The 142,361-nt window shown below is 47.2% G+C and overlaps 4 protein-coding genes, 2 long non-coding RNA genes and 1 pseudogene across 10 annotated transcripts; 5 read left to right on the top strand and 2 right to left on the bottom strand.

Moving 5' to 3' along the window:
* The first annotated feature begins 14,252 nt into the window (after positions 1 to 14,252).
* LOC117071234 (COMM domain-containing protein 4-like) lies at positions 14,253 to 18,643 on the top strand. The gene is given in 9 exon segments (XM_033190992.1): positions 14,253 to 14,360; positions 16,421 to 16,492; positions 16,711 to 16,744; positions 16,747 to 16,775; positions 17,000 to 17,039; positions 17,341 to 17,460; positions 17,621 to 17,701; positions 18,072 to 18,248; positions 18,335 to 18,643. Coding segments are annotated over 9 exon segments (597 nt in total). The 5' UTR covers positions 14,253 to 14,357; the 3' UTR covers positions 18,376 to 18,643.
* A 7,681-nt stretch (positions 18,644 to 26,324) lies between these two features.
* On the top strand, positions 26,325 to 33,978 carry NEIL1 (nei like DNA glycosylase 1). Its single transcript, XM_033190973.1, is given in 12 exon segments — positions 26,325 to 26,412; positions 26,415 to 26,574; positions 27,405 to 27,415; positions 27,418 to 27,859; positions 30,886 to 31,005; positions 31,099 to 31,162; positions 31,377 to 31,476; positions 32,494 to 32,621; positions 32,977 to 33,004; positions 33,158 to 33,219; positions 33,383 to 33,548; positions 33,695 to 33,978. Coding segments are annotated over 12 exon segments (1,425 nt in total). The 5' UTR covers positions 26,325 to 26,339; the 3' UTR covers positions 33,766 to 33,978.
* Positions 33,979 to 34,526: 548 nt separating this feature from the next.
* MAN2C1 (mannosidase alpha class 2C member 1) lies at positions 34,527 to 47,758 on the bottom strand. 2 transcript variants are annotated; one of them, XM_033190967.1, is made up of 26 exons: positions 47,515 to 47,758; positions 47,108 to 47,233; positions 46,563 to 46,686; positions 45,563 to 45,633; positions 42,865 to 43,042; positions 42,374 to 42,563; positions 41,021 to 41,127; positions 40,723 to 40,833; positions 40,236 to 40,328; positions 39,985 to 40,101; positions 39,690 to 39,785; positions 39,450 to 39,595; positions 38,979 to 39,102; positions 38,508 to 38,629; positions 38,321 to 38,406; positions 38,038 to 38,193; positions 37,746 to 37,856; positions 37,485 to 37,617; positions 37,130 to 37,234; positions 36,888 to 37,044; positions 36,624 to 36,767; positions 35,529 to 35,638; positions 35,342 to 35,421; positions 35,037 to 35,185; positions 34,845 to 34,954; positions 34,527 to 34,767 (listed from the first exon to the last, which is right to left on the bottom strand). In XM_033190967.1, the coding sequence occupies exons 1-26, from the start codon at positions 47,613 to 47,615 to the stop codon at positions 34,641 to 34,643; spliced, it is 3,174 nt and encodes a 1,057-aa protein (XP_033046858.1). In that variant the 5' UTR covers positions 47,616 to 47,758; the 3' UTR covers positions 34,527 to 34,640. The 2 variants fall into 2 exon arrangements, with proteins under 2 accessions (XP_033046858.1, XP_033046857.1); XM_033190966.1 differs by having other exon boundaries at positions 37,485 to 37,579; positions 37,746 to 37,843.
* Positions 47,759 to 48,807: 1,049 nt separating this feature from the next.
* On the top strand, positions 48,808 to 50,836 carry LOC117071246. Its single transcript, XR_004432204.1, has 2 exons — positions 48,808 to 49,501; positions 49,820 to 50,836. It is a non-coding gene; the product is annotated as an uncharacterized LOC117071246 (long non-coding RNA).
* On the bottom strand, positions 50,278 to 141,996 carry SIN3A (SIN3 transcription regulator family member A). Of its 4 annotated transcripts, none has more exons than XM_033190964.1 (21): positions 141,947 to 141,996; positions 113,172 to 113,393; positions 105,024 to 105,200; positions 95,301 to 95,407; positions 93,860 to 94,142; positions 92,588 to 92,839; positions 91,571 to 91,723; positions 91,272 to 91,427; positions 88,834 to 88,923; positions 83,614 to 83,732; positions 82,190 to 82,400; positions 81,525 to 81,641; positions 77,484 to 77,722; positions 76,075 to 76,258; positions 73,625 to 74,198; positions 70,383 to 70,552; positions 64,622 to 64,795; positions 62,319 to 62,411; positions 61,339 to 61,433; positions 55,748 to 55,955; positions 50,278 to 51,561 (listed from the first exon to the last, which is right to left on the bottom strand). In XM_033190964.1, the coding sequence occupies exons 2-21, from the start codon at positions 113,358 to 113,360 to the stop codon at positions 51,331 to 51,333; spliced, it is 3,822 nt and encodes a 1,273-aa protein (XP_033046855.1). In that variant the 5' UTR covers positions 113,361 to 113,393; positions 141,947 to 141,996; the 3' UTR covers positions 50,278 to 51,330. The 4 variants fall into 4 exon arrangements, with proteins under 4 accessions (XP_033046855.1, XP_033046854.1, XP_033046852.1 ...); XM_033190963.1 differs by lacking the exon at positions 141,947 to 141,996 and adding an exon at positions 141,794 to 141,937; XM_033190961.1 differs by lacking the exon at positions 141,947 to 141,996 and adding an exon at positions 137,565 to 137,841.
* On the top strand, positions 68,968 to 69,522 carry LOC117071236 (annotated as a pseudogene).
* LOC117071249 lies at positions 137,888 to 138,576 on the top strand. Its single transcript, XR_004432208.1, has 2 exons — positions 137,888 to 138,250; positions 138,463 to 138,576. It is a non-coding gene; the product is annotated as an uncharacterized LOC117071249 (long non-coding RNA).
* Positions 141,997 to 142,361: the final 365 nt, after the last annotated feature.

The raw sequence follows: 142,361 nt of genomic DNA, 5'->3' as shown, positions 1-142,361 counted from the left end.
CCTGCCAAGCAGGCCCTAGAGTTACACTGGAGGGTGGCAGGCCTCACCTGGAAATTTCTTGCTGAAAATTGTCAGTTTCCCACACAAGTACAGCCTGGCAGTTTAATTCAAGTTATTCAAAATTCAAAAATTCAAAACCAGAAGGAGACTGCTGCTTCAGTCTCGACTGCTTGAAAATTAGTCTGTGTAGAGCTTTTGTTTGCTGGAAATTGTGAGCCAGACATTGTGCAGATTGACCCAGTAGCTACAGCAAGTACACACATAGGGCACGAAGCAAGGACAAGTGTGGACACGTGCACACACACACACACACGCAGCAGAAAATTGAGAAATAAACTAATTTAATTTCAGCTGTCATGGAAGTTTTGTGTCATTTCCCCAAGCAATCCCCCCACCTCAGCCTCTCAAAGTGCTGGGATTACAGGTGTGAGCCACTGCCCCCGGCCTAAAATTGTATCTTTCTTATTATCAGTAAAGCTAAACATTTTCTCATGTGTGTCAGTGGCATTTGTGTTTCTTTTTCCTTGAACTTTCATATATTTTTTCCATTTTTCTTAGAATTATTGGTCTTTGTCTTCTCTACTTTTAGATTAGAATGAATATGATATTAATTATACTTTGAATTGTGGCCACGATGGAGTACCTGTATGATGATAGTCTCCCAGCATAAACAACTACAAATCTGGACAAAATCATGAAGAAATTGTCTTCAGGCTTAGGGCAATAGGCAGTTCCAGGTACAATCTGAGAGAAGGGAATTACATGAAGGGACTGCTATGTTTTTTCAGTGGGGAAAGTTTCCGAACTTTCAATGACAGCACGAGGAAGCAGAGTCCAAGCTGAGAGGATCAGTCTTGTTCGGTGGAGGAAACAGAGAGTGCTGCTCAGGGCTGCTAAAATGTGTGTGGCAGAGTATCAGAAAGGATGGAGTTGCAGAGAAGGAGCCCCAGAAATCTTACAGAGGTTGCTGCAGGTCCTTTGCCAAATCCCAAATGATGAATGTGTGGGTTGAGACTGCAAGGCCCAACACAGAACAGCCAATGGGGAGCTGAAAGCTAAACAGTGATTTCAGTGGTCATAGACTACTGGAGACACATCTGAATTCTGGCTCAGACAGAGTCTCCACTCTTGGAATCTAAGGTCTTGATGAATATCCCAGACACTCCCAGGAGGGCCTAGAAGGCCATGCCTTGGGATTAAGGAAGATTCTGTAGGAATAAGGGCAAAACTGAAAAACAGCTCACCCTAACAAAACCTAAAATGTAGCCTGACACACATGATCAAGTTAACCCATCAGTAATTCCCTGCCAAAACAAAACTCAACACTAGAGCAGGATAACATAATCCACATCTCTACAATGAAGGTTCACAACATCCAACAGCGCAAGAAATACTGACTAGATGTGTGAAAAAGAGAGAAAATGTATCCTAAAATTAAGAGAAAACCACTCAATACGAACAGACCCACTGTGCATGGTGGCTCACGCCTGTAATCCCAGCACTTAGGGAGGCCAAGGCAGGTAGATCACTTGAGCTCAAGACTTCGAGACCAGCCTGTGCAACATGGCAAAACCCCATTCTACTAAAAATTCAAAAATGAGTCAGGTATGGGGGTGTGCAGGGGTCCGTAACCCCCAGGCTGTGGACTGTACCAGTCAGTGATGTGTTAGGAACCAGGCTGCACAGCAGGAGGTGAGTGGTGGGCAGTAAGCGTTACTGCCTAAGCTCCGCCCCTCATCAGATCAGCAGGCGTTAGATTCTCACAGGAGTGTGACCCCTAATGTGAACTGCACATGCGAGGGATCTAGGTTTCACACTCTTTATGATAATCTAATGCCTGATGATCTGAAGTAGAACAGTTTCATACCATAACCACCACCCCTGACCCCCTCTGTGGAAAAATTGTATTCCACAAAACCAGGCAGGACTGCTGGTGGCATGTGCCTGTGGTCCTAGCTACTTGGAAGGCTGAGGTGGAAGGATGGCTTGAGCCTGGGAGGTGGAGGTTGCAGTGAGTTGAGATCATGCCACTGCATTCCAGCCTGGACAACAGAGTGAGGTCTTATCTCAAAGAAACAACAACAAAAGGGCCAGGCATGGTGGCTCACACCTGTAATCCCAGCACTTTGGGAGGCTGAGTCAGGCAGATCACCTGAGGTCAGGAATTCAAGGCCAGCCAGGTGAGGTGGAGGTTGGAGTGAGCCAAAATGGTGCCATTGCACTCCAGCCTGGGCTACAAGAGCAAAACTCCATCTCAAAAAAAAAAAGAGCAGACCCATAAATGGCTCACACATTGGAATTAGCAGGCAAGAGCTTTAAAGTAACTATGTATGTAAAGAATTTAGAGAAATATCAACACCTGTGAAGATGGTGAAAGAAGAACTTAGGGAATTAATTTTTAGTATAAGCATGTCCTAAATATGCATGGTACATACTTACTAAAAATAGTTTATTTGTTATCAGAAATCTAAATTTAACTGGATGTCCTATATTTTATCTGGTATCTCTATCCTAAAACCAAGCAGGAGAGAATCCAGAGTCCTATCTTCCAGCAAGCAACCTAGCCTAGGACAGGGCCTGGCCAGGGGCAATTGGGCATTGGATGGATTAGAGATGCCAGTCATTCAGTGTGTCAAAGGTTTGCCAGACCTGCATATAATCAACATTATTTTTACATAATATTTTTGTCTAAAGTACGTTTAAAAATTTTAACCTTTAATTTGGAAATATAGATTCAGAGGCAACTTCAAAGATGGTACAGAGACGTTTCATGGACTCCTCACTCAGTTTCCTCCAAAGGTTCTATTTTGTATAAATGTAGGACAGTATCTAACAATGTCACGTGCCTAGGGCTATGCCATTTTATCACATATGTAGACTCCTTTAATCACTGCTACAATCAAGACACAGAACTGTTCCACCACGACAAAAATCCCTCTCCTGCTATTCCTCTGCACTCATTCCTGGCTCTTCCCCTCCACTATTGCTACTCCTGGGAACCACTAATCTGGTTTCTGTCTTTATAATCTCATCACTTCAAGAACATTATAAAATGCAAAAATTAGCCAGGCACGGTGGCACCAGCTTGTAGTTCCAGCTATGTGGGAGGCTGAGGCAGGAGAATCGCTTGAACCTAGGAGCTGGAGGCTACAGTGATCCTGCCATTGCAGTCCAGCCTGAGAAACAGGGCGAGACTCTGTCAATGAATGAATGAATGAAGGCCTGGCATGGTGGCTCACACCTATAATCCCAGTGCTTTGGGAGGCCAAGGCAGGTGGAACCGTTGAGGCCTGGAGTTTGAGACCAACCTGGCCAACATGGCAAAACCCTCTCTCCACCAAAAATACAAAAATTAGCCAGGCATGATGGTGTATGCCTGTACTCCCAGCTACTTGGGAGGCTGAGTCATGAGAATCATTTGAACCCAGGAGGCAGAGGCTGCAGTGAGCTGAGATCATGCCACTGAACTCCAGTCTGGGCCACAGAGTGAGACATTGTCTCAAAAACACAATAAAACAAAACCAAACAAAGAAAAAAAGAATATTATATAAATGGAACCACACAATATGTGGCCTTTTGAGACTGACTTTTTTTTTTTTTCTACTCAGCAAATGCCCTTTGAGATTCATCCAAGTTGTGCGTGTTCCTTTTTGTTTTTTCTGTTTGAGATGGAGTCTCACTCTGTCACCCAGGTTGGAATGCAGTGGCTTGATCTCAGCTCACTGCAACCTCTGCCTCCCGGGATCAAGCAATTCTCCTGCTTCAGCCTCCTGAGTAGCTGGGATTACAGGCACCCACCACCATGCCTGAACTTTTTTTTTTTTTTTTTTTTTTTTTTTTTTTTTGAGATGAAGGTTTGCTCTTGTTACCCGGTACAATGGTGTGATCTTGGCTCACTGCAACCTCTGCCTCCCAAGTTCAAGCAATTCTCCTGCCCCAGCCTCCTGAGCAGCTGGGATTACAGATGCCTGCCACCACATCCAGCTAATTTTTTTGTATTTTTAGTAGAGATGGGGTTACACCATGTTGGCCAGGTTGGTCTCAAACTCCTGACCTCAGGCGATCTGCCTGCCTCAGCCTCCCAAAGTGCTGGAATACAGGCATAAGCCACCGTGCCAGGCCCCGTTTTTATTGTTGAATAGTATTTCATAGAATGGATGTATCAGTTTGCTTAACCATTCACCTATTGGGGGATATTTGGTTGTTTCCAGTTTGGGGCTATCACAAATAAATCTGCCATGAACAATCATGTGTGAGTTTTTGTGCAGACATCAGTTTTATTTTCTGGTGCAAATGCCAGAAGCAATTGCTGGGTCATATATTGAGGTGGATGTTTAACTAAAGAAGCTGCCAAACTATTTTCTAGAGTGTGTGTACCATTTTGTATTCCCACCAGTGATGTATGAGAGACTGAGTTTTGTCTGCATCCTCGCCGATATTTGATATTATCACTATGTTTGATTTGAGCTGTTCTAATAGACATGTAGTGATATCTTATTGTGGTTTTAATTTGCATTTCCCCAGTGGTTGGTGTTGAAGATCTATTCATGTGCTTTAAGTCAATTCATTTTTAAAACCTGAATAAATGTATTTAAAAAGGAAACTTTTGCTTTGGGAGGCCAAGGTGGGTGAATTGCTTGAGCCTAGGAGTTTGAGACCAGCCTGAGCAACATGGTGAAACTCCATCTTTACAAAAAAGAAAAAAGAAAATCTAGCATGGTGGGGTATGCCTATGGTTTCAGCTACTTGCTAAATGAGGCATGAGGATTGCTTGAGCCTGGGAGGTCAAGGCTGCAGTGAGCCGTGATTGCACCATTATACTCCAGCCTGGGTGACAGAGCAAAATTCTGCCTTAAATAAATAAATGAATGAAAGGAAATTTGTGATTAGTGGTTCTCAAAGTGTGGTCCCTGAGCCAGCAGCATCAGCATCACCATCACCTGAGAACTTGTTAGAAATGCAGATTCTCAGGTGCCACCCCAGGCCTCCTGAATCAGAACCTCTGAGGAGGGGGTTCAGTGATCTGTGGGTTAACAAGCCCTCCCGGTGAGAATCGGTCTCATTTACTACAAATAGAAGGTAATGGTAAAAATAAATGCATCTGCGTATCGCCTGAAATCCTCTTGTGGGCCCCAGGTTCGCATACCACACTTTCGGGCAGGAGCCCCACTCACAGAGGCTGTGACAAGAATGTTTCTGCCCCTGGGGCTGTGCAGTGACAGCTCACACAGCTCCACGTGGCGGTTCTGAGTGTGGGAAGTGTGATGCAGTCCTACCACAGCCCTTCCTGCCCTTCACTGGACTGAGAAAATCCAGGCTCTGAGGAGGGCGAGACTTGCCCAAGGTCACCCAGCAACATGGTCAGTCTCCTTTCCCAGGGCCCTCACAATGCCTGGCCTGTTTCAAGCCTGCCTCTATTCACTGCTGAGTGAAAACTCCAGCTCCAAAACAGAATATGGGGAAGGATACTATCTTGGGCAGCTTATGTTTATAGCTGCAGATACATGAGAAAAAAAGTCTGAAAATACTGTTGAAGCAGTATTTGGGGAGAGAAGGGGTTTGCTGGTGTTTTGTGTTTTTAACTTTTTTAACGTAATTAGCCCAAACATTCCACCCGGCCTCGAAAACCAGTAGCACTTTAACATTAATATACTAACCCTCAGGTCTTTACAGAAATGTACAGCCACACCCACTCTGGGCCAGCCTGCTGGGCCCACCTGCACCCTGGTCAGGGCCCATGACTGAGGGGACTCTCTGGGGACAATCAGGGCAGTCTCATGCTGCCCTCTTACAGGTGGGTCAGTCTCTGGGATCTGGCGTTGGGCTGGGGTGGGCTGAGGCTGTTATCTGCCAGGGTGCCTGGTGGACAGCAGGTAGAGTAACTTCTCCTTGGCTTTCCTGGACCCCAGGACACAGCTGAACACTGCATGTTACCCTGGATGCCTTCGGATTCTCAGGGGACCCTGGGAAGGAAGAGGCCAGGGCCCTGGGCCATGCTTGCTCCCCCAAGTCCCTCCAGCAGTCACCTCCTCTCCAGATCAACATCACCTGATTCCTGAAGGCCTGGGCTACTGACCAGAGCCCCAACACCCTCACCAAGGCCTGTTCTTACATCAGACTATCTAGCATATGAGTTTGGAGCTGAAGGGGGTGGAGAGAGAACGCAGGGCTCTGTACAAGTCCTCAGCTTCCTGCTGCGGTGGGCCCCGTAGAAGGCCCCCCAGAAATCTGCAACTGCTGTTAAGTCACTGGGAGGAAGCTGCAGCAGACATGTGTTTCCCAGCCTGGTACACGCAGAGGGGTGTCTGGGCCCCCAAGTGGGAGGCCCAAATGTGACCTTGGATGTGGCAGTGCAGGAATTCTAGCCAGCTCTGGGGCCTTGGGCAAGTCATTTAACCTCTCGGAACCCCACTCCTGGTCACCATAGGGCTCTTATGTGGATGTAATGAATACCCCAGGCCATGTATGTTCCATCAGTGGAAGCCTAGCATGGGTGGAGACCCGGGAGACTGAACTCAGTGGTGGGATCCAGCCTGCCCAGCTCTCCTACATAGAGCCCAGAGCCAACAGGGTGGGCTTCCTGGAGACGCAGGCACTCCTGCGGGCTGGGGAGCATGAGCAGAGGTCCCTTTGGGGAGGTGGAAGAGGCTGCGGTCAGTGGAGGCCATCATGAGGCAGAACGGGCATGATCGGGGGATCTGAGACCCAACAGAGACTGGACTGAGGACACTGTGGCCACCTACAGGACATTGTGCCACTCAGGTAGTGGAAACTTAGCTACGGCTGGGCCGCCAGTCCTGAGTGAGGCCTCGCCAGTCTTGGAAACTGTGCCCAAGGTGGCTTCATGTAAGGGCACATCTGAGCACTTTTTTTTTTGACGGGGTTTTGCTCTGTCATCCAGGCTGGAATGCAGTGGCACGATCATAGCTTACTGCAGCTTCAAGTTCCTGGGCTCAAGTGATCCTCCCACCTCAGCCTCACAAAGTGCTGGAATTATAGGCCTGAGCTACGGAGCCTGGTCTTAAATCTTAATAAATATCTGCTCCTGGTCTGCTTCCCTGGCTGACACACAGGCTGGCATCTTGCGCCTAGACAGACATGTTTCTGGACTTGGTTCCATTTGTTCTGACGGGCTCCTCTCTCTCAATGACCACGTTACAGTATGTGGCTATTCTTACACATTTCTGTAAAGACCTGAGGGTTAGTATATTAATGTTAAAGTGCTACTGGTTTTCGAGGCCGGGTGGAATGTTTGGGCTAATTACGTTGTGGGCGTCTTGACAATACAGGCCTTCCCTCCAGGAACGGTGATTCTGGGATGCAGGTTTTGCACATTCTGGTTTATTGCTAGGCTCGCTGCCACAGAGGGATGGCACTGCTCCACACGCCATGCCCAAGAGATGTCCCACCTTATCTTTCTAAATCAAGCTGAATGTTCTCAGCTGACAGCATATCATCAGTGCTGCGGGGACTCACTCCCCTCAACCCGAGATGAAGTGAGGCGGAGACTGTGGAGCAGATCCATGCTGTGTGCATTCGCCCTTCCTGACCCACACTGATGCTGGCCAGTGAGCTGTGTCTGAGCTGTCAGAGGGCACTGATTTGGGGACAGGGTAGGGGGCAGTGCTGAAGAAATGCCCCCTCACCTCCCTTAGCTCTTCCTGTCCAGTCAACACTTGGCCACCAAGGCCCCTGACTTCCAGGCCGCAGTTACCACTAACAGGGTGCTGCATGGGAACAAAGTGTAGGCCCAGAACCTGGAGTTCAGGTCACTCCTCCTTCCAGTCGAAGCCTCTGCCCCTCCCAGGTGATTCCAGCCTCATTCCTACATGGGCCAAATATCCTAAACAAAGGCCTGGTCTTTACCCAAGTGCCCAAAAACACAAGCAAAAAGGCTCTGCATGCCCCCGTGGCCTGCCAGAGGTAAAAGCCTGCCCGTCAAAATGCACAATCCTGGTTCTTGCAGGGAGGTGAGGAGCGGAGGAAGAAAAGGTCCGTCTCATTCTTTCAGCAGGAACCTAAACTTGAGAAAGCCAGATGCAGTACATTTCTTAATCCTGATACTTTTATAACTGGTTACAGCGGGGTCACATGCACAACTGTTTTCCAACATCTTTCACTGGTCCACATAACATCCTGTACCTTCTTTATTTTTATTTTGTAAAGCCAGGGTCAGTGGCTTATGCCTGCAATCTCAACACTTTCGGGGGCTGAGGCAGGAAGACTACTTGAGGCTGGGAGTTTGGGACCAGCCCAGGCAACATAGCAAGACCCGGTATACAACAGAGAAAGTCCCTGTCTCAAAAAATATATTTTCCAAGTGCAGTGCCATGATCACAGCTCACCGTAGCCTCCAACTCCCATGCTCAAGTGATACTCCCACCTCAGCAGCTGGGACTCTCAGAGCACACCACCACATCTGGCTGATGTTTTAATTTTTGGTAGAGATTCAGTCTCACTATGCTTCCCAGGCTGGTCTTGAACTCCTGGCCTCAAGAGATCCTCCCAGTGTGACCTCACAATGCACTGAGGTTACAGGGCATGAGCCACCATGCAGCCCCTGTAAAACCTAACTGTTCTTCAGGTGCTTCTTTTGGACCTCCTAGCTAGACTGTCATTGGCAAATACTAGTTTATTATTTTCCCACATTTATATTAATGGATTTCCCATGTTTTATTTGTCTAGACTAGGGTTTCTCAGCAGCAGCACTATTGGTGTTTTGGGCCGGATAATTCTTTGATATGGAACTGCTTGTGCCTCACATTATATTTAGCAGCATCCCCAGCCTCCGCCTGCCACATGCCAGTAGCACTCCTCAGTGTGACAGTCAAAATGATTTCAGATAGTGTCAAATATCCCCAGGGAGGCAAAATCACCTCCAGTTGAGAACTGTTGACCTAAAAAGCTCTGGAACAATGTTAGATCATGGTAATGATAGCACATACTGCTCCTGATTTTTTTTTTTTTTTTTTTTTTGAGACAGAGTCTCACTCTGCCGCCCAGGCTGGAGTGCAGTGGCACGATCTCGGCTCACTGCAAGGTCTGCCTCCCAGGTTCACACCATTCTCCTGCCTCAGCCTCCGAGTAGCTGGGACTACAGGTGCTCACCACCACGCCCAGCTAATTTTTTGTATTTTTTAGTAGAGACGGTTTCACTGTGTTAGCCAGGAGGGTCTCAATCTTCTGACCTCGTGATCCGCCCGCCTCAGCCTCCCAAAGTGCTGGGATTACAGGCATAAGCCACCACACCTGGCCTGCTCCTGACCTTAATGGGAATACCTCTAGCATCAAAGTATAGTAGTACTTGTATACTACTGTCTGGGCTGTGATTAGTACACTGTATTAGTCTGTTGCAGGAAGTCAGGGACCCCGAACAGAGGGACTAGCTGAAGCCGCAGCAGAAGAACATAAATTGTGAAGATTTCATGGACATTTATTAGTTCCCCAAATTAATACTTTTATAATTTCTTACACCTGTCTTTACTGCAATCTCTGAACATAAATTGTGAAGATTTCATGGACACTTATCACTTTCCCAGTCAATACCCTTGTGATTTCCTCTGCCTGTCTTTAATATCTTAATCCCATCATCTTCTTTGTAAACTGAGGATGTATGTCACCTCAGGACCCTGTGATGATTGCATTAACTGCACAAATTGTTTGTAGAGCATGTGTGTTTGAACAATATGAAGTCTGGGCACTTTGAAAAAAGAATAGGATAACAGCAATCTTCAGGGAACAAGAGAGATAAGACTTCTGGTCACCAGTGAGCGAGGTGAAACAGAGCCATATTTCTCTTCTTTCAAAAGCAAATAGGAGAAATATTGCTGAATTCTTTTTCTCAGCAAGGAACATCCCTGAGAAAGAGAATGAGCCCTGAGGGTAGGTCTATAGACGGCCCCCTTAAGGCAACCGCCTTTTAGGGTCAAAGCGAAGGGATGAAATAAGCCCTGTCTCCTGTAATGCTCCCCGGCTTATTAGGACTGAGGAAATTCCCACCTAATAAATTTTGGTTAGACAGGTTGTCTGCTCTCAAACCCTGTTTTCTGATAAGATGTTATCAATGACAATGTGTGCCTGAAACTTCATTAGCAATTTTAATTTCACCCCATCCTGTGGTCCTGTGATCTCACCCTGCCTCCACTTGCTTTGTGATATTTTATTACCTTGTGAAGTATGTGATCTCTGTGACCCACACCCTAATCATGCACTCCCTCCCCTTTTGAAAATCGCTAATAAAAACTTGCTGGTTTTACGGCTCGGGGAACATCACAGAACCTGCCGACATGTGATGTCTCCCCTGGACACCCGGCTTTAAATTTCTCTCTCTTGTGGTCTTTCCCTTTATTTCTCAAACCAGCTGAGATGCCTAGGAAATAGAAAAGAACTCATGTTAACCATCGGGAGCGGGTTCTCCTGACATTAATCCATTCTCATGCTGCTATGAAGAAATACCCAAGACTGGGTAATTTATAAAGAAAAGAGGTTTAAGTTGACTCACAGTTCTGCATGGCTGGGGGGGGGGCCTCAGGAAACTTGCAATTATGGCAGAAGACACCTCTTCACAGGGCAACAGGAGAGAGAAGGAGAGCCAAGCAAAGGGGAAAGCCCGTAATTAAAACCATTAAATCTCACGAGAATTCACTCACTATCACGAGAACAGCCCCCATGATTAAATTATCTCCACCTGGTCCCACTCTTGACACGTGGGGATTATTGCAATTCAAGGTGAGATTTGGATGGGGACGCAAAGCCAAGCCATATTATATCCTTTATATTAGCATACTGTATCAAAGTATAATTTTCTTTCTTTCTTTTTTTTTTCTTTGAGACAGAGTCTTGCTCTGGCTCTGGCTGGAGTGCAGTGGCATGATCTCAGCTAACTGCAACCTCCGTCTCCTGGGTTGAAGTAATTCTTGTGCCTCAGCCTCCCAAGTAGCTGGAACTACAGGTGTGTGCCACCCCCAAGCTAATTTTGATTTTTTTTTTAGTAGAGATGGGGTTTCGCCATGCTGGCCAGGCTGGTGTCAAACTTCTGGCCTCAAGTGATCTGGCCACTTTGGCCTCCTGAAGTGATGAGATTACAGGCGTGAGCCACTGCACCCACCCTGAAGTGTAATTTTCACAATGTGAAAAGCATGACTTTCATACAAATAATGAAGGAATATGTATAAGATATTTTCTTTAATTCACAAGGGCGTCAGCAACATGGTGAAGCTAGTTCAAGGAACTTTTTGAGAGTGTCTGTAGTGCTCCAGGAAGGGCATTCTGAAACGTATTCTGATATAGAGACAAAACTTGTTAACATCCTACAGTGAGGCTGGGCTTGGTGGCTCACGCCTGTAATCCCACCACTTTGGGAGGTCAAGGCAGGTGGATCACCTGAGGTCAGGAGTTGAAGACCAGCCTGGCCAGCATGTTGAAACCCTGTCTCTACTAAAAATACAAAAATTGGCCAGGTGCAGTGGCGGGCGCCTGTAGTCTCCAGCTACTTGGGAGGCTGAGGCAAGAGAATCACCTGAACCCCGGAGGCGGAGGTTGCAGTAAGCTGAGATCGCGCCACTGCACTCCAGCCTGGGCGACAGAGCAAGACTCCATTTCAAAAAAAAAAAAAAAATCATATTGGGAAATCTTTGGGCGTTATCTTCTCTACTGGACAGAAACCTGTAAATTAACATATATACATATTCTCAAGAATATTCATAACATATTCTCTAGTATATTTCCCTACATTAGTGGTTTTCAAAGCACGGTCTCAAGTGGGAAGCCTGAGCGTCACCTGGGAACACAGACATGCAATGCTCAGGCCCCAACTCAGTCCTATTGAGTTAGAAACTGGTGTGGAGCCCAGCAGCCGGTTTCACAAACCCTGCAGGTGATTATGATGCACTCTAATGTGTGAGAACCACTGCTCTAAACAGTCAAATCATCTTTTTTTTTTTTTTGAAACGGAGTCTCACCCTGTTGCCCAAGCTAACTGAAATGCAGTGGCGCAATCTCAGCTCACTGCAACCTCTACCTCCTGGATTCAAGTGATTCTTGTGCCTCAGCCTCCCGACTGGCTGGAATTACAGGCACCCACCACCACACCCTGCTATTTTTTTTTTTTTTCAGTAGAGACGAGGTTTTGCCATGTTGGTCAGGCCACTGTCTCGAGCTCCTGACCTCAGGTGATCTGCCTGCCTTGGCCTCCCAACGTGCTAGGATTACAGGCGTGAGCCACTGCGCCCAGCCTTTTTTTTTTTTTCTGAAATGCTCTCATTCTGTCGCTCAGGCTGGATGGAGAACAGTGGCACCATCATGGTTCACTGCAGCCTCCACCTCCCAGGCTCAAGAGATCCTCTCAAGTCAGTCTCTTAGGTAGCTGGGATGACACATGTGCACCAACACAAGTGGGTAATTTTTTGTAGAGAGTGGGGTCTCCCTATGTTATGCAAGCTGGTCTAGAACTCCTGGGTTCAAGTGATCCACTGGCCTTGGCCTGCCAAAGTGCTATGATTACAGGTCTTATGTTCTTAAAAAAATTTTTGACATGGTATAGTCTAGTTACTTAACGTACTGTTGTTTTCAACAGGCTAGTGGTTATGATTTGTAAAAGAACTCTTCGGGGCCGGGTGCGGTGGCTTAAGCCTGTAATCCCAGCACTTTGGGAGGCCGAGACGGGCGGATCACGAGGTCAGGAGATCGAGACCATCCTGGCCAACCCGGTGAAACCCCGTCTCTACTAAAAAAAATACAAAAAACTAGCGGGGCGAGGCGGCGGGCACCTGTAGTCCCAGCTACCCAGGAGGCAGAGTTTGCAGTGAGCTGAGATCCGGCCACTGCACTCCAGCCTGGGCGACACAGTGAGACTCCCGCTCAAAAAAAAAAAACCTCTTTGGAAATGAGATCAATTTTACCATGAATTGGGACACTTTCCATGTCTTTCTATTCTGTAGAGCAGTTTACTTGTCATGAGCTCTGTCTTTTGAAAACTTGAAAGCCTGCAACAATAAAACCAGCTGCACCTGGTGCATGGGATAGGCATGGAATTGAGGAGAGAGCTCAAACTACGGTCAGTCCTCTGTATCCTCGGGTTCTGGGTCGTTGGATTTAACCAACTGTGCATCAAAAATATTTGGAAAAAAGTAAAACAATAAAAAAAAAACACAGGCTGGGTGCAGTGGCGGGTGCCTGTAGTCCCAGCTACTCCGGAGGCTGAGGCAAGAGAATGGCGTGAACCAGGAAGGCAGAGCTGGCAGTGAGCGGAGATCACTGCCACTGCACTCCAGCCTGGGCAACAGAGCAAGACTCCGTCTCAAAAATAAAAATTTTTTAAACTTTATAAGAGCTATTTACAAAGCATTTACGTTGTATTAGGTATTATAGTAATCTAGAGACGATTTAAAGTATACGGAAGGATGTGCATGGGTTATATGCAAATACTATGCCATATTATATCAAGGACTTGAGCATCTGTGAATTTTGGTATCTCTGGGATCCTGGAACCAACATCCTGAGGTTACCAAGGGACGACTGTTTTCAATTTCTTCTTTGGTTATTGGTCTATTCTCTAATGTATTTTTGTTGTTTTATCTTTCTGTTTTTGCCTCTTCAAGTCAATGTCGGAAACTTAGTTGTTCTAGGTTACGCATTTGCTGTTACCAGTAAGCAGACTACCAATGCAATCTAAGCAACCTATTTTTCTTCCCCATCAGATTGGCAAAAATTAAGATAAGCATCTATTGATGTTGAAGCTGTAGGGCGTTTTCCTGAGTATGTTAATTATGACAGCCCTTTTTGCTAGGCACCTAGAAGATTCATCAAATGAAATAAAATATCCATGCACTTGGAGAAGTTATCTGGTTATTTCCTTATCTGGGTGCTGGTTATGTGAGCTCTACAGTTAATGAAAACTTATTAAGCTTTATATTTATAATAGGTACAATTTTCTGTATACGTAGTATATTTCAGTAGTTTTAAAAATATGTCTTTTTCCACAGCCCGCAGCTGTGTATAATGCTATTTGCTTAATAGCGGAAAACATGGCAATGACCTGAAACACCCTGGCTCCCAGGATCCTACCCTCTTAAGTTAAACAAATGAAATAACTTCCACTGTCTTTCCTAATGTCTTAATTCAGTCCTCAGTTAAACTGGCGGTTGGCGCCAGTTTTTTCCAGGGAAGGATTCTGGAGACAGAACAGGAGACGCCAGCAGGTCGCCCTGGGAACCTCCAGTGGGCTGCGGTCCCCTCCCAGTCTCACTCGAGCAGGCCCCGCCCTCCCAGAGGCCGTTAGTCCCAGTCACGTGATCATCGACTCAGCTGACCCTGCGGGACCGGAAAAAGGAATTCCCGGGCCCTGGCTTCCTGGCGCAATGGTGAGGCACCAGGGACAAAGCGAGGCTTAGGTTGCTGGAGCGGGAATGAGGGGGCGCCAAGTGGCTCCGGAATCGGGGGCGAGATTGTCTGTACTGGCCTCTCCGCAAACATAGTGTATGCGGGCGTGAAGGCTGCGGGTCCGCCAGAGAAAAGTCCACCGCCCTCCCGCTCCGGAGCCGGAGGCGGGGGTAGGGGGCGGGTAAGACAGAGCAGGCCGGCCGGCTTAGAGTCCCTGTGCTTCCCTGGCGGAAGGAAGGGCCCCTGTCTCCCGGGGCAGGAACTAGGGCTTGTCTGGAGCTGGGAGTCCTTTCAGGTCTTCCCCAGCTCCAAGAGGACCTCCCAAGGACACCCCCTTCCCCAGCCCTGCTGTGGGACTTAGACAAGAACGTTCTTAGACTCAGACTCACTCTTGCACACTGTTAGGAAGCCCCTCCGCTCTTTCCAGAGCCAGGCAGTAGTAGTTTTGGGGTTGAGACTTATCCATCCATCCATCCATCCATCCATCCATACTTTCTAAGCGCCTAGTCTATACCATGAATTGTGCGAGGCACTGGGAGGACTTGAGCTGCCTGGGGAAGGGGAAATTGGAGGCTTGAATTGGCAGTCATAGTTAAGGCTCCGGGGGCGGAGACCTAACCGCGCCTTGTGTGTAGTGCTAAGGGGGCTCCCTGAGGATGCCATCAACCTTAAAGGCAGATGGTAGGAGCTGGCTGGCTGAAGTACAGTTTGTGTACCAGGAGTTGGGAGGCAAGGGTGGGAGGCGTGTGTCTTCAGACAGGGAACAGCGTGTGCACAGACTTCAGGTGAGAGAGAGCATGGCTCCCCAGGAATGAATGCATTTCCCATAGCTGGGAGAGTATCACCTGGAAGGTTAGGGAAAGATGAGGCTGCACAAGTAAAGATCAAATCTTCCTGGCTCTTGGATCACCACAATCAAGATAATGAACACATCCACCTGCCCCCAAAATTTCCTTGTGTGAAGGGCTATTTTAAGAAGTATAATAGGCCGGGCGCGGTGGCTCAAGCCTGTAATCCCAGCACTTTGGGAGGCCGAGACGGGCGGATCACAAGATCAGGAGATCGAGACCATCCTGGCTAATACGGTGAAACCCTGTCTCTACTTAAAAATACAAAAAACTAGCCGGGCGACGAGGCGGGCGCCTGTAGTCCCAGCTACTCGGGAGGCTGAGGCAGGAGAATGGCGTAAACCCGGGAGGCGGAGCTTGCAGTGAGCTGAGATCCGGCCACTGCACTCCAGCCTGGGTGGCAGAGCAAGACTCCGTCTCAAAAAAAAAAAAAAAAGAAGTATAATAAAGAAGGGCTGTTCTGGCCCAGGGCGGTGGCTCACGCCTGTAATCCTGGCACTTTGGGAGGGTAAAGAGGGTGGATCACCTGAGGTCAGGAGTTCAAGACCAGCCTGGCCAACATGGTGAAACCCTGTCTCTACTAAAAATCCAAAATTAGCTGGGTGTGGTGGCACATGCCTGTAATCCCAGCTACTTGGGAGGCTGAGGCAGGAGAATCACTTGAACCTGGGAAGCGGAGGTTGCACCATTGCATTCCAGCCTGGGCAACAAGAGTAAAACTGTCTCAAAAAAAACCAAAAAGGGATACCAAGCCACACAGAGTGCAGCAGGCATAGAAGCGGGAGCGAGACTGGTGTCCCCAAGCAGCAGCAGGGAAGCCGGAGTGGCTGGAGTTGTGCGGGTATGGGGAAGAGGGGAGAGAGGTCACTCATCTGTGTGAGGCAGAGGACTTTGTTTTGTCCCGTGCTGTACCCCTAGCACTTAGAGTGGGAGCTAGCACAGAGAAGGCGCTCAATTGATGTTTGCTGAGCAGACAAATGCCTGGAGTAGACCTCAGAGCAGGGTTTGGTGGCAGGGTGGGTCAGGAGAGAGTTCACTCAACAGCCTGGTGATAGCAGAGAACAAGTGACCAGAGGGTATCCATCCATGACGGGGACCGGGGTCCCTGCCGGGCAGCAGTGTGGGAGACACACGGATCCTGGCCACACCTCAGCCCTCCCTCCAGCCTGAGTACCTGCCTCCCTCCCTTGCAGAGGTTCCGGTTCTGTGGTGATCTGGACTGTCCCGACTGGGTCCTGGCAGAGATCAGCACGCTGGCCAAGATGGTTAAGTGCACAGGGTCTAGTCTGGGTGGAGGAGGGGCATTGGGCTGGGGATTGTGTGTAGAGGATGGTGAGGTTTCTCTGGGGTTAGGGCCTCAGTGCTCTCAGCCTGTGCTACCATGCATTGTGACCTCGATCAGCGGCTGGCCTGCTCTGAGCCAGTCCCCAGGAAGGAGGGGTGAGGTTTGCCAGCCTGGCTGATGTAAGGACTTCCCTTCCAGTCCTCTGTGAAGTTGCGGCTGCTCTGCAGCCAGGTACTAAAGAGCTGCTGGGACAGGGGATTGATGTGAGTACAAGACCCAGCACCCCATTGTCCCATGACCTTATGACCCCCAGTGCCCTGAAGCTCTGCACTAGGCCCAGGGAGACGGGTGACCCAGCCTGTCAACCTCTCTGGGCACCTCCCATACTTCTTTCCAGCCTGTCTGTTCCTTATCGCAGGATCCAGGCTGGGGTTGGGGGCTGGTGAATAGGGTACTGGCACCCTCTGAAGGTCTCCTTTCCCTATAGTATGAGAAGATCCTGAAGCTCACGGCTGACACCAAGTTTGGTGAGTACCTCACTGAGTCCACAGGCCCCAGGCAACCCTGGGACCTCGGCCTGGTGCCTGGTACAGAGGGGCCCCCCACCCCTCCCTGCAGCATCCTTAACTTACCTTCCCTAGTGGAGGAGCATGAGGGAAAGAAAGACATTGACAGTCCCACCTTCCTGTCCTCTGCCAGCTCCTGGTGGAGCAGGAGCAGTGCCTGTGGCTTCAGGAGGCCTGGGGGCTTTGAGCTGAAGTTAATAGGGCAACAGGGAGGTGGCTGGGGCCACAGTGACACCCCCTGTCCCACTCATGGGTCCATCAGAGTCAGGCGATGTGAAGGCCACAGTGGCAGTGCTGAGTTTCATCCTCTCCAGTGCGGCCAAGCACAGTGTCGATGGCGAATCCTTGTCCAGTGAACTGCAGCAGCTGGGGCTGCCCAAAGGTACGGGTTGTGGGTGGGCAGCTGGGCAGCCTGTGGGCCAAGGGCTGCTAGAGAGGGGGCGAGGCCCTGTGACCCTATGGTGTACCCTGCCCTGTCTGGGCCAGGAACCCAAGCCCAGCTTCCACCGGCTACCTCCAGAGCTACTCCATTCTACCCCCAGAGCACGCGGCCAGCCTGTGCCGCTGTTATGAGGAGAAGCAAAGCCCCTTGCAGAAGCACTTGCGGGTCTGCAGCCTACGCAGTAAGTATGAGGCCAGCCAGGGTCCGGGCTCATTCTAGAAGGTGCACGCAGCATGCAAAGTGCATGGATAGTCCAGGGAGATGACTTAACCATGGTCACATGGTTAGTAGCAGCCATAGAGCTGGGACCTGGCCCTGGGTCTCCTGCCTCCAGCCCAGAGTCCAGCCAAGACCTCTTGCCACTGAGGTCTGCTGTAGGTGATCTGAACTGATTATCGGGCACCTGCCCTGTTATGAGCCTGGGTCAGCGGGATGGGAGCTTCTTAGAGGCCACATAGCCTTGAAGGGTTGAGAGCTGAGACAGAGTGTCAGCTGAGGGCCATTTGGCTTGCCTGCCTTTGATCCTGAGAGCCACCCACCCTATCTCACAGTGAATAGGTTGGCAGGTGTGGGCTGGCGGGTGGACTACACCCTGAGCTCCAGCCTGCTGCGGTCCGTGGAAGAGCCTATGGTGCACCTGCGGCTGGAGGTGGCAGCTGCCCCAGGGACCCCAGCCCAGCCTGTTGCCATGTCCCTCTCAGCAGACAAGTTCCAGGTCCTCCTGACAGGTGAGGCTCAGCTTTCCTCGACGGGTGAGAGGCTCTCCCAGATCCTGCCTGACTGCCTCCCGGCTGCTCACCTCTTCCCTCTACAGAACTGAAGCAGGCCCAGACCCTAATGAGCTCCCTGGGCTGAGGAGAAGGGTGTTCCAGGCCTGTGTGAAGCCGCCCTGCCTGTATAGAATCACGACCTCTGAACTGCTCTTTGGGAGGTGGCCCTGGTTCTAGGATGCTGAGGTCCTGGCCTGGACTCTGGCCTCCCAGACCCCCAGCTGCCTCACTTCTCTCTTGAGAACTCGGCTCAGGGCTCCTGAGGACCTTTCCCAGCATTACCTTCCCTTCCCTTGAAAGGCAATTGTTGGCTGTTTTCATGAGCAAGAAAAATAAACAGAAGTATAAAGGAATGTGTGCAGGGGTTCTGTTTGGGTTCAGATCAAGAGTTTTTGTGAGAGAAACCAAAGTGACATATGGGTCTCCTTGGTCCATCGCTCATTTTCTTTTCTCAGTTGCTGATTGAAGGAGGTCACAGGTGAGGCCAACTGAGGACCAAAATGCATCTGCTTGTCTAATGAGAGGAAAATCAGGTTCTGTCTCCCAGATCTGGGATGCTCTTGGCTCTGCTGTCTTTGCCCTCTGGCCATGTCCTCAGGCTAGCAGCAAGTTGGTCACCCCAAAGCCAAATGCCCCTTGTACAGAAAGGAGATTGCCCTTGTTTCACTGCCATCTTTTATTTATTTATTTAGAGATGGAGTTTTGCTCTTCTTGCCCAGGTTTCACTGCCATCTTACTTATTTATTTATTTATTTATTTAGAGACGGAGTTTCACTCTTCTTGCCTAGGCTGGAGTACAGTGGTGTGATCTCGGCTCACCACAACCTCTGCCTCCTGGGTTCAAGCGATTCTTCTGCCTCAGCCTCCCGAGTAGCTGGGATTACAGGCATGTGCCACTATTCCCAGCTAATTTTGGTTTTTTTTTTTTTTTTTTTTTTTTTTTTTTTAGTAGAGACGAGGTTTCTCCATGTTGGTTGGGCCGGTCTCAACCTCAGGTGATCCACTTGCCTTGACCTCCCAAAGTGCTGGGATTGTAGGTGTAAGCCTGAGTTCAAGTGATTCTACTGTGCCTAGCCACTGCCATCTTCTTTAGGAAGAGAGAAGTGACCATGCCTGAACCACTCATTGGCAAGAGGAACGTTGCCAATGTTATGGACTGAATGTTCATGTTCCTCCAGAATTCATATGCTGAAGGCTTTGTCCACATGCACGTACCACCAGATAAGGACCAGGTGAGCATACAACGAGAAGGTGACTGTCTACAAGGCCAGGAGGAGGGCTGTCAGCAGGAACTGAGTCTGCTGGCACCTTGATCTTGAACTTCCCAGCCTCCAGAACTGTGAGAAATAAATCCTGACTTCTGGAAAAATGAAGTAGGTGTTTTCCCTATTCCTCCCACTAAGTACAGTTAACAACCCTGGATGTTACATATAAAACAAACTAAAAGACTGAGCGATGGAGAGAAGGCAGCCTATCCTGGCTGGGATCCTCAGGACCTGAGGCTCCACACAGCAGAGAAATTCCTGGAATCTGGACCCCACGGCCCAGTCAGGTTGACACATAAAACTGATCATGACCGATCTGTAGGACTACACAAAAGTGCTGACATTCATGATGAGCGTCTCAGAAGGTTAAGGAGGAAGAGCGTGGAATGGAAAAAGTATTCAGAGAACTAACTAAAGGCCAGGCGCAGCGGCTCATGCCTGTAATCCCAGCACTTTGAGAGGCTCAGGTGGGAGGATTGCTTTAGACCTTGTGCCTGGCCTGAGCAACATAGGGAGACTCAGTCTCTACAAAAAAATAAAAAATTAGGCCTGTGCCGCTGTTATGAGGAGAAGCAAAGCCCCTTGCAGAAGCACTTGCGGGTGGTGCATGCCTATAGTCTCAGCTACTCAGAAGGCTGAGGCAGGAGGATCAATCGCTTGAGCCCAGAAGTTTGAGACTGCAGTGAGCTGTATCATACCTCTGCACTCCAGCCTGGGTAACAGAGCTGAGACCCTGTCTCAAAAAAAAAAAAAAGGTATATATAGACGTTGGAATACTATTCAGCCCTTAGAAAGCAGAAGGTTCTGTCATTTGTGACATGGATAAACCTAGACAACATGATGCTAAGTGAAATAAGCCAGGCACAGAGAGACATACCACATCACTTCACTTATGCCTGGAACCGAAAAGAAGGCTTGGGGCAGTGGCTCGTGCCTGTAATCCCAGCACTTTGGGAAGCCAAGGTGGGAGGATTGCTTAAGCCCAGGAGTTTGAGACCAGGCTGGGCAACATGGCAAACCTGTCTCTATAAAAAATAAACAAAATTAGCTGGGTGTGATGGTACATGCCTGTAGTCCCAGCTACTTGGGAGGCTGAGGTGGGAGGATTGCTTAAGCCAGGGAGGTCAAGGCTGCAGTGAACCATGATAGTGCTCCTGCACTCCAGCTTGGGCAACAGAGTGAGACCCTGTCTCAAAAGGAAAAGCTAAATTCATAGAAGTCGACGGTAGAATGGTGGTTAGCAGAGGCTGGAGGAGAGAGGGGGTGGGTTGCGGGGGAAAGGGGAGATACTGGTCAAAAGGTACAACGTTCCAGTTAGGAGGAGGAAGTTCTGGTGGTTTATTGCACAGCGTAGTGACTAGTTAATAACGATGTATATTTCAAAATAGCTAAAAGAGGGTTTTAAATGTTCTCATCACAAATAAATGATATTGGAGGTAATAGATATCTAATTAGCCTGATTTGATCTTTTTTTGTTGTTTTTTCTTTTTTCTTGAGATGGAGTCGCACTCTGTTGCCCAGGCTGGAGTGCAGTGGAGTGATCTCGGCTCACTGCTACCTCCACCTCCTGAGTTCAAGTGATTCTGCTGCCTCAGCCTCTGTAATAGCTGGGACTACAGGCATGCACCATCACCCCTGGCTAATTTTTTGTATATTTTGTAGAGACAGGGTTTCACTATGTTGGCCAGGCTGTTTTTAAACTTCTGACCTCAGGTGATCCACCTGCCTCGGCCGCCCACAGTGCTGGGATTACAGGCATGAGCCACCATGCCCAGCCGATTTGATCATTCCATAATATATACATGTAACAAAACATTACACCGTACCCCATAAATGTATACAGTTATTATTTGTCAATTAAAAATAGAATTATAGGTAAGTCAAACTGGTATTCTGAAAAATGTTCAATTAGCCACAGTTGGGCAAGAAGAAACAAAAATGAAAACCGGGAATAAACAAAGTGATAAAAAAAAAAATCACAAGGAGACTAGCCTGAGCAACATGGCAAAACCCCATCTCTACAAAAAAAACCCCAAACATTAGTCAGGTGTGGTGGTATGCACCATTGTCCCAGCTACTCGGGAGGCTGAGGTTGGAGGATCACCTGAGCCCAGGAGTTCGAGGTTGCAGTGAACAATGATCACACCATTGCACTCCAGCCTTGAGTGACAGAGTGAGACCCTGTCTCAAAAAAGTAAAAAATAAAAAAGAGCTTATCCTGTCTTTTTAGTCAGGATAACCAAATAGCCTTGATCAATGAGGTAAAGCTATACTTGACAGATGTATTCTATCAAATATATTAAGAATGACAATTAGAAAATCACTTTCAGGCTGGACACAGTGGCTCATGCCTGTAGTCCCAACACTCTGGGAGGCCAAGGCGGGTGGATCGCTTGAGGTCAAGAGTTCGAGACCAGTCTTGGCAAAGTGGTAAAACCCTGTCTCTACTAAAATATACAAAAAATTAGGCATGGTGGCCCCCGCCTGTAATCCTAGCTACTGGGAGGTCGACGCTATAGTGAGCCAAAATTGCGTCATTATACTCCAGCCTGGGCAACAGAGTGAGACCTGTCTCAGTAACAACAACAAAAACCTAAAACTTTATTTTATTTTCTTTTGAGACAGGATCTCAAAGCGAATTTTTGTATTTTTAGTAAAGACGGGGTTTCACCATGTTGGCCAGGCTGGTTTTGAACTTCTGGTCTCAAGTGATTCACCCCCCTCAGCCTCCCATAGTGTTGGGATTACAGGCGTCAGCCACTGCACCTGGCCAAAAACCCAAAACTTTATATTCATTGAATATCTACTACCCATTTCCTCCTTCCCGGCAGCTCCTGGCAACCACCATTCTACTTGCCATTTCTATGTGTTTATTTAGATACCTCATATAAGTGGAACCATGGGGTATTTGTCTTTCTGGGTTTTTTTGCTTGTTTGATGAGATGGAGTCTCGCTCTGTCGCTAGGCTGGAGTGCAGTGGCGTGATCTCGGCTCACTGCAACCTCCGCCTCCCAGGTTCAAGCCATTCTCCTGCCTCAGCCTCCTGAGTGTCTGGGACTACAGGCGCCCGCCACCACACCCAGATAATTTTTGTATTTTGATTCGAGACGGGGTTTCACCATGTTGGCCAGGATGATCTTGATCTCCTGACCTCGTGATCCACCTGCCTCAGCCTCCCAAAGTGTTGGGATTCCAGGTGTGAGCTACTGTGTCCAGCTTAAGTATTTGTCCTTCTGTGAACAACTTATTTAGTGCAATGTCTTCGAGGTTACCTGTGTTGTTGCAGTATTTCCTTTTTTTAAAGGCTGAATAATACTCCATTGTATACCACATTTTTTGTTTTTTACAGGGGGCAGGGATGGGGATAAGGTCTCACTCTGTCATCCAGGCTAGAGTGCAGTGGCATGATCACAGCTCACTGTAGCCTCTGACTCCCAGGCTCAAGCAACCCTCCAGCCACAGCCTCTGGAGTAGCTGGGACTACAGACGCATGCCGCTATGCTGATTCTTTTTTTATATAGAGATGGAATCTCCCTATGTTGCCCAGGCTGGTCTTGAACTCGTGGGCTCAAGCGATCCTCCCGTCTTGGCCTCCCAAAGTGCTGAGATTACATGCATGAGCCACCATGCCCAGCCTATTATATATCACATTTTTAAAAATCCATTTACCAGTTGTTTCCACATCTTGGGAATAATGCTTCAAAGTGTGTTATCTCTTGATTGGGGTGGCAGTTACATGACTATGTGTTTGTCAAATATTGCAGTCTGAAAGGGGTAAATTTTATTATATGTAAATTATACCTTTAAACAAGAGAACAACAAAGAAATTCATAGATTATTTGGTGATCACAAGGTATGAAGCGTGTGTTTTCTAATGCAGAGGTCTGGCTGCCACAGCCCTCGTCTTGATCAATTTCAGCTCCCACTAAAGTGGGACAATGAGATATTGGGTGCCGCCTGATATGATGCAATTCAAAGTACAGAGCAGTGGCCAGGCGCAGTGGCTCATCCCTGTAATCCCAGCACTTTGGGAGGCCGAGGCAGGCAGATCACCTGAGGTCAGGAGTTTGAGACCAGCCTGGCCAACATGGTGAAACCCCATCTCTACTAAAAATACAAAAATTAGCTGGGAGTGGTGGCGCACGCCTGTAATCTCAGCTACTCAGGAGGCTGAGATAGGAGAATCACTTGAACCCGCGAGGCAGAGGTTGCAGTGAGCCAAGATCGTGCCATTGCACTCCAGTCTGGGTGACAGAGCAAGACTCCATCTCAAAAAAACAAAAACAAAAACCAAGTACGGAGTAGCACCTAGGAAGTATCCCTGAATATTTATAGAATCAAGCCTTTAGATCTAATTCCCAGCATGCAGGATTAACCACAGATAGAGGAACAATCGCTGTGACAGTATCAGTGACATCCTCAGGATACATTCAGACAAACAGAATGTGATGCAGCATCTATCTCAAAGGATAACTGGCTGAGACTCTTCAGAAAGGTGTCATGAAGACAAAAAAGAAGGGGATGAAGTGGGGGGAGAGGGGAAGGTGGTTTCATCTAGATTTAAAATTATTAAAAAGACATTAGCCGGGCACGGTGGCTCACACCTGTAATCCCAGCACTTTGGGAGGCCGAGGCGGGCGGATCATGAAGTCAGGAGATCGAGACCATCCTGGCTAACACGGTGAAACCCCGTCTCTACTAAAAAAAATACAAAAAAAAACCTAGCCGGGAGACGTGGCGGGCGCCTGTAGTCCCAGCTACTCGGGGGGCTGAGGCAGGAGAATGGCGTAAACCCAGGAGGCGGAGCTTGCAGTGAGCTGAGATCCGGCCACTGCACCCCAGCCTGGGCAACAGAGGGAGACTCCGTCTCAAAAAAAAAAAAAAAGACATAATCCTTGATTGGAATCTGCTTGAACAAACCAGATACATAGACATTTTGAGGGCCGAGCACCATGGCTCACACCTGTAATCCCAACACTTTGGGACCCTGAGGTGGGGGGATCACTTGAGACCAGGAGTTTGAGGCCAGCCTAGGCAACATAGTGAGAGCACGTCTTTACAAAACATGAATTAGCCAGGTGTGGTGGTGTGTGCCTATAGTCCCAGCTACTCAGGAGGCTGAGGCTGAGGATCACTTGAGCCCTGGAAGTCAGAGGCTGCATGATTGTAGCCTGGGGGACAGAGTGAAATCCTGTCTAAATATATATATGTATATATTTGGGACAATTGGGGAAATCTGGATGTGGACTAGCTATTAGATGATATTAAGTCACTGTTGGCTGGGCATGGTGGCTCACTTCTGTAATCCCAGCACTTTGGGAGGCCGAGGCGGGCAGATCACTTGAGGTCAGGAGTTCAAGACCAGCCTGGCCAACAAGGAGAAACCCCGTCTCTACTAAAAATATGAAAATTAGCCAGGCGTGGTGGCACATGCCTGTAATCCCAGTTACTTGGGAGGCTAAGGCAGGAGAATCACTTGAACCTGGGAAGTGGAGGTTGCAGTGAGCAGAGATTTCGCCACCGCACTCCAGCCTGGGTGACACAGTGAGACCCTGTCTCAGAAAAAGTTACTGTTAACTAATATCTAATAACTTAGATATTATTAGATATTGTCAACTAATATCAAGTTGTTAATTCTATTCATTTATTTGGCAGAAGTATTTTAAAGTAAATTAGACAAATCATGACATTTCATACCCAATACTTTAAACATGCATCTCTAAAAACTAATTTCTTACAAAGCCACATAATTTTATTACGCCTCATAAGGAGACGTAGCAACGTAGTGTGGAGGGGAAATCGTGGAGATGGGCTAGGCATACACTTAGAATGAAGTGCAAATTCCATACGGAGCCCCTCCGGAGGCCCAACTGGACCTGACCTGGGTCCTGTTTGCTTCTCTGTCTTCACCTCCCATCACTACCCGCAGCTACACTCCAGCCACACAGGACTTCTTTGAGTTCTTTCAGTGACCAATCTCTTTCTCGCCGCAGGGCCTTTTCACTGGCGGTTCCTTCCGCCCAACATGTTGGGTTTCTTCCTTTTTGCGGGCTGGCGCCTTCTGATTTCAGAGAGACTCTCTCCAACACAACCATCTGAAATGGGTCTGCCTCCCCGCCTTTTCTGTTGTTGTTGCTTGGCTGCACGTCTGACCGGGCCGGCCGTGATGATGTTTGTTTATGAGTTAGGTCTGCCTGTTCGTTGGTGCTTAGGGTCCCCACCGAGTCCCTAGGGCATGCGCGTACCGCGCATCTGTGCACGCCCTGCGCGCACCTGCAGGCGACTCCGCTCTGGCTCGTCGCTGCTGTTTCCTCCTGGGGGTGTCGACCCTGTCCCAGGCTAGCTGGGTGACTTCCCCCAACCGCAGAGACAGCGGCGACCCGGAGCCTGTGACCTGCGCCCGCATCCCGCCAGCGCCAGGTAGTGGGAAGTCAGGTTCCTCCGCCATCTCCCAGCCAGGTAACTGCCCGGAAGCCTGCCCCACAGCCCGGAAGCCCCCCGCCCCCCAGCTCGGGGACCCCCACCCCGAGGAGTCGCTACCGCCTCCCTCAAGGACTACACCTCCCAGCAGCTCCCAGCGCGCTCCTGGGCGCCGCCCGTCCTGGCGTTAACCCTTTAGTGGCTGCAGTGGCGAGGAGCGGAACGGAGTGCGGGTTCCCGGGGAGGGGGCTTGTAGGATCGGGGTGCGGGGGGTGCGCTGTAGGGCTAAGGAGAGGATGGGCTTTGGGGTGCCCTGAGGAGGAGGGGAGTCAGGACTAACCGAGGACAGGGTTGCAGCGGGGGCATGGGGAGGGCGGGCCCTAGAGCGCCGCTCCTCCCCAAAACTAGGATTTGGAGCCTCACTTTCTCCCAGAAAACGAACCTGTGGTTGCCAGGCCAGGGGCGGCGCCCAGGTGCGGAGGGGACAAGGTACGGGCGTCTGCCGTCGCTAAGTGCCCGCTTCCACTTGAGGCACACCTTCGCCTCCGATCCCGAACCGCCCGGGGACAGAGGCAAGTGGCAAAGCAGGGAGGGCGAAAGTGAGGAGTGGGTACCCCCACCCCAGGGACCAGGCGCTGCCGCGGGCCCTTTGCCTCCCCCGGGCCCGGGGCCGGAGCTCGGGGAGCCCTTCCTGGTGCCCCTAGTCCTCCTGCGGAGCCATGGGGTCGGCTCCAGCGCACGGCAGCAGACCCCTCGCCTCATCCTGGCCCCTGCCCTGACCCGGGGGCGGCCGCGGGGGTGTCCGGCCCGTGGGGCAGGCCCGGGGCTCGCTGCGCCATAGCGGCCGATCCCGCTGCTCCCTCGGGCCAGGCTGAGCTTCACTTTTTCCCTCGGTGGTGCGCGTCCTAAGTGGGTGGGGTGGGGGGCGCAGGGAGGGGCGGCCACGCGACTCTCAGACCCTTTCACATGGTGGGAAGGCCCGGAGAAAGAGACAGCGTGTGCGGAGGGGGTGCCCCCTCAGATCGGGGGTCGGGAAGTCTCCCTCAAGTGTCCAGGACAGAGGGACAGCAGGGGCCAAGGCGGAGATGAGATCAGTGAGTGAGGGGAGCCCGGGAGAAGTGAGACTGCAGCCGCGGCCCCGCAAGGGTTCGGACTTTCCTCTAAACGGGGCGGAAGCCCATGGAAGGAAGCGGTTAGCAGCAAGGCAGAGTCCTACCCCCTCTGCAGCCCCAGCTCCCAGCGCCCTGGGTTTTCCAGGCACTTGTCCGGGTAGGGGATTCAGGGCAGTGGCCAGGCCCGCACTTTCCTGCCAGCCTCAGCTGGCCACATGCCCCTCTGACCCTCCGAGTTCTCCTCTAAAAATGGGGCCGACAGCCCCTACCTCACAAAGTCCACACCGGGCTCCACCTGCTACCTTCCTCCCCAATAGGACTCCGCCGCCCCGCTAAGGATGCCTGAGGGCCCGGAGCTGCACTTGGCCAGCCAGTTTGTGAACGAGGCCTGCGGGGCGCTGGTGTTCGGAGGCTGCGTGGAGAAGTCCTCTGTCAGCCGCAACCCCGAGGTGCCCTTTGAGAGCAGTGCTTACCGCATCTCAGCTTCAGCCCGCGGCAAGGAGCTGCGCCTGATACTGAGCCCTCTGCCTGGGGCCCAGCCACCCCAGGAGCCCCTGGCCCTGGTCTTTCGCTTTGGCATGTCCGGCTCTTTTCAGCTGGTGCCCTGCGAGGAGCTGCCACGCCATGCCCACCTGCGCTTTTACACGGCCCCGCCTGGCCCCCGGCTCGCCCTGTGTTTCGTGGACGTCCGCCGGTTTGGCCACTGGGACCTTGGGGGCAAGTGGCAGCCAGGCCGCGGGCCCTGTGTCTTGCAGGAGTACGAGCAGTTCAGGTAGGGCCAGCACCAGGTGTGATGAACATAGTCATGCTCTGGTTAGTGCCTTCTTGGCCAACAAAGGGCAAGCCCCTGCCCCTTCTGGGCCTCAGTCCCCTCTCTGCAGATCAAGACAGTGCCCCTGTCCTGGGTCAGCTCCCTGAGCCAATGGACATGGAAACTCAAAACTAATTGGGGGCCGGGCGCGGTGGCTCAAGCCTGTAATCCCAGCACTTTGGGAGGCCGAGACGGGCGGATCACGAGGTCAGGAGATGGAGACCATCCTGGCTAACACGGTGAAACCCCGTCTCTACTAAAAATACAAAAAACTAGCCGGGCGACGAGGCGGGCGCCTGTAGTCCCAGCTACTCGGGAGGCTGAGGCAGGAGAATGGCGTAAACCCGGGAGGCGGAGCTTGCAGTGAGCTGAGATCTGGCCACTGCACTCCAGCCTGGGTGGCAGAGCAAGACTCCGTCTCAAAAAAAAAAAAAAAAAAAAAAAAAACTAATTGGGGGCCGGGTATGGTAGCTCACGTCTGTAATCCCAGCACTTTGGGAGGCCGAGGCAGGCAGATCACTTAAGGTCAGGTCAAGACCAGCCTGGCCAGCATGGTGAACCCTGTCTCTACTGAAAATACAAAAATTAGCCGGGCATGGTGGCACATGCCTGTAACCCCAGCTACAGGCTGAGGCAATAAAATCACTTGAGCTGGGGAGGCAGGGGTTGCAGTGAGCCGAGATAGCACCACTCCACTGCAACCTGGGCAACAGAGCATGACTCTGTCTCAAAAAATAATGATAATAATAACTGATGGGGGAGGAGAGAGGAGAGTCAAGAGGAGGATGGGTAGGCACTGCCCTGAGGACATGTGGCCAGTTAGTGTCAGGGAGGCTGGGGCTCCCACCCACAATCCCACACCACCTCTCAGGACTCCCAGGAGGCTGAGAAAGTAGAGGGGCTTTAACATGGTAAGTGAGGCTGAGCAGAATTGTTTCAAGGGGATGGGGAGGGGACTACCTCATGACATGGCTTCCGTCTTGGGCTTTGTGGTCTCCCACATCCGGCCTGCCCACTACTCTGTGTCCTGTGGTCTCCTCTGTGCCACTTCCCTGCCTGCAGGAGGGTGTAACAGCCCCACCTGGGATGCGATGCAGGTCACCTCAGATGGTACAGTGTTGGCCACTTCCTTTCCTCTGAAGAGGAAACGTGTATGAGTCTGCTTCGTGCCAGGCCTTGTTCTAGGGGCTTGGGGTACAGCAGTGAACAACATGAATGTGGCCCCTGCTCCCACAGAACTGATGTTCACATAGGGGAGGGGAATGAGAAATGGACTCATGCCTGAGGAAAACCCAACAGGTGAAGGAGGTAGAGGATGACTTGGCCGAGGGTAGGGGTGCATTAGCAATGGCCACTCTAGGGAGGTTTGAGCTGAGGCCTGACTGATGAGAAGGAGCCAGCCAGAGGAAGGCATTGGAACTGACAAGAGTCACAAATGCAGAGGCCTGGAGTGGGCTTGGCAAGTTCTCCCTTTCTGGGGGACGCTGGGTGTCCGTTGGCCCTTAGGAGACTTGGATGCCTGTGGGATGGGTCGGGGATGTCTCTGGTGCCTTAGAAGGCCATTGACTCCTGGCCTTCCCATGTGTGAACCCCAAGCACATCCCCAGGGAAACATCTGTCTTTGGTTCTGAATTCCTCCAACCTCAGCCTTCCTGGGGAGTCACGCCACAAGTTAACTCTGCCAGCTGGCTCTGAAGTTTCTCTCAAACCGCGAGCATTTGGGCTGTTTTCTTAGTCCTCCAGCTGGGGCGTGTGGCGATTGGCTTCCCTCAGGGATCAGGGCACCTCCCAGGCTACCCTTGTCCCTTCACCCCAGAGCTCTGTCTTCTGGTCCACTCATCACACCCACTAGTCAGTCTTGCCATGACCCTTTTCCGCAAAGAAACAAGATGTGCATCCTCTTTACTGTGGGGAGGAGAGACCCATGACCCTTGGAGGTGGGGTGGGGGCTGCTAGGGCCCTCACTGGTACCCCACATATCTGCTGCACAGAACCAGACAATATCTAGGATCTTGAGAAGAATGGACCCTAACAATGGCAAACCCACATATAGTCTAACCCACCACACATGCTATACAGGGAGCTCCAGACTGCAAACGCACTTGAGGTCCTGTGGCCACACTATTCTCATGAGGTGATAAACTCACAACCTCATATACAACCTCATGTTGCTTTTTTTTTTTTGAGACAAGTGTCTCACTTTGTTGCCCAGGGTGGATTGCAGTGGTGCCATCACAGCTCACTGCAGCCTCAACCTCCAGGGCTCAGGTGATTCTCCTACCTCAACCGCCTGAGTAGCTGGAACCACACGAGCACACCACTAAGTCCCTGGCTACTTTTAAAATTTTGGGTAGAGATGGAGTCTTCCTTGTTGCCCAGGCTGGTCTCCTGGGCTGAAGCAATCCTCCTGCTTCAGCTTCCCAGACTGCTGGGATTATAGGTGTGAGCCACCACACCAGCCTCACGTTACTTTAGATCAGTATTTTTCACCTTTCACAATGAATTTATTTTTAATTTTGTTTTTATTTTTTGAGATGGAGTCTCGCTCTGTGGCCCAGGCTGGAGTGCAATGGCGTGATCTCAGCTCACTGCAACCTCCACCTCCCTGGTTCCAGAGATTCTCCTGCTTCAGCCCCCCAAGTAACTGGGATTACAGGCCTAGCTAACTTTGTATTTTTAGTAGAGACAGGGTTTCACCATGTTGGCCAGGCTGGTCTCAACCTCCTGACCTCAAGTGATCTGCCTGCCACGGCCTCCCAAAGTGCTGAGATTACAGGCGTGATCCACCGTGCCCGGCCGTCCTTTCACAATGAATTTAAATCCCATGATGTTCCCATTTAACAGATAGGAAAACTGGGGCAGGGAGAAGAGAAACTGGAACTCCCAGTTTCCTTCCCCTTGCACCCAGAAACAGGTTCTCTGAGCCCCTCTCCCCATCCCATGGAGAGTGGGGATGGGTCTTATGCACCCAGACTGTGTCCCTCCAGGGAGAATGTACTACGAAACCTAGCAGACAAGGCCTTTGACCGGCCCATCTGCGAGGCCCTCCTGGACCAGAGGTTCTTCAATGGCATTGGCAACTATCTGCGGGCAGAGATCCTGTACCGGTCAGCAAGCAGGCATGGGCATGGGGACTGGGGTGGGCCAGGTGTGCCCACATTCCCCACTGCCTAGCATGGCTTCCCCTCCCCCCACTACAGGCTGAAGATCCCGCCCTTTGAGAAGGCCCGCTCGGTCCTGGAGGCCCTGCAGCAGCGCAGGCCGGTGAGCCCAGAGAGGGATGGAGCACATATGCCGGCACGCTGGTGTCCACGTGGGCTGGCAAGGAGATGGGTGGGGTCAGGTGTCCCCAGCTTAGCTCAACAACGGGGGTGGGGAGGGGATGAACCACCCAAGGTCTGGCCAAGCTCACAGGGAAGGTCAGTTGCCTTTACATTGCCCCGCTGACAGACAGGTCCTGCCCCTGCCCCTTCCTCAGAGCCCAAAGCTGACCCTGAGCCAGAAGATCAAGGCCAAGCTGCAGAATCCGGACCTGCTGGAGCTATGCCACTCAGTGCCCAAGGAAGTGGTCCAGTTGGGTGAGGCCAAAGATGGCAGTGACCTCTGCTTCAGCAGATGATTGTGTAACCCTGGGGCACTTGTCCCTCTCTGGGCCTGATTCACTGATTTGGAAGTTTGTAGCCCTAGTTACTCAATGGACTAGGCCTCCTCACTTGTCAATAGTGTTTCCAGGCCGGACGCAGTGGCTGCCTGTAATCCCAGCACTTTGGGAGGCCGAGTGGGGTGGGTCACCTGAGGTCAGGAGTTCGACACCATCCTGGCCAACATGGTGAAATCCCATCTCTACTAAAAATGCAAACGATTAGCCAGGTATGGTGGTGGGCACCTGTAATCTCAGTTACTTGGGAGGATGAGGCAGGAAAATCACTTAAACCGAGGAGGTGGAGGTTGCAGTGAGCCGAGATCACGCCATTGCACTCTAGCCTGGGCAAGAAGAGCAAAACTCCATCTCAAACAAAACAAAACAAAACAAAACATAGTGTTTCCTCCAAGCTGCCCATGAGACAGGCAGGACAGGGATTCTTTCATATATTCACACACACACACGTGTATATATATTACTTTTGGTAGAGATAGGATCTTGCCATGTTGCCTGGACTGGCCTCAAACTGGGCTCAAGTGATCCTCCCACCTCTGCCTCTAAGTAGCTAGGACTACAGGCTCATACCACCACACCAGGCTAATTGTTAAAATTTTTTTTTGTAGAGACAGGATCTCCCTATGTTGCCCAGGCTGGTATTGAACTCCTGGCCCCTAGGGCTCCTCCCACCTAAGCTTCCCAAAGTGTTGGGATTACAGGTGTGGGCCACTGCACAGGGCCAGGACAAGGATTCTTAATCCCACTCCAGGATGGGAAACCCATGGCCGAGTGGGAAGAAACCAGCTGAGGTCACATCACCAGAGGAGGGAGAGTGTGGCCCCTGACTCAGTCCATCAGCTTGTGTAGCTGAGGTCTGGGCCAGGTCTAACCAGGCTCCCCACTCCTCCCAACCTGAGCCTGCCCTCTGATCTCTGCCTGTTCCTCTGTCCCACAGGGGGCAAAGGCTACGGGTCAGAGAGCGGGGAGGAGGACTTTGCCGCCTTTCGAGCCTGGCTGCGCTGCTATGGCATGCCAGGCATGAGCTCCCTGCAGGACCGGCATGGCCGTACCATCTGGTTCCAGGTTGGGCCCTACTGTTCACACAGGCAGAGACCCCAGGAAGCTGATGGGTGGAAACGTGGGCTCACAAGAATTCGGGTGGAGATACTCAGGGCCTGTCTAGACCCTCCAAGGATCACACTGTTCCTGAGGGTCACATCCCTCCCCTCCCTTGCGTCCCAGGGTCGCAGCTAGTGGAAGTAGCCCAAGGGCAGGGCAGCTTTGCTGATGTGGACTCTGACATGGGGGAGGTCTTCGAGGCTTCCTAGGGGAGAAGCTACATTGATCTGGATGGGTGTGTGTGAGTCCCGCCTCTCTAAGGAATACTGCCCCTGTGCCAACCCAGGCTGATTCCTGAATTATCCCCATCCCATTTTAGGGGGATCCTGGACCCTTGGCACCCAAAGGTAAGCTACTCCTAATGTAATAGGCTAAGAGAGCAGAAAGGACTTCACACCTGCAAGGGCTACAGCACCCTTCTCCACCCTATCCCCCTGCAACCCTGGGAGTCACCCCTGGGCAGGATAGGACCCTCCAACTCCAACACCAGTGTCCTGCAGGGCGCAAATCCCACAAAAAGAAATCCAAGGCCACACAGCTGAGTCCTGAGGACAGAGTGGAGGTATCGCTGCCTGCTCCCGCCTCCTCTTCCCCTGCACTCTCCAGCCCTGGCTGCCCCTCCTAGGCAGCTGCCTTACCCTAAGAGGGTGGGGGGAATAGTGGGCCCTAACCAACCTCTGAACTGCTCTCTGAGCATCTTAGGGACCCATGTCTCCTCCATCCAGGACCCTTCGCGTCCAAGCAAGGCCCTTTCCAGGACACAAAGGGCAAAGAGAGACCTTCCTGAGAGGACGGCAACTCAGCAGCCTGAGGGGTCCAGCCTCCAGCAGGACCCAGAAGTTCCCACAGTGCCCCAGAAGGGGAGGAGAAAGGGGAGACAGGCAGCTTCTGGTGGGCTTTCCTCATCACTCCCAGCAACTGGCTCTACAGGAGAGGATGGGATGGTGGCCTAGGAGCGCGTGAACAAAGGTGGGAGAGAGGCTGCCACAACAGCCCCTGGGAGTCTGAGCTGACCATCTTGCCTGTTCTTCCCCCAGGCCACCGCAGACCCCGGCAGGTCAAGGCTGACACCCCACCCTTGGAACCCGAGGGGACCTCAGCCTCTTAGCAGGAGGGTCTCCTTGCTGCACTCACCCTTTCTTGTCTTGCCCTGAATCTGGGGGTCTGAATTCTTGGGAGCAGGCAATATCTGAAGGTGCAAACAGGCCCTACAGCTGTTCCCTGCACAACTCTCATGTTTTTAATTGTACCCCACCTTCCACATCTTTAAAGCTCATGTGAAAAATGCTGCATTTTTAATAAACTGATACATTTGAACTTCTTGGCACCTCTTGGTCTGAGATGGCCAGATAGGAAGGGCCTGCTGCCCAGTCCTGGGGACAGGAGGCCCAGCTCCTCACAAGGCAAAACGGAGCCCCCATGCCAGTCCTCAAGTCTCTGGCTCTATCAGAGGACAGTTTGCCTCTGCAGGGACAGCCCCTCAAAGGTGGTACAAAGACCCTGGCCCCAGGCCGCCCAGGAGCCATAGCTCCTTCAGTTCAGATTCTCCAGGGTCCAGGGTTGTTCCTCTATCCTGGCAGGAGCCAGGCAAAACCCACCCTTCGGCCCCTCCCCAGCCCCAGGTCCAGGCCCTTTGCCTGCTGGCACAGGGGGGAGCTTCTCAACTCATAGTCTCTTCATTGGCTTTTGGTCACTCGAGGTCACCAATCTCTTGTGGGGGCTGCAACCCAGACCCTGCACACACAGGTACTTTAGGATCTTGCCCCTACCCACCAAATACCTGGGAAACCATCCCACCCCAGACCTCCCACCCCAATCCCAAGCCTGAGGATGGGCCCTAAGGGGAGCGAACAGCAGCTACCAGCAGGGTTCCTGATCCAAGGATTTATTCCACAAGAAGAGGCTGATGCCTGCTTTAGGCTGGGGAAACAGAAATTAGGAGTCCCCAGAGCCTTCCACAAACAAAACCCCAGCCCCAGGGACTCAGTGTGGTGGAGACTGAAGCACGAGCAACAGGGACAGCACTTGGAAGGGAGAAAAGGTGAGCTTCAGGCGGCTGTCCCGAAGGGGCAAGTGGCCAGCAGGGTCTGGTCGCTCCAAGAGGTCGCAGCTAGAGAACAGGAGGGGCCATGAGGGCTCTGCGAGGGTGAGACTCTACCCCCGCTCCCATCCCGCACCGCCACTCACAGGATGGCCTCCTGAACTGGCAGCGACAAGTGCAGCCAGCAGTCCACGTGGCTGCCGTGGGCTTCATACAGCCTCAGGACCAGCGAGCGACGCTGGGAGCTGCTCTCCGCCTGCAGAGGGGACACGGCTGGTGGGCGGGGCCGAGGGCGGGCCCAGTCCAGGACCCCGCCCCCAGCACGTCCCACCCCTTGCCTGCTTGACGGTCTCCAATACGACTGCGGGTGAAGACAGGGAAAAGGCACTCCAGGAGGTGGCGGGCGCTGGGCTGGGGGCTGGCAGAGCCAACAGGGGGAAGTTTAGGCTGTAGGCAGCTTGGATAACGCCAGCATCCTGGAAAGAGCCTGGGGTATGACCAGGAAACAATGCTGGTGGAGAGTGTGGGCTACCCTCCCATGTCCCTAGAAGGAACAGGGAGCCAGGCTGCTGAGGTTTGGGCTCATAGAAGGGCAGAGAGGTGTCTAGGGCTGCAGGAAGGCCCCACCGTCCCCAGCACTCACCCTTGTGCGGCATCAGCGCGTAGGTGAACTCGTGGCGCCCCATATCAGCAGTAAAGTCTGGGGCTTTAGGCGCCCGCAAGCTGGGGTAAGGAGAGCGGGTAGGGGCCAGGCTGAAGCTGGTGGAGTTATGGCCAGGAAGACCCATGTCCCCATGCCAGCTCCCAGGCCTGGTGGGTACCCCACTTACAGCGAGAGGCTGAGGATGCTGCCTCGCACTGATGCGCCATACTTGCAGTCGTTGAGCAGGGCCAGTCCGAAGCCATGTTCTGACAGATCCATCCAGCGGTGGGCCCACACCTGGAGAGCAGATCCAAGACCCACTTGGTGGCCCTGTGCTCCTCTCTGTGCTTTCAGACTCCAGAGCTCCTGTCACTAGGCTGAGTACAAGCTCTAGAACCACACAACTGAACTCCAGCTCCCACTGCACGGGGCTCTGGGCATGCCACCCAACCTGCCTAAGCCTCAGTTTCCTTATCTGTGAAATGGGAATAAATAATAGTACTCACCCCACCGAATGATCATGAGTATCAAATTAAATGCAAAACTTTTTTTTTTTTTTTCACACAGGATCTCAGTCTGTCACCCAGGCTGGAGTGGAGTGGCATGATCTGGGCTCACTGCAACCTCCACCTCCTGGGTTCAAGTGATTCTCCTGCCTCAGCCTCCCAAGTAGCTGGGATAACAGGGCACGTACCACCACACCCGGTTAATTTTTTTTTTTTTTTTGAGACGGAGTCTCGCTCTGTTGCCAGGCTGCAGTGCAGTGACACAATCTCAGCTCACTGCAACCTCCACCTAAAGGGTTCAAGCGATTCTCCTGCCTCAGCCTCCCAAGTAGCTGGGACTACAGGCGTGCGCCACCACACCCAGCTAATTTTTTTTTTAATTTTTAGTAGAGACAGGGCTTCACCATGTTGTCCAGGATGGTCTCGATCTCGACCTCGTGATCCGCCCGCCGTGGCCTTCCAAAGTGCTAAGATTACAGGCCTGAGCCACTGCGCCCAGCCAATTTTTTAAGTAGAGACGGGGTTTCACCATGTTGGCCAGGCTGGTCTTGAACTCCTGAAATCAGGCGATCCACCTGCCTCAGCCTCCCAAAGTGCTGGGATTACAGGCATGAGCCACCATGCCCGGCCAATGTAAAGCATTTAGTGCAATGCCTGGCACGCACCTTAGGAAGCAGCAAATGTTGATTATCCTCTTCCTCCCCAGCCCGTACCACACAAGCAGTCTCCCCAGCCAGGGAGGAGTCCAAGGCCACCCCCACCCTGCCATGGCAGACCTCAAATCGAGCCCAGTCCCAAGAAGTATTGTAGTGGGTAGGTCGCTGCAGGTGCCCAAACTGGATCTCATAGGTAGCCTGGGAACTCCGCACGCGAGCAGGGAACTCCACCTTCAGGAACTTGTGGGCCTCATGCCAGTGTACCTGGGAGCAGGATGGAGGGTGGGAGTCAGGGAAGGAAGAGACACACCCAGGCCTGGGGCTGGCCCCTCCTTACCAAGCACACTTGGGGAACACAGCTACCCCGTCCCCCTCCCCCACTACCTCGGTGTGGAAGCGGACATAGGGGCAGCCAACATCCAGCACGACCTCCTGGCTAAGCCGACTGTTGGGGCTGATCTGCAGCAAGAACCAGGCGCTGCCCCGCAGGCCACCCTCAGTGCCCACTGCCAGGGTCCCTGCCTGGCCCAGCACAGGCTTCCTATGGGACAGGGGTGGACATACTGAGCCAGAGCAGCCTGTGTTCCTGCCACCTCCACCATCTCCACATGCTGCCCAGCCCATACCGTGTCTCCAGGTGGTAGTCCATGACGTCCCATGCATCCCAGTACAAGGGGACATCATCAAACAGCACAAACTGGTTCCCCACAGCACCCTCAGCAATGGCCTCCCTGGAAGGACATGGGATTGATGCTGTACAACCATCTGACCTTGCTCCCTCCAGCTGCTCTTGGTGGGGTAGGGTGGAGTGAGTAGATCCAGGGGACAGGGGACTACTGCCCAGCCTGCCCTGCTCCATGTGTGGGTTCCAGCGCACAGCCACTGGTGGGCTGCTGTGGGCAGTGTTGCAGCCAGGGGAGAGAGGAAACGGGCTGGGGTCTACTTGCCAGGCACTGGGAAAGGGCAGCAAGGAGTTGTCACCTGCCAGAGGCCACCAGGACCAAGGATGTCAGGCGGCCAGTCGGGTCCAGCTTCACTCGGATGATGCCATTGTCCAGAGTCACGGAGCCGTCAGTCTTTGTGGGAGGAGGCCTTGAGGCTGAGTCTGTAGGGGCTTCCCACACCAAAAGTCCTCCCACCCCAACCCCAGCCCCGCCTCACTACTTGCTCCAGGCAGGGGAGCTCAGTTGTTAGGAAAGCATCCCAGCACAGCTCCTGCCCCTCAGGACATGCAGGACTCACCTCTTGCACTACGAACACAGGCTGCTGGGGCAGCAGGGGCTGCAGCGAGGTGTGGGGAGGAACAGGAGCATAGCCCATGCTGGGCACTGTCACCAGGGCTGGGGGTGAGGCCTGGGCATCAGTGCAGCCTTCCTGACCTTTCAGGAAGCTTGCGTAGGTGGGGGTGGGGTGGTGGAAGATGAGCGACTACTCTCCAGTCAGGGGCACCCAGATCCCTAGGGGTATCCCAGGCCTGATCTGTCTGGCCTCCATCCTTCCTGCTGCAGTAGCAACCCTTCCCCTCAGCTTGTACCTAGGCTGTGGGCCCCACCAGGCTTGGGCAGGGCCATCACTTCGGTCCGCTTCCAGGGCAGTGTGTTGACGATGAGGAGGCCCTCGGGACCTGGCTCCCCAGCACACAGGGCTGCGGCTGCGGCGCTGAGCAGTGTATTGCCATGGGAACGGATGTCTGAGGAGAGACTGGCTGGTCATAGGTGGGCAACAGGTCTGGAATGAGCCCATGGGTATCCCACAGGAGACACTCGGGGCTCAGCCCTGGCATTGGAGAGAGCGGGAAGGACTACTGTAAGCCTAACCTTCGTAGTGGCACATGGCTTCCTCTGCCACCATCTGGATGCAGCTTCCAGTCACCACATCATGGAACTGGTTCAGAAGCAGAAGCCTGCAGGGGCCAAGGGCAGGGATGGGAAGACTGGGAGGGGCAGCCACAGAGGTATCTGCAGTGAGCAGTCAGGTGGGTGGCAGAGGCAGAACCAGGCTAACCTCCAGAGGTGCTGCAGCTGGGCTGCTGGGTATAGGAACTGGGTACTGCGGGCCAGGGCCAGGCTACTGAGCAGCTCCACATCGTGCAGGATTCGCTCACATTCCCGGTTCCCCTTCTTGATCTGAGCCCAGGATGAGATGATTAGTCTGGAGCCTGCTTAGGTGTCCCAGGACACCTTCCAAAGCCCTCCCTTACTCAGAATCCCTGAGGACCCCCCAAGGGCCTCGTGGAGAAGGCCTCTGGCAGTGACCTGCCTTAAATGCCTTCCCTCTTCTCCCCGCAGCCCAAACCCCTTTCTTCAGGGACACTGCCTCCTTCAAGTTTTCTTGACCAACCCAGGTCTTGAACTTCTCTCCTCCAAACTTCTCTTCCCCTAGATCTGGCCTGGGCTCTCTCCCCTGCTGCCTTCTCTGACCCTCTGCAGATCAAGGGCACACCCTCCCTGCATAGCCCTGCAACCTGCCCCTGACCTGGGCATGGGTGGTGTATGTGCCATTGTGCAGCTCCAAGAAGAGCTCCCCAACCCACGTGCACAGCTGCCCTGAGTCGCTCTCCAGTGCCGAGAAGAGCTGCCTTGGAGAAGATAGCTGCACCCTGAGGAGACCACAAGTCTGGGTCTCCCAGCCTTGGAGACCACATGGCTCACCCTTCTTCCACACCAGAGCAAAGGATCCAGCCCCTACAGAGAGGAGCCACTCCAGAAAGCTCCCCGTCCACACATTGCCAGCCCCGGACGCCCTAGGAGAGCCTCTCTCTCTGGTGGGCTGGAGCCCTTACCACCTTCAGCTTTTCCCCCAGGGTGGAAGTTTGGAGGAACCCGTGGTCTAGGATTGGAACAGGACAAGGTCCAGATGAGGGGTTGGGTCCAATGTCTGAGGGAAGGCAGGGCTCATGGCAAGGGCCCAGGTTGGGGCTAAAGGAGAGCCAAGGCCTGGCCTGACCTGGGCAGCCCATCCGTATTGCTCAGGCGCTTCAGACGGTCCAGCATGGTCTGGGTGGGGCCACCACCCCCATCCCCAAAGCCAAAGAGGAAGGCACTGTGGTTGGCCCGCCCCTTGTCCCGGTTGTTGGCCACAGTCTTCAGCACCTAGACAGGTGAGGGCAGGCCATCATGGATCAGCCTGGGACAAGCCAGCCCTCTCCAGTCTGCCCCTACCCCACCACCCTAGGTGACCCCTCACCTCCTCCACGCTGCCCTGCATCACATAGGAGTCGCCAGGTGGGAAATGGACCAGTACGCGGGAGCCATCCAGCCCCTCCCAGAAAAAAGTATGGTGCTACCAGCAGAGAAACAGAGTCAGGGCTGAGGCAGAGCCAGGCCTTCCAGACTTGGTCCTGCCCCTGCCTGCTATGTGACCCTGGCAGAAGCATTGAAGGTTTGGTGGTCTAGGACCCCTCAATAAGGGGGAAGAGGCAAATGGGCCAGGTGGGACTCTGACTCACTCTGACCCTGACCCCCCCTGGGGCCCTGCTCACTGGGAAGGAGTTCACCAAATTCCAGCTCAATTTCTGGGTGAGAAAGCGCCTGATGCCACAGCCGTGCATGATCTGGGGGAGCTGTGCTGAGTAGCCAAAGGTGTCCGGCAGCCAGAACTGCGGGGAAAGAGGATCCTGGAGTGCAGGAACCAGAGCTCCAGGTGGACTCACCCCAGCCTCAGCCCCTCAGCACTCCAAGTCGAGCGCCAGCCCCACTTGCCCACAGCCTGGTGCAGCAGCTCTCAGCCTACCTCGGAGCACATCTTCCCAAACTCCTGCAGAAAGAAGTTCTGGCCCTGCAAAAACTGCCTCACCATGGCCTCTCCACTGGGCAGGTTCCCATCCTGGCAGCGAAGAAAATGGGAGGCAGCCCAGGTCAGCGCTGGATGGGGAGCAGGCAGGCACTCAGGCCAACCCACTCCCTGCAGGAGAAGCCAGGGCTGCTCCAACATGGGAGTTACAGCCGGAACTCAGGAAGGGCCCCTGTCCTTCAGGCCTGACTGTCCATCTGCCTGAGGGGGTGCTTAGGACTAGGCCATGCAACTTGTCACAGTGTTGGAGGCTCTCCTCCCCCTTCAAGTCCCAGGCCTTGAGATCCCAGGGACTAATGAGCCAGCCCTGCCACACAGGGGATGAGTGGCCTGTGGAAAGTCACCAGCAAAGCCAGGAGGGCTGGGGCTACCTGAGGGAAAGCCGTTGTCATATGGTTCAAGGCTGAGGGGTGCTCAGTGCACTTACCATCTCCACCCAGGTGCCCCCCACAGGCACAAACTGCCCACGGCACGCAAACTCCTGGAGGCGGGAGTGCAGGCCAGGGTAGCGGCTCTTCACCCACTCCAGCTGCTGCGCCTGTGGGCAGGTTGAGGGGAGCTGGGCCCAGAGTGATGAGGGCCCCACCCAGGACAGAGCATATGGGACTCAGTGGGTGGCTAAGGGTGAGGAGCAGCCCTGCCCCCAGGCCCAGGAAGCCTTCAGGGCCTGTGGAGCTCCAGGGAGGGCCACTTGCTTCCTTCCCCCTCACAGCTCTCCCTCTGACCTGGGAGCAGGCAAAGATGAACTCAGGGTTTCGCTCCATGAGCTGCAGGGCGGTCACCCAGCTCCGGGCACATTTCCTCACGGTCTCTTTGAAGGGCCAAAGCCAGGCTAAACGGGCAGTAGGGTGGAGGATGGAGGGAGCGGCAAGGCTGAACAGGCCCGCGCTGGGGTTCCAGAGGGTCACCTAGCCTCCCTCCTATCCCAGGCCCTTCACCCTGGAAAGCCCTGTGGTGTCTCTCCTGAGCGGTCACTTCACTTCACTCCAGCAAGGTGGGGGGGTGCTGGGGAAAGGAGGCGGCAGTGCTATAAGGCCAATTATACAGGTCAGGAAATGGAGGCTCCAGGTCCCGGAACAGCTTCAGTCCTCTTGGGGAATTAGACATCCCCTAGAGGATCCTACGAGAGGCAGCAGGGTCTACCCTGCCGCTGCACACACTTGACGGATACCTGGGAACAGGGGCATGGCTCCCAGGATGGAGCCAGCTGTCCTGCCAGAGGTGCTACAGCCTCTCCTGACCCCCAGGCCACAGTTCCTCAGTCTAGAACCTCACACACCTTACCCTACATCTTGGCACAGCAGAGAAAGCCCTTGTTCTGTGATCCCAAAACTTCAGCTGCATCAGAATCAATACCTTCAGGAGCTTGTTAAAAATGTGGATTTCCCATAAAACTCAGACACTGCAAACTTGAGGAAGCCTCTCTGGAATCCCCCAACCCAACTGGAGTAAGTACCTCTTCTGTGCTCTCCAGTGCCCCAGAGTCCCCACCACTGTGACACCAACTCTGCCTGCTGAATCCTTCTCTATAATCCTACCCTCAATATCTAGCATGGGCCCCACGAGGCATCATATTTTGTTGAAAGAATAAATGAGGGTGGGCACGGTGGCTCACGTCTATAATCCCAGCACTTTGGGAGGCCAAGGCAGGCGGATCACCCGAGGTCAGGAGTTTGAGACCAGCCTGACCAATGTGGTGAAACCTCGTCTCTACTAAAAATACAAAAATTAGCCAGGCGTTGTGGTGGGTGCCTGTAATCCCAGCTACTCAGGAGGCTGAGGCAGGAGAATCACTTGAACCCAGGAGGCAGAGGTTGCAGGGAGCCGAGATCACACCATTGCACTTCACCCTAGGTGACAAGACTAAGACTCCATCTCAAAAAAAAAAAAAAAGAATAAGTGAATCCAAAGCAAGCAGAGCCCACAGTCCAGCCCCCTGGTCCCATTTTACAGATGGGGAAAACTCAGGTCCAAGAGGGACAGGAACTTGCTGAGCATCACACAGTGCTTCTAGGACACATCCAGGTCTTCAAGGGCACTCCTGCCTCCCCAGCCAGCCCAACCAGCTGCTGTCCTACCTGTATCAATGTGGCAGTGCCCTGTGGCATGAATGGTGTGTTGGCTTTCACCTCCATGTTGGCCAAAGAACCTGGAGGCCAGGGCCTGGGCCACTGGGAAGGTCTCGGGCTGGGCAGGGTCACACACGTTCACCATCTGGTTGGCTGTGTACAGGGCCTGAAAGCTGCGCTGGTTGTCCTTCCCGAGGCCCTGCAGCAGGGTTCTGCCCCTTAATCCCCTTTTCAAGCACGGCTTCCAGACCTAGGCCCCACTGATCTCCTCAGGGCTCTCAGCAGAGCTTCCCTGACCTCCAACCCTTTTTCCCTGCTGGTACCCCTGCTCAGCACCGTGTCCCCCGCCTCTTCACATAGGAAAATTCTCTCAACCCTCAAACAGGTGGAAACCCTCTTCCTACTCTGGATTCCCAGAGTCCCATTTATCTGACCCAAAGAACAACCTTCTTGGAGCAGGGCTCTAGAGGGTAGCAGGGGTTACAGGGGGTGTCAAATACCTTGGCTATGCCCAGCAGCAGCTCCAGATCCACCAGGAGCATGTGGACATCTCGGTGGAACACAGCCAGCTCGGCTCGGCTCAGCTGGAACATCTTCTCAGGATCAGGGGCTGCAATGATGCTTCCCTTCCCGGCCCCCAGGAGCCCATTGCAGGCTACTTCCACATAGAGGGTGAGGCTACAAACATGGGGAGACAGCCTCAGGCTAAGGGACTAGCACAGCACTCTGGGGACTTGGGGAGGGGGCACCCAGGAGGCATCCAGCTGAGGCCAACTGTCTGCTTTCAGGATCCACTACCCAGAGTATCCCACAGTGTGTCAAGAGCGCATGTGGGAGGGTTGGGGTACAAACACCAGATGGATCCTATGTCCTGCTGTCAGAGAGAATAAGTAGCAAAGTTTGGAACCATGTAAATTACACTGCTGTTTAGTCTTATATTTCCAAAGTTGTCTTTGCAAAGCACTGCCTTGGTCTTGGAACCCTCTTTGCATATTAAAAGCATGTTCGGATCTCCCAGGCTTGAACTTTTAGACCCAAGATCTAAAACCAACATGGCTAACATGGGCGGGCCATTCATTGGAGAACAGGCTGGGCTGTGGTGATGCCATACTCAGGCTTCAGAGAACAAACATGACTTCCTTAGGGAGGCCTTGCTGACTCCACTTCCCCACTAAGTCTAGAGCAAATTCCTCAGTGGAGTACCCAGGATTTTCTTCCAGAGCCTTCAGCTTTGTAATTATATGAGTAGACCTGTCTCCCTTTGTTGGCAAGGACTATTTTATTCACCACCATACTCCCAGTGTCTGGAAGCATCTGAAACAGTGTTCAATCAATATAAAATACAATAATAACGTCTAAGAAGTGTTTTTAATGGTGTCATAAAATGTCCATGTTATAACATGGAATGTAAGAAGTCAGGATACAATCTCAACTAGTAAAAACTACACCAGGATGAGTCGGGCACGGTGGCTCACGCATGTAATCCCAGCACTTTGGGAGGCTGAAGTGGGTGGACAGCCTGAGGTCAGGAGTTTGAGACCAGCCTGGCCAACAGAGTGAAACCCCATCTCTACTAAAAATACAAAAAATTAGCTGGGCATGGTGGTGGGCACCTGTAATCTCAGCTACTAGGGAGGTTGAAGCAGGAGAATTGCTTGAACCTGGGAGGCAGCGGTCGCAGTGAGCCGAGATTGCGCCATTGCACTCCAGCCTGGGTAATAAAAGTGAAACTCCATCTCAAACAAAACAAAACAAAACAAAAATAAACAAAAACAAAAAACAACAACAACAAAAAAACTATGCTGGAAAGATACACCAAAAACATGAATACTGGGCTGGGCGCGGTAGCTTGCACCTGTAATTCCAGCACTTTGGGAAGCTGAGAAGGGTGGATTAGCTGAGGTCAAGAGTTTGAGACCAGCCTGGCCAACAAGGTGAAACCCTTTCTCTACTAAAAATACAAAAAAATAGCTGGGCGTGGTGGCACACACCTGTGATCCCTGCTACTCAGGAAGCTGAGGCACGAGAATCACTTGAACCTGGGAGGTAGAAGTTGCAGTGAGCTGAGATCACGCCACTGTACTCCAGCCTTGGCGACAGAGGGAGACTTCGTCTCAAAAAAAAAAAAAAAAAAAAAAAAAAAAAGGTCGGGCGCGGTGGCTCAAGCCTGTAATCCCAGCACTTTGGGAGGCTGAGATGGGCGGATCACGAAGTCAGGAGATCGAGACCATCCTGGCTAATACGGTGAAACCCCGTCTCTACTAAAAATACAAAAAACTAGCCGGGCGAGGTGGCGGGCGCCTGTAGTCCCAGCTACTCGGGAGGCTGAGGCAGGAGAATGGCGTGAACCCGGGAGGCGGAGCTTGCAGTGAGGTGAGATCCGGCCACTGCACTCCAGCCCGGGCGACAGAGCGAGACTCCGTCTCAAAAAAAAAAAAAAAAAAAAAAGAACATGAATGCTGAGATATTAATAATGTTCATCTCTATTCTAGGGAGTGGAATAACAGTAGTTATTTATTTCTTTGTGCTTTCCTGTATTTACCACAAGGCAAACATTATTATTATTTTTATTTATTTATTTATATATTTTTTTGAGACGGAGTCTCGCTCTGTCACCTGGGCTGGAGTGCAGTGGCCGGACCTCAGCTCACTGCAAGCTCCGCTTCCCGGGTTCACGCCATTCTCCTGCCTCAGCCTCCCGAGTAGCTGGGACTACAGGCGCCCGCCACCTCGCCCGGCTAGTTTTTTGTATTTTTTAGTAGAGACGGGGTTTCACCATGTTAGCCAGGATGGTCTCGATCTCCTGACCTCATGATCCACCCGTCTCGGCCTCCCAAAGTGCTGGGATTACAGGCTTGAGCCACCGCGCCCGGCCAAACATTATTATTTTTGAGACAAAGTCTCACTCTGTTGCCCAGGCTGTAGTGCAGTGGTGTGATCATGGCTCACTGCAGCCTTGGCCTCCTGGGCTCAGGTGATCCTCCCACCTCAGCCTCCCAGGTAGTGTGGGTCACTGCACCCAGCCCATTATTTTTATGGTTAGGAAAAAATCATGCTTTTAAAAGCAAACAATGAGATGTGAGGATGATTGTGCTGGAGCAGAGGGGTGCTTCTGAGATCACTCTGGGCCTCAGCTCCTCCTTGCTCACTGGTACTCCCTCCCTGACAGCACTGGTCAACCAGGGCACAGGGACTCACCTTCGGGGGTCTCTTTCCCCCAGCCTGTCAGTCAGGACATAGCTGGTCTTCTCACCCTCTTTGGTTAAACCCTAGTGGGGGGGGCGGGAGTGAGAAAGACAAGGCTTGAGGCCTTTGGACAGTTCAGATAAAGTGTAAGCCATGGGGAGACAGGTCCCTCCATCTGGTCCCCAGCTCTGGGTCCTTGCTCCCAAGCAGGGCCAAGATTGGCAAATCAGGGACCCTTGGCAGTAGATGCCTCAATTCCCATGGCAGCCAGCACCATGAGCACCAAATAGCCCCTGTTTACCAGTGGCAAAGCCATGGTCTTATGGGAAGGGCCCTGGGAAGGGGTTAGGAGGCCTGAGTGTGGATTCTGGTGGCCTCTGCACCCCTAAATAAATACCTGAAAAGGAACTCCATGAAGTTAGGGCAGGTTTCCCTCATTCTCTGCCACACCCTAGTGCTTACGAGTATGGCCCAGAATGGACACCAGGGGATATTTGCGAAGTCAGTGAAGGGAGGGAGGGAAGGTCTCTGCCTTCTTGTAGCTAGGAAGAACCGTCTTAACCCCAGATTGAGAGTCAATCCAACTTGAAATGGAAGCTGTGTGAACCTGAGTGAGTGAACTAACCTCTACACATCTCGGTTTCTTAGTCTGTAAATGGGTATAAAGACCTACTAGATAGGAGTATAAGGACTAAATCTGATAAGGGTGGAGCATGAACAAGACACTTAACAGTGGTTATAGCTGGGGAATGGGATGGGTGATAGGGAGAGATCCATTACTTTATCTAGAACTGTTTGAAATGTTTTCCTATAAGTTTGTATTACATAGAATAAAAACTAAGGACCAATTGCAGAGATGCCCAAGTGACAACTTCCTTAGTCTTGAAATCCTGGTACCACCCTGTAGGCAGAGCAACTCAGCTGTGGCTTCTCTAGAGTCCACAGGAGAAGGGCTGTAGTCATTTCAGGGCTGAAATGTGGCCACACCTGGCCCTAGGGCAGGGTTCCTCACCTGGACAGGTTCCCCATCACGCCACACCAGACCTTCTCCATCACTTTCCCAGCAAAGGTGAACTTCCTGGCCTACCCATGCCTCTGGGATGGTCAGTTCCACCCGGAACCAGCAGGTCCACCATCTGCAAGAGAGCTGTTGTGATAGGCCCAGAGCCCAGATAGCCCTATCCTGATATCCTTCCTTGGATAAAGTGTCGGCCGGGGCTTGCAACTCTCCAAGAATCTGCAGTGTCACAAGGTACTCAGCTTTGAGTCACAAGAAAGGAGCCACAAGGTGAGAAGCAAGATAAGGGAAAGAGGCAGAGGCGTCAAAGGTTCGTGATCCCTAGGGTGCCCTTCCTAAGGGATGTCCAGAGGCGGCCATGTGGGGATGAAAACCATCCCCTGAAGACTGAGGGACCAGGGAGCTGTTCCCAGCAGAGGGTGCTGCTCGATCCCACGTAGTTGCCTAGGGCAGAGGACGGACAGCTAAGGTGTGACCGGGAGCTGGGTTGGGACTTCCCTTAGACCCGTAGCCCCGCCCACCCGCTGGGCGTTACCTACGTGGGTCCGAAGCTGCAGCCGACCTGCGCTGGGCGGAAGTCCCGCTGGACTGCCTCCTCGTAGGTAGGCCTATCTGGCGTCAGGAAGCTGGAGAGCGCAGCCACAGGGCAGGTGGCCCCAAAAAGCCTGCGTAGGACGGGCCAGTGGGCATATGCTGGAGGCCACCCCGTTTCCGCCTGGGTGCCAGCTGGCCAGTGAGGCCGCACTTTCCCTGGATCCTCCGCCAAGAGGGCTGCCTGGCCGCGCTGCGGCAGTCCATTCCCTACCCCCTCCTCCCCGGCCTCTGCCCTGCCCGCGGCGAGCACTTCATTCCGCGGCCCGGGTGGCTGCAGCTTGGGTTTCTCCCCGGAAGGAAAGCCTGAAGCGCACGGATGCGGTCGGCCGGCTACCGGGACCACGGGCCACACCTGCCGCGGAGGTTACAGTCGGTAAAGTAGACCGGCGACACGAACTTCTCCACCCGCTCCAGCGTGGTGCGCCAGTGCTTCAGGGCCGGCGCAGCCGCCATCGCCGAGCTCTCGCTCCTCTTTCCGGAAGGCCCCTGGCGCTACAGTCCCGCTCCACCGCAGGAAACCAAACGTTCCGGCGTCCAGAGGGCGCCTCCCAGCCCCGGGCAGCTTTGCTTGGCACACCGGCGGCGCTCGGAAGCCCAGCTGCTGTCTGAACCTTGAGCCGAGTTGCAAGCTAGAAACTGTGTTTTTGAGGCCCCCCTATGTTGTCCGAGATAGTGGGCCGCAGGGCAAATCTCAAAATAAAATGGAAAATTTGACGATTAGAACTCCTGAAAGTCTCGGGACAGAGACTTAGGCCATTCGGCAAGAAGGGCACGAGCTTCAGCTGCTGCAGACCCAGCCTCAGAAGCAGCAACCGGGAGAGAGACCTCTGGCTCTAGCTGTAGCTGAACACAGAAAGTGGTGTTTGCTTAACGTGGAGAGCCAGACTACCCGGAGTAGGTGTTTTCATACCGGACGGAGGTCAGGGTGTTAGTGAGCAGGAAGGTAGAGCTTTACGCCCAAGTTACCACGACTTCCTCGATTACAGGCTTTACTGAATGTATATTGCTAACTCTTGCACATCAGCAGAAACTCTGGAGTTTGAGGTGGCAGAACAGTCATAGCATTGACGATTCCAATAGGAAAATGTATTCCACCATACAGGACTGTAGAGTCCAGGGAAATCATAATACCAGAAACAGAACTCCAGTTTCATTCTCACCCCAGTACTCCACTGAGAGCTTTTTTTCTTTCTCCTGGGGTTGCCAAGAGAGTGTCTATAAAATCATTAGGAACAAAAAAAATACACAAGATTAGCCCTGATATTTTAATGGAAATACTGACCAAGTTTACAACATTTCAAATGCAAATCACACGGAAAGGTGACTAAGTACAGAATACCAAATGTGATTTAAAATAAAGATAACCTGCTGCTGCATATAATACAGATTGGGTTTAGAGCTTGGAGCTCAGATGTCAGACAGCAGGAGGAATAAAAATGATACTTGTGAAAACCCAGGCTGTAGGTGAAACTGTCTTCTGTTGGTTGCACTGGTGGGTTGGGACTTTCTCCTGAACTGGCCTTGAAATCCTTTTCTGACCTGCAGGCAGGTGCTCTGGATGTAACACTGCAGGGGCAGCAACAGCCAGGGCTGACCCTGATCACACCCCACCAGTTTCCCCTATGGTTCCAGGTCAACATGACCTTTCTTGAGGGAACACAGGGGAACAGGTGAATCATTTCTGAGAAAACCTCAGGATCTTTCCCTGAAATCAGTACACATGACCACTCCCAAGTCAGACACTGCCCCAGTTTTGCCCTAAAATCTTATCCCACAAAGCTCTTTTTGGCACCCTACACTTCGGCTCACAGTCTCCTCTCCCCCATACAAAAGAAGCCTAAAATCAGGCTGGCTCTGGTGGCTCACACCTGTAATCTCAGCACTTTGGGAGGCCGAGGTGGGAGGACAACTTGAGGAGAGGAGTTTGAGACTAGCCTAGGCAGCATAGCAAGACCCTGTCTCTACAAAAAGTTAAAAAATTAGCTGGGTGTGATGGCATGCAGCTACTCAGGAGGCTGAGGTGGGAGGAGATTGCTTGAGCCTGGGAGGTCAAGCCTGCAGTGAGCTATGATCGTGCCACTGCACTCCAGTGTGGGTCATAAAGTGAGACTTTGTCTTTAACAATAATAAAAGCCTAAAATCAGGTCTACCATGTAGTTTGAAAATCCAAGAGCCAAAAAATTTTTCTTTTTGGTGGTGGTGGTGATTTTTAACTAAAAAGCAAACATAAAACACACAAAACATTGCTGCTTACAACTAAGACTTGCGTAATGGTTGCTGAAGAAAAATCCACCAGAGTACTGGGAGGGGCTCAGTTGGTCTTTGTTCAGAAAGTCCAGGTTGGCCGGGCGCGGTGGCTCAAGCCTGTAATCCCAGCACTTTGGGAGGCCGAGACGGGCGGATCACGAGGTCAGGAGATCGAGACCATCCTGGCTAACATGGTGAAACCCCGTCTCTACTAAAAATACAAAAAAAAAACTAGCCGGGCGAGGTGGCGGGCGCCTGTAGTCCCAGCTACTCGGGAGGCTGAGGCAGGAGAATGGCGTGAACCCGGGAGGCGGAGCTTGCAGTGAGCTGAGATCCGGCCACTGCACTCCAGCCTGGGCGACAGAGCGAGACTCCGTCTCAAAAAAAAAAAAAAAAAAAAGAAAGTCCAGGTTAACCACATAGAAAAATTCTAATCATTCATGTTTAAATGCTAGTTTAAATTTATGTAATTAAAAAAATAGGTATCCCATTTCAAATTCTCTCCCTCCCAACCCCATTTATAAGGTATACCACATGCCTTATACACACTTTTTTTCAAATACTGGTTTGGTATTTAAGTTGCTCACCCCCATCCATCACCAATGTGAATAAGAAAAAATATATAGAAATACAAACTACATAGCTTGACAGCTTACCCAAATATAAAATATTTTCAGATAGTTGAACAAGGGGAAAAAACATGTACTAAAAGACTAAAGTATTCTAAGATTTTGGAATATTTTGATTTAGAACAAGTAACAAGTAGTTAAAGCAAAATCCTGTTTCTACCCTGGATAAGGAACTGAAGCCAAAATCCCTGCTTCACAGTATTTTCTGGTGAGGACAAGGGACGTGGGTTGAGAGTTTATTCCTTAAGTAAGAACCAAGCTTTATTTATTTACAAAAAAAAAAAAAAAAAAGTTGGGGGCAAAGGGGAAGACAAGTTTTACACAAAAGTACTACAATGGTAACTCCCTTTGGTAAAAAGTGTAATAAATGTCTTGTACATCTGTTCATAGGTACTAAATCTGAAGCCACATAGTACTATGGTACACAAGAAGCTAGAGCAGTTATGCTAGCACATCAAAGCATATTTCTTTTAATAAAAAATTGACAGTATGTACATTATGTACAAAAAAACAAGTTAAAATTGTGTGTGTGTGCATGTGTGTGTCAGAGAGTAAAGCTGGTGGATGGCACTAGGATAGACTAGTAAAGAGGCAGATACAAAACAGTTCCACGGGAGCTAAAAAGGACGACTGATTTGAACTCGTTGAGGTTGAGAACCAGAGGAGAGAAAGGGTAGGCAGCAAGGGATTCGTCAGGAATAAAATCCACAAGATGATCAATCCCAAAGCCAAACTGCAGGTCCCAGATAAAACCTAATGGGTGATCTTAGATGTGCTCAAGTGACCAGAAAAAAAAAATCAAATCCAGTTTGTTTTTTTTTTCCTTTTGTGGGGAGGGGAGAGGAGCAGTGACCGTGATAGTTCCAATCCATCTGAGTATTAAGTCCTTCCCCAGTCTGTTTTGTAAATGCATCTCCATCCAGACAAAGTGTGAACAGCATCCGGTTCCCTCACTGAAAGTTAGGCCACAGGAGACTCCAGTCTTAGCTCTGCTGGTGTGTGCAAACAAACTGCACGTCTTTGCTTGCAAGGACTTCCTTCCCCTCCAGGGCAGGCTATACCCAAAACCCTTTGGGAAAAGTTCCAGCTTCAGCTTTGTAAGGTATTCATGTTCCTAACAGGTAGCCCACTTGGTGCCAGGCTGCACCAGCCACACACAGGTCAGGTGGCCATGTCCCAGAGAGGCCCAGTGAGGCTTGAAAGGCATCTTCCTTGTTTCTTCAGTGTGTGAATGCATAGGCCTACACACACACCCCCACACACACCCCAAGTTATCTGCTCTGGCTTTGCAGTTAAGGGGTTTTGAATACTGTGCCGTATTTGACACGATACTTGTTAATGCTCACAAAATGCAGGGTCTCTGTATCACAGGTGGTGGTACAGGGCACCAGGCCCTCCAGCCCCTCACCCATGAGCCACTTGCTGGTCTCTGCTGCCATTTCACGGGGCACATGCTCCTTGGTCCATTTATCTACCCAGGCCTGGAATCTCTGATGTAGACGCTTGCTTACACGCTCATGGGACTGCAAAACAGAAAAAAAATATTTTTTATTAAATGAAGCAGAACCAAAAAAGAGCCCTTCAAATACAAAGCCTAATCTTCTAAAGGAGCAAAGGAGAGATTGGGCTCAAGTCTTAGATACTGTTTTTTTCTTTTTATTGTTTATTTTTTTTGAGACGGAGTCTCGCTCTGTCGCCCAGGCTGGAGTGCAGTGGCCGGATCTCAGCTCACTGCAAGCTCCGCCTCCTGGGTTTACGCCATTCTCCTGCCTCAGCCTCCCGAGTAGCTGGGACTACAGGCGCCCGCCACCTCGCCTGGCTAATTTTTTATATTTTTTAGTAGAGACGGAGTTTCACCGTGTTAGCCAGGATGGTCTCGATCTCCTGACCTCGTGATCCGCCCGTCTCGGCCTCCCAAAGTGCTGGGATTACAGGCTTGAGCCATGGCGCCCGGCCTTTTTTCTTTTTTAAAAAAAAAAAAAAGGATTTTCTGTTTAAAGAGAAGTTAAAGAGGTAGTAAGAACATAGAACATGTGAGGGCATGAAAATCCATAAAGCCTCCAAAGAAATGTGAACACAGGCTCTGGGCTGAAAAAGCTCAGTGTTCTCAATTTTAGCATGCATTAGTATAACCTAGGGAATGTGTTAAAAAGACACATTTCCGGCCGGGCGCGGTGGCTCAAGCCTGTAATCCCAGCACTTTGGGAGGCCGAGACGGGCGGATCACGAGGTCAGGAGATCGAGACCATCCTGGCTAACATGGTGAAACCCCGTCTCTACTAAAAAAATACAAAAAACTAGCCGGGCGAGGTGGCGGGCGCCTGTAGTCCCAGCTACTCGGGAGGCTGAGGCAGGAGAATGGCGTAAACCCGGGAGGCAGAGCTTGCAGTGAGCTGAGATCCGGCCACTGCACTCCAGCCTGGGCGACAGAGCGAGACTCCGTCTCAGGAAAAAAAAAAAAAAAAAGACACATTTCCGACGAGGCGCAGTGACTCACGCCTGTAATCCTAGTACTCTGGGAGGCCGAGGCAGGCAGTTCGCTTGAGCTCAGGAGTTTGAGACCAGCCTGGGCAACATGACAAAACCCCATCTCTACAAAAATATAAAAATTAATCTGGCGTGGTGACACAATCCTGTAGTCCCAGCTACTCGGTAGGCTGAAGTGGGAGGACCGCTTGAGCTGGGAGGTGGAGGTTGCAGCGAGCTGAGATCGCACCACCGCACCCCAGCCTGTATGACAGAGCCAAACCCTGTCTCCAAAAACAAACAAACAAAAAACCCAAAACCCCACACTTCCTTGGTTTTACCAATGTGCATTTTAAACCAGCAACCCAGCTGATTCTAATGTATCTTGGGTAGGACCCAGTGAGCCATTGATCACTTCTATCAGCATGGAGATCCACTTCTAAGCCAGATAGTGCAAAGCAAAGGGCTTAAAACCCACTCTCCCTCCACTGTGTTACCCCACCCTGGCAAGCAGAGTCCAGGATTGTCAGATCTTCTGCAGGGGGTTCTGCTCCCACCAACACACCCAGTAAAAATTTATTGGTGACCACATGCAAGGATACTAGAAGAGATACAAAAACAAAACTGGTGTTGCCCAGTGTCCCAAATAATGTGAATCAGAGACAGGCAGACACACAACACATAGCAAAAAAAATTAGTCAGGCGTGGTGGTGCACACCTGTAATCCCAGCTACTCGAAAGGCTGAGGAAAGAGAATCTCTTGAACCCGGGAGACAGAGGATGCAGTGAGCTGAGATCATGCCAGTGTGCTTCCCTCTGTGCCATGAGAGAAGTACAGCAGACTCTTGAACAACACGGCTTTGAATGGCACAGGGCCACTGATAGGCAAGTTTTCTTCCACCTCTGCCAACCCCAAGATAGCAAAACCAACCCCTCCCCTTCCTCCTCCCTCTTCAGCCTACTCAACAAGATGAGAATGAGGACCCTTTATGATGAGCCACATCCACTTAATGAAGAGTAAATATATTTTCTCTTGCATATGACTTAACATTTTCTTTTCTCTAACTTCCTTTATTGTAAGAATATACAGTATAGGCTGGGCACAGTGGCTCACACCTGTAATCCCAGCACTTTAGGAGGCTGAAACAGGTGGGTTGTTTGAACCCCTGAGTTTAAGACCAGCCCTGGGCAATGTAAGGAGACCCTGTGTCTATTTCCATTAAAAAAAAAAGAAAAAAAGAAAAAAAGAATGCAGTATATACAATACATACAACATACAAAATATGTCTATCAACTGTTTATCAGTAAGCCCCCCAGTCAACAGTAGACTATCAGTAGTTCCATTCCGGGGGAGTCAAAACTTATACACAGATTTGACTGTGCAGGGGCCAGTGCCCCAAACCCCGTGTCATTCGAGGGATAATCATACATTAAACTGTGTGTTCAACATCTCCCACTTGAAAGTTTTGTAGTCCTTTCAAACTTAAAACAGCACTTTGTCTCCCAAACCTCAGAACCCCTTTCTATTAACAGGTGAGCCCCTAAAATCTCCACTTAAGCAAAACAAAACAAACCAAAAAACCCCAAAACGAATTAGGCACCATCCTTGATGTCCTCCTTTCACTTACCCCCACATTTGATCCAACACCATCTCTTGTCAATTAAATATCTAAATTATAGCTACATCTGGGCGTGGTAGCTCACGCCTGTAATCCCAGTACTTTGGGAGGCTGAGGTGCGTGGATCACTTGAGGTCAGGGGTTCAAGACCAGCCTGGCCAACATGGTGAAACCCCATCTCTACTAAAAATACAAAAAATCAGCCAGGCGTGGTGGCACATGCCTGTAATCCCAGCTACTCAGTAGGCTGAGACAGGAGAATCGCTTGAACCCGGGAGGCAGAGGTTGCAGTGAGCCGAGATTGGGTCACTGCACTCCAGCCTGGGCGACAAGAGCGAAACTCTGTCTCAAAAATAAATAAACACATAAAATCTACAATGTAATTCTTCCAATTCCACTGCCACCCTAGTAGTCTGGGTGGTCCCCAAATCTCATTTGAACAAGGGCACCCTTTTGAGTGGTCTCTGCTCTTCCAACTTTATACATACCCATCTCCACTCTCCTCATAGCACTCTAAGCTATCTTTGTCAAATGTCCCAATGCATCTCAAACAAACTCCAAACCATGGCCTATTAGACAAAGTAATGTGGCCTCTGCCTACCCTTCTAACTTCATGCAACCTTGAGTCACAATGGTGTCTGTAATTTCTTGAATATGCTATGTCCTTTCCTCCCAGCCTTGTACTTGATGTTTTGTCAAGAAAACACCCAACCTCTACTCTTCACCAGGCTAATTCCTTGTCATTATTCAGGCCTCAAGCATCACCTCCTTTGGGAAGCCTCCTCCAGTGAAAGCAAGGCCTGTATGCTAGTCACCCTTGATCACTGCACCTGATTTGTTTCCCTGGTAGTGCATATCATCACATTACTTCATCTGCTCAACTTCATGGCTGTAGTCCCACGGCCTGGCATAACACCCTGTACACAGCTGCAGCAGGAAGGTTTCACAATTGAGACAGAATGTAAAAACAGGTAGAATTCATACAAGCAAAAGATCAGATACTACTTGAGATGTAAATACTGGGAGTAAATTCACTACAAAGGTGCCACCAGGTATTTATGTGCTCTTACGGGCTGAAGTGTGTTCTCCCTAAAATTCTTATGTTGGCTGGGTGTGGTGGCTCACACCTATAAAGCTAGCACTTTGGGAGGTTGTGTCAGGCAAGACTCTGTCTCAAACAAACAAAAAATCAAATATTGAAGTCCTGGCCACCAGTACTTCCAAATGTGACCTTATCTGGAGGCAGACACACACACAGGTAGAAACACCATATGAAGATAAAGGCAGGGATCTACAAGCCCAGGAATGCCAAAGATTGCCAGCAAAGAACCAGAAGCTAAGAGAGGCCTAGAACAGATTGTCCCTCACAGTCCTCAAAAGGAACCAACACTGCTGACACCTGACTTTGGACTTCTAGTCTCCAGAACTTTTGTCGTTTAAGTCACACTCTGTGGTACTCTGTCACAGCATCCTTAGCAAACCAATATACCTACTTCCTCAGCTAAGTCTCAGCTCCAAGAACAGGTTTGCATAAACAAAGAGAAACAATCAGAAGACTCTGGGCCTCCCCCGCTCCTAGCTAAGGTGGCAGATGTGTACAGAAATTACAGTTACTGGTTCTTACCTGATGAGCCCGGAGCAGGGCAGTCCTCCGATACATATAGTCCTCTGATTTGATCACATACACCATCTTGTAGGAATTCAGCTTGAATCTACACTCCAGCTTATCCAGACTATCCACATTCTCCATGGTCTTCTTACTGTTTCCTTCCTTCCCTTCCTTTTCCTGCTGCTCTCGACCACGCTGACATTTCCGGATCCGCCGTAGATTCCTATGGCAGAAAAGCCCTGAAGGATGAGAGCTCGTCCAGACACAGATTCCCGTGACTTCCCCCAAGTGAGTTTTCTTTATTATATGCTTACATAGTACTGATCCCAATTTGTTAAATACATACAAAAATGTTCAGTTTTTTCATTGCAAAAAAAATTTCAACTGCAAAAGTACACAGAATAAAAAGTAGAAATCTTCGCCCATCCCCTACTTGCCTTAGCAGATGCAGCCAGTTAAGAGTTTTAATGAGAAACTTCTGGGCCTCTGTCTGTAAATTTACACATGTAATTACCAGCTATAATTCTGCTTTGGGATTTTTTTTTTTTTTTTGAGACGGAGTCTTGCTCTGTCGCCCGGGCTGGAGTGCAGTGGCCGGATCTCAGCTCACTGCAAGCTCCGCCTCCCGGGTTTACGCCATTCTCCTGCCTCAGCCTCCCCAGTAGCTGGGACTACAGGCGCCCGCCACCTCGCCCGGCTAGTTTTTTGTATTTTTAGTAGAGACGGGGTTTCACCGTGTTAGCCAGGATGGTCTCGATCTCCTGACCTCGTGATCCGCCCGTCTCGGCCTCCCAAAGTGCTGGGATTACAGGCTTGAGCCACCGCGCCCGGCTGGGATTTGTTTTTAAGACAAAATAGGATCATACTATATATTTTGTCCTCAACTTTTCACTTACTGTCATGAGTATTTTTTCATTTCATGACAGATTTGTCTTACTCTCTTTAACTGCTGCAGAAAAATGTACCCCAATTTATCATTCCTTAACAGTTTATTTCAACTGAGGTTCCTCATCTGAACCACGTAACAAAAAATTATTTGAATGCCTGTTTTTAAAAATTTTCCCAGATGATATAAACTAGTGCCACTCTACATACACAAGAAAGAAGATAATTCACATGAATGGATGCCCTGAGGGGTGGGAGGCTCGCTAATCTCCTCAACATTCAGTGAAGAAAGGTTATCAGCTAGGCAATTATATTGTTTCTCATAACTTGCTATTAAAAACACTGCTTCAGGTTGGCCGTTGTGGCTCATGCCTATAATCCCAGCACTTTGGGAGGCAGGTGGATTGCTTGAGCTCAGGAGTTTGAGACTAGCCTGGACAACATGGCAAAAATCCCTTCTCTACAAAAAATAAAAAAATTAAGTACGTGTGGTGATGTGTGCCTAGAGTCTCAGCAACTTGAGAGGTTAAGGTGGTAAGATTGCTTGAGCCCAGAAGGTGGAGGTTGCAGTGAGCCAAGATCCCACCACTGTACTATAGCCTGGGAGACAGAGTCAGATACTATCTCAAAAAAAAAAAAAAAAAAAAAAACCCAAAATATTGCTTCAGTGAGTATCTTTGTATACATGTATTTCTGTAGACAGCAGTTCTTTGTCCAAAGGGTTCCAAGACCCTTTCAGGAGATCTGTGAGATCAAAACTATTTTCATAATAATACTAAAATATTATTTCCCTTTTTTGCTGTGTTGACATCTGCACTGGTACCATAAATGTAATGGTGAATAAAAATGGTGGTGGTGGTGCCAAACTGTATTTGCAATATCGAACAAATTGTTACCAAATTCCAGTATCAATCTATATACATCACTGAGCTTTTCATACAGTCGTCAAACTCTATTGTAGTTTATCTTGTACCATGAATGAATCCTTTTACTTCCATGATTTTGTAACTTCATGCGATTGTGATTCAAGTCTTTGAACTTCACACCGACCGTACAATGACATTAAGTGAAAAGGCCAGTTTCACTTAAGAAGGTTTCTGATGGGCCAGTCACAGTGGCTCACACTTATAATCCCAGCACTGTGGGAGGCTGAGGCAGGCAGATCACTTGAGGTCAGGAGTTTGAGACCAGCCTGGCCAACATGGGGAAACCCCATCTCTAATAAAAGCACAAAAATTAGCCAGGCATGGTGGCGCGCATCTGTAATCCCAGCTACTTGGGAAGGTGAAGCAGGAGAATCACTTGAACCTGGCTGGTGGAGGTTGCAGTAAGCCAAGATCATGCTACCACACTCCAGCCTGGGCAACAGAGTTAGACTCTGCCTCAAAAAAAAAAAAAGAATGTTTCTGATGAAGGAGTAACATTTTTTATTAAATCCCAACCCCTTAGCTTACATCTTTTTAACATGCTGTGTGATAAAATGGGAACTAAATATAAAGCACTTTTGTGTGCTAAAGTACAATGGTATTCTTAAAGAAAAAGTACTTGAGCAATTGCTTGAGTTGTAAGTGGATCACCATTTTTACCTGAAAGAACAACTGACTAAATATAGTCAATCTCAGCCAAGTATTTGGCAGATGTTTTCTCAAAAATGAACAAGGGAGCCTATCACTTCAAGGAAAATAATGTTGCCAATAATAAGATTAAAATTTTCAAGCAAAACTAAGAATTCTGGTGAACTGGTATTAGCCACCCTGAGCTTGACAGCTTCCCAATACTTAAAGATGTGTTTGATGACCTAGCGATAGTGATAATAATCAATGTGATTTTTTTTGGAGACACTGTAAAATATATCAACATTTAGTAGGTCTGTACAACTTAGTGAGCTAATATTTCCAAATAGCCAATTGCATAGTTACAAAATCATAGAGAAAAAAAGATTCATTCATGATACACATGAATGGATGTAAATTGATATTGGAATTTGGTAACACATGTGAGCGACACATGATGATGGATTTTGACAACTGTATGAAAAGCCCACTGATGTATAAATTGATATTGCTACTAACCTTTAAGAAACTATTGGCCAGGCGCGGTGGCTCACGCCTGTAATCCCAGCACTTTGGGAGGCCGAGACGGGCAGATCACGAGGTCAGGAGATTGAGACTATCCTGGCTAACATGGTAAAACCCCGTCTCTACTAAAAATACAAAAAATTAGCTGAGCGTGGTGGCAAGTGCCTGCAGTCTCAGCTACTTGGAAGGCTGAGGCAGAAGAATGGCGTGAACCCGGGAGGCGGAATTTGCAGTGAGCCAAGAAAGCGCCACTGCACTCCAGACTGGGCGACAGAGCAAGACTCCATCTCAAACAAAAAAGAAAAAAGAAAAAAAAAGAAACTATCACTGGGGTCAGGTGCAGTGGCTCACACCTATAATCACAGCACTTTGGGAGGCCGAGGTGGGAGGATCACCTGAGGTCAGGAGTTCGAGACCAGCCAAACCAACCTGGAGAAACTCCATCTCTACTAAAAAAACAAGAACAGCTGGGCGTGGTGGCACATGCCTGTAATCCCAGCTACTCGGGAGGATGAGGCAGGAGAATTGCTTAAACCCAGAAGGCAGGGGTTGCAGTGAGCTGAGATCGCCACTGCACTCCAGCCTGGGCAACAAGAATGAAATGCCATCTCAAAAACAAAAACTATCACTTGTAGCTTTGTTGTCATATCAAAGAATATCCAGTTATCTGAAGGATCTGAAAATATTCCTTTTTCCAGCTACACATTTGCGTGAGACCAGATTTTCTTCACATATTTCAACCAAACAACATAATGCAACAGATTGAATGTAGAAGCAGACACGAGAATCCAGCTGTTCTTCTAGTAAGCCAGACATTAAACAAATTTATGAAAGACAAGCAATGCCACTCTACTCACTAGTTTTTGTTTTGAATTAGCTTTTCATTAAAAAATATTATTAAAAAATATAATGGGATATATATATATATATATTTTTTTTTTTTGGAGGCAGAGTCTCGCTCGGTTACCCAGGCTGGAGTGCTGTGGTGCGATCTCCACTCACTGCAACCTCTGCCTTCCAGTTCAAGCGATTCTCCTGCCTCAGTCTCCCGAGTAGCTGGGACTACAGGCGCCCGCCACCACACCCAGCTAATTTTTTGTATTTTTAGTAGAGACGGGTTTCACTGTGTTAGCCAGGATGGTCTCGATCTCCTGATCTCATGATCTACCGCCTCAGCCTCCCAAAGTGCTGGAATTACAGGCGTGAGCCACCACGCCCGGCACAATATTGTTATTTTTCAAATGAATTAAAGATTGAAAACATTTCTTTGTTTTTAATTCTAACTTGGTAAATATTACCAGTATAATCCATATAAACAAAAGCTTTTGGAGAACTCATGCTCTAAGAGCGTAAGGGGTCTCAAGGCCAGTAAGGTGAGCCCCTTAGCTGTCAGACAAATCATTAAAAACTGAAATTCTGGAGGGAAGGTTCCATATACTTCAACTATCCTGCCACCAGAACGATTATATCAATTTCTTTTTTCTCACAGTACATAAATGTGCCTCCTTCCTCACATCCTGGTGGGAGACACATGATGACAGGTTTATTGTAGTATGTTATTAGCATGGAGCCTGTTTTGCTGAGAGGAATCTGACACAGAGCAACTGCTCAAATGTGTTAAATGATTCCATGAATGGAAAACCTGGCAGGGCTCATTTTCCTGGAACCCCTTTGCCCATCAATAAGTCTAATAACACTGGGATGATATTTTCTTGGAAACCTAAGACATAAGATTTCAATTCAAAACTTTTAGGAAGGAAGAAAGCCATTCTACCCATTTTATACTTCTTAAACTCTGTTTTCATATACTTGGAGGATCAGTATCACAATCTGCCTATATACAGAGGGAACATTTTAAAAATTCTGTGCAGAAAAGACTTAATGTAGCAGGCCTAAGACTGCTATTCTTTGAAAAGCCTGCTTATAAAAGTTGGCCCTTGGCTAGGGGCTGGGATCTTGGGTTTTGGGCAATATTCTACCATTCCTTAACTCATGTAAGTGTCACACTGTACCTAAACTATCTGTACAAACTCTATAGCTTATGCTGAAAACCTGCTTTCTTTCTGAGAGTTTGGGATTTTGGTAGATGCTAGACATACAGTGCTTAGATGACTAGATCTCAATAAAAATCCTGGCATAGTCTCTAATGAGCTGCCCTGGTAAGACAGCATTTTACATGTGTTGTCACACTCATTGTTGGAAGAATTAAGAGTGTCCTGTGTGACTCCACTGGGAGAGGATTCTAGGAAGCTTGCACCTGGATTCCTCCAGCTTTGCCACAGGCATCTTTTCCCTTTGCTCATTTTGCTTTGCATCTTCTTGCTGCACTGTATCAGTTTGACTATGACTATATGCAGAGTCCTGTGAGTCCTCTTCCATCAAACTGTGGAGACTCTAACACACATTGCCATCCAAAGTAGGGAGGTTATTGTTGATTCTCTATAAGTCTCACCTCCCGGATGCTTTGACACATGCTCCAGGTAAGCCCATGTTGTGACAGCCATATAAACCTTGAATTAGCATCCCCGGCAGATAGAACAAATGAATAAAATATATGAAAGCCAAGAACGTGAAAGTCATTTAATTCTCCATTCCTCAATCACACACAGTACGGACTGCTGACAGATGACATGGCTCACTCACCTGGGGAGAAATACTGGTTTCTGTGCTAGATGTTCACGAAGCTCAGGAGAGGTAGTATCTGAATTCATGTATCGCTCCACGTAGTCTGACCAGCGCTAAGATGGCAAACACAAAATACAGGTGGAAGGAAATCACAAAAACAGCTCGTAACGCATTGGGTACTCTAGTAAATTCCATGACTACAATGCCCCAAATTCATAAATTTCAAGATCAAAAAAGTCCCTTTCTATAAAGACATGATTGTTAGTAGGTACTGGAACACAGATTAAAAATTCTGTTAGTCAGCAATACTGTTAAGTTTCTCTGAGATGCTAAGGTTATTGGAAGTCATAAACAGGTAGAAGCTGGCTCACTGACAAGTTTCATCTCCCCACAGAGGATTTTGTTAAAGAACAAAATTTACAGTGGCAAATGTGTGAGTTTCCTTCACATTGCAATCTAGATTTCTGACATCGCTTTAAAAAACAAAAATATCTGCCAACAAGCCAACATTCCCACCAAACAGGTCATCCCACATGTCCCCCCGCAATATCATACATATGGCCTGCATCTCTCGTGTACATTATCTGCCATAACCAATTATGATAATCACACCTGTCTATTCAGGGGTTGAAAACTCTGTGCTTTATCAGTCCAATATAAAGTAAACATGACCCAAAGAATCCAGATGACACGAGAAAGACAGTAACTCATTTGTTGTTTTTTATACTTTAGGAAAAAACAGGAAAGCTGCCAACCATAAGACTTACTTAGAGGAGATAGCTTTACTAAGTGCAAGATGAGGTTAACATCTATAACCAGGCAGCCCTTCTCTTCAGCTAAAGACGTGGCTGGATTGACTTGTACTTTAAGCATCCAGGTCCTGACCCTTAAACAGGCCTAAGGTGCCTTGGCCTTTTGGCAGACAGGGTCACTGGATAGACTCTCAAGACACGCCAGTTCTGCTTGGCACCCGGGGTGTGTGATGCACTTGCTCATACCTCTGCTTCCACAGGGTCATCCGAATTCTCCTCTTCTGTGTCCAGAAGCTCAATAGTCAGCTGAACCTGGCCTTGGCTCTGAATAAACATAAGCTGCAAATAAGAAACCTAAGCGTAAACAAAAGATCGTCTCTATAGCTATAATCTATCCTCTCAAGGAAATGAGAGGTGCAGAGGCAATAAACTTAGTAAACTTTGCTCCAACTGAAGAGACGAGGAAGATACTAGATCTTGGGAGGCCAGTGATAAAGGCAAAAGTCTACATTTACTACCAGTAAAATGAAATATGTTAAAGGAAAAAGTACCATTTCCTGTTTCAAACTTCTAGAATTCGCTAAAATAATAATCAATGCCAGTAAGAATGTTTTACAAAACAAATATTTTGTTAGAAAGCAATATGGCACATGTAGCCAGAACCAAAAAATGTCAATGCTCTGTCCATTGATAATCCCACTTCTAGGACATAATAGACAAGATAACTATCAGAATCACACGGAGAAGATCAGAGCCTGGAAGGAAACCTGATAACTTTTTATTTTACCTTTCTTCATTTCACACAGAAACAAAACTGAAATTCAGAGAGTTCTGGTTTCTCAACACACACCACTAGTCAATAAACACACAGAGTCAGAAGCTAGATCTAGCTCAGTGTTCTTTTAAAGCTTTAAAAAATGATCTCTGCTAGTAAAGCTTACAACCTGACAATAACATAACATATACACACAAATACAGTTACTTCCAAAATAGATTTCGGGGGATAGGGGGCAGACCCTGCATTTTTACAATTTATAATTTAAGAATTGCAAAATCTGTCTCCAGTATTCATAACAGGATGTCATTAACCAATCCCCATAGTGGGTTGGACGTCTAGGTTGTTTCCAACTATTTGCTTTTATAATTATCCATTATAATGGTGAAAAATTGGAAACAACCTAAATGTCCAATAATACAGGCATTAATTCTCTAAAAAGTGAGTATCAAATAGCTAAAAAAAAGACATTAAAGACCCAGAAGTGTTGCTAATTGATCAAAGATACATTAAAGACCATTTCAGGTCAGATGCAGTGGCTCACACCTGTAATTCCAGCACTTTGGGAGGCTGAAGCAGGCAGATCAGTTGAGGCCAGGAGTCTGAGACAAGCCTGGCCAACATGGTGAAACCACATCTCTACTAAAAGTACAAAAATTAGGCTGGATGCAGTGGCTCATGCCTGTAATCCCAGCACTTTGGGAGGGCAAGGAGGGCAGATCACCTGAGGTCAGGAGTTCAAGACCAGCCTGACCAACATGGTAAAACCCTGTCTCTACTAAAAATACACACACACACACAAACACAAACACATACACACACACACAAAAGCTAGCCATGGTGGCACGCATCTGTAACCCCAGCTACTCAGGAGGCTGAGGCAGGAGAACTGCTTGAACCCAGGAGGCAGAGGTTACAGTAAGCTGAGATAGCACCACTGCACTCCAAGTCTGGGCAACAAGAGTGAGCCTCCATCTCGGGGGGGAAAAAAAGACCATTTTGTCCAGTATAAACTCTTTCAAAATATATACTCAAGCACAGAGAAGTTAGAAGCATAGAGATGTCATCAATGATAATTTCAGGAAAGAATTCTAAGGTGATTTTTTTTGGTTATCTGCATTTTATTTTCTTTTTTATTTTTTGGGGACAGAAAATGCTTGCTCTGTCACCCAGGCTGGGGTGCAGTGACGTGATCAGGACTTACTGCAGCCTCGACCTCCCAGGCTCAAGCAATCCTACCTCATTCTCCCAAGTAGCTGAGACTATAGGTGCATGCTACCACGCTGGCCTAATTTTTGTATTCTCGTATTTCCTGCAGAGATGCGGTTTTGCCATGCTTCCCAAGCTGGTCTCAACTGATCTGCCCACCTCGGCCTCCCAGTGTGCTGGGATTACAAGTGTGAGCCACGTGTGCCGGGCCTATGTTTTCTTTTCTATAATGATCATGACCATGGATTTCATGTACCAACATTTTTCTAACAATAATATTTACAAAGCATACTATGAAAAATGTTCAGAGAAAAAGAAGAATACAAAATTGTAAAAATCATATGTAATTAGTTTTTTTTTTTCTTTTTTTTAAAGGCAGGAAAGAAACAAAGTAGATTGTCCAGGAAGACAATTACTTCTACTTTGTATTTCTCTGGTGAACTCATTAAAAGTTCCAGGAGTAGAATCACAGGTCAAAGTACCCTGGCTTTAACTTCTGGTTCAGAGAATCCTAACAACTTACATTGTCACCAGCAAGGTCTTTGACTACCTGAATAACTCTCACCTTAAAGCAATTCTCATCTGACATTAGCTGCTCAGCTTTCCGCTGATACGTTGACTCCAGGAGGCTCCTTGAGTTCTGTGTGTTCAGCTGGCCTCCGGTGGCCCCATTATTATTTTCTGCCAGGTAAAGGTCAGTCACCTGCACACAGATCTCATCACTCACGATATGCTGCAGCTAGAATCAAACAAAGGCAAGATGTTAGTGAACACAGAAAACATTTCTCTACTATACAGTCAACGTTCCTTTGACTGATCTAGTCACTCAACTCAAAAAAAGTTATTTGGGGGGGGGGGCTGGCAATTTTAGAAAATTAATCACACAAACCACTGTATCATTTTCTTGAAGAATAATCAAGCCAAGATTTTCAGCTGTATCAGTGGTCCATGGTAAAACTTTCATATCTATTTAAAATAAAAACCATACAGAACTCAGGATAATTGTACTATTTAAAATTCTAAGGATCTTTAAATAATTTTCTATAGGTCATATTTTTATTGCATTTTAAAATCATTTACAATTTGCTTTCATACATATTTTCTCTCATTTGATCCTCACAACTGCCCTGGGAAGCAGGCTGGAGAGAGTTGGGGACAGTTAGGAGACAAATTTACACAATGCATCAGAAAGATGGCTCACGCCTATAATCCCAGCACTTTGGGAGGCTGAGGTGGGCCAATCACCTGAGGTCAGGAGTTCAAAACCAGCCTGGCTAATGTGTCGAAACCCCAGCTCTACTAAAAATACACAAATAGCCCGGTATAGTGGCAGGCGCCTGTAATCCCAGCTACTCGGGAGGCTGGGGCAGGAGAATCGCTTGAACCTGATAGGTAGAAGTTGCAGTGAGTCGAGACTGCACCACTGCAAAGCTCACCATGAGCTGGGGTGAGGAAGGGAGCCTTGGAGAATCATGAATGTAATATCTACGTTTATATTCCCAGCCCAACTACAAAGCCTGAAACTCATTATTTAAGAAATAGCTGCTGAATTATTGCCTGGGGTGCTCAGCTGAAGAAGCAGGGTTGGGACTGAAAGTCAAGGTTCCTGACTCCTATAGCCCAATACTTTTCCAAACACACCACCTATTTTTCTATATCTGATAGAAAGTATAGGGCTTGGCCGGGCGCGGTGGCTCAAGCCTGTAATCCCAGCACTTTGGGAGGCCGAGACGGGCGGATCACGAGGTCAGGAGATCGAGACCATCCTGGCTAACACAGTGAAACCCCGTCTCTACTAAAAATACAAAAAAAAACTAGCCGGGCGAGGTGGCGGGCGCCTGTAGTCCCAGCTACTCGGGAGGCTGAGGCAGGAGAATGGCGTAAACCCGGGAGGCGGAGCTTGCAGTGAGCTGAGATCCGGCCACTGCACTCCAGTCCGGGCGACAGAGCGAGACTCCGCCTCAAAAAAAAAAAAAAAAGAAAGTATAGGGCTTACATTGTACATAATGTTAACTCACTTTCTATACAGGCCAATCATGACTGACTATCCAGTACTTGTGTGACAATCTTAGGAAACTAATGACTAGAAAGTTGAACCTTTCAGAGTTCCCATTCTCATGTCATGCTATTTCTATTTTGAAATAAAAATTCTTCCAAATGAAACTTTACCACCAAAATGACAGAAGTGAAAAATAGATACAAGAAGAAAGCAAAACATTAATTTCAATATCAATTTGTCTATTTTACTTTAAGATTATCATAAACACCAAGCCATTCTATTTTTAGGAAGACACATTCTTTTTGAAGTGTTAAGAATCACGATAACTATTTATTCTTAAAGTCCTAAATGACCAATATGTGTATTAGTAGATAACTGGACACAGTGCAAGGTCAGACGGGTGACTGAGTGTGGCAGGAAGGGCAGTATCTCCAGCAACTACAGATGGATAAATAAATCACAATGAGTCCAGATAAAGGATTCTGATACAATCATTAAAATAATGCTTATGAGTACTTGATATCATGTGCAAAAGATTAAGATACAGTGTTTTAGAGAGAAAAAAGGTGGAAAAAATAGATGGAAAGCATGACTTCAATCATGGATACAGATCTTCCACTTTATACTTTTTTTTTTGTTTTTTGAGACAGAGTGTCACTCTGTCACCCATGCTACAGTGCAGTGGCATCGTGATCTCAGCTCAATGCAGCCTCAACTTCCTGGGCTCAAGCAACCCTCCCACACCTCAGCGTCTTAAGTAGCTGGGACTACAGGCATGTGCCACCACGCCCAGCTAACTTTTTTGTATTTTCAGAAGAGATGGGGTTTTGCCATGTTGTCCAGTCTGGTCTCAAACTCCTGAGCTCAAGTGATCCACCTGCCTCGGCCTCCCAAACTGTTGGGATTATAGGCGTGAGCCACCGCCTCTACTTTATACATTCTTGTTGAAGTAGATTGTATTACTGATTCCCCCCACCCCCACACCCTCTTTTTGGATATCTGGCCCCTCCTCGAGTCTTTGGAAAAGGCAGCACTACAATCCAGGGGCAACTACGGAACTCCTACCCCCACTGCTGAGCAGATCAGATTCTCTATCTTGGTAACAGAAATGACACAGAGAGCGTTCAATATATTTTTTGACGAGGAGCATCTGTATGGAAAGGTCCAGTAACACTGGGACCAGGGGTACTGGGAGGGCAAGCCAAAGCCTTAGAGGCTAGAGGAGCCTGGGGCACATGCCGAATGTCCATCTGCAGAGCAAAGCACAAGCATGGAGCAGAAGTCCAGAGTGAAGGCATGCAGGAGAGAAAAATAACCTCCCAGCCCAGTCCTTCCATGGTGTGGTCCTATTTTGAGTTCTGTACTTGAATGTCTGTGAGGTTGCCTGTTGTATTCTTAACACAAATCCCTCTTAAGCCAGTCTACTATAGGTAAGATAAGTGTAATGGCTTGACTTGGCTGGAATGCAGTGGCGCGATCACGGCTCACTGCAGCCTCAACTTCCTGGGTTAAGATGATCCTCCCACCTTAGCCTCCCGAGTATGCTGGGACTACAGGCATGTGCCACCACGCCCAGCTAATTTTTTTGTATTTTTTAATACAAACAAGGTTTCCCCATGTTGCCCAGGCTGTTCTCCAACTCCTGAACTCAAGATATATGCCTGCCTTAGACTCCCAAAGTGCTGGTATTAGAGGCGTGAGCCTTGACTTTGAAATACATGTTGTACACCACGACCAGCCTTGACTTTGAAATATATGTTGTACATCCAGTCAACAGTGAAATCTGAGGGAACACCAAATAAAAGGAGAATGAGAGAAGAGATACCTCCAATTAAAGGAGTTGGGAAGCTTAAAAATGTTTCAAAAAGTCACTGTAGGCTGGGCACAGTGGCTCATGCCTGTAATTACAACACTTTAAGAGGCCGAAGTAGGTGAACCGCTTGAGCCCGTAAGTTTGAAACCAGCCTGGACAACATGGCAAAACTCCATCTCTACAAAAAATACAATAAATTAGCCAGCGTGGTGACCCCTTTGGTCCCAGCTACTTGGGAGGCTGAGGTGGGAGGTCGAGGCTACAGTGAGCTGAGATCACACCACTGCACTCCAGCCTGGGCAAGAGAGTGAGACCCTGGGTTGAAGAAAAAAAAAAAAAGTCACCGTTTTGGGGTTTTCTGGATGAAACCTCTGTTTCCACTGGAAAAAAAAAAAAAAAACCGGGGTGGGGTGGGTGGTGATAGTATTTATTACTGATTCAAAATCATAACCAGATACTTAAGAGTAAATAACTATATCTCTTGTTTCAAAAACTAACCTCAGAATTATTAAAAGTTAGTTTTATTGGATTTTTTTTAAAGCTGTGCTGGTGGTACGAAAGACTTTGTTCCTAGCTGAAGGAGCAGCAAGCCTGTAATCAGCAACATAAGCACAGGATAACTGGAGTCTATTTTATATAAATTTCAGGGAAGTTAACGAAGATTAGTCTGAAAAAGTATGACTATGGGTGCCTATGTATCCATCTAATGATTTCTGCCAGTTACCATCCACACCTCTTATGGGAAGGCCTAATAACTTCTTCAACTTATTGGAAACAACTATTTGACAACTTTCCCCCAGATGTTAAGGTTCATTTATGTGAAGGGCTCTTCCTAAATCCTGCATAGACACTGTGGGAGGAGTGCAAAGGCATGCACCCTTCTAAAACCAAGGCAAAAGCAGGGGTACTTTGCAAAGGATTCAATATTTTAGCCCAAGAGAACATTAAGCAACAAGCTCTTTCCTTCTATAGTGGCAGTGTGGACTCTAGAATTAGAAATTGCTTTTTGCAAGTTTTCGCTTAAGTATTTCACTGCCTTTCTGCTGAGCTGTTCTATGGAAGAGGGCTGTAGGTAGCCACGGTGCCCAGGTGGAACAGCATGATCCTAAAGCCCTACTTACACAAGGAATCGCAGTGGCCCATGGCCACGTGGTTCAACCAGCCAGCCCAGAAGATCTGCAGATGCAAGCAAAAGCACACCACACTGACCTGCACCCTGCATCTGGACCCATCTGGCCCATGGTAAGGTGTCCCACAGTGAGGTATCACACCAAAGTACAAGCTGGCAGGGGCTTCAGCTTAGAAGAGTTAAGGGTGACCAGCATCCACAAGAGGGTGGAATAAGTCCACCACGTCCCTGTGGGCCAATGTTCAGCACCTGAAGGAGTAAGACTCCAAGCTCAACCTCTTTCCCAGGAAGCTCTTAGCCCCCAAGAAGGGAGATAGTTCTGAAAAACTCAAATCAGCCACCCAGCTGACAGGACCAATAATTTCCATACAGAATGTCTATAAGAAGGAGAAAGTCAGAGCCATCACTAAGAACTTTAAGGTATTTGCCAGTCTTCACATGGCCCACATCAATTTTCAGCTCTTCGGCATATGAGTAAAAAGGGCCAAGGGAGCCACAGAACAGGATGCTGAAAAGGAAAAATGAAGCCCTACTGGGGACTTGCAATATATCAGCGGTAAAGCTGGGTCTCCAAAAAAAGGAAAAAGCAGTTAACCAACAATCTCTCTGGGAGTTCAGAACTCAAGTCCAAGAAGTAGAAATGTGACTATCTGTTACAAGCTATTTTTCATATCACTGTTGTAAAGAACAACATGTTTACAAGTTCCCAGGGTGCCACAGGAAGAACACACAAAACCAACCACAAACCTATCTTACAGGGAACCACAGATAAGTGAGGTGGGCAGAGTATTGTAAAAGATGTTATGTGAACCATCTTATAAAAATAATTTCAAATATTGAATAATGCAAGTACATAAGAGTTACCAACACCTTGACCAGGCGCAGTGGCTCGTGTCTATAATGCCAGTGCTTTAAGAGGCCAAGACAGGAACTCCTGATCACTTGAGACGAGAAGTTCAAGATCAGCCTGGGCAAACCAGTGACACTGTGTCTCTATTTTAAAAAAAACAAAAAACAAAACAAAACAAAAAAACAAAAAACTTACCAACACCTATGGAAGAGGCAAGGTTCCACACTGTGTCCTTGCCCATGGCAGGCAAGGTAAGAGATAGACAAATTGGGCAGGAAGCTGGGGTCAGGACCACTGCCCTCTACAGGTGGCCCACAAGAAAAGATATGGGGTAGGTAGGCTCATACACTGCAACTTTGTTAACATGAGAAATCAGGCATCACATTAACCTTCCCTCCTCTCTTCAGAACCTTATGTTCATAAACACTGTTATATGAAAAAGTTGCCTTTCCTTTTCCTTGTCTTTTCTTTGCCTGGCCCATCTCTAGGTAAGGATTTCTTCCCTCACTCACCCTAGCCTCCTCCATGCCCTCACCTGTCTGACAATGCTCTGGATCAGTTTGTCCATGGTAAAGGCAATGTAGGCATGAATGGTGAACATCTCTCTCAGTGAATCTTCATACTGTGATGAGTCTATGTTGCCATCCAGCAGGCTCCGCACCATGTCCAGGAAAGCTGGGTAATAATCTTCTACATCAACATCCACTGTGGGAGAGATGGGATAGGTGAGGCCTTACCTTGCTAAGAAAAGACTAGGGATAGAGTACAGGGCAAATCCCATAGCTGGCCTAAATGGCATTTGAAAGTATGAACGCCAGGTATTCAAAATGTACTCACTCATTTCAATGTAAACAGAGATGAATTCTGACAGGTGACTACAATCACCAGCACTATCTATCAGAGAGTGACTCTGCAACTTTAACAGTGGCTTCTAATATTCTGACTGACCATGCTAGAAAGATAGTTCTTTATGGTACTGCTGGGCCATTTTAGCAGAGGAAAGTATCCTAGGGAAGCCAGTCCTTCAAAGAGCTGTTGGCTCCCCTGCTGAGAGAGGAACCTGCTCTCCCAGACTGCACAAGAGCATTCCTCACATGGGTCACTTGCTCATAAAGCTATTTCAATGAAGCATACAGTACAGATGAGAAAAGGCAGACACAGCCATACTCCAGCACTGGGAAACCTCTTGGGAACAGAAAAACAGGAGTGCAAATTAAACCCTTTATGAATAATGAAGTAATCTGCATTTGTCAAAGTCCTTTTGTTTAAAAATGGATTTGCAACATTGTATTTCACAAATTGCATTAAATCGTCTGTACTTACTGCACATGAATCATTTCAACCACTAGCTAGAATAAATCTCATCAGTTGTTACAGACATTTGGCAACTAGCAGAGGGCACAAGGAATGTTAAAGAGTTTTGCCTTTAGCTTACTAAAGACCCATTTATATAAAGTTCGAAAACAGACAAATCTAATCTCTAGTGTTAGAAATCAAGAAAGTGGAAAAAGGATTGGTTATCAGAGTACTGGTTATGTTTCGTTTCTTGAACATAGGTACGTCTAGTCTGTAAAAATTCACTGAGCTTCAAAATTCTAATTTGTGTACTTTTCTATATATATATATATGCTGTACCTTGTGTGTGTGTGTGTGTGTATATATGTGTATATATATATATATATTTTTTTTTTTTTTTTGTAGAGATGGGGTCTCACTTATTAACCAGGCTGTTCTCAAACTCCTGGCCTCAAGTGATCCTCCCGCATCGGCCTCCCAAAGTGCTGGGATTACAGGTGTGAGCCACTGCACCCGGCCTATACATTGCATTTCAACAAACAGTTGACTAAAACGAAAAGAGTTACAAAACCAACTATTTGTCACTGACTAATTGGTTACTTGCTAGTCGTGTTTGTGCTGGGGAAAAAATGCTAGGAGCAAAACCGAGTTGTCTCCATTTATCTGAAGTCTGACGAATTCATTAAAAACAGGCAAAACAGGACAATTACTGTTTAAAAGAGGCAACTGGCTTGAGTTTCATCACAGAGTATCACATTGTTTAGGTTCATAGAATAGGTATGGGCTTTAGACTCCAAAATATACCACTCCTATGAAAACTGCTTTTATGCCAGAATGAAGTTTTGAGTCCAAACAAGCTATGGTAAGTGTGAGGGTTGGCATTATCAGACAAGACAATATTACGTAAAGCCTCAAACCAGGTTAAGTCCATGGCCAAGCCAGGAATAAGCCATTTTATTTCTAATTTCTACCCAAGTAGATTGAATCACCACAATGAGGTCTAAAATTTATCTTTTTCAAGCTAGGACTAGTCCAGATAAAAGCTTTCAGAGGGCCGGGCGCGGTGGCTCAAGCCTGTAATCCCAGCACTTTGGGAGGCCGAGACGGGTGGATCACAAGGTCAGGAGATCGAGACCATCCTGGCGAACACGGTGAAACCCCGTCTCTACTAAAAAAATACAAAAAACTAGCCGGGCGAGGTGGCGGGCGCCTGTAGTCCCAGCTACTCGGGAGGCTGAGGCAGGAGAATGGCGTAAACCCGGGAGGCGGAGCTTGCAGTGAGCTGAGATCCGGCCACTGCACTCCAGCCTGGGCGACAGAGCGAGACCCCGTCTAAAAAAAAAAAAAAAAAAAGCTTTCAGAACTTCCAGTGTCATTAGCTCCTCAACAGATAGAAGGCTAGGGCCATATCTGGGCTTCCTACATCAGCAACACTTTTTAAAAAAGAAAAGAGGCCGGGCGCGGTGGTTCAAGCCTGTAATCCCAGCACTTTGGGAGGCCGAGATGGGCGGATCACGAGGTCAGGAGATCGAGACCATCCTGGCTAACACGGTGAAACCCCGTCTCTACTAAAAAATACAAAAAACTAGCCGGGCGAGATGGCGGGCGCCTGTAGTCCCAGCTACTGGGGAGGCTGAGGCAGGAGAATGGCGTGAACCTGGAAGGCGGAGCTTGCAGTGAGCTGAGATCCGGCCACTGCACTCCAGCCTGGGTAGCAGAGTGAGACTCCGCCTCAAAAAAAAAAAAAAAAAAAAAGAAAAGAAAAGATACACTCCTCAGATTGACTATTTCCTTAAGAGCCCAGAAGAAATCCTTCATGAAAAAGCTTTTGGCTCACGGCTCAAGTACTTAATTTATGAAGTGAACTGGAAGCAGGCAGTACAAAATTACATAAAGCACATGACAGTGTTCTGAACCCTCACTTACTTTCCTTTTCCTGGGTTCTAAATATTTATCCCTGTCTTGCCTGTTCTCCATGTCTCACATCACCTCTTGAGTTCCAGTCTCCTTTGCATAAATTATTTCTACATATTAGGAATGAGCCATAAACCCTACTGGTTAAATGGAAGTCCTGCCCAAAAATATGAGAAAATTCTGTTTTAAGCACTAGGAATTTATGTTCTGTCATGGATTGAAATTGTGACAGTTTAGTCTCTATCTGTACTTTGAAACAGCTGGCAGTAACCCAGAAATCTGCCATTTGACAAATTAACAGTGATACCCTCTTCCCTGGTATGTCCACAATACCAATCACTGACCAAGTGTCCATGATCTAAGCCCTGCGTAGGATACTTTGCACAAAGCAACAGCACAAAGCAACTAGCATCTCCATTTTTCAGATAAACAGATTCAGAGAGTTTAACCAACTACACAGACTCTAAGGCCTGTGCTCTATTAACAAAAGAAGCAGTCCCAAGTCTAGGTAGCTCTAAAGTCCTTAACCTCACACATCCTCTGTAAATCAGAGGTCTCAGCACTCACTAGGTTCCTTGAGACGTAGCTGAATGGCAGGGCTGTCACTCTTGTCTCGCTTTATGCCCAGCACTTCCCGTTCCCATTCTCTCTCTCGGTTTTCTTCTTCAATTTGTCGTTCCGCTTGGGAACAAATCCGTAGCAGCCTCAGGCAGAGAATCTGGTGCAGTCGCATAAAAATATACCAGTTGTTATTGACATAGAAGAGGTTGTATACTTCATCCATTCCTCTTAATTTTTGAGCTGCTGTGTTACTAAACAGTAACTTGGACTTAGGGGGACTGCTCCCAACACCATTGTGCTTCTTAACTGCCCCTGTGGCTTCATCTACATCCATCTCTTCTTCTTCCTCTTCCTCCACATCTGAGAGATCACCTCTTTGGGCAAAGAGCAAATCTGGAATAAAATGATGCATGATTTGTTTTATCTTATACTTGTCCTCCTTCTGAATGCCTGTCTGCCTCTTCACATGGTGGATAATCAGAGCAGCAGCATCTTCCAGTATTTGTTTGTCTTCATACGCAAGTGAGAGGTGTGGGCCAACAGGTACACCAGCATTCTCCTCCGTAGCCTGCTCTTGCCTCTGATGGGACAGAGACACAAAAATATTCTGTGAGGTGTCTACAGCGACAACATACCTACAAGACCACACCAGCCATACATCTCATTATCAACTACAGTGTCTATATTTTTCTAATAAAAAACTTAGGACCTGGGGTTGGGAGCGGTGGCTCACACCTATAATCCCAGCACTTTGGTAGGCTGAGGAAGGCGATCACTTGAGGTCAGGAGTTTGAGATTAGCCTGGCCAACATGGTGAAACCCCATCTCTACTAAAAATAACAAAATTAGCTGAACATGGTAGTGGGTGCCTATAATCCCAGCTGTCGGGATGCTAAGGCAGGAGAATCACTTGAACCCATGAGGCAAAGGTTGCAGCATGCCGAGATCATACTACTGCACTCCAGCCTGGGCAACAGTGAGACTCTGTCTCCAAACAAAAAACAAAAACAAAACTTAGGGCCGAACCGTAATGATTTTTGTCCCTCTTCCAGAAACAAATAGGTAATGACGGAGATGTGGTTTGACGTCAAAATACAGGTACCTTCTATACACCAGTGACTTACAGGGCGAGTGAGACAGAACTGGAGCCATCTTTTTCTTTTTTTTTTTTTTTTGACAGGGTCTCGCTCTGTCACTTAGGCTGGAGTGCAGTGGAGCAATCCTGGTTCACTATAACCTCCATCTCCCGGGTTCAAGCCATTCTCATGCTTCAGCCTCCTGCATAGCTGGGATTACAGAAGTGTGCCACCATGCCAGGCTAATTTTTGTATTTTTGTTAGAGATGAGGTTTCACCATGTCCCCAGGCTGGTTTCAAACTCCTGGCCTCAAGTGATCTGCCCACGTCAGCCTCCCAAAGTGATGGGATTATAGGCGGGAGCCATTGTGCCCAGCGGGACTATCTTTCAAAATTCTGGACTAGTATTTATATAGAGGATATGATATAAGGTCTGGGATGTACTTTACTTCTGGGGTGGGGGTACGGAAGGTGACAAAGTAACATCAGCAAAATATGGAGGATTAAGTTTATTTATTTTATTGATTTTGAGATGGAGTCTTGCTCTGTCACCCAGACTAGAGTGCAGTGGCATGTTCTCAGCTTACTGCATCCTCTGCCTCCCGGGTTCAAGACATTCCCCCACCTCAGCCTCCCGAGTAGCTGGGACTATAGGTGCACACCACCATGCCTGGCTAATTTTTGTATTTTTAGTAGAGACGAGGTTTCATCATGTTGGCAGGGCTGGTCTCTTAACTCCTGACCTCAGGTGATCCGCCCGCCTCAGCCTCCCAAAGTTCTGTGATTACAGGTGTGAGCCACTGTCCCCGGCCTGATTTGAGTTCACATAAGAGCTCATTTTACTATTTTTAAAATTCAGGATCACCCCCTCCAGGAATTCCCAATTGCACTGCATTTATGTTTCTATCCATCAGCTAAAACTGAGCCCATGGAAACCAGAATTGATTGCTTATTCATCTCTGATCCTAGCTCCTAGTACTATTTATAGTTCTAGTAGGCATGCTGAATAAGCAAGGATTACAAAGAGTTTGGTGATCAATGACAAGTTTTGAAGCTGTAGTAAGGAGAGATGGGACTATATGAATACAAGGTATTGTTTGAGGGAAACAGGCAGTGAGAGAAGTGGAAAATGGAGGCAGGAGGTATAAGTTGAAACCAGGATAGTAAACTAGGAAACTAGTGAAATAGCTTAGGTATAAAGGTAAAGTTTAGATTTAAAATAGTAGAATGAGGAATAGAAAAGGCTATGCCAGCTATAAAGCAAGAATCAACAGGTCTTAGAGAGTCTCACCTGCATTTAACAAAGGTAATTTCCAGAAATCAAAGCTGTGCTAAACATAGACTAGAGTCCTCTCACAGATGTAGAAAACCCCAGCTCACCTCATCATAGATACTCTCAATCTCATTGAGTAAGCTCTTAGACCTCAGGACCTTTGTGTCATTCTGTTTAAAGTTGATCCCCTGGTGGTCCAGAGATTTCAAGTAGTATTTCTCATTTTGTTCTCGCCATACTTTGTTAAAGCCTCGCTGAGCTTCTCGCCATTCTTCCTCTTTCATCTTCAACCTAGTGAAGTGGGAAGGGATGGAAACAACACATGGGAATTCAGAGGGTTTAGAAGAAAGAAATTTGCCAGGTTTACTTTCTTTCAAGAAAAGTCAAAGCCATATTAGGTCTGTCAAAATTATTGGCAACTTGGGATGTTATCAAACCAGTCTCGAACTCTGTTTCATGAGGAAATTACTTATCCAAGACTTATTTTGGGGAAATGAGTTATCTCAAAGTCAAATAATTTACCTAGAATGGTTACTTATCAAACAGCATTCCAGGGAATACCTTTGAGATGTAAATATTCCTTGCAAAAAGAGTTCTTATTTCTCTGCTGTAGGACTTTGTAAAATGTTCACAATGCTAATAGAAACACAAAAGTCCAAGAGCAGAGAACTTGCACAGTTATGTTCCTCTGGATACAGTCTGGAAAGTTCTGATCAGAACTGCTTCTAATAACCCAGAAGACAGCAGACTAAGACAAAAAAACAGCACTAAAACTGAAGAATAACCTGTATTTCAAAAGCCAGAAGTTAAATACTACAGGCAAGAAGAAGAAACCATCAATCTGTGCCAGCTCTTGAGGGGAAGATGAGGGAGGACAAATAAAATCTGGGTATTTGTGAACTGTGCAGCAAATAAGAATTAGTTTTTACCAGATGATACTGAGAGAACCAAGCTCCTAACAAAGGATTCACAGTGTGGTCAATAATGACATGGGGCTGGGCATGGTGTAGCTGGTGCCTGTAATGCCAGCACTTTGGGAAGGCCAAGGCAGGAGGGTTGCTTGAGCCCAGGAGTTAGAGGCCAGCCTGGGAAACATAGCAAGACCTTATCTCTATTTAAAAAAAAATAAAATAAATAAAAATTAGCTGGGTGTGGTGGTGTACTCCTGTAGTCCCAGCTATTCAAGGCTGAGGTGGGAGGATCACCTGAGCCTGGGAAGTTGCGGCTGCAGTAAGCTGTGTTCTTACTACTGCACTCCAGCCTGGGTGAAAGAGTGAGATCTTGTCCCAAACAAACAAAAAAACCACAAAGATGTTAACAACAGTTAGTCCTGAGTGTGGCAGGAACATGGGTGGTAATTATCTTCTTTTCTGTACTTTAAAATACTCCCCCAGGGTTGGGGAGAAAGAGAGGTCTCATGGGACAACCAGGTTGAAAATGAGAGCCTTATTTAATGGGACACTGAACCAGTAATGAAGTGCACACTAAAGCACTAAGGGCACATTTGCTCAGGTACCTTTTAAGGACAATCGGAACAGCAATGGAGGGATTCTTTCTCAGACCATCAATGATGTCAGCTGCTTTATCAGCATATATCCTCTGGAGTGCTTTTCTATGGATGACTTCTGATGTGCCCCCAAGGGTGTTGTCCAAGCGAAATTTGGCTTGTTCCTCAGCAGACAAGCGGGAAAGCTTCTTCTGTATTGCTTCCAGAACCCGGATTGTTGCCAGATTGGTCTCTAAAACTACATCAAGCTGAAGAGGAAGACAAAGAAGGGTATGCTCAGGACCCAAATCAGAAGAGAATAGAGTAGTGATTAGAAAAATAAGGTAGGGAGTTAAACTCCTTGGATCTGAATCCTGGTTCTGCCCTACTAGCTACGTAAGACTGTTTCTTTATCAGCAAAATAGGGATAACAGCACCTATTACTCTCACAAGCCTGTTTCTGGATTAAATTACACAATCCACATAAAGTATTCAGCACAATACCTGACACATAAGAACCACAGGATGAAGCTGGATAAACGGTAGTTATCACCACCACCACCTGCACCGTGTGCTTTGCTTAAGACTACTGATCTTAGACCAGAGGAACCTAACAGGAGATGATGACTTTACTGATACTTTTCCCTGAACTTTCCTGAATTGCTAAGATCCGTTATGAACAAACAATAACAATCAAAACAATACCAAAAGACGGCTCTGTCTTGAGAGTTTTTTTTTATTTAACTTGAAATATTTAAATATATTCAAATACTAAAATACTCAGTAGCCTTGTTCCACATCCAGTAATAATAAGAGCAGTGACTATCATACCCTAAGGAGTTCACTGTTGTATCTGCGGGTAATGATTTAAATTCTTATCGGACTCCTGGCAACCTTTGAGTCTACTTTTTCCTTAGCTTAAAATAAGGTTCTCTAAATGAAAAACAGAATGAAGTAAATGAACAGTCTACAACCAAGTGTTTGCAGAGGTGTTCCCTAAATTTTCTTGTTTTGGAAATGTGGTCATCATTTTGTCAATATTTCTGGCCCCTCTTGCTCTCCAATTATCGATAAAAAATGGACTAACTTCCTGGCTCCCTTATGATTGGATAGGGTCATGTAACTAGTTCTGACAAATGAGTTGTTATGAGTTGAGAAGAAGTCATGTTTATCACTTCTAGGCTGGAGCATTTAAAGGTGTGAGATCCTTCTGAGATCTCTTTTCTTCCTAGTGACTAGCAACAATCATAATGGTGGCAATCCCTTGGCCTGAATCCCCAAGTGATTCTGATATGCCAAATCCCCTGCTAAACATCAATGTACATGTAGAATGATTAGAAATTAAACCCACTGGCTTTACAAGTCACTCAGATATGGGAGCTGTCTGTACTGAAGCATTACTAACCTATCTTGATTGGTAAAGCATGTTCCTTCAAACTAGCTCATCCCACCAAATCTTAAACACATGCTTACCCCACTTCTTTCATCTTTGCCCTCGTAGTCATAAATGGGAAATGAAGTTGCCTCTCATTTGGAGGCATACCAGTTGAGAGGGGATAGGAACATTCTGTCAAAAACAGACACCAAGCTCTGCTAATTCATCAGCTAACCTTACTAAACATGAGTAACAAAGAAATGCTTTCTTTTTTTTTTTTTTGAGACAGAGTCTCACTCTGTAGCCCAAGATGGAGTGCAGTGGCGTGATCTCGACCTCAGCTCACTGCAAACTCCGCCTCCCGGGTTCACGCCATTCTCCTGCCTCAGCCTCCTGAGTAGCTGGGACTCCAGGCGCCTGCCACTGCGCCTGGCTAATTTTTTGTATTTTTAGTAGAGACGGGGTTTCACCGTGGTCTCGATCTCCTGACCTCGTGATCCGCCCGCCTTGGCCTCCCAAAGTGCTGGGATTACAAGCGTGAGCCACCGTGCCCAGCTGAAATGCCTTCTTTAGCTTGATAACACTCCCTATGGAAGTTAACATCTGTCATGATTTAGTTTTCTGCAAATAGGTGCAACTCCTTATAAATGCTGGGCAAAGATGGCTAACCACCTGCCAGTGGCCAGGCAGCATGTGGCTCTTAATTAAAAACACACCAGAAACAGCTGAAGCAACTGTGAGGAGGGAAAGCTGCAAAGAGCTAAAAGAGTACTTAAAAACAAATAAACAAACAAAAAAACAAAAAAAAAACACAGCAAGGTACCTATCCATACAAATAAGCACAGACAGTCAATTTAATGTAATAGATACACTAAATAGGATACATGTCATTTTACCTCTTTAGACAAACCAGACTTCTCTTTTTTAAAATGATAATGTAAACCAGACATATAAACACATTGGGGATTCTGAGCCCACTTTCAGTAGTCCCCCTCCTGATATAGGTGGTATGGGGCCCTCTACCACCTCATTTATTCACTCCACTCTTCCCTTCCTAACTACTTCAAAATAAAGTTCCTGAGACAGGCGCAGTGGCTCACAGTTGTAATCCCAGCACTTTGGGAGGCCAAGGCAGGTGAGTCACTTGAGGTCAGGAGTTCCAGACCAGCCTGGCCAACATGGTGAAACCTGTCTCCACTAACAATACAAAAAAAATTAGCCAGGTGTAGTGGCGTGCACCTGTAGTTCCAGCTACCTGGGAGGCTGAGGCAGGATAATGGTTTAAACTCGTGAGGCAGAGGTTGCAGTGAGCCGAGATCACACCACTGCACTCCAGCCCGGGTGACAGAGCAATACTCTGTCTTTAAAAAAAAAAAAAAAAAAAGGCCGGGCACGGTGGCTCAAGCCTGTAATCCCAGCACTTTGGGAGGCCGAGACGGGCGGATCACAAGGTCAAGATCGAGACCATCCTGGCTAATACGGTGAAACCCCGTCTCTACTAAAGAATACAAAAAACTAGCCGGGCGACGAGGCGGGCGCCTGTAGTCCCAGCTACTTGGGAGGCGGAGGCAGGAGAATGGCGTGAACCTGGGAGGCGGAGCTTGCAGTGAGCTGAGATTCGGCCACCGCACTCCAGCCTGGGCGACAGAGCCAGACTCTGTCTCAAACAAACAAAAAAAAGGCCCTAATTTAACCTTCTTTCAAAAGGAGCCAATCAGGCCAGGTATGGTGGCTCACGTCTGTAATCCCAGCACTTTGGGAGGCCAGGATGGGATGATCACTTGGGCCCAAGAGTTTGAGACCAGCCTGGGTAATGCAGTAAAACACTATCTCTATAAAAAACAAAAAATTAGCCGCAGGGGGTGGGAGGCAAGGGGAGGGAGAGTATTAGGACAAATACATAATGCATGTGGGGCTTAAAACCTAGATGACGAGTTGATAGGTGCAGCAACCCCCACGGCACATGTATATCTATGTAACAAACCTGCACGTTCTGCACATGTATCCCAGAATTTAAAGTTAAAAAAAAAAAAAAAATTAGCCAGGCATGGCAGTACATGCCTGTAGTCCCAGCAACTTGGTGGTGGGTAGGGGTGGGGGTCTGAGTGGGAGGGTCACACTTGAGCCTGGAAGGTTGAGGCTGCAATGAACTGTGATTGTGCCACTGCACTGCAGCTTGGGCAACAGAATGAGACCCTGTCTCAAAAAAACAAAACAAAACAAAGCAATCAATACCAGAAACATGAAAGAAAAATTCCAGTTCTCATAACAGAGCTGGTTTACTAACCATGGCAAGATACTTGCTAAGGGTAATGATACATACAGATCTTAAATAATTTAAAAAGTTTCAAGAAAGTACTATAAACCTTAGGATACTGATTTTCTTCACCATGTAAAACACAATAATCTTAAAATGCCATGCAAAATCAAAAGAACTATTATTCAGCCATCAATGGACAATTTCAGTTAAAAGGGCTAGCTAAAGTGGCCTAGATAAGTCACATTTACCATAAAACATGTACTAATATATTTGACCAATGTACAAAGCATGGAAAGTACCACAACAAGCATTTACCACAGAAGAATGTGAGCCTCTGGCTCTTCCATCTTAATACCCCTCAGAGACAGGTATTAAGATAGTCTTTCACTGAGCATCTCCCATATCCCCCAAATTCAAATGCCAAAGAAGCTTGTACCTCAAAGCGCTCATCTTCACAACGATAAATATGTTCTTCATATTGAGTCTTCTTGGAACTCACAAAGGTGGAGTCCTCAGACCACGAAGGGAAGGAAACCCAGGTATCATTTAAAACCTTTGGGTAGAAGAAGAGAGACTGAAACAAAAGCCTAAAACAGCTTTCTGGTGATTAAGCATTCTCAATAAAAAGACAAAACTCTAGCGGAGAAATAGGCAACTAACATTACTTCACAAATTTCACCTTTAGCAAGTTTACAAAAAGGTGTTAGTAAGAAAAGTGTTCTGAATATAAGTGGAAATATAATTCCAGTGCTTTGGGAGGATGAAGCAGGAAGATCACTTGAGCGCAGGAGGAGTGACCCCATGTTTACAAAACTAAAAACTTCTATTTTTATATTTTTAGCTGGGTGTGAAGGCATGTGTAAGTCCCAGGTACTTGGGAGGATCATTTGAGCCCAGTAGGTTGAGGCGCTATGAGCACTCCAGCCTGGGTGACAACACGAAATCCTGTCTCAAAAACAAAAAAGTAGAAAACTTTTTAAAAAAAGGACTAAAAGGGTTCTTAATTTCATTATTCATATAAATTCTCAATCCTTGGTACCACCACTCCCTTCCGGAAAAAGCTGAGGACCCAGGGCTGATCCTTGCTAGGGAAGGCCTTACCTCTTTACAGAGAGGAGTCCTTCCTGTACACTTGGGCTGCTGGTAACTCTTTGGTAAGGCTCGATAGCTGGAGCCCAATCGTTTACAAGAAGCATAATCTATCTCCATAGCAATGCCCTCTGTGGCTCGTTCCTTTGGATAAGTTTCCAGATGTACAGACTCCTTATAGCCCAGAAAGTTTTTAAACCAATTAAACAACTCAGGGAATTTCCTGAAGAATCAAACCAAAAAGTGACAAGCAATTAGGGGCATGATGCAGTTATCCTGAGGTATGACTACTACCATCTGGTTTTGGATCAGAAATCTACCGGGGACAAATTATTTCCTGCCTAAGAAGAACTGCTTCTGAGCATTTGGTTTCCCCCTTTTCTAATAAAATACTCTCAGATCAGTTAAAGTGGTGATAAAAGAGTTGTACCGAAACCAGGCAAAATAACAAACCATTCTTTTGATCAAGAATATTGCTTTAGGCCGGGTGCAGTGGCTCACGTCTATAATCCCAGCACTTTGGGAGGCCGAGGTGGGCGGATCACGAGGTCAGATCAAGATCATCCTGGCTAACACAGTGAAACCCCGTCTCTAATAAAAATACAAAAAATTAGCCAGGTGTGATGGCAGTCGCCTGTAGTCCCAGCTACTCGGGAGGCGGAGGTAGGAGAATGGTGTGGACCTGAGAGGCGGAGCTTGCAGTGAGCCGAGATCGCACCACTGCTCTCCAGCCTGGGTGACAGAGCGAGACTCCCTCTCAAAAAAAAAAAAAGAAAAAGAAAAAGAAGATTGCTTTAATGTTCACATAATTCTTAGGCTGTCAAATATAGTAAAGATTCCAGGCTTGGCGTGGTGGCTCATGCCTGTAATCCCAGCACTTTGGGAGGCGGAGGCAGGTGGATCACCTGAGGTCAGGAGTTCTAGACCAGCCTGGCCAACGTGGTAAAACCCCCATCTCTACTAAAAAAAACCACAAAAATTAGCCGGGCGTGTGGTGACAGTAGCTCGAAGTGGGAGACTTGAACCCAGGAGGCAGAGGTTGTAGTGAGCCGAGATTGCGCCATCACACTCTAGCCTGGGGAACAAGAGTGAGACTTCGTCTCAAAAAAAAAAAAAAAGAAAGAAATAATAATAATAATAATTTTTTAAAAAATTCCAGAACTCTGGGAGAGATTTTTCTTGATAAACATCCAGCACTGGTCAGAAGATCAGGAAACCACTAGTCTTGGCCATTAGTCAATAAATATTTAATGCCCTCGCTATTTTCTCATCTCTAGAGCTGGACTAGAAGACTTCTCAGGACTCTTTTGGCACTCACATTTGAGTCAACTGACCTATCTCAAGTAAATTAACTTTGCCTATCACATACTCTCACAAATCAAATATTACCTGGCCTCCATATAATGAATCAGGGCTGAGCCCCTCACTTCACTTACCCCAGGAAAGGAGAGACTAGTTGCACAAGCTCAGCACGAGAGATCACCTCCTGGTTAAAAATAACAAGACAGCGCAGGAAATTTTCATAGGCTTCGGCACTCCGAAGAGCCTTTCGGACCTTATGGAGACAACAGGAAGAAAAACAGTTTTTGTTTTTCTTAAAGTGGGGAATTGAAAAGGGCCTTGCTCTGTCGCCCAGGAAGGAGTGCAGTGGTGTAATCTCAGCTCACTGCAGCCTCCCACCCTCAACCTCCCAAGGAACTGGGACTACAGGTGTGAGCCACCATGCCTGGCTAATTTCTAAATTTTTTGTAGAGATGTATTGCCCAGGCTGTCCTGTCATTCGTTTTTAAAAATTGGGGAAATCTGTGGCTGGGCGTGGTGGCTCATGCCTATAATCCCAGTGCTTTGGGAGGCCAAGGTGGGTGGATCACTGGAGGCCAGGACTTCGAGACCAGACTGGACAACATGCTGAAACCCTCTCTCTACTAAAAATACAAAAATTAGCCAGGCATGATGGCACATGCCTCTAATTCCAGGTACTCGGGTGGCTGAGTGAAACATGAGAATCACTTGAACCTGGGAGGCAGAGGTTGCAGCGAGCTGGGATAATGCCACTGTACTCCAGCGTGGGTGACAGAGCAAGACTCTGTCTTATAAGTAAAAAAATAAAATAAAAATGGGAAATTTGAACTGATATTTTATGATACTAAGTAATCAATGTTAGTTTTTTTAGATGTGACAATGATTATGTTTGCAAAAAGGAGTTTTTTTTGGTTTTGTTTTGTTTTTTAAACACAGTGCAGCTCTGTTGCTCAGGCTGAAGTGCAGTGGTGCGATCTCAGCTCACTGTAACCTCTGCCTCCTGGGTTCAACCAATTCTCCTGCCTCAGCCTCCCAAGTAGCTGGGATTACAGGCATGTGCTGCTACACCCAGCTAATTTTTGTATTTTTAGTAGAGACGAGGTTTCACCATATTGGCCATAGTCGTCTCAAACTCCTGACCGTAAGTGAATCCACCCATCTTCGCCTCCCAAAGTGCTGGGATTATAGGCATGAGCCACCGTACCTGGCCACAAAAAGGAGTCATTTTTAAAAGAAACTTACTAAAATATGCATGGATGAAATAATATATCTGCAATTTGTCTCCAAATAAACTGGGATGGGTGGGAATATATATGAAACAAACACATCGGCTAGGATTGGGAACTGCTAAAGCTGGATGGTAGGTATGTGAGGAATCATTTTACTATTCTCTTTACGCATGTTCAAAATTTTCCAGCTGGGCGCAGTGGCTCACGCCTATAATCCCAGAACTTTAGGAGGCTGAGGAGGGTGGATCACCTGAGGTCAGGAGTTCGAGACCAGCCTGGACAACATAATGAAACGCCGTTCTACTAAAAAAAAAAAAAAAAAATTAGCTAGGTGTGGTGGCGAGCACCTATAGTCCCAGCAACTCGGGAGGCGGAGGCAGGAGAATCATTTGAACCCAGGAGGCAGAGGTTGCAGTGAGCTGAGATCGCGCCACTGTACTTCAGCCCAGGCAATAAGAGTGAAACTCCGTCTTAAAAAAAAGAAAAAAAAAAAAATTACCGTAGTAACAATTTTTAAAATGAGATCTCGGAGTATACCTTCTCATATGCTTGATTCTCCAGACCATATCAGAATTACCCTGGCTTTTGTTGCCTCTTTTTTTTTTTGAGATGGAGTTTCACTATTGTTGCCTGGGCTGGTGTGCAATGGCGTGATCTCAGCTCACTGCAACCTCCGCCTCCCAGGTTCAAGCAATTCTCCTTCCTCAGCCTCCTGAGTAGCTGGGATTATAGGCGTCTGCCACAATGCCCAGCTAATTTTGTTTTTGTATTTTTAATAGAGAGGTGTTTTCACCATGTTGGCCAGGCTGGTCTTAAACTCCTGACCTCAGGTGATCCACCCACCTCGGCCTCCCGAAATGCTGGGATTACAGGTGTGAGCCACTGTGCCCAGCCTGTTGCCTCTCTTAACACATGTTTACAGCAAGAATCTTCGCCAAGACTGTTTTAAACTCTGGTAATCTGGAATAATGCTCTCTTAAGATACTTCTGTCCTCTGATCTGGTCTTTTTTCTTCCTCTATTTACAGTATTGAGCATCTTAATACCAAAAACCCAAAAATGATCAATGGCATAGACAAAGCAAAACTAGCCTAGCCAGATTACCAATCTGGGGCTTCAGTTCCAAAGTAAATATTTAGCACTGTGATCCTTTGGTGAGGACCACAGACTGCCACCAAACCAAGTGGCTTACCAGCAACCCCTGCTCCAGACTTCCGTATGCTTTTCGTTAACTATTCATTAGTAGACACTATATAGAATCTAGACTTTTAAAGCTAAAGATAAAAGAGCACTGTACCTGTTATACTGTATACCCTATTTACCTTTACTTTTCATTAGCTTTTAAACATACACAAAAGTAGACAGAAATATAACAAACCTATGTACTCAACCCTAACCTCAATGATCTATAGTATATTTTGTTTCATCTATACTCATTTCTCCTACCACTGCATTTTAAACCAAATTCCAGACATTTCATCTAGATATAGTATATATGTTTAAGTACTAAGAAAATGCTATTAAAGGACTGGGCGCAGTGACTCACGCCTGTAAACCCAACACTTTGGGAGACCAAGGCAGGCAGATCACCTAAGGTCAGGAGTTCCAGACAGCCTGGCCAATATAGTGAAACCCTGTCTCTACTAAACATACAAAGGCCGGGCGCGGTGGCTCAAGCCTGTAATCCCAGCACTTTGGGAGGCCGAGACGGGTGGATCACGAGGTCAGGAGATCAAGGCCATCCTGGCTAACACGGTGAAACCCCGTCTCTACTAAAAAATACAAAAAACTAGCCGGGCGAGGTGGCGGGCGCCTGTAGTCCCAGCTAATGTAGTCCCAGCTACTCAGAAGGCTGAGGCAGGAGAATGGCGTAAACCCGGGAGGCGGAGCTTGCAGTGAGCTGAGATCCGGCCACTGCACTCCAGCCTGGGTGACAGAGCAAGACTCCGTCTCAAAAAAAAAAACATACAAAAATTAGCTGGGTGTGGTGGTGGGCACCTGTAATCCCAGCTACTACTCGGAAGGCTGAGGCAGGAAGATTGCGTGAACCCGGGGGGTGGAGGTTGTGGTGAGTCAAGATGGCGCCAATGTACTCCAGCCTCAGCAATGGAGTGAAACTGTCTCAAGAAAAAAAAAAAAAACATTACTCTTAGAAATTAACTTATTTTCAGAAGATTCCTTAAGGCAAGGCATGGTGGCTCAAGCCTGTAATCTCAACACTTTGGGAGGCCAATGCTGAGGCTGAAAGAAGAGGACTGTCTGAGCCCAGGAGTCTGAGACCAGTCAGGGCAAAACAGTGAGACCCCCCTCTCTCCAAAAAAATTTTAAAAATTAGCTGAGTGTGGTGGTGTGTACCTGTAAGTCCCAGCTACTCAGGAGGGTGAGAAGGATCACTTGAGCCCAGGAGTTCCAGGCTGTAGTAAGCTATGAAAGCACCACTGAGTTCCAGCCTGGGTGACTGAGCGAGACCATCTCTTAAATAAAAAAGGCCAGGTGTGGTGGCTCACACCTGTAATCCCAGCACTTTGGGAGGTGAAGGTGGGCGGATCACCTGAGGTCAGGAGTTCAAGACCAGCCTGGCCAACACAGTGAAACCCCATCTCTACCAAAAATATAAACATTAGCCAGGCATTGTGACAGGCGCCTGTAATGCTAGCTACTTGGGAGGCTGAAGCAGGAAAATCGCTTGAACCCAGGAGGAGGTAGAGGTTGCAGTGAGCTAAGATCACACCACTTCACTCCAGCCTGGACAATAACAGTGAGACTCCGTCTATAAAAAACAACCCAAAAATGTAAAAAAGATTCCTTAATAGCATCTAATATTGAGTCTGTACTAAGTTCAATTGTCTAATTAATATCTTAAAAATTGGCTATTGGCCAGGTGTGGTGGCTCACACCTGTAATCCCAGCACTTTTGGGAGGCTGAGGTGGGTGGATCACTTGAGGTCAGGAGTTCAAGACTAGTCTGGCCCACATGGTGAAACCCTGTCTCTACTAAAAACACAAAAATCAGCTGGGCACGGTGGCAGGCGCCTGTAGTCCCAGCTGTTTGTGAGGCTGACGCTGGAGAATCGCTTGAGCCGGGGAGGCGGAGGTTGCAGTGAGCCAAGATCGCACCATTGCACTCCAAGCTGGGCAACAGAGCGAGCTCTGTCTCAAAAATAAAAATAAAAATAAACCGACGTTTAAATTCAGAATCCAAAGTCTGCATGTCACATTTGGCTTATATGTTTCTTAATTCTTAATTTACAACAGCTCCCCTTCCCTACCCTTTTCCTAACATTCATTGGTTGTGATCTAGACTTCTACACTTGTCTAAAAGCACCAACCACCCAAGCAGACTTTGGTAATGGTTCACATCAGAGCTAAGAACTCAACACTCTTGCAGGATTCTCCTGCAAAAAGCTCACATAGGCACGCTAGACAGAAAGAGATCAGGAGATACCAATCATGGAGATGTTAAATCATCTGCCCTTCTGCAAAACCCAAGAGGCACAAAATAGAGTCAATCACCACAGATCAATCCAGGTTGATTTCTACCAGTGAGAACTCCAACAGTTCCTGCTAATCATCAAGTTGACTCCAAGGAGCAAATCACACTTAAGTTTATGTGGCCAAACTAAGGCACCACACAACATCATTTATGCCAATAATCTCAACTCTGGTTGCTCGTTAGAATCACTTGGGTAGCTTTGAAAACATGCAAGTAAATCAAAATTCCCCTGAATGCTATATATATGCATACTACAAATAACTATTACAGCAGTAAGATTACAAGTCATCTTAAATCCTCAAAAATTGGTACAGGCACTGGTACTGCCTGCCACACAGACCCGGATATCTACAACAGCAAGCTCCAAACATCTTTCAAGAGAAACATAATACATTTTCTAAAACTCTGTCTTCTGCCCCAAACTGCTTCATAAAACCAAAGCAAACAATGCTACCATTTTTCTAGCTATGCTAATAGTACTAGCAGACTCAAAGGACTCATAACTGGGAAACTATGTTAAAAAACAGAAAGCCCTAATTAGTTTGACACCTTTAAAACAAAACCTTTGGGGGATAAGATGATTTTCTTTTGGCATTAACAGGCACTATCAAATCTAACTCATCCATTACTCACCTTATCAAAAAATAACGATTCTGTTCCACCACCATGTTTGCTGGCATCTGCCATGGAAGAATCCTTTAGATTGAGCAGTTTGGGTTTCTTCTGCAAAAGAAAGATACAAACATGTGAGATTCAAAGAGTGGTTTTCTCTGAATTTTATTTTTGTCTGCGTTCAATGGTTTCAACACTGAAACCACTGCTGATTAATAATTTGAAACAAATGAGAGAACTCTAACCAACTCACTCCATACCCTCTAAGATTTCTACTCATATTTTCTATTTCAGTTTGCCTGTTAAGTTTCTTTCTCCAACAGAGGTTCAAAGATCATTCTACTCCAAAATGTTTTCTCCAGAAATGATCATGACATTACTGTGACAAACTTTTAGAACAGCCTTACTTTTTCTAGGGGCCCAAAGTAACTTCATTGAGACTCTAATGCCACTGTTTTGTTCTCCTACCAGCTGAGGGAGAAGAGGCTGTTTGTAAAAAGAGCTGGGGCACGTGGCCTGAAATTGACAGAAATCAATCTTTAACCCTGAATAATATTTCAAGTAAAAATGTACTTAAAAAGCATAATTTGCTGGGCATGGTGGCTCACGCCTGTAATCTCAGCACTTTGGGAGGCCAAGGTGGGCAGATCATGAGGTCAAGAGATTGAGACCATCCTGGCCAACATGGTGAAATCCCGCTTCTACTAAAAATACAAAAAAAATCAGCTGGGTGTGGTGGTGCGTGCCTGTGGTCCCAACTACTCAGGAGGCTGAGACAGGAGAATCGCTTGAACCCGGGAGGCTCCATCTCAAAAAAAAAAAAAGCATAATTTTTCTAAAAGAAGAAATAACTATCTTGCCAGCAATATCCCCTCAGACTAATTTAATATTGTTCTTTTAAAGGGAACCAACAGGCCACGATATAATCCTGTCAAGCAAGAAGTTACTTTTGAAATCCACCACTTACTCTCTACGAAGAAATGCACAAACTTGGTGAGAAGTAGCACATTTCCCTTGGCTATCTCAGAGTATACTTTCTTAAGAGCCGCAGCCTCTGCTTACACTGCCTATGCAGAAAGTAGGTGGAGAATTGTAAGACCCCACTATATTCTTTCCACCTGTAGGTAATCAAGAGTGGGAGGACATAAATCCAAGCATGGAGTGTATCTACTGAGCTGATTCTTGCTACCCATATAACTAATTCTCTTTACTGAAGTGAAGAAATAGAAACCATTATTATGTTCAACTTGATTTCAAAAGAAACCATGACAAACACTAATGAAAAAGGATACTTCAAAAGTGTTAGTAACACCTAGTATGTGAGACCTTGTAGTTAGTCACTTACTATTTATCAGTCACCTCTATTAGAGGATAGAAACACCTCTTACTACTAGAACCTTTTGTCATTATTTAATTCTGCAGACACATCTATCTCTTCCATATTACATATTGCTTTGAAATTCACTGAAGAATTCAACATTCAATACATATAACTAGCGCTCTCCCTATCACAGCTGTGTTACATCAAAGACGGGAGCAAGCTGTGCTTTCTGCAGACAGACCATCAGTGTTAAATGTAATAAAAAACATCATGTAATGAATTACTAATAGGAGTTTAAGACTTCCCTCTGCTACAGCCCAAAGGTCCTGCCTTGGAGATTAAGATGATACAGACAAGATCTGGTAACCCAGCAAAGAACTTTGAGCAGGACAGGGTTCTAGACCAAAGAGACCTCAAAAAGCACATGCACTCTACTCACAAGAGGACCTCAGAGATCATTTATTTCTGAAATAATTCTCAAACTCAAGAATGTTCTTTCTTAACACAAGGCAGATTTAAAGCATCAAATAAGAAGTGGCCAGGCACGGTGGCTCATGCCTGTAATTCCAGCACTTTGGGAGGCCAAGGCGGGTGGAACTCCTGACCTCAGGAGTTCAAGACCAGCCTGGCCAACATGGCGAAACTCCATCTCTACTAAAAATGCAAAAATTAGCTGGGTGTGGTGGCACACGCCTGTAGTCCCAGTTACTTAGGAGGCTGAGGCAGGAGAACTGCTTGAACCCAGGAGGCAGAGGTTGCAGTGAGCCGAGATCATGCCACTGCACTCCAGTCTGGGTGACAGAGCGAGACTCTGTATCAAAAAAAAAAAAAAGAAGTGAAAAAAATTTTAAGTATTGGAAATTCTTAGTAGCAACCAAAACATTAAAGAAATGACAGCTCATTGCAAAGGAGATAATAAAGAACTCAAAAAAGTACAGTAATCCAAGCAATCAATGTTATTCTAATACTCTTTTGCAAAGCCATATAAACTTTGCACTGAGTTTCTGTGACACATACTAACTCGCTCCAAATATCTAGGACCCAACTGTTAACGCACTTAAGAACACGTGACCATCTCTAGCGTACCTCTCCCTTAGAATTGCTTGTGTCAAAATAAGCAGCTGCTGCCCATTCTCACCTTAACTGGAGGCGTGGTTCCTGTAGGGTGTCTGCGGATCTGGCAGCCATTCTGGCTGGGCCTCTGCGGCTTGTTGTTCAGTTGGGGCTTCTTGACAGTGCCTCCATGATCATTTCTCACAGAATCAACCTTCTCAGCAGTTGTTTTGCTTAAAAGCTGATTAAGACACATGAAAGAGATTAATGCTCTTATCAAAGCAAACAAATATCATCTAGGAAAAGTCCCCTTCTGAGCACCGTTTTCCAACTTCTCTAAGATAATAATAATAGTGTAATTCTTACAAAAAAAAAAAAACATACCACGGAGCTGTTGGCATCTGGTAGGAATTGTCCAAACTCTGACAACAAATCTTCCTGGTTTTTAAAGAGACGCGCAACCTGGGCATACACCTCTTGCTCTGTCAACGCTGGAGTGTAGTTTCCTCCAGCTTCCTTGGCATTTCTCTGCTCTTTCTGAGGAATTGCAAATGAAAAGAGATCACATTAAAGGGCTACTGTTTTGAGTCGCTCATCTTTGCACACTTTCTGGAATCACTGTTATCTATTTAGGCTGCATGTAAGAAGAAAGTCTAGGTTCTCAGCACCCGTTCTGATCACAAACGAAAATTTCAAGTTGAGAAAAAAGTGCAAGATGGTGGATGACAATTCCTTTCAAAACTAGGGTAGTAAATTTTTTTGAGATGGAGTTTCACTCTTGTTGCTCAGGCTGGAGTGCACTCGTCTCAGCCTCCCAAAGTGCTGGGATTACAGGTGTGAGACACCATGCCCGGCCTAGGGCAATAAATATTAATGGCCGGGGGACCACTACCAACTGACAAAACCTTAGAAATTTCTCCTTCTTCTACTGTAGATTAACTAGACTAAATAAGTCACTATCTAAATGTCCCAGATAAAACAGAGCTTCATTTCATGGGATAGTGACTAAAAATCCTGACTGAGGCCGGGCACAGTGGCTCACACCTGCAATCCCAGCACTTTGGGAGGCCATGGCGGGCAGATCACCTGAGGTCAGGAGTTTGAGACCAGCCTGGCCAATATGTTGAAACCCCATCTCTACTAAAAATACAACAAATCACTTGAACCCGGGAGGTAGAGGCTGCAGTGACCCGACATTGCACCACTGCACTCCAGCCTGGGTGACAATGCAAGACTCCCTCTCAAAAAACAAACAAACAAAAAAACTGGCTTTATAAACACGTATGGTAGTTTCTAACTGGCTAATTTCCAGTACGAATTAATGGACACAATAATGGTTACTTAAGTTGTTCTTTGACTAGATGGCCTGATTAAGACAACCTGAATGGGCACTCTTCTTACCTGATATGTGTGCAAAATCTCCAGGAATGCTTTGTAGATGTCTGGTTGGCCCTGGAATCTGTTCTTGATCTTATTAACATAGTTGATGGCATGATTAAATTCCACAGGTTGATTGTTCTGCAAGGATGGGGCCGTTCCCAATGAGATTGTCACTGGTGTGTGAGGCTGGACTGGCGGAGAACGTGGGGATGCATACGGTGGAAGTGGGGGAGTCTGCTGACTGGCTGGAGTATGTGCTTGTAGTTGGGAGGGCTAAAAAGAAAAAAAGTCTTTATTCTCCTCAGATGCATAGATGAGTTGATAGAAGGAAAGTTCAAACTAAAGAGAAACAAAGTGTCAACGTATATCCTTTATTTACTCACTCAGGCCAGGCCATTTTAGTCCAACACAAATCATACTGGGCAACAGTGGGAGTTGTAGAGAGTTCAAACATGCTGATACAAATATCTCAGTCTCACATTTTCTTAATAAAACCTTAAAACTGGAGCCATCTCCAATTACAGTGAAGAATTTTTCATATGCAATGTTTTAGCTTAGTAGCTCAACAAGTACACATAGAAAAAAGCTCATTCTACACAGCCTTTTGATGTCAACAAAAAGACAACACCTCAATTGTTGCAGCAGCTCCACATAGTCTTCTATGCCAACTCTGTCCTGTAGAACTGAGATGATGGAAATGTCCTTTATTGCACTGTCTTAAATACACAGCCACTAGCCACATGTGGTTACTGAGCACTTGAAAGCTAGTGCAAATGAAAAACTGAATTTAATTTAAATTTAAATAGTGCTATGTGGCTAGTGGCTACTGTGTCAGACAGTGTGGTTCTAGACCAAGAACACCCCATCTTCATCATCATCACCATCACTGTTCATTAGATCTTCTACTTAGCTTGATATAATCTGGTAAGTGAAGTAACTTTCATAAAATAAACATGTGGGCAGTAGCACAATTTGACCATAAGAGGATGGTTTCTGTCTGTGCTATCAACTACTACTACACAAAGTCACCACCTGTTGGGATGTTCATGGTTTTATAAGCAGAAACTGTAAAGAGAAAGACCTTGAAAGTTGTTGCTGTGTTGATTTAAATAGATATCTAAGTGGTGTGTAAATGTGAACCATGTCATACTGAAGTGACTACTGCATTTTTCTCTGATGAAATCTTTGTAACCTTGTGTCTCAGTATCTAAGTCTTATATAAAGGGGAAATGTCAAACGAAGGTACTTTCTAGGGATGCAGTCACATTGATGCAATATTTTCCAAGTGCTCACCTTGCTGACTTTGGCAGGTGGGGGCTGAGGAGCTGGCTGGGCAGGAGCTGGGGCTGACTGGGTTGAAGGCTGGGAAGGATGTTGGGGTGGTGGTTGAGGCTGGGGCTGGATGCCATGGGTGGGAATCTGATGAACCTGGCCAGGAGTTGTCACATTCACCATGTCATTGGTCTGCACCTCAATTTTGTAGCCAGGGGGCAAGAAGGTGTTGAATCCCATTATCAGATCGGGGTGGCCTTTGAATAGCTGGGACACACGACTAATCACTCCTGGGGTGTCGATGCTGATAAAAAAACAAAAAGAAAAGTGATGAACTGTAAGCTTGACAAACACCCTGGTCATAAAAAATTTCACATTTCTTTTTTCTTTTGAGATGGAGTCTCACTCTGTCACCCAGACTGGAGTGTAGTGGTGCGATCTTGGGATCCTGGCTCACTGCAACCTCCGCCTCCCAAGTTCAAGTGATTCTCCTGCCTCAGCCTCCCAAGTAGCTGAGATTACAGGCATGTGCCACCACACTCGGCTGATTTTTGCATTTTTAGTAGAGATGGGGTTTCACCATGTTGGCCAGGCTGGTCTCGAACTCCTGACGTCAGGTGATCCGCCCACCTCAGCCTCCCAAAGTGCTGGGATTACAGGCATGAGCCACCTCACTCAGCCAAAATTTCACTTCCTACTAGGTTTTCTCTAAACAGGAAAACAGATAATCTACACATTTTAAAATTAACACACAAAGAACTCTGAGATTCAAAGATATTCGGCCACAATTTTTTTTTTTTTGAAACAGTGTCTCATTCTGTTGCCCAGACTGGAATGCAGTAGCATAATCTTGGCACACTACGGCCTCCGCCTCCCAGGTTCAAGCAATTCTCCTGCCTCAGCCTCCCATGTAGCTGGGATTACAGGCACCCGCCACCATGCCCGGCTAATTTTTGTAGTCATCAACATTTTGAACAGAATATATGTTCATGGTAATAATCCTACCAAGCAGATACTCAGACAATACATAGAAAGCTACATATCCCAAACAAGATCCACTCTTTGATATATCAGTATATATCATTTCAGCACAAATCTACATTGTTCAGATGAGTTACAACAGTGAACTATGAGTACAACAGTTTATAACAGTGAACCATGCCAGAAAGTAAGAGTATCTAAATCAATTCAGAAACCAAGTAGCCTAAATCACTACCAGTGCTACTTCCCTGATTGAGACAAAGCACTGAAAAACTTTAGTTAACAAAAATTTACCAATAAGGATAAAACAGTCTAGTGGCCATAATTTCCATCAATAAAGGAATGCATAAAATAAAGGCATGATTTTGAAAATTCAGCCGCAGAAAGGAGCATCCTTTATCTTCCAGTAAATAAACTGTCTTCTCCTTTCGAAAATCAATATGCCAGATACAAAGCTTGAGTACAATCACACATCTTTTACCTCTGAGATTTAAATTCCTTCATGATGTCAAGGAAATCATTGTAGACCTGAGGCTGACTACCAAATTGCAGCTTCACCTGGTCAAGATAAGACAGCGCATCCTCCACCTGAGGCAGGGATAAATATCAAGGTTATAAAAAGAAAGTAAGCTCACAATTACAAAAAAAAAATTATGCCTAAGTATGCTTAACACAGTAAATGAAATAAAAATATATTAAATATATACTTAAAAGTTAGTATGGATGTCAGTAATAAACTCAAGCTTAAAATAATAATCAACTCATAAAATCTGTAGCCTTGCCTTGGATAATTTTGAACAGAATGATCAGTGAAGAATAATTACAGTGATATGTCATTTATTCATTAATTCATTTCATCATTTCATAAGTATCTACTAAACTGCAACATGCCAGGCCCAATGTGAGTACCAAGGATTCAATGACAAATAATTTGTAGCCCCTCGTCTACAGATGTTTGTTTGTATGTAGTCAGGAATCATAACACAGCGGGTAACCCAGTAACACTCAATGCCTGGAGACGACATGGGAAGGACACGTCTTCCCCACCAAAAAAGTGAGGCTTCCCTAGGAGGTAATGTATAAACTGAGACCTAAAGATGAGTATAAGCCAGCAAAAGTAAAGACCAGTGGAGGCCGGGCGCGGTGGCTCAAGCCTGTAATCCCAGCACTTTGGGAGGCCGAGACGGGCGGATCACGAGGTCAGGAGATCGAGACCATCCTGGCGAACACGGTGAAACCCCGTCTCTACTAAAAAAATACAAAAAACTAGCCGGGCGAGGTGGCGGGCGCCTGTAGTCCCAGCTACTCGGGAGGCTGAGGCAGGAGAATGGCGTAAACCCGGGAGGCAGAGCTTGCAGTGAGCTGAGATCCGGCCACTGCACTCCAGCCCGGGAGATAGAGCGAGACTCCGTCTCAAAAAAAAAAAAAAAACAAAACAAAACAAAACAAAAAAAAAAAAAAAAAAGACCAGTGGAAAAAACCAAAGGTAGCAGCATGGGCAAAATCCTAGACAGGATACGATATGGGATATTTAGAAATCTGAAAAGTTTAGTTTGGCTGGAGGATCTGTAGTGAAGAGGAGCACTGGAAGGAAAAGTAACAAGATGAGACAGAAAAAAAAGTAGGATCTAGATTCTGAAAGGATTTGTAAATCTTGTGAAAAAGCAATTTAGATTTTTATCATCTGCATTTTCGCGTACGCAATTTGACTGCAGTGTTGAGAAAAAATTGGCACAAGAGCAGAAAAGACTGAAAGGAGGTAGGAAGACCAGTTATGCTACAAGAATAACTGAACAACTCCTGTGAAAACAGTGGCTTGAATTATAGTACTGGCCCAGAACAACAGAGACAACTGCATAGATAAAAAACCTCGTTGGGTAGCAGAAGTGACAGGATTGGGTAACTAACTGAATAGGAGAGCTAAGGGAGAGCCAGCATTCAAAAGTGATCCACCACAGAGCACTGTGAGGAAGAAGAGGCCAGAGTGACTCTCGGACCGATCAAAGCTCGCATGCCACTGCATCCCGCACCCAGCACTTACATCCTTCTGCATCACTACCACACCCAAGAGAAAGCCTGAAGGGGATGCTAAAGGAGATACAGCCAAGGTGAACAATGACCCAGAGAAGATCTGCAACGTTGTCTGTTAAACCTGCTCCTCCAAAGCCAGAGCCCAACACTAAAAAGGCCCCCGCAGGCCGGGCGCAGTGGCTCACACCTGTAATCCCAGCACTTTGGGAGGCAGAGGCGGGAGGCTCATCTGAGGTCAGGAGTTCAAGACCAGCCTGACCAACATGGAGAAACCCATCTCTACTAAAAATACAAAAATTAGCCAGGCATGGTGGTGCATGTCTGTAATGCCAACTACTTGGGAATCTGAGGCAAGGGAATCACTTGAACCCAGGAGATGGAGGTTGTGGTGAGTCGCGATCATGCCATTACACATCAGCCTGGGCAAGAGCAAAATTCGGTCTCAAAAAAAAAAAAAGAGTCCCCCGCAAAGGAGAGCGAGGAGGTACCCAAAGGGAAAAAGGAAAATGCTGACACTGGCAGGGAAGGGATTAACCTTGCAGAAAATGGAGATGCCAAAACAGACCAGGCACAGAAAGCTGAAGGTGCTGGAGATGCCAAGTGAAACGTGTGCATTTTTGGTAACTGTGTACTTCTAGTAACCGTAAGGTTTGAACTATAAAGTTATGAAGTTTGTAAATTTCGAAATACCATTGTTTAAATCAAGATTTTAAAAAATGCAGAATTTTGTTTTGCTTTTTCTAAAGCTGTGTTGTTAGCACACAGAACACTTCATTATTATTTTGGAGGGAAGGATCACAGGTCATTAATAGAATATCTTTGAAGCTGGACTGATGTGGGGAAAACACCTTTCCCTTCTAGTTTTGAGAGACTTCCTCTTGGCTTATAGGAGAAGAAATTCCCTGACTTTATTTATGTATTTATGTAGAGATGGAGTTTTGCTATTGTTGCCCAGGCTGGAGTACAGTGGTGCAATCTCGGATCACTGTAACCTCTGCCTCCCGGGTTCAACTGATTCTCTTGCCTCGGCCTCCTGAGTAGCTGCGGTTACAGGCGCCCGCCACCATGCCTGGCTAATTTTTGTATTTTTAGTACAGACGGGATTTCACCACATTGGCCAGGCTAGTCTCGAACTCCTGACCACAACTGATCCACCAGCCTTGGCCTCCCAAAGTCCTGGGATTACAGGTGTGAACCACCATACCCAGCCTAGATTCCCTGACTTTTGACACACACGGCCACCTTGGCCCAAACACCTTGTGTGATGGAAAAACAAATTCATTTTTACGTCCTGTTCTCCCTTCCCACCTTCACACTCTTAACTCCCTTATATCCAGACACCTGTTGGGACCTAACCCCCAGTAATTGGTTACCAGTGTGTGTCAGGCAGTTAAACTTTCCAGTCATGCCACTGAAATGGCAGCCCTCAAAAGAGCAGTGGTTCCTTTTCTAGACTGTGGATCTTCAGGTAAGTCCTGCCATTTTCATTTCACTTCCTGAAAGTCAGGGTCGACTTGTGAAAAGTTGTTAAACAACATGCTAAATGTGAAATGTCAACCTTCACTCTAAACTTGCCCTGTTCAGAGCATCAAATGAAGAATTCACTGGGTTTTATAGTGGCTTTTCATGTTTTTTTGCTAGTTCACTGTTAAGGATTGTCCATGTCCTGCCTGAAATACCATGACTGTTTATGGAAAGTATCTTTTTTTTTTTTTTTTTGAGACAGAGTCTCGCTGTGTCGCCCAGGCTGGAGTGCAGTGGCCAGATCTCAGCTCACTGCAAGCTCCGCCTCCCGGGTTCCCGCCATTCTCCCGCCTCAGCCTCCGAGTAGCTGGGACTACAGGTGCCCGCCACCGTGCCCGACTTTTTTTTTTTTTGTATTTTTAGTAGAGACGGGGTTTCACCGTGTTAGCCAGGAGGGTCTCGATCTCCTGACCTCGTGATCCGCCCGCCTCGGCCTCCCAAAGTGCTGGGATTACAGGCTTGAGCCACCGCGCCTGGCCAAGGAAAGTATCTTTAAAGCCAGATACAGTTTGGCCTGGGGAGAAAAAAAAGCGACCTATCACAAAGAAGAACAGGTTGGAAAGGCTACGCTATGAGTCTGATTTAGGACAAAGACACCCAAAAGAAATCCCCACTAGCTGTTTCCTATTTACTCTGAGATGAGTAAGTTTTTTTGGTGGTTTAATTGAAGCCTAAATATTTAAAATTATACAAAATATCAGGTTTAAGAAATTTCAGGAATAAACATTTGATGTGATTTAAGCCAGTCTTTTTCTTTTTTTTTGAGATGGGCGTCTCGCTTTGTCTCCCAGGCTGGAGTGTAATGGTGCAATCTCGGATCACTGCAACTTCCGCCTCCTGGGTTCAAGTGATTCTCCTGTCTCAGCCTCCTGAGTAGCTGGGATTCCAGGCTCATGTTACCACATCCAACTAATTTTTTTTGTATTTTTAGTAGAGATGGGATTTCACCATGTTGGCCAGGCTGGTCTTGAACTCCTCATCTCAACTGATCCGCCCGCCTCAGCCTCCCAATGTGCTAGGATTACAGGTGTGAGCCATCACACCTGGCTAGGCATAGATAGTCTTTTGATTTGTTGCAAAATGGAACATTCACGTTCAAGTCAATCAGTAATTGGTGCTATGGTCTGAATGTGTCCCGCAAAATTCTTACATGGAAACTTAATCACCAATATGATGATACTAAGAAGTGAGGCCTTCAGAAAGTGATTGTGGAGCCCTCATGAATGGGATTAGGGACCTTATAAAAGGGCTGGAGTGAACCAGTGTTGGCCCCTTTGGCCCTTCTCCCTTCCACAGCGTGAGGACACAGCCTTCAGGCACCATCTCGGAAACAGAGTTCAGGCCCTTACCAGACACCAAACTGGCACCTTGATTTTATTTTATTATTTTATTTCATTATTTATTTTATTTTTTGAGATGAAGTCTTGCTCTCGTCACCCAGGCTGGAGTGCAAAGGCGCGATCTCAGTTCAACGCAACCTCTGCCTCCCGGGTTCAAGCGACTGTCCTGCCTCAGCCTCCTGAGTAGCTGGGATTACAGGCGCCTGCTACTGCACCTGGCTAATTTTCGTATTTTTAGTAGAGACGGGGTTTCACCATGTTGGCCAGGCTGGTCTAAATCTCCTGACCTCGTGATCCGCCCGCCTCGGCCTCCCAAAGTGCCGGGATTACAGGCGTGAGCCACCACGTCCGGCCTATTTATTTATTTTGAGACATGGTCTCACTCTGTCACCCAGGCTGGAGTGCAGTGGCATAATCTCGGCTCACTGCAACCTCCACCTCCTGGGTTCAAGCGCTTCTCGTGCCTCAGCCTCCAGGAGTAGCTGGGATTACAGGTATCTGCCACCATGCCCGCCTCATTTTTTTGTATTTTCAGTAGAGACAGGGTTTTACCATGTTGGCCAGCTTGGTCTTGAACTCCTGACCTCAAATGATCTGCCCACTTCAGCCTCCCAAAGTGCTGGGATTATAGGGGTGAGCCACTGTGCCCAGCCAGCACCTTGATTTTAGATTTCCCAGCCCTCAGAACTTCTCCAGAACTATGAGAAATAAAATGCTATTATTTAGAAATAGATTATCTAGTCTCAGGTATTTTGTTATAGCAACACTAATGGACTGAGACAAATGGCTTTTTTTTTTCTTTTTGAGACGGAGTCTTGCTCTGTCACCCAGGCTAGAGTGCAGTGGCACTTTCTCAGCTCACTGCAAACTTCATACCACTCTCCTGCCTCAGGCTCCCAAGTAGCTGGGACTACAGGCGTCTGCCACCATGCCCGGCTAACTTTTTTTGTATTTTCAGTAGAGACAAGTTTCACTGTGGTAGCTAGGATGATCTCGATCTCCCGACCTCGTGATCCACCCGCCTTGGCCTCTTAAAGTGCTAGGATTACAGGTATGAGCCACCATGCCTGGCCCCAAGACAAATGGCTCTTTAAGAGTTCTTTTTTTTTTTTTTCTTGAGACGGAGTCTAGCTCTGTCGCCCAGGCTGGAGTGCAGTGGCCGATCTCAGCTCACTGCAAGCTCCGCCTCCCGGGTTTACGCCATTCTTCTGCCTCAGCCTCCCGAGTAGCTGGGACTACAGGCGCCCGCCACCTCACCAGACTAGTTTTTTTGTATTTTTTAGTAGAGACGGGGTTTCACCGGGTTAGCCAGGATGGTCTTGATCTCCTGACCTTGTGATCCACCCGTCTCGGCCTCCCAAAGTGCTGGGATTACAGGCTTGAGCCACTGCGCCCGGCCTAAGAGTTCTTAAGACTTCCATTATGGCCATGGGTTAATCAGTGTTTCAGTGTTGCTAGATATCAGATTGTATACTTGGTCAATACCCACTTGTTTGATGGTTAGTTTTTCTATACAAATATTATGACAATTTCTGTTGAAATTCAATGGACTATTTTAATTCATATTCTGAACTTTCCATACTGAAATATTTCATTAATGACCAACTTAAGTGAACACAAAATGCAGTAAGTTTGCAAAAGGAACCAAGACTCTGGAAGATATTTAAGAAAAGGATGCATCAATATACAACAAAAGAAGAGTTATCAGTAAGATATGGTATGGTATAAGGTAACTACTGCAGAGAAGGAAAAAGTACAGAAACCCAAAAGAAAGCAATTATGTGTGATAGGTGTATATCTGAAACAAAAAGGTACTGAAAGTCACAACAAACCACTGTTTAAAAACTAGTTCTAGGCCGGGTGTGGTGGCTCACACCTGTAATCCTAGCACTCTGGGAGGCCAAGGAGGGTGGATGCCTTGAGGCCAAGAATTTGAGAGCAGCCTGGCTAACATGTCAAGACCCGTCTCTAGTAAAAAAAAAAAACAACAACAACAACTATTAGGCGTGGTGGTGCACTCCTGTAATCCCAGCTATTTGGGAGACTGAGGCATGAGAATCACTTGAACCCAGGCGGGGGAGGGTACAGTGAGTTGAGATGGCGCCACTGCACTACAGCCTGGGCAACAGAGTAAGACTCTGTCTCAAGAAAAAAAAAGGTAAAATAAAAGTTATAGAATAACCCTATGCTTTAAAAACCCTGCATGACACTCACATAATAAATAAGACACCTACAAGTAAGAATAGTGAGGAAATTATCTCATCACCCAAAGCATAGTCCAACTCTTATATAAACTCTCTTTAAATGCATGTATACAGTTCTAGGAAGCACAACTTAAAAAACAAAAAAGAAAATTGGATGTAGTTGTTTAGAAGCTACAGATTTAAGGAAGCACTTGGGGAGACCCTTAGACTCTGCCGATAAAGTTTCATAGCTCACTTGAACAGGGATTTACTATTAAGGCCCTGAATCTCCTGAAGTCCACAATCTTGTTGGAGAGAAAAACACAAGCAACTATAAAGAGAACCTGCTAAACATGTACCAAATATCACTGCTGCTGACATTCAATAACTAAATAACACCAAACATGCCTCAAATCGCTCAAATCCCTTCTTGTCACCACCAGTCTACCAAAGACAAGAAGAAAAAAATAGACAATGTTGAGGCTTGAAATAATGTGTAAGCATTCTCACTGAAAGTTTTTCTTTTCTTTTTTTTTTTTTAAGATGTAGTTTCGCTCTTGTTGCCCAGACTCGAGTACAGTGGTATGATCACGGCTGACTGCAACCTCTGCCTCCTGGGTTCAATCAATTCTCCTGCCTCAACCTCCTGAGTAGCTGGGATTACAGGCAAGCGCCACCAGGCCTGGCTCATTTTGTATTTTTAGTAGAGGCGTGGTTTCACCACATTGGTCAGGCTGGTCTTGAACTCCTGACCTCAGGTGATTCACCCACCTCGGCCTCCCAAAGTGCTGGGATTACAGGTGTAAGGCACCATGCCCAGCCTGTAATATTGTGGAATATAAATGACTTATTGAAGTTGATTCAAATGCTTGTAATGCATTTTAAGACTGATCCAAAAATGACAGGCAGTGTGGGAATACTGGGTTAAATTACATGGAGGTACAAGAAGCATTTTACCTCTCCTCATTAGAAAGGAAATTCAACAAGTTATTTTATGTAGGAATATAGTCAAGAGCTTGTGACTAAAAGAACACAGCAAGAAATCCTAACTCTATCCATGACTCACTCTATAATCCCAAATCCAAAACCCTTCCTTGTTTCCTTGCCAGTTTCCGTAAAGCAATCAAAACATAATCCATATACTTATACCAAAGAGTCCTGTGAGGAAGGTGGGTAAAAACTGGTGTTGTGCTTTGACAGGGCTGATTGAAAAAGGTTATAGAGATAAATATGTTTTTGTTGGTTTAATAAGCAAGTTTATAAGCTATTTTGCAACATTAAAGCATATCTACTGAACATTAAAGCATATCTACTGTCATAGACTGTTAATACAGAATTAAATCACATGCAACCAAGTTTAAAATAAAATATTTTCAGGACTTAGTAAAGTGCTAAACCCACAGCAATAATACATTTTGGTACACAGTCATCACTCTACAAGAGACTGAAAATGTTTTAAAGAAAACATCAATATTCCTTATACACATTTTCCCAAAGACAGAATTCAGAGTGAAGCTTCAGGCCTAAAAAATCTGCGCTCTCTTTAAAAGGCTATGCATTAGTCAATATTATGTAAGCCAACAGAGAGAGTAAATTTTACAAAATTACTCTAAATCACTTAGCTTTGCTGTACTTTATAACATTTATGTAGCATTTAATATTCTTAGGCCAATATTAAACAAGTTCCCAAGAATCCACACCAATGAGGGCAGGGATCATGAAGAACTAAAGTAAGTATCAGGGAAAACAGAAGAAAGAACTATTTGCTGCATATGGATGTGTCCTTAGAGGGTTTATTTCTCATTCCTGCCTACAAGCAACATAAATAGGCTGCCATAACCAAATGAAGACTTAACATCTCTTCAGAGTTCCACCATTTATTATTTCCTGAACTTAATTTTATATAAATGTAAAATTAGAAAAATTGAAACCTGAAAACTTGCTGCAACAATCACATATTTTGAAAAGTAATATTCAAGTGGTCAGAGATACAAGGTTAGCTGGGAACACAAGCTTCACTTCTCCAGGGATGCCTTATGAATTTCAAAGCACTAAAAACCTACCACACATACTCAGCAGAATATATGAAAACACTGATAATTCATTCACAGTTACAGTTTTCCCTAAACTTTATCAAGATTCCCCCCAAAAAGGAGCATGTGTTTACTAAGGATGGACTTGATGATGTGAGTCAATTCAGCTATTCATAAACAGGAATAAAAAGATAAAGGTAATAAGAACATTACAGGCATGAGCTGGGCATAGTGGCTCACACCTGTACTCCCAACACTTTCGAAGGCCAAGGTGGGAGAATCACTTGAGGCCAGTAGTTTGAGACTAGCCTGGGCAACACAGTGAGATCCCCATCTCTGAAACTAAAAATTCAACAAAAAAAAAATTTACAAGAATTTAAAAAGATTCAACTGTAAGACATATTACTGGGCCAATTTACTGTACAAACCTGTAGCCAATCATTTTTTTTTTTTTTTTTTTTTTTTTGAGGCTGAGTCTTGCTCTGTCGCCCAGGCTGGAGTGCAGTGGCCAGATCTCAGCTCACGGCAAGCTCCGCCTCCCGGATTCCCGCCATTCTCCTGCCTCAGCCTCCCGAGTAGCTGGGACTACAGGCGCCCGCCACCTCGCCCGGCTAGTTTTTTGTATTTTTAGTAGAGACGGGGTTTCACTGTGTTCGCCAGGATGGTCTCGATCTCCTGACCTCGCGATCCGCCCGTCTCGGCCTCCCAAAGTGCTGGGATTACAGGCTTGAACCACCGCGCCCGGCCACCTGTAGCCAATCATATATGTGCTCAACAGAGAGTTCGAAAGGAAGCAGTCAAAAAATGAATTTTAAGGTTTATTTTGTATGAAAATGGCCCCACAATCCTGGTAACATTTGAGTGACATGCATTTCATACAGTTCAAAAACATCTGAGTATATTCTTCTCTGGATCAGGCACTGGTGCCAAGATAGGAAACATAAGCAAATTTTACAAAACAAAAACAGTAAAACTTGTGATTCGACAGCTAGTATCTCAGGTTAGAAGTTGTACCACCACAACCGACAAGCTGCAGCCAGTATTTCCTGCTAAAGATAAACTTTTTGACCCAAGAAAAAGAGATGAATATCACCTTCAGCCTCTGAAATTGCTGCTGTCCTTGCACTGGTGCAACTGGTGGGGCTGGATGAGCGTGACTCTGGACCACCTGGCCTCCATGGGGTTGCACAGCTGTTGGGTGATGATGGCTGCCATGAACTGCTGCTATGGTGGGCCCATGACTGCCGGAGCTCTGTGGCATGGCTGAAACCTGGGGTGAACAGAATACAGACAGGAAACTTCAAGGCTTGTATATTCTTCCCCAAATGTGTCTAAATAACTAACACAAATGTACAAAGATAATTAATTGGAAACCCAAATTTCTGCTGGGCATGATGGCTCATACCTATCTCACCTACATGGGAAGATCGCCTGAACTCAGGAGTTCAAGGCTACAGTGAGCTATGATCATGCCACTGCACTCCAGCTTGGGCCACAGAGTGAGACCATGTCTCTAAAAAGAGAAAAGAAAGCCTGGGCAACATAGTGAGATACCATCTCCACAAAAAATAAAAACTTGGCCAGGTGTGGTGACATGCACCTGTGGTCTCACCTACTCTAGCGGCTAAAGGAGGATTGCTTGAGTCCAGGATTTCAAGGCCGCAGTGAGCTGTGATCACACCACTGCTCTCTAGCCCGGGTAACAGAATGAGACCCTGTCTCTAAAAAAAAAAAAAAAAAAAAAAAGAAAAAAAAAGAAAAAGAAGGAAACTCAAATTTTCCACAAAAGGAACTGGCTAAATACATTACAGCCCACCCAAGTTATAACCGAATTATTTGTAGCTATTAAAAATTATATAGTTTAGCTGGGAACAGTGGCTCACACCTGTAACCAGCACTTTGGGAGGCCCAGACAGAAGGTTCATTTGAGTCCAGGAGCTCAAGACCAGCCTGGCAAACGTGGCAAGACCCCGTCTCTACTAAAAATACCAAAAAAATTAGCTGGATATGGTAACATGCATCTGTAATCCCAGCTACTGGGAGGCTGAGGCATGGGAATCACTTGAACCTGGGAGGTGGAGGCTGCAGTCAGCTGAGATCACGCCACTGCATTCCAGCCTAGAAAACAGAGCAAGACTGTCTCCAAAAAGAAGAAGAAGAAGAAAAAAATTACACGGTTTATCTCAAACTGTCTGTGGTAAAGGATGAATGTTTTTCTTAAAATTCCAATCCATCAGGGACCACAACTTTTATAAAAATCCAGTAAAACTAAATTACTATGAAAGTGAAAATTAAAAAGTACGTAAACCCCCCAGGCATGGTGGTTCATGCCTGTAATCCCAGCACTTTGGGAGGCCGAGGTGGGCGGATCACCTGAGGTTGGGAGTTCTTGAGACCACCCTAACCAACATGGAGAAACCCTGTCTCTACTGAAAATACAAAATTAGATGGTGGCGCATGCCTGTAATCCCAGCTACTCAGGAGGCTGAGGCAGAAGAATCGCTTGAACAAGAGAGGTGGAGGTTGCAGTGAGCCGATATCACACCATCGCACTCCAGCCTGGGCAACAAAAGTGAAACTCCATCTCAAAAAACAAAACAACAACAACAACAACAAAAAAAAAATAAACTCGTAATTTTTTTCTTGCCTTTTTATTGAGACAGGGTCCCGTTCTCTCACCTAGCCTGGAGTGCAGTGGTACAATCATGGCTCACTGTAGCCTTGACCTCCCCAGGCTCAGATGATCCTCCCATCCCAGCTTCCCGAGTAGCTGGGACTACAGGCATATACCACCATGCCTGGTTAACTGTCGTACTTCTTGTAGAAACAGGGGTTCACCATGCTGCCCAGGCTGGTCTCGAACTCTTGGGTATGGAGTCTACCTACCTTGGCCTCCCAAAGTGCTGGGGTTATAGACATAAGCCACTGTGCCCAGACTGTAACTTTCATTACTGGATTTTACAAATAAAAAATGATCATGTCCAATTGCTAGAATAGTTTCTAAACACTCTCAATTTCTATACTTATGCCATTACAAACTAGTAACAAAGGATACAGATTAGCCATTTGTAAGCCACACTTTCAACAGTGATATACAGATATATTTGAATCTGAAAAAAAAGTTCATAATCCACAAGTTGAATGTATTCATGTACTGTATATAGAATTAAACTTTTAAATAGTTTTTTAACGCACATTACACTGGGTGACAGAGGAAGACCCTGTCTCAAAAAAATAATAAAAGCACATTACAAAGCGGTATGATAAAAAGATTTTAAACCTTAGACAACTAATATATAGCAAAATGTTAGCATTTAATCTTGTGGTTACAGAATTAAAGATGACTCTTACTTTGTTTCTTTTTGTTTTTGAGACAGTCTAGCTCTGTCGCCCAGGCTGGAGTGCAGTAGCACAATCTTGGCTCACTGCAACCTCTGTCTCCCAGGTTCAAGCGATTCTCCTGCCTTAGCCTCCTGAGTAGCTGGGATTACAGGTGCCTGCCACCACACTCAGCTAATTTTTGTATTTTTAGTAGAGACAGGGTTTCACCATGTTGGTCAGACTGGTGTTGAACTCCTAACCTCAAATGATTTACCTGTCTTGGGCTCCCAAAGTGCTGGGATTACAGGTGTGAGCTACTGCGCCCAACCTACTTTGCTTATTATGCTTATCTTGATTTGCTATGAGCATTATATCTAATGTAAAATAAATTTTTTACCCAAATTGTTGATGGTTTGGCCTCAAACAAACGTCTTTTCTATTCTTTTATCTCAATCTTTCTCTTGTCCTCTTATAAATTTGAGTAAATAAAAGCCAAAACCACTTTCCTTCTATATCTATCGCAAGAAGTGCTATAAAACATTTTCAGAACATTTTTCCTTTTTCAGAACTGTTGATCACCACAGAAGACAACAATCTGTCCAAATGCCTGAATGCCCCGTCCTCAAAATAAAGAGACTAAATAACATGAAACTTTCTCTCAACAATGTTAAGTTTTATAACACAATTTAAAGAGAGAATAAAACTTTTTTTCAAATCCTCACGTTTATAAAAATTATCCTGGAGGGGCCGGGCACGGTGGCTCAAGCCTGTAATCCCAGCACTTTGGGAGGCCGAGACAGGCGGATCACGAGGTCAGGAGATTGAGACCATTCTGGCTAATACCGTGAAACCCCGTCTCTACTAAAAATACAAAAAACTAGCCGGGCGAGGTGGCGGGCGCCTGTAGTCCCAGCTACTCCAGAGGCTGAGGCCGGAGAATGGTGTAAACCCGGGGGGCGGAGCTTGCAGTGAGCTGAGATCCGGCCACCACACTCCAGCCTGGGGGACAGAGGGAGACTCCGTCTCAAAAAAAAAAAAATTATTATCCTGGAGGGAGATGAAGAAATGAGAGAGAGGGAGAAACCAAGTGACTATGCATAAATCCACAGAAACGATACAAGGCATATTAAAAGTAAAAAGAAACTATTTAGACAATTCTAAAAGCTCTAATGTACCTCAAAGATGGGCTATTATTCTGAGCTTCTATATTCCAGTATGCATGTTTTTTACAGGGTTTACAGGCTTTTACTAGACTGACTTATACAAGCACATTATAGTTTCCATTCAGAAGAAATGTAACTATCCCATAGTAGGAAACAGTCATTAACCTGTTTAGATAATGAAAGTAATCACCCAAGGTAAACAAGCAACTTTCTTTTCTTCCAAGTCCTAAAAGATGCCATCTGTTGGCAGTCTTCTGACTGCTGCCCCAGCCCCACAGGAAGGGATCAGACTGCTTCAAGGGGACTCCTGAGGAAGAGTGATGCCTCAGGAATCACCATTTCCTGCTTCAGCTGCATTCCCTCTTCTTTGTATTTTTATACTAAATTCCTAGAAATGGAATTGCCAGGTCAAAAACTAACAAAATAATCTGACACAAACTGCCAAAACGTTTTTAAAAAAGATTACCTCAGTTTATATTCCCAGTACCCATACATTTTTAAGGTCACTAACAAATGAGGTTGAAGGCCTCTCCAGACCAGTTATATGTTGAAGTAGAAAGATATCCACTATATATTAAATGAAAAGAGCAAACAGCAGACCAGTATGTAACGTATGATCCAAATTGTACAAAAAGAAAAGTGGAAAGGCCAGGCAAGGTGGCTCATGCCTGTAATCCCAGCACTTATTGGGAGGCCGAGGTGGGCAGATCACTTGAGTACAGGAGTTCAAGACCAGCCTGGGCAACATGGCAAAATCCTGTCTCTACAGAAAAAATACAAAAATTAACCAGGTGTGGTGGCATGCATCTGTAGTCCCAACTACTTGGGAGACTGAGGTGCGAGGATTGCTTGAGCCCAGGAGATGAAGGGTGCAGTGAGCTGAGATCATGCCACAGCATTTCAGCCTGGGTGAGAGTGTGACTCTCTCTCAAAGAAAAAAAAAAAAAAAAAGGTAAATAGCTAGATAGATTGATATACATATGCTTGTATATGCATACAGAACTGGATACCCAAGAAATTCACCAGTGGGAGAAAATCTGAGGCGTGACAGAAAAAAGTCATTTTATATCCTTTTTTTAAAAAAATCAAAGTGTGGCAGGGCGCAGATGCTCATGCCTATAATCCCAGCACCTTGGGAGGCCAAGGCGGGCAGATAACTTGAAACCAGAAGTTGAAGACTAGCCTGGTCAACATGGCAAAACCCTGTCTCTACTAAAAATACAAAAATTAGCCAGGCATGGTGGTGTGCGCCTGTAATCCCAGCTACTCAAGAGGCTGGGGCACGAGAATCACTTGAACCTGGAGGCCAGAGGTTGCAGTGAGCCAAGATCATGCCACTGCACTCCAGCTGGGGTGACAGAGCGAGACACCATCTCAAAAAAATAAAATAAGGTCGGGTACAGTGGCTCACGCCTATAATCCCAGCACTTTGGAAGGCAGACACAGGTGGATCACTGGAGGTCGAGACCAGCCTGGCCAGCATAGCAAAACCCCATCTCTACTAAAAGTACAAAAATTAGCTGGGAGTGGTGGTGCACACCTGTAATCCCAGCCGCTCAGGAGGCTGAGGCAAGAGAATTGCTTCAACCGAGGAGGCAGAGGCTGCAGTAAGCCAAGACTGCACCATTGCACTCCAGCCTGGGCAACAGACAGAGATTCTGTCTCAAAAAAAAATAAAATAAATAAAATAGGCAGGCCGGGCGCGGTGGCTCACGCCTGTAATCCCAGCACTTTGGGAGGCCGAGGCGGGCGGATCACAAGGTCAGGAGATCGAGACCATGGTGAAACCCCGTCTCTACTAAAAATACAAAAAATTAGCCGGGCGCGGTGGCGGGCGCCTGTAGTCCCAGCTACTCAGGAGGCTGAGGCAGGAGAATGGCGTGAACCCGGGAGGCGGAGCTTGCAGTGAGCCGAGATCGCGCCACTGCACTCCTGCCTGGGCGACAGAGCGAGACTCCGTCTCAAAAAAAAATAAAAAAAATAAAAAAAATAAAAAAATAAAAAAAATAAAATAGGCTAGGTGTGGTGGCTCATGCCTGTAATCCCGGTACTTTGGAAGGCCAAGAGGGGCGGATCACCTGAGGTCAGGAGTTCGAGACCAGTCTGGCCCACATGGGGAAACCCCATGTCTAGTAAAAATACAAAAAATTAGCCAGGCATGGCAGCAGGTGCATGTAATCCCAGCTACTCAGGAGGCTGAGGCAGGAGAATTGCTTGAGCCCAGGAGGCAGAGGTTGCAGTGGGCCAAGATCACACCACCGTACCCCAGCCTGGGCAGTAAGAGCAAAACTCTGTCTCAAAAAAAAAAAAGAAAGGCCAGGCGCAGTGGCTCAAGCCTGTAATCCCAGCACTTTGGGAGGCCGAGACAGGCGGATCATGAGGTCAGGAGATGGAGACCATCTTGGCTAACACGGTGAAACCCCGTTTCTACTAAAAAATACAAAAAACTAGCCGGGCGAGGTGGCGGGCGCTTGTAGTCCCAGCTACTCGGGAGGCTGAGGCAGAAGAATGGCGTAAACCCGGGAGGCGGAGCTTGCAGTGAGCTGAGATCCGGCCACTGCACTCCAGCCTGGGAGACAGAGCGAGACTCCGTCTCAAAAAGAAAAAATAAAAAAAACTGAAGTGATATATTACTTTCACAATAAAAAAGGGCAAAAACCAAATTTCTTCACTTCTACAAAACAGAGTAACAGATGATCAGTGTTGGTCAGGACATAGAACAAGAGGAATATACAATGCTTGGGGGAACTTGCTAAAAGATGCATATACCCTGTGACACAGCAATCGCTTTCATAGGTACTTGACAAACTCCTGTATGTCCTCAAACCTGCTGACTGGTTCGCAACAGTGTAAGGAGTTTGCCCCACAATGTAAATCAGCTATGGCAGACCCTTGAATAACACAGGTTTTTGTTTTGTTTTTAAGGAGACAGGGTCTTGCACTGTTGTCCAGTCTGAAGTACAGTTGCTTGATCACAGCTCACTGCAGCCTTGACTTCCTGGGCTTGAGCAATCCTCTCACCTCAGTCTCCCAGGTAGCTAGGACTACAGACGCACATCACTATGCCTGGCTACTTTATTTATTTATTTATTTAAATTAATTAATTCTTTCTTTTTGAGACAAGTTCACACTCTTTGTCACTCATGCTGGGTGTGGTAGCATATTCACTGGAGCCTCAACCTCCCAGGCTCAAATGATCCTCCCACCTCAGCATCCCAAGCAGCTAGGAACACAAGTGTGCACCATTACGCCCTGCTAATCTTTGTTTATTTTTAGGAGAGATGCCAGGCTGATCTCTAACTCCTTGGCTCAGGCCATCCTCATGCTTCCAATTTCCCCAAGTGTTGGGATTATGGGTGCAAGCCACTGGACTCAGCAACAACACAAGTCCACTTACACGTGGATTTTCTCCCACCTCTGAGATGGCCAGACTAACCCTTCATCTTCTTTCTCCCTCCTCCTCAGCCTACTCAATGTGAAGACAAGGATGAAGACCTTTATGATGGTCCACTTCCACTTAATAAACAGTAGATATATTTTCTTAGTATTTTCTTTCTTCTAGATTATTTTAAGAATATAATATATGACAAATATACAAAATACATGCTAATCAACCATTTATGTTATTGGTAAAGCTTCTGAACAACAATAGGCTATTTGTATTTAAGTTTTGGGGGAGTCAAAAATTATACATGGGCCGGACACAGTGGCTCAGACTTGTAATCCCAGCTCTTTGGGAGACTGGGGGGAAGATAGCTTGGGGCCAAGAGTTTAGGACCAGCCTGAGCAATACAGCAACACCTCATCTCTACAAAAATCATAAAAATTAGCCAGGCATGGTGGTGCGCACCTAGTCCTAGCTACTAGGGAGGCTGGGGCACGGGAGGACTGCTTGAGCCCAAGAGTTTGAGGCTGCAGTGAGTCATGGTCACACCACTGCACTCCAGCAGGGGCCACAGAGCAAGACCCTATCTCCTAAAAAAAGAAAAGAAAAGAAAAGAAAAGAAAAAAGTTATACATGTATTTTTGACTGCATGGGGGAGGGGGACAGTCAGTGCCTCAACCCCCACACTGTCCAAGAGTCAAGTCATATTTCACTATAATGATGTTTAATTCAGCTGTCTTTTTAAATAATAAATAGCAAGACTGTCTTAAGTGCGTTGATTTAAATTCTGGCACAAGCTTCTTATTTTTTCATGAATTGCCAATGAGTGCACTAAGAATATCAGAACGTTCACAGCAGCACCTTTGTAAAAGCAAAAACCTGGAAACAGCCCAATAGTCCAATGGTAGAATTGACAAATAAATTAAGTATATGCATATAATTTACACTAGAGTGAAAATGGTGGAATTACAGCGATCTACAAAAATGTGGGTTTTTTTAAAAAAGTGAGTCAAAGAAAAAAATGTTTCCATTTATATAAGAGTTCAGAAATATCAAAACTAAACAATTATGTTAGTTTTTTTTTTAAGTAAATAAAGTCAAGGGAATGATAAATACAAAGTTTAGATTAGTGGCTACCTCTGAAGGGAGGGAAAAGAAGGGAGCAGAGTGGGATACGCAGAGAACTTCAAAGGTCATGACAACATTCTCTTTTTATAAATTTGTACGGTGAGTACACAATTTTTTTTTTTTTACCTTACACATACTCAACAATTTTTAAATATCTAACACAGTATTAAAAAAATGTTTTATAACTGCCTAAAATCACTATTCCTCCTCCCTCATTCTAGTCCCTTGGTTCGCTCCAGCTTACCTGGTAGCTGGGTGTTACAGAGTACTGAATTCCCGTGGCTGACTGCATGGTCTCAGACACTGCTTCATATACAGGAGGGGCAGGGGCAAGCACCCGGTGTTGGTGAGGAAAAGCCTCTGTGCTGCCAGGGATCCGACGCTGCTGGGCTGCATACACCGGTGACTCCTGGTCATCCAAACGCCGCTTCATTCTGCACTCATGCTCAGGGATGCACTACAAAACCTGCAGATACCAAAAGCAATAGCATGCAAGTCAATTCTCACTCCAGTATGATGTACCTAACTTAGGACCAGTCACCCAAGTTTAGTAAAAGCTTGACTCCCAGAACTGATCATCTGTTTCATCTTAGTGACGTTTAAGTGTATGTGGGCATACTGCCCAACCACAGTGAACAAGTTATAAATGAAAAACACATTTAAATAACATAGTTTTAATTAATTTGGTACTGTGAAGTTGAAAAATAGGCTCCAATTTAAAAATACAAACACAACCTTTTTTCCCATTATTCTCTAGTTTTCTCCTCCAGTGCTATCACTCCTAATATTAATTACATATCCACATGCTGCAAAAATATTCAAGCACTTCTTAAATCCTCTCAAAACCTACTACTATAATTGTGGTCTAATTTAAAATTTGTTTCAACAATTAAAATGGTATCATGGAAAGAACACTGTGCCAGGAATGGGAAGACAAAGATTCTAGACTTGCCAATTTAAAATGCTATGTAATTTCAACAAGTTCCCTGTTCTATGTGAATTTGTTTCTCCAACTATAAACTAAGAAAGTTGGAACAGATCACGCCTAAGTTTTCTTCTGGTTCTAAAAGTTATAAGAAGAGATTCTCTTAGCTTCATAATATCTCTGTGGGAGACAATTTCCTTCCTGCAGGACACAAAAAGTCTACAAACATTTGGCCCTGGAATCTATTTGGGTCTTCGGAGTGTTTCCACATCAGTATCACTAATACAAGCGTAACACACCATCAGTGAGAAAGAATGCATCAGCCATCCAAAGAAAAAAGGCCCCACCACTTTTCCAGTCCCCAAAAAATATCTTAAATAAGACATTACTGCTATGGAAAGAAGATAAAAATTACAGTAATAGTGGGAGATCTGGCAAACCACTCCCCTCATCTAAAGTAAGGTATGTTAAAAAAATAATAATAATCTTTACCTAATTCTTAAGTCTACCCAAGATCTTTTCTTTAGCCTCTGGGAGCACATAAACCCTGAAGGGAAAGTAGTCTTTACAAGGACTCTCCAAGGCTGTTTCACCTTTTCTTTGTCCTCAAGATAGTCCTCAATCTGGCTGCCACTCTAATCCTTAGATCTGAAATCCTGTCTCAGGTTTTTCTCACATTTCACACACCTAAGTGGGACCCTGACACAGCAGCACAACTGATTAATTTGCAAGCTGGCCACTTTTATCTTTCTGTAAACTCGAGCCACAAATACGCTCTCTGTGGCCTATATAACTCCAGACTAAGTCTCTCAGCTTTGTGTGTGATAATATGTGGAACTCAGTTAAATGGAGTTGAGAACGTTTCTGACAGCTGCTGAGGAGAAGTAATTTAAAATGTCTTAGCTAGTTATGCTTTCCTAGGTTTTTCTAGTACGAAGTAGCATGTTTAGCTTAGTATTCCAAAAGCTTTTAGACATATTAAGAGGTTGAGAATATAGATTTATGCATGCTATTTGATATTTGCAGAGCCACTAATCAACTACAAACACTAAACCTCAACGTGCTTTGGGATGAGGAACTGGGTTTAATCATAGGTAGAGTAAAACGTCTTTTTGGCTATTTCTTATATATGTTCATGACTTTCAGTGGTTTGGTCTTGGGTTCTGTTGGTTGAAAACTGATGCTTAATTCATCTGAGACTAACCTCTGTAACCAAAAATGAAGTCAATACTTTATAGGCTGGATGCAGTGGCTCACACCTGTAATCCTAGAACTTTGAGAAGCTGAGGCAGGCAGATCACCTAAGGTCAGGAGTTCAGGACCAGCCTGACCAACACGGTGAAATGGTGTCTCCAGTAAAAATACAAAAATTAGCCAGGCGTGATGGCACACACCTGTAATCCCTGCTACTTGGGAGGCTAAGGCACGAGAATTGCTTGAATCCAGGAGGCAGAGGTTGCAGTGAGTGGAGGTCCTGCCACTGCATTCCAGCCTGGGCAACAGACTGGGAATCTGTCTCAAAACAAAACAAAAACAAAAAACAATTATAGAAATGTTATGATAGGGCAGCACTGGGTTTAAAAAAAAAAAACTTTATAGGCTGGTCAACAGTGGCTCACACCTGTAATCCCAGCACTTTGGGAGGCCGTGGTGGATGGATCATCTGAGGTCAGGAGTTTGAGACCAGCCAGGCCAACATGGTGAAACCCTGTTTCTACTAAAAATACAAAATTAGCCAGGCATGATAGCATGTGCCTGTAATTCCGGCTACTCAGGAGGCTGAGGAAGGAGAATCACTTGAACCTGCGAGGAGGAGGTTGCAGTGAGCGAGATTGCACCACTAGACTCCAGGCTGGGCGACAGAGAGACTCTGTCTCAAAAAACAACAACAAAAAACTTAATAAATAATAAGCCAAAATCAGATGTGAAGAGCACAGCACGACTATAGAAAAAACACTAGAGTACCTTTTAAGAACTGGATTCTATTGGATGGGAGAATGTTTGAGGGCAAAAAATAAAAACAAACAAAAAAGAACTGGATTCTACTCCAAACTCTATCTACCATGAAGCTTTCTAATTTTGGCCCTGGTTTATGAACCAGTCTATAAGGAAAAAGAAGAAGTGAACTTTTCATAGTATCACAGTATTATGGTTTATTCTGATATCATATCCTATCTTTTGGCTGTTAAAATATCGTTTTATAAAGCGATTGGGATTTCATATGGTACTTAACTTCATCCACCTCCAGAGTTTGCTTTCCATACCACCTCTACAACACTGCAGAGGCTGAACTTTCAGTGAACCATACTTTATTTCTTTAACAATTATCATTCACAGTTCTATTCCTAACTCTCTCTCTCAAATACATTGCTTCCACTCTAATCATACCCCTTGTTTCAGGGCCTAATCATCCTTCACAACAACCTTATAAGCAAGGTGTTCTCTAATTTATGAGTGAGGAAATTGAAACACAAAGATTAAGTAAACCGCCCAAGGTTGCACAGCTAGTAAGAGGCAAAGCTGGGATATAAATCCAGGAAATCGGTCTCCAGAGCCTGGCTCCTAACTACTTCACTACCTTACCTCTTACAGAAGAGAAGAAATGAAGGAAGAGTCCCTTTACTTATTTAAGGCACACACACAGGGAGCAAGTTCAGCTGTTTTTAACCTTTCACACACTTAGCTAACTCATCCTTCTTCAGCCTAAACCTAATAAAGCAGAAATGCTTCAGTAGCATTCATTCATTAAAAGCAAATGCTTAGTGAGTAGATATGAAGTCCGTATGATTTCAGCCCTTGCCCTCTAAAAGTATAAAAACTAGTTGGGGAAACCATACATAGCCTCACTAGTAATAAAAAATGTGTAAAGAAGGCTGGGCGCGGTGGCTCATGCCTGTAATCCCAGCACTTTGGGAGGCCGAGGTGGGCGGATCACTTGAGGTCAGGAGTTCAAGACCATCCTGGCCAACATGGTGAAACCCTCCCTCTACTAAAAATACAAAAATTAGCCAGGTGTGGTGGTGGGTGCCTGTAATCCCAGCTACTCAGAGGCTGAAGCATGAGAATCACTTGAACCTGGGAGGCGGAGGTTGCAGTGAGCTGAGATGACACCATTGCACTCCAGCCTGGGCAACAGAGCAGAACTAAGTCTCAAAATAAATAAATAAATAAATAAGGCTGGGCACCGTGCTCACACCTACAATCCCAGCACTTTGGTTGGCCAAGATGAATGGATCATCTGAGGTCGGGAGTTCGAGACCAGCCTGATCAACATGGAGAAACTCCGTCTCTATTAAAAATACAAAATTAGCCGGGTGTGGTGGTGCATGCCTGTCATCCCAGCTACTCCAGAGGCTGAGGCAGGAGAACTGCTTGAACCTGGGAGGCAGAGATTGCAGTGAGCCAAGATCACACCATTGCACTCCAGCCTGGGCAACAAGAGCGAAACTCCGCCTCGGGAAAAAAAAAAAAGTAATCTACTCCAAAGCAATTTTTAAAAAAATGATGCAGTGTGGGTAAGGATACAGGGAAACACTGATGGAGGAGGCTTTAATTGGTACAGCCTATTTAGTTGGCAACTTGTAGCTATTTATTAAAATTTTAAATGTGCATACTCATTCCATGCATATTATGGAAAACTATGTAAGAATCAGATCAAAGTTTATCCACAAATATAAATAATGAACTCTAAAACATACTAGATTTTGGAATACTAAAACTAGCAATTCTACTTTCAGGTCTCTATCCTACACATCTGCCGAGTATATTTATTGCAGCAAAGTATGAAAATCTAAATGTATATCAACAGCTAAATAAACGTGATCATGCATATTATGCAAAACTATGTAGGAATCAGAAAGATCAGGGTTTATCCACAAGTACAAAGAATGAACTCTAAGACATACTAAGTGAAAATAGCAGGCTAGGTCGGATACGGGGGCTTACACCTATAATCCCAGCACTTTGGGAGGCCAAGGCGGGTGGATCACCTGAGGTTGGGAGTTCGAGACCAACCTGACCAACATGCAGAAACCCTGTATCTACTAAAAAACCCACAAACATTAGCCGGGTGTGGTGGTGCATGCCTGTAATCCCAGCTACTCGGGAGGCTGAGGCAGGAGAATCGCTGAACCCAGGAGGTAGAGGTTGAGGTGAGCCAAGACGGTGCCATTGCACATTCCAGCCTGGGTAACAAGAGTGAAACTACATCTCCAAAAAAAAAAAAAAAGCCACATTCCAGCCTGGGTAACAAGAGTGAAACTACATCTCAAAAAAAAAAAAAAAAAGCCACATTCCAGCCTGGGTAACAAGAGTGAAACTACATCTCCAAAAAAAAAAAAAAGAAAACAGTAAGCTGTAGAATACATATAGCATGATCTCATGTATGTATACACACACAAAACGTACTAAAGATTTGTACATTTTATTATATGCAACATTTGCATCGAAAGAAAAATGTGGCTGGGCACAGTGACTCATGCCTGTAATCCCAACACTTTGGGAAGCTGAGGCTCAAGGATGGCTTGAGCCCAGGAGCTCGAGACCAGTCTGGGCAACAATGGGATAACCCTGTCTCTACAAAATTAAAAAAAAAAATTTTAGCTGGAAGTGTTGGTGTACAACTATAGTACTAGCTACTCCAGGGACTGAGGTGGAAGGATCGCTTGACCGCAGAAGTTGAGTTTGCAAGGTTGTAGTGAGCAGTGATCATGTCACTGCACTCCAGCCTGGGCAACAGAGCGAGACACCGAGACTCCGTCTCAAAAAAACAAAAAAGAAAAAGAAAAAACATGCTAGCGAGGCACAGTGGCTCACAAAGTGCCTGTAATCCCAGCACTTTGGGAGGCCGAAGCAGGTGAATCTCTTGAGCACAGGAGTTCAAGACCAGCCTGGACAACACAGCGAGACCGTCTCTACAAAAAATACAAAATTAGCCATGCATGCTGCCATGCACCTGTAGTCCCAGCTATTTAGGGGGCTGAGATGGGAGGATCACGTGAGCCCAGGAGATGGAGGTTGAGGTGAGCTGAATCTTGCTACTGCACTCCAGCCTGGGCAAAAAAGAAAAATGCTACAAACAATATTAAACTCTAGATAATGATAAACATGCTCAAGTACTTAGATGAAGTATACTAATGTCTGTGATTTTGAAATACATCAAAAAATTAGATTCATTGATGGAGGGATGGATAGGTGGACACGCATATGTTAAACCAAGTAGTAGAAAAATGATAATGGTAAAATCTAGGTAGTGTGTATATGCGTGTTCATTATATTTACTAAAATTCTATCAACTTTGTTGTATATTTAGAAATTTGTTTTTTGTTTTTTGTTTTTGTTTTGTTTTGTTTTATTTTTTTTTTTTTTTCCCATCAATTCGTCTTTTATATCAGGTATAACTCCCAATGCAATCCCTCCCCTCTCCCCCCTCCCCATGATAGGCCCCGATGTGTGATGTTCCCCTTCCCGAGTCCAAGTGATCTCATTGTTCAGTTCCCACCTATGAGTGAGAACATGCGGTGTTTAGTGAAATTTTCTTGATAAAGTCTTGGAAAAAAAAAATCCACAGATTCTGAGGGTTAGGAAAAAAAAAAAAAAAAAAACAGGAAGAAAAGTCAACAATACAAACCAGCTCCCGAGTGTAAAAAATAAGTACTACAAATTGGGAAAGGGGTACAGACATGTACACTTGGGAAGACTCTATAAAGGTAAATAATCAGCTACATCATGAAAATTAGAGATGAATTAGAACACAGGGGTATAGAGCATGAAATTAAAATATTATAGTAAGTTTAGACGTATAGGCAATAGTTATTTACAATCTTTGCCAAGTCATTCATCCCATAAGTAATTAGCAAGTGTGTACATCATACCTGGCGCTGTGCGGAGGGTTAGAAGTCCAGCACTGAGTCAGAGATTTCCTCCCTGACAACAGCCAAGTCTTCCATATATGACTGCTATCAGCTGACATCCTCCTCGCAACAATCCTGTCAGATAGGCAGTCCCAGAACCCTCCTCTTTTTTTTTTTTTTTTTGCAATAGTGTACCATTATGTCCATCAGGCTGGAGTGCAGCAGTGCAATCATGGCTCACTGCATCCCCAACCTCCTGGGCTCAAGTAATCCTCCCACCTCAGCCTCCCAAGTAGCTGGGACATAGGCAGCGCCACCATACCTGGCTAACTTTTGTATTTTGTATTTTGTACAGACAGGGTCTCGCTATGCTGCCCAGGGTGGTCTCGAACTCCTGGCCTCAAACAATCCTCCTGCCTTGGCCTCCCAAAATGCTGGGAGTATAGGCATGAGCCACTGCGATCAGTCAGAGCCCTCTTCTTTTCAGGGAAACTGATACTCAAATAACTTGTTCAAGGTCACATACCTAGCTAAAGGAGCAAGAGGTTGAATTCTTTCTCCTTGGAATATATGACCAATCTAAATTAGAAACATTGGACAGATCATAAAACCACGCTTGCAGAGGGGTACAGCATAACTCTAGAATATAAAATACTTGAAAGCCAAACGATGGAACCACAAAGTCAGTCACAAAAGTATTGTCAAGTCCTGCTTCAGCCAACATGGTTGGTCTCCAACTGTTTCAAATTTGGAGTTTACAGTACTCTCATAAGTCTAGTCTACGAAAACATTATAAAAAGAAAAATAAAAGCACTGTGATGTATAGAAACTATGGAAAGAAGACTAAATAATGGCAGCAGAACATTTAAAAGTCACCTGGCGGGCACGGTGGCTTGTGCCTGTAATCCTAGCACTTTGGGTGACTGAGGAGGAAGGATCATTTGAGGCCAGCAGGTGGAGGTTACATTAACCAAGATTGCACCACTGCACTCCAGCCTGAGTGACAGAGGAAGATCCCAAACACGCACACACAAAAAAACAACTACAAGTCCTAAAAGTCACCTGGACGTGTATTATAATAAAAGGTGGGGGCTGGGCATGGTGGCTCACATCTGTAATCCTAGCACTTTGGGAGGCTGAGGTGGGCAGATCACTTGAGGTCAGGAGTTCTAAGCCCAGTCTGGCCAATGTGGTGAAACCCTGTCTTTACTAAAATACGAAAAACAAATTAGCCGGGTGTGGTTGTGGGTGCCTGTAACCTCAACTACTCAGGAGGCTGAGACACAAGAATCGCTTGAACCCAGGGTGTGGAGGCTGCAGTGAGCTGAGATCGACAGACCAAGACTCCATCTCCAAAAAAAAAACGGGTGGGATGCAGGGCATAGTGGCTCACATATGTAACCCTAGCACTTTGGGAGGCTGTGGTGGGAGGATTGCTTGAATCCAGGAGTTTGAGATGAGCCTGGGCAACAAAGTGAGACACCGTATCTACAAAAAAAATTAAAAATTAGCTGGGCATGGTAGTGAGAGCCTGTAGTCCTTGCTGCTTAGGAAGCTGAGGTGGGAAGATCACTTGAGCCTGGGAGGTCGAGGCTATAGGTAGCAGTGATTATGCCACTGTACTCCAACATGGATGATGGAATAAGATCCTGTCTCAAAAAAACAAAAGTCTATCCTGGTCAGTTTGTTTAAATGCATACTCTTAGAACAAAAAATAAAATAAATAAATAAATAGGCCGGGCGCGGTGGCTCAAGCCTGTAATCCCAGCACTTTGGGAGGCCGAGACGGGCGGATCACGAGGTCAGGAGATCGAGACCATCCTGGCTAACACGGTGAAACCCCGTCTCTACTAAAAATACAAAAAAAACTAGCCGGGCGAGGTGGCGGGCGCCTGTAGTCCCAGCTACTCGGGAGGCTGAGGCAGGAGAATGGCGGAAACCCGGGAGGCGGAGCTTGCAGTGAGCTGAAATCTGGCCACTGCACTCCAGTCCGGGCGACAGAGCGAGACTCCGCCTCAAAAAAAAAAAAAATAAATAAATAAATAAATAAATAAATAAATAAACGCATACTCTTTATTTTTTATAAATGCATACTCTTGATATAATGGAAAGTTTCTCTTCAAAAGCAAACTTCTATCAAAGTTATTAAGTCAATGTAACTTCAACCCAGTGCAAATTTGAGTAGTCTAATTCAAAATTTGTCTAAAAGTCCACCTCTGGTTTAAAATCTGCTAAGAAAGAATCTATTACAGAATGAAAGGCACTCTATTTAGATTTCCTATAGTGATTAGAATTATTACTTGGCAAAATTAACAACCAGCTCTTCTCAAAAGACATCATTAGATCTAATATCAAAGCCTCCTTTGAACTCAGTTTTTACATTCTTCTAATGCAGCAGTCCTCAACTAGGGGAGATTCTGCCTCCCTAGGGCACATGTAGTAATGATGGAAGACATTTTTGGTTGTCACAACTCGGGAGGATGGAGTGCTACTGGTATCTCACAGGTAGTGTAAAAGGATGTTGTCAAACATCCTACAATGGACATGACAGTCTCCTCACAACAAATTATTTGGCCCCAAATGTCAACAGTGTGCCAAAGTTGAGAAACCTAAATCTAATCATAACCCCAAATTTCGTGTGTGTGTGTGTGTGTGTGTGTATATTATTTTTTAGATAGAATCTTGCTCTGTCGCCCAGGCTGGAGTGCAGCGGCGCAATCTCGGCTCACTGCAAGCTCCACCTCCCAGGTTCACATCATTCTGCGGCCTCAGCCTCCCGAGTAGCTGGGACTACAGGTGCCTGCCACCACGCCTGGCTAATTGTTTTTTGTGTGTTTTTTTTTTGGAGAGATGGGGTTTTACTGTGTTAGCCAGGATGGTCTCAATCTCCTGACCTCGTGATCCGCCCGCCTCAGCCTCCCAAAGTGCTGGGATTACAGGCGTGAGCCACTGCTCCTGGCCTTGTCATGTATCTTTTGTGAGCTTTGGTGGGATTATCTTATGCTGTGGCTTGACAAATTATACAAAGGTAGTCCAGGACAGTCATCTTGGTTATGGAACGACATCAATGCTTTTTTTTTTTTTTAAGACGGAGTTTCATTCTTGTTGCCCAGACTGGAGTGCAATGGTGTGGTCTTGGCTCACTGGGACCTCTGCCTTCTGGGTTTACGTGATTCTCCTGCCTCAGCCTCCCAAGTAGCTGTGATTACAGGCACCTGCCACCACACTCGGCTAATCTTTGTATTTTTAGTAGATATGGGGTTTCACCATGTTGGCCAGGCTGGTCTGGAGCTCCTGACCTCAGGTGATCCACTTGCCTCAGCCTCCCAAAGTGCTGGGATTACAGGCGTGAGCCACTGCACCTGACCATCAGTGCTTCTTTTACGGCATATGATACACCTTTAACCCGCATTATACCATTATACATTGGACAGACACTCTGGCCTAGAGTTTTTTAGAACTCTTTTTTTACGCCTGGTCCCCTTTCATCCCTTTCTTGGTTTCCTGTCAGGTTTGATCTGTAAAACTCTTCTGATGCAAAATTTTACAGCTGTTGTGATACCATAATGCTCACTGAGTCTATAAAAAAAAAAATAAAAAATAAGGCCAGGTGTGGTGGCTCACACCTGTAATTCCAGCACTTTGGGAGGCTGAGGCGGGTGGATCACCTGAGGTCAGGAGTTTGAGACCAGCCTGGTCAACAGGGTGAAACCCCATCTCTACTAAAAATACAAAAATTAGCCAGGTGTGGTAGCGGGCGCCTGTAATCCCAGCTACTTTGGAGGCTGAGGCAGGAGAATCACTTGAACCTGGGAGGTGGAGGTTGCAGTGAGCCAAGGTCACGCCATTGCACTCCAGCCTGGGCAACAGAGCAAGACTCCCTCTCTAAAATAAAAATAAAAAATAAAAATACTATTATTACTTACTATTTTAATAAGAATGTAAGTAGCAATTTCCTTTTTTTTGTTTTTTTTGGAGACAAAGTCTCACTCTGTTACCCAGGCTGGAGCACAGCGGTGCAATCTCAATTCACTGCAACCTCTGCCTCCCAGGTTCAAGCAATTCCCGTGCCTCAGCCTCCCAAGTAGCTGAAATTACAGGTGCGTGCCACCACACTTGGTTAATTTTTGTATTTTTAGTAGAGATGGGGTTTTGCCATGTTGGCCAGGCTGGTCTCAAACTCCTGACCTCAAGTGATCTGCCCGCTTCGGCCTCCCAAAGTGCTGGGATTACAGACGTGAAGCATCGTGCCCAGCCTTAAGTAGCAAATCTAAATTTTTATTCCGTACTTTCCTGGGCACTGGGGGATATAAATATCCAAAATGTGCAACATCCTTTAAAATGCAACCAACTACTCATCAAATATCATGCAAGAACCTGGAACATAGCCATTCTATAGATTTTTTCTTTCTTTTAAGAAACGGGGTCGGGCGCGGTGGCTCATGCCTATAATCCCAGCACTTTGGAAGGCTGAGGCGGGCAAATCACAATGTCAGGAGATTGAGACCATCCTGGCTAACACGGTGAAACCCTGTATCTACTAAAAATACAAAAAATTAGCCAGGCGTGGTGGTGGGCACCTGTAGTCCCAGCTACTCGGGAGGCTGAGGCAGGAGAATGGTGTGAATCTGGGAGGCAGAGCTTGCAGTGAGCTGAGATCGCACCACCGCACTCCAGCCTGGGTGACAGAACAAAGACTCTGTCTCACAAAAAAAAAAGAAAAAAGAAAAAGAAACAGGGTCAGCTGGGCACAGTGGCTCATGCCTATAATTCCAGTACTTTGGGAGGCCAACTCGGGTGGATCACGTGAGGTCAGGAGCTCAAGACCAGCCTAGCCAACATGGTGAAACCCCATCTTTACTAAAAAAACACAAAAATTAGCCGGGCATGGTGACGTGCGCCTATAATCCCAGCTACTCAGGAAGCTGAGGCAGTAGAATTGCTTGAACTTGGAAGGTGGAGGTTGACCAAGATCTTGCCACTACACTGCAGCGTGAGCAACAGAGCCAGACTCTGTCTCAAAAACAAAAAACAAACAAACAAAAGAGTGTCTTGCTCCATTGCCCAGGCTGGAGTACAGTGGCATGATCATAGCTCATTACAGACTGCTGGGCTCAAACAATCCTCCCACCTCAGCTTCCTGAGTAGCTGAGACTACAGAGTGGCTAATTAAAAAAAAAAATTTTTTTTGGAGACAGGGTCTCCCTACATTGCATAGGCCAGTCTTGAACTCCTGGCCACAAGCGATCCTCCTGCCTCAGCCTCCCGAGTAGCTGGTACACACCACTACACTTGGCTTCCACTCTGTAAACAGGTACACACCACTACGCTTGGCTTCCATTTTGCAAATTCTGATTCCAGGTTTCAGGTACAGCTCTAGTAAGGTTCTAGCTTATCACCTCTGGGTCTTTCTTTCCCTTTCTGCCCATGCATCATCAAATGAAATACTTTGAAAACTCACTTCATAATTTTGTCGGAGAGAACAGTCATCTTCTTTGCTCCATAATTGTAAGCATTCTCATTTTTAGACTAATAAATGACAATCAGAATGAACAATCCAGGCTGGGCGCGGTGGCTCACACCTCTAATTCCAGCACTCTCAGAGGCCAAGGTGGGTGGATCACGAGGTCAGGAGACAGAGACCATCCTGGCTAAAATGGTGAAACCCCATCTCTACCAAAAATACAAAAAATTAGCCAGGCATGGTGGCATGCACCTGTAGTCCCAGCTACTCGGGAGGCTGAGGCAGGAGAATCGCTTGAACCTGGGAGGCAGAGGTTGCAAGTGAGCCAAGATCACGCCACTGTACTCCAGCCTGGGCAACAAGAGTGAGACTCTATCTCAAAAAAAAAAAAAAAATTCCAATTTTTTTTTTTCATTTTTACACACTTTTTCATTCTAACCACCTATATACATATATATAACTTTGGCACCTGTCCATTTACAAACTGCATCAACTAAGTTTTTGAACAAATATCCTGAAAGATGAAAGAATACTATCATACATCTTTTTGGCAAAGTGCAGTGGTTTTTTTTTTTCTTCATTTCTTTTTTTTTTTTTTGAGATGGAGTCTCGCTCTGTCGCCCAGGCTGGAGTGCAGTGGCCGGATCTCAGTTCACTACAAGCTCTGCCTCCCAGGTTTATGCCATTCTCCTGCCTCAGCCTCCCAAGTAGCTGGGACTACAGGCGCCCGCCACCACGCCCGGCTAGTTTTTTGTATTTTTTAGTAGAGACGGGGTTTCACCATGTTAGCCAGGATGGTCTTGATCTCCTGACCTCGTGATCCGCCCGTCTCGGCCTCCCAAAGTGTTGGGATTACAGGCTTGAGCCACCGCGCCTGGCCTTTTTTCATTTATTAAAAATAGAATCTCACTATGTTGCCCAGGCTGGTCTCGAACTTCTGGGCTCAAGCGATCCTCCCACCTCAGCCTCCCAAGAAGTTGGGATTGCAGACATATGCCACTGCACCCAGACCAGTTCTGATTCTTATAAAAAGAAAATCACATTCTAGCTGGGTGCCTGTAGTTCCAGTTATCTAGGGGGAATGAAGCAGGAGAACAGCTTGAGCTCATGAATCTAAATCCAGCCTGGGCAACATAGGAAGACAGATCCCATCTTTAAAAACATAAAAAATAAAAATAAAAAAAATCACCATCGGGCATGGTGGCTCACAACTGTAATCCTAGCACTTTGGGAGGCCAAAGCAAGTGGATCCTGAGGTTGGGAGTTTGAGACCAGCCTGACCAACATGGAGAAACCCCATCTTCTACTAAAAATACCAAAAATAAGCCAGGCATGGTGGTGCATGCCTGTAATCCCAGCCACTCGGGAGGCTAAGGCAGGAGAATCCCTTGAACCCAGGAGGCAGAAGTTGCAGTGAGCCGAGATTGTGCTATGGCACTCTGGCCTGGGCAACAAGAAAAAAGCTCCGTCTCAAAAAAATAATAATAATCACATTCTAAACTCATCTAGGGTACAGTCACATATGTATATGGGTGGAAACAGGATCCTGCTATGTTGCCCAGCCTGGTTTTGAAGTACTGGGCTCAAGTGATCCTCCTGTCCCAGCCTCCCAAGATGCTGGGAATATAGGTGCACACCACCATGCCTGGCTGAAGACTCGTATTTTACAACTTGGTTTATATAACTTTACCATCATCCTAACAGTCTAGAGTACTACTGTCACACAGCATTCATCTACAAGTTCCTCCGAAATGTCTTCTATAGTCAGTTTTCTTCTCTTTGCCATTATAGGAGGAAAATGAAAATCTATGGATTTTTAAATATGCCCAATGAAAGCTTAAAAGTTGAAAAATAGTATGAAAATTACCATGTACTCCTTCCCCTAGATTTTCCAAATGTTAACATCTTACATAACGTTTAAGATGGTATCTCCCAACTTCTTTTATACTTTCTTGAAAGATGCTGTAGGCTGGGCATGATGGCTCATACCTGGAATTCCAGCACTTTGGGAGGCTAAGGTGGGTGGACTGTTTGAGCCCAGGGGTTCAAGACCAGCCTGAACAACATGGCAAAACCTTCTCTCTACAAAAAAATACAAAAATTAGCCAGGTGTGGTGGCACATGCCTGTAGTCCCAGCTACTTGGGGGGCTGAGGTGAGAAGATTGCTTGAGTCTGGGAGAAGGTTGCAGTGAACTGAGATTGCATCATCGCACTCCAGCCTGGGTGACAGAGTGAGACCGTGTATCCAAAGAGAAAAAAAAAGTTGCTTTAAGTTTTGGGAAAAGCAGTAAGAAAATGGAAGGGCTGTGGTGCACACCTATAGTCCCAGCTACCCAGGATGCTTAGGTGGGAAGATCACTTGAGCCCAGAAGCTTGAGGCTGCAGTGAGCTATGATCGTACCACTGCACTTCGGCCTGGGCAACAAAGCGAGGCCCCATCTCTAAAAACTGACGTGTAAAACTAATGATTTATTTCATTACTGCATATCCTTTTAAGCAATTCTGTAATTCTCCCTTTGTCATATTATTTTAGTCCTTTTTAGCATATTTGGGAATTGATAAGTAATGATGAAATAATTCCTAGGATGATGAAATACCAAAATATTTCAATATACAGGAAAAATAAGATCAGTAAAACCCCATAACGTTGTTTAGATGTACAAGTGGTAATAGCTAAAGTGAGTTTATTACTTTGGAAAAAAAATAATTTTCAGGCTGGGCGTGGTGACTCATGCCTATAATCCCAGCACTTTGGGAGGTCAGGAGTTCAAGGCCAGCCTGGCCAATATGGTGAAACCCCATTTCTACTAAAATAACAAAAATCAGCCAGGTGTGGTGGTACACACCTGTAATCCCAACTATTTGGGAGGCTGAGGCAGGAGAATCGCTTAAACCCAGGAGGCAGAGGTTGCAGTTACCCGAAATTGTGCCACTGCACTCCAGCCTGGGGACAGAACAAGACTCCATCTAAAAAATATATTAAAAATAAAAATAAATTTTCTCTTTGCTGTTCTGAAGACCTCCAATAAATAAAGTCATGAAATATACATCTTTACAAGTAGTTAGTACTGCTTTAAAAAAAAAAAAACTCAGGCCGGGCGCGGTGGCTCAAGCTTGTAATCCCAGCACTTTGGGAGGCCGAGACGGGCGGATCACGAGGTCAGGAGATCAAAACCATCCTGGCTAACACGGTGAAACCCCGTCTCTACTAAAAATACAAAAAAAAAAAAAACTAGCCGGGCGAGGTGGCGGGCGCCTGTAGTCCCAGCTACTCTGGAGGCTGAGGCAGGAGAATGGCGTAAACCCGGGAGGCGGAGCTTGCAGTGAGCTGAGATCCGGCCACTGCACTCCAGCCTGGGCGACAGAGCGAGACTCCGTCTCGACAAAAAAAAATAAAATAAAATAAAACTATAAATAAATAAATAAATAAATAAATAAAACTCAAAACTAAAATTGAGTCCAGACAGGTGGGGTGGCTCAGGCCTGTAATCCCAGCACTTTGGGAGGCCGAGGTGGGCAGACTGCTTGAGCCCAGGAGTTTGAGACCAATCTGGGCAATATAGAGTTCAATGACAACAATGAAATGTTACATAGACATTTCTTACTACCGTAGATAGAAAGTGAACAGGAAATTATTTAGTTCAATGTAAAATGTATTAATAATTGTTATCAATGTTAATTTTCTGATTTGATCACGTATTGTGGTTTTAAAAGACACACTTGGGGAATCTAGGTGAAGATTATAGGGCCCTTATTTGTATTATTTTTGCAACTCTCTTTGAAGTCTGAAATTATTTCCAAACAAAAAGTTTTTTTTTTTTTTTTTTTTGAGACGGAGTCTTGCTCTGCCACCCAGGCTGGAGTGCAGTGGCGGGATCTCAGCTCACTGCAAGCTCCGCCTCCCAGGTTTACGCCATTCTCCTGCCTCAGCCTCCCGAGTAGCTAGGACTACAGGCGCCCGCCTCGTCGCCCGGCTAGTTTTTTGTATTTTTAAGTAGAGACAGGGTTTCACCGTATTAGCCAGGATGGTCTCGATCTCATGACCTCGTGATCCGCCCGTCTTGGCCTCCCAAAGTGCTGGGATTACAGGCTTGAGCCACCGCGCCCGGCCACAAAAAGTTTTTTAAAAATTAAGTATTAGGCCAGGCATGGTGGCTAACACCTGTAATCCCAGCACTTTGGGTGTCTGAGGCAGGCGGACTGCTTGAGTCCAGGAAGACCAGCCTGGGCAATATGGTGAGACCCTGTCTCTGTTTAATATAATAAATTTAATCTTTCAAAATATCTATAAGGCCAGATGCAGTGGCTCATGCCTGTAATCCCAGCACTTTGGGAGGCCAAGGCAGGTGGATCGCCTGAAGTCAGGAGTTCAAGACAAGGCTGCCCAATGTGGTAAAACCCTGTCTCTACTAAAAATACAAAAAATTAGCCAGGCATGGTGGTGGGCACCTGTGATCCCAGCTACTCAGGAGGCTGAAACAGGAGAATTGCTTGAACCTGGGAAGGGGAGATTGCAGTGAGCCGATATTGCGCCACGTCTGCCTGGGCGACAGAGCGAGACACTGTCTCAAAAAAAAAAAAAAAAAAAAAACTTAGCCAGTCGTGGTGGTGGGTACCTGTAATCCCAGCTACTTGGGAGGCTAAGGCAGAAGAATCACGTGAACCTGGGAGGTGGAGGTTGCAGTGATCCAAGATTGCACCACTTCACTCCAGCCTAGGTGAAAAGAGCGAAACTACATTTCAAAAAAAAAAAAAAGAAAAAAAAATTTATAAAAGATAGATAAAGTAAATAAAACAAAAATTTAAGTATTAATAGTAGGGGAGGGTCAGGCTCATAATCCTAGCAGAGGGAAGATTACAGAGAGACACTGTAGGTGAGAGAACTGCTTGAGGCCAGGAGTTCAAGTCCAGCCTGAACAAAATGATGAGAACTTGCTGCTCTCAAAAAAAAAAATTAAAAAAAAAAAAAAGAGAAAATAACAAAGCATTATAAGCGGGGTATGGTGGCACATCCATATAGTCTGATGTTTTGGGGAGGCTTAGGTGCGTAGATCACTTGAGCCCAGGAGTTTGAGTCCAACCTGAACTAACATAACAAGACCTTGTCTCTAAAAGGAAAAAAAAATTTTTTTTTTTTTTAATTAAAAAGGAGGCCAGAGGCCAGGCATAGTGAGTCATACCTACAATACCAGCACTTGGGGAGACTAAGACGGGCAGATTACTTGAGCCCAGAATTTCGAGACCAGCTCGGGCAACATGGACAAACACGTCTCTTTAAAAATTACAAAAATTAGCTGTGCAGGCTAATGTTAGCATGCCCCTATAGTCCCAGCTACTTGGAAGGCTGAGGTCAGAGGCTCACCTGAGCCCAGGAGGTTGAGGATGAAGTGAGCCATGATTGTGCCACTGCACTTAAGCCTGGGGGGCTGAGCACCATGGCTCACGCTGATAATCCCAGCACTCTGGCACTTTGGGAGGCCAAGGCGGGCGAAGCCCTTGAGATCAGGAGCTCGAGACCAGCCTGGCCAACAAGGTGACACCCCGTCTCTACTAAAAGCACAAAAATTAGGCCGGGCACAGTGGCTCACACCTGTAACCCAACACTTTGGGAGGCCGAGGTGGGTGGATCACTTGAGGTGAGGAGTTCGAGTTGGCCAGCCTGGCCAACATGGTGAAACCCTGTCACTACTAAAAATACAAAAATTAGTTGGGTGTGGTGGTACAGGCCTGTAATCCCAGCTACTCAGGAGGCTGAAGCAGGAGAATCACCTGAACCCGGGAGGCAGAGGTTGCGGTGAGCTGAGATTATGCCGAGCCGAGATTGCACCACTGCACTCCAGGCTGGGGGACAGGGCAAAACTCCGTCTCAAAAAAAAAAAAAATAGCCAAGCATAGTGGCACATGCCTGTAATCCCAGCTGCTCGGGAGGCTGAGGCAGGAGAATCACTTGAAGCTGGGTGTGTTTATGTGTGTGTGTGCAATGAGCTGAGATAGTACCACTGCACTCTAACCTGGGCAACACAGTGAGACCTTGTCTCAAAAAAAAGAAAGAAAGGAAGAAAGAAAGAGAAAGAAAGAGAGAGAAAGAGAGAGAGAGAGAGAGAGAGAAAGAAAGTAAGCAAGCAAAAGAAAAGCAAAAGAAAAAGAGCATTACAAAGAATAAAACTTAAGATGGCTCTTGAAAGGACAGGTGGATGTGTCACTCACATCTCACACTGCTTTGATCACATTAGCTCTTCTGCTCCCACACAAACATGGGCACATAACATCTTTAACCATCTATGTATCCTCTACTATGCTCAACCTACTGCTTTGTCTGTCTGTGGTGGAAACCAAATCATTCATTCGTGTATACATCCTCTAATATTTACTGAGCACATACTATGCACCAGGTGTTTTAGGAGTTGGAAATACAACGGTAAACAAAAATCCCTTCCCTCAAGTAGCTTACATTTTAGTGAAAGATGACACAACAGATAAAGTATAATATTTAGAATATTAGGCAGTGACAGGTATCAAGAACAAAAGGCAAGGAAGTTTTTTTGAAATTGTAGATAAGAATGGCCAGAGAATACCTAGTGAGAAGGTAACTTTTGAGTAAAGGAAGTGAGGGAGCTAGTCATGCAGAAATTAGTGGAGAAAGCCTTCTAGGCAGAGGGGACAGCAAACGCAAAGACCCTCATGTCTTTGTGAGGGCTCACATGTGCTTGACATTTTCCAAAACAGCATGAAGGCTGGGTAGCTGAAGAAAAATGAAAGAAGGACTAGTCAGAAATGTTGTCAGAAAGGTACTAGGATAAGGGTGGTAGTCAGAGGGTACATCACATTTGTTCTTACAGGTGTTTTTTTCCTTTTTTTTTCTTTTTCGAGACAGGGTCTCATTTTGTCGTCAAGGCTGGGGTACAGTGGCACAGTCATGGTTCACTGCAGCCTAAAACTCCTGAGCTCAATCCTCCTGCCTCAGCCTCCCAAGTAACTGGGACTACAGGCACACACCAGCATGCCTGGCAAATTTTTAATTTTTTCTCTAGAAATAGGGTCTTGTTACGATGCCCAAGCTGGTCTCAAATTCCTGGCCTCAAATGATCCTCGCACTTCAGCTCCCAAAATGCCGGAATTACAGACATATCTTTTTTTTTTTCTTTTGAGATGGAGTCTCGCTCTGTCGCCCAGGCTGGAGTGCAATGGCATGATCTTGGCTCAGTGCAAGCTCCACCTCCCGGGTTCACACCATTCTCCTGCCTCGACCTGCTGAGTAGCTGGGACTACAGGTGTGTATGCCACCATGCCCAGATAACTTTTTTGTATTTTTTTAGTAGAGACCGTGTTAGCCAGGATGGTCTCGATCTCCTGACCTCTTGATCTGCCCACCTCGGCCTCCCAAAGTGCTGGGTTTACAGGCATGAACCACCAGGCCCTGGCCCATTACAGACATACCTTAATAAGGACTCAGGTTTAATACTCAGACTGAAATGGAAAGCCACTGGATGGTTTTAAGCAGAGAAATGACAAGGTATGACAGGTTTCAAAAGAATCACTTGGGTTGCTACGTTGAGAAAGATTTAAGAGTCGCAGTAACAAAACAAGGAGAATAGAATCCAAGCTAGAGATGCACAGGTGCTGACTAGGGCAATGGAGATGCAGATCCTAAGTGGTCTAATTCTGGATAGTATTTTGAATATAGAGCAAATAAAATTTACTGATGGACCACATATGAAAAAGACAGAGAAGAGTCAACAATGTCTCTTAGTTATCCAAGAGGAGACATCAAGTGGAGACCTTGAGTGGGCCACTAGACATATTAGTCTACGGTAGAGGGAGAGATCCCCGTTAGAGAGTCATTAGCATTGTTTGGATTTTAAAAAGGCAATATGGTACATATACTGTATCATCTCTCTCTCTCAGCTAGGGCTGGGGTAGATCCCCATAATCAAGCAGTCGCATTTCTGCATCATGCGGGACAGCCCAGGTCAGGTTGTGCCCCAAAATTAGTTGTGGAACTAGACTTACCAAAAAACAAACTCTTGCATTTCAGAACTGCAAATAAAGAATGTGGACCTACATATCCTCCAATAGCCCATATATCAGCAAGCCTAGCCCTGGAGGACACCAAGAAGACTCATGAAGGGTCCACTGTCATGCTGAGAAATATGGGTAACATACAAGCACACAAGACAAAAAGGGGGTAGGGAAAACAAAAGCAAAAGGGGCAAATAAGAAATACATCAGTTAGAAACTGCCACCAATGACCAGGCTCAGTGGCTCACGTCTGCAATCCTAGCACTCTGAGAGGCTGAGGTAGAAGGATCTCTTGAGCCCAGGAGTTCGAGACCAGCCTGGGCAACATAGGAGGACTTCATCTCTATAAAAATATTTCTAAAATTAGCCAGGTGTGTGGTGGCACACACCTGTAATCCCAGCTACTTGGGAGGCTAAGGTAGGAGGGTCGCTTAAGTTCAGAAGGTCAACACTGCAGTGAGTTGTGTTCATGCCACTGCACTCCAGCCTGGTGACAGAGTGAGACTTCGTCTCAAAAAAAAAAAAAAAAAAAAGGCCGGGCGTGGTGGCTCAAGCCTGTAATCCCAGCACTTTGGGAGGCCGAAACGGGTGGATCACGAGGTCAGGAGATCGAGACCATCCTGGCTAACACGGTGAAACCCTGTCTCTACTAAAAAATACAAAAAACTAGCCGGGCGATGTGGCGGACGCCTGTAGTCCCAGCTACTCGGGAGGCTGAGGCAGGAGAATGGCGTGAACCTGGGAGGCGGAGCTTGCAATGAACTGAGATCCGGCCACTGCACTGCAGCCTGGGCCACAGAGCGAGACTCCGTCTCAACAACAACAACAAAAAGACATTATGCGAAGAAAAGACATTATGCGGCTGGGTGCAGTAGATCATGCCTGTAATCCCAGTACTTTGGGAGGCTGAGGTGGGCGGATCATGAGGTCAGGAGTTCGAGACTAGCCTGACCAACATGGTAAAACCCTTCTCTACTAAAAACACAAAAATTAGCCGGGAGTGGTGGTGCCCCAGCTTCTTCGTGGAGGCCGAGGCAGGAGAATCGCTTGAACTCGGGAGGCGAAAGTTGCAGGGAGCTGAGATTGCACCACTGCACTCCAGCACTCCAGCCCAGGTGACAGAACAAGACTCCGTCTCAAAAAAAAAAAAAAAAAGTCTAGTGCCTAACACAGTATCTGTGACACAGTAAGTGCTCAATAAATATCATCTTAAGGCCGGGCGCGGTGGCTCAAGCCTGTAATCCCAGCACTTTGGGAGGCCGAGACGGGCGGATCACGAGGTCAGGAGATCGAGACCATCCTGGCTAACACGGTGAAACCCCGTCTCTACTAAAAAATACAAAAAAAAAAAAAAAAAAAACTAGCCGGGCGAGGTGGCAGGCGCCTGTAGTCCCAGCTACTCGGGAGGCTGAGGTGGGAGAATGGCGTAAACCCGGGAGGCGGAGCTTGCAGTGAGCTGAGATCCGGCCACTGCACTGCAGCCTGGGCGACAGAGCGAGACTCCGTCTCAAAAAAAAAAAAAAAAAAAAAAAATCATCTTTTATTATTCAAGGGGCAAGGAAGGTGTATTTTGAAAAAGCATATACCATCTATTTCTTTTTTAAAGGCCTACAGAAAGTAAAGCTTAACAAACTCTTGGCTGGTGGAATTGCCCAGAAAAGTGAGAAAGCCTTGAAAAGCACTATGCTGAACTACTGAATGCCATGGACATAACCTTTTAATTCCAATTAAAATTCCTGGGTACTAACATCTGCCATGCACAGCTCTCCAGTGTCTTGTCTGCTTACACTGAAGATGTAAAAAGAATTATACTTTGCCAGGACTACACACCTCCTTCCTTAAAAAAGAAAAAAAGTCTTTCTCTGTATGTAAATTATTAAAACCCTCTTAATTACGAAGTGCCAATCTTTCTAAGCTATTTATCTCTGAGCAACATTATAGTATATAAAATAATTATCTGGAGATTATGAAGCATTTATGAAACCGCTCCTAATACAGCAAAACCAAGTTCTTACTTGAATCCTTAAAGACTCTTCTGTGTTCCCCAGTATACAGCACTGCAAATCACGGGTACTACTATATGTAGACCAAATTTTCCTCAGTGGTCAATCGTTCTCCACTATCTGTTTATGGCATCAGAAAAAAACACCTGGATTTGTCTCCCCATCAATTCTATTACAGCCATCATTAGCTAAACTAAAATGCTGTTGCTTTTGCAACTTCCTTGGCAGAGAAGATAGAACCCACCCTTTTCACATAAACATAGGACAGGGCACCAGGCCCTACTAACCAAAGCACAAATCTAGAATTTCACTTCAGATAATTAACCAGAGGCTCATTTAGACATTACTGCATAAATAAACATTGGTTCCATGTTTATTTTTCTCATGAAAAATGTGAAAAATATTGAAATAATTTCTCTCAATAGGAAAAGATGATGTATCAAGTGAAAGCAAAAACCTCATCTAATGTGGTTCTGCTATAGGTTAAATCTGAAATGTCCTGAGGCGACTCTCCAATGCAGGCTAGAGAGCAACGCTACAGAAGTCACATACAGAAGGCTACCCTGATCCACAACTTCACCCTACTCTGAAATAAAAAGGGCAAGAACACTGTACTATGTAGACTATAAATAGAAAGTGGTCTAGATGGTCGGACATAATTACATAAAACCAGAAAGAAAAGACTTCTCACCTATAGTTACCTAAATAGCAAATTCTTTGGGAAACCAAATTTTTTTTGTTTGTTTGTTGAGACGGAATTTCGCTCCTGTCGCCCAGGTTACAGTGCAATGGCCCGATCTCGGCTCACTGCAACCTCGCCTCCCGGGTTCAAGTGATTTCTCCTGCCTCAGCCTCCCCAGTAGCTGGGATTACAGACGCTTGCCACCATGCCCAGCTAATTTTTGTATTTTTAGTAGAAACGGGGTTTCGCCATGTAAGCCTGGCTGGTCTCAAACTCCTGACCTCAAGCGATCGGCCCGCCTCAGCCTTCCAAAGTGCTGGGATTACAGACATGAGCCACCGCACCCGGCCAGGAAACTAAGTTTATATAGCAGAACCATGTGCACAATGAAAGCGTTCAAAACTACAAGTGTCAGAAATATCGGAGTATTTTATTCAAAGTCTGAATTTTTCTTAAAAAAAAAAAAAAACAACAAAATCTATTTTATAAACAGACCAGTTTTGAGATTAAAATGTAAATCCCAACTTTCCTGTCATAAATGTCAGCCTTGTAAAGAGGAGGAACTTCCACTGCATTTTCAAGGCTAACTTGGTTAAAGTCCTAACGCACCGAAACAGACGCCAAGTCTACTACCCACCACCCATTGGCTCAAAGGAAGCCCCGCCCCGTACAGCCACGGTAACTGAACATTAAGGGAACCCCAGAAAGGTTTTCCCTCCGCCACATTTCTAGTCTCTGATGACTCCCTGCCCCTCCCCGACAATCACCACCGCGGAAATAGGGTTCCAGCACCAGCCACACACGCTCCTGACAAGAGGACCTTAGGCACTTCGCCCCAATAGATACAACCAGGAGGGTGGTGGGGGTGACCATGCTCCCACTCTCCCGGCTGCACGGTGCCAGACACGCTGCAAGGAGCAAACAGAGAAAGCAGCTCCGGCACAGGGCCCTTGTGCCCTAGGCAGAAGGCATGACCGAGCCACCAGAGTAAGTCCTGACACCTCCGCAGCTCTCAGTAGGCGGGAGCCCCCCCTCCCCACGGAGACATAAGGCGGGGCAGACCTAGGCGCCGAGACTCCCAGCCAGACCCGACAGCGGGCTTTCCCTAGCACCGCCTCATTGCCAAGGAGGCGGAAACCCAGGGCCGGGGTGGGAGGCGGGGGACGGCCAAGGGGAGTGGCATCACGGATCAGTACGGCCCCTCCGGCCAACCGGATCCCGAGAAGGTGGAGGAACTCAGACTTCACGCCCCCTCCCTGCCGCGCCCTGAATCTACACGCGGGAGACCCCCCTATCCGTCCCCGACCCCAGCAGGCAAGAGCGCGGCCGCCAGCCCAGGCCCCGCCCACCCCAGGAGGCGGAGAGGGGGTGGTCGGCCGCAAACCGCACTCAGCGCGAAGCCGGCCCCGCCCCTTTCTCCACAATCGCACGCGCGCGCCAGCCCCGCCTCTGAGCGGCGGCGCGAGAGCCCGCCCCTCTCCGCGCGCACCGGGACTACGCTCTCCTCCCCCTCCCGCGAGGAGAGCTACCCCGCTCCGCCCCCCACCCCCCTCACACAGCCACACACCTCCCGCCCGTCTGCTCTACGGGAAGCCGAGGAGGTCAGCCCCCCCCCTAAAAATACACACCCTCGAGTCCGACGTTACCCGCCACCAGGCTCCCGCCCGGCCCCCGGCCCAGCGTGCTCTCACCGCAAAGCTGCTTCGGCCGCTCGTCACTGCGTGTCCCTTTCGGCGTGAGCCGCGAGCTCAGCAGGGAGGCCCTGAGAACGGCGCGGGGCACAGGCCCGCCGAAGCGGACTGCCAGCTACCTCTCCGCTAACGAAGCGGTCACAGGCCCCGGTGCCCAGACTGGGAAGGAGGGAGGGAGGGAGGGAGGGAAACTCCGAGGGGGGAAGGGGAGGGGGGAAGATGGAGAAACCGTCTCCGCCGCCTCTACCGCCGCGGCCGCTTCTCTGTTACCCGGGAAATCCCGCCCACTCCCCCGACCCCGCCCCGCAGGGGGAAGACTCAGCTTCGTTCCAGCACAGGACGCAATACCCGCCCGTCAAAGACTGAGCCAATCACAGAGCCCTGTCTTATGCCTTCCCGCCCCCTCCCCCTCGACTGGGAGGGGAGGGGGAGCCGCTCACCTTCTCCACGCCCCTATTGGCGGGGAGCTTCCCTAACTCAACCCCGCCTATTGGAGACGGACTGCTGAAGCCCACCCCCGAGCCACAACGCTATTGGAGGAAGCGGGGAAGCTCTTCCTGTCTCATTGGAGGACACCACATAACCCGCCCCGCAGCGTCTCAGCCACAGGCCTAACAAGTTGGCTCCCGCCTCCGCCGGTCATCGCATTGGAAGGCTACCCCTGGCTCTCCCACCGCCCCAGTAAGGTAAGTAACCGATGTGGGGTAAAATGTCTGTAAGTGAAACAGGCTCCGCCTACCGCACTGCCGGGCCAGGCCCCGCCCCAAGAGTTGGATTGGATATCTTGGCACTGGTAGGACCCTCCATTGGCCAGGGCGCCCGTCTAGGAAGGAACTTAATTCCGCTCTGCGCGAGGAGGCTGAACCTTAGCAGTCCTTTTGTGGAATGTTTACACTAGAGACTGAAGCTCGGAGTTCCAGGGCCCGAGACAGGAGGGGGAGCGGAGCTCATCAGCGGAGACTCCACATCCTAGGATTTGAAGGAAAGGCAGTCCACCCCGGAGGACTCCCTTGCAAAAAAAAAAATGAGAATGAGAACTCATCCTCCCTATCCTGTTATCTTTGCAGTTTACATTCTACACACTGCGTCCTTGTAAACACAAATATCCGGAGCAGCTAGCAACTCCTTTCAGCCAAGTAGAGTACAGAACTAAGATCTGGAGACCTAGGCGGAGAAATAACCCATAACCCCCAGGGTTGCCAGCGCACTCCCTAGAGCTGAATGTGCAGTCCTAAGAGGGCGGAGATAACCAAGAGAGGCGGGCCCTAACAGCCACCGCCCTGGCAAGCCTCCGGAAGGCGGAGCGTGAGGCACAAGGTACTCACGATCTCCCGGGTGGATCTGTAGGCATCCTCAGAACTGAGAAAGGAGAGAAAAGGACCAAAACAGGCCACAGCATAAATTAACCTTGGGAACATACCACACTCAGAGAAAGGATAAAACTTCCGTAGTTGGGGACATAACGGCTGTTCACCTTCTCCTTAGCCAGGAGTGTTAATGGTCCCTGTGCCCTCTCTGTGTAGGTAACAGGGCCTCGAACGCACAGTGAGACAAAGTGCTTTCAATTCCTAGTTTGCTTTTATTTATTCACCAAATAGGGCGTGGGCCTGACGCTGACCTTACTTTGAGGGGCGCTCTCTCGGCGCCAGGAGGGGACGGGATTACGTTGTTACCGCTCTCCCGAAGAAGTAGAATCCTCCTCCCGGAGAGCTAAGACCCCAAGGGACAGGCCCAGGGAACATACTCCTAGGTCCAACTCTGTCCTCCCTCTGCAATCCAGCGGAAACGGCCAGGAACGAGCTCTGGCAGCAGGTGGGCCTGACTCCAAGGATGGCTTCCAGCCGCGAAACCACAGCAGCGAACTCCAAAGGTAGCCGACAGGTGGGAGCAGCCTCGCCACTAGCCAAACCCTGCCCCAGGACAGAGGTCTAAAAGTAAGTCAGACCAACAAAGCGACCCCCGGGCCAAACTGCTCCCAGGTTAGGAGGAAGCGGCACTCCAGCAGAACTGATCCAAGGCTACTTTTAACTTTGCGCCGCCTTCCACCACTAGACTGAGTAGCACAGGGCATTCCCACCATGGTATCAAGAACTACTCAGAACCCAAGCCAGCATTAGACTGCCCACGACTTCCCGTGAACACAGGGTACCACCTGCGCTGGATCTCGCCTAAGGGCCCCAGGCCAGGGCACTAGGTTGTCAGAGTCTGGGATACAGCCAACTAAGGACAGCTGCTACCATGCCTAGGGAAGAACAAACACTTCCAGCGTGTGCAGAGTTCTCGAGCTTAAGCTCAGGGAAGTCAAAGGGCGCGGAAATAGCCAAGCGACAGGGTTAGAACTTTAGTACTTGGCCCCGGCCCCGAAGGGCAGATCTCAAGCCCTGCAGAACCTGCGAAGCTTCGCTCCCGAAATCCACTCCGCACTGTAATCCCCTGGCTTCACCCCGAAGGCTACCAGGTCTCCAGCCTCGGTGGAACCTTTGTGTGGCTTCTCGGCTCTCCCCGCCCCCCTCGCCAAGGGCGCCGAGCCTAGGACTTCCGGGCGGGAGGGCAGTTCGAAGGAGCTAGGCGGGCCTCTCACATGTGCGGAGCGCGCTCAAGAACTAAGGAGGGAGGCGGGGAGCAAGGGTGGACTTCCCCCTCCGAGCTCTCTCCGCCGGAGGAGGCCGGGCTACCCGTCCCACCAATCCCAGGCGGGGGCGGGACCTTGCGCCTCGCGTCAGCCGCAAGAACCCTCCCTCCTCCCTCCGCGGAAAAAAAAATCCTAGCAACTTAAACTCCAGCCCGGCCTCCCGATAGGCGGAGCTCGGGAGAATGTCATCCAATCCACATCCGAGAACGGGAAAAAAAGGGAGTCTCGTCCAGCCAGTGGAAGACAAGAGAAGGCGGGGCCTCCGGGCGAGCCCGAGGTGGGTGGGAGAGAGGAAACGGGCCCGCCCCTCAGCTCCCCTCCAGGCGGGTTGCACAAGCCGCCAGCGGAGTAGATAGTAAACAGTCTGGGCCCAGGAGTACAGGCAGGGGCCGCCCGGCGCTCGGTGGACTGGGCCCCTACGCCGCCTCTCCCGGCGTCGCCCCGCCCGGCCGGGACGGTTCCCGCCGGCGCCCCGCCTACCCGCCCGCGGCCGCCATCCCGGCTGACAGGCGCGCCCCCCGCGCCCCTCCCCGCCCGCTGATGCATTTCCTTTTCCCGATTCCGAGCGTGGAGACTGTTTTCCCAGTTTCCGACCTTCACTGCCCCTTTCAGGCCACCCCCTCGTGGGCGCGCACACGCCCGCGCCCTCGCCCCCGCCCCATCCGCGCCGAGCGGTCCGCAGCGGCATCTCGCAGGAAGGGGGAGCCCGGCGGCGGCACGGCCGGGGGAGGGGAAGAGAGCAGCAGTCGCCGCCGCCGCCGCCTTGGGGTGGGCGGGGAAGCAGGCAGCTCCATGTTTGCAAGGGGATCAGCCGGGACCGCGGGGCGAAGCCGCCGAGTTCCTGGGGGTTTTCCGTACCACCGGTGCGAGCTCCTTGCCGGCTCGTGGCCTGCCGGGTGCCGGCACCAAATGCTGACTCGACCGCCAAGGCCAGGGAGTTTGGAAACCCGGCAGCTCGCGAGGCTAGCGGCGAGGCGCAGGGGCTCTTTCCGGTGGCCTCTCCCGCCCCCGGTTGCCCCTCCCGCAAGTCCAGTGTTGCCCCCGCCCCCAGAGTCCATAACAACCGCGGGCCCACAGTGCCCGCGCCTCTCCGGAACGCGCCCACCGCCCCCTCCAAGTTTGCGGGCAGAAACAAAACCCTCGAGGCGGCTGCCGCCCTTGTCCAGCGTGGGTAGCCAGGAAAGCCGCGGGCCCCGGCTCGCTCGCTAACTCCAGGTCTCGAGCAACTCCGGGCTCCGCGAGCTCAGTGGGCCCCGCCGACCATGCTCGAGCCGCCGCCCCCTGCCGAGCCCGCACGCCGCAGCTCTGGCCCGGTTCTAGTCGGTGTGCGGAATCTCCCTTTTCTTTCTAATATTATTCTTTTTTAAAAAACGGCACAACAGGAACCGGAGGTCTCCTGCCCGCCCCTTCTCGAGTCCGCCGCCAAAACCTACCGAAACGGACTGCTCGGTGAGATAAACTAGGCAACACGGCCGGCGCAGGGACGACCCCAGGCCGGGCCCACTCCCTCCCCACGGCTCCGGCCCGGCTGGGAAACACACACAGTGGCGAGCGGGCGGCGCCAAGAGCTCTCCTTCCTGGCCTGTCCCTCGCCTACCTCGGCCGCGGAACTCCGAGCCTCCCCTCAGCTCGGTCCCAGGGCCCACGGGGCCCACACCACGTCGGGCCGGCCAGACCGAGCGGCCGGCGGACTAACCCCCCAAACGCCTGAGATTGGGGGGACCAAATTAAAAGCAGCTGTTTAACATACCTTCCGAGCCAGGCGAGGAGTCCTGAATGGGGGGGAACGCCCCCCACGGGCTATTGGCTCCCCGGCGCTCACGTCAGTCACCCTGGGCCCGCCTCCGCCCTTCGCCCCGCCTCTTCCCCTTCATTGAACGCCCCCTCCTTCCAAAAAATATAAATAAATTAATTGAACTCAACGCGAGTGGGAGACGCATCCGTGGTAGAGGCCCTTATAGCTCCCTTGCCGCCGACTCAAGTTTCTTGAGGTCCTCGGACTGGAGGGAGGCCTTCTGGGACTCGGAGATCCGCTGGGTGGACGCGGAGGAGGAGCCAGCGGGGCTACCCGACCCCAACTTCCTTCACACACACAACCCATTTGGAACTAGGTAGGAGAGGAGGGTAGGAGCACCCTGGCCACTGGCTGGAGTGGGCAGACCCCT

The sequence above is a fragment of the Trachypithecus francoisi genome, unplaced genomic scaffold, assembly GCF_009764315.1.
Source record: "Trachypithecus francoisi isolate TF-2019V2 unplaced genomic scaffold, Tfra_2.0 Lachesis_group3, whole genome shotgun sequence".
NCBI lineage: Eukaryota > Metazoa > Chordata > Mammalia > Primates > Cercopithecidae > Trachypithecus > Trachypithecus francoisi.
This window is presented reverse-complemented; position numbering and strand designations above follow the sequence as displayed.

Coding starts and splice junctions, on each gene's coding strand:
- MAN2C1 (XM_033190967.1), bottom strand. CDS start 47,615: ATGGCGGCTGCGCCGGCCCTGAAGCACTGGCGCACCACGCTGGAGCGG. Junction 42,564..42,864: donor TGCTGCTGGGCATAGCCAAG/GTATTTGACACC, acceptor ACCCTGCTGCAG/GGCCTCGGGAAGGACAACCA. Junction 39,786..39,984: donor ATTTGGTGAACTCCTTCCCA/GTGAGCAGGGCC, acceptor CTCTGCTGGTAG/CACCATACTTTTTTCTGGGA.
- SIN3A (XM_033190964.1), bottom strand. CDS start 113,360: ATGAAGCGGCGTTTGGATGACCAGGAGTCACCGGTGTATGCAGCCCAG. Junction 105,201..113,171: donor CTGTAACACCCAGCTACCAG/GTAAGCTGGAGC, acceptor TGTTCACCCCAG/GTTTCAGCCATGCCACAGAG. Junction 82,401..83,613: donor CTAGTCTCTCCTTTCCTGGG/GTAAGTGAAGTG, acceptor TTGATTCTTCAG/GAAATTCCCTGAGTTGTTTA.